The 144,179-nt window shown below is 44.1% G+C and overlaps 1 protein-coding gene and 1 pseudogene across 1 annotated transcript; one reads left to right on the top strand and one right to left on the bottom strand.

Moving 5' to 3' along the window:
* Window positions 1–66,171: 66,171 nt before the first annotated feature.
* Window positions 66,172–67,972, top strand: LOC136526132 (phenylalanine ammonia-lyase-like; annotated as a pseudogene).
* Window positions 67,973–70,396: 2,424 nt separating this feature from the next.
* On the bottom strand, window positions 70,397–130,030 carry LOC136527688 (protein SWEETIE-like). The gene is given in 49 exon segments (XM_066520483.1): window positions 70,397–71,382; window positions 71,604–71,729; window positions 71,824–71,988; window positions 72,064–72,207; window positions 72,291–72,601; window positions 73,432–73,570; window positions 73,667–73,760; window positions 73,934–74,031; window positions 79,395–79,448; window positions 81,714–82,022; window positions 82,024–82,158; window positions 82,243–82,443; window positions 82,536–82,664; window positions 82,797–82,883; window positions 83,101–83,157; window positions 85,884–85,952; window positions 86,052–86,199; window positions 86,321–86,544; window positions 87,321–87,414; window positions 87,961–88,028; window positions 88,699–88,755; window positions 88,896–88,995; window positions 89,122–89,171; window positions 90,535–90,684; window positions 91,945–92,101; window positions 97,219–97,307; window positions 98,369–98,473; window positions 98,556–98,627; window positions 98,713–98,835; window positions 98,932–99,000; window positions 99,539–99,632; window positions 99,766–99,852; window positions 102,600–102,767; window positions 102,847–102,963; window positions 103,331–103,437; window positions 103,533–103,665; window positions 103,890–103,993; window positions 110,401–110,526; window positions 114,846–114,914; window positions 122,737–122,817; window positions 122,896–122,985; window positions 123,434–123,538; window positions 123,850–123,914; window positions 125,355–125,442; window positions 125,510–125,599; window positions 125,696–125,932; window positions 126,714–126,820; window positions 128,612–128,819; window positions 129,569–130,030. Coding segments are annotated over 49 exon segments (6,693 nt in total). The 5' UTR covers window positions 129,737–130,030; the 3' UTR covers window positions 70,397–70,557.
* Between the last annotated feature and the right edge of the window lie 14,149 nt (window positions 130,031–144,179).

Below are 144,179 nucleotides of genomic sequence, written 5' to 3'. Positions count from 1 at the left end.
GGGATCTAACGCCATGTGGGGAGCCCCCCACTCAGGGAGCTTCCCCTCTGAAGTAGAGGTGGACCGGGAAGAGGCCAACATCACTGGCCTCCCCCTTCCTTGCTACATGAGGAAGCCAGCTCTTCATCAATGGTTGCGCTAGCTCCTCTTGCGTCACCGATAGGGGGGCCCACATTTTGGATGGTGACCCTGAGGTGGACGTGTGGTTGGAGTTGATCAAGTGGCGTGGCGCCTTAGACAAGCTAGTTTCCTTCTTCCATGACTCCTTCACGGTGATGGTAGGCCACACGAGGGAGTTTTTTAGGCTTTAGTAGGGGATGTGCAACTCCTACGGGGTGAGTGTCAAGTTCAATGAGCCCGACGCCGTGGTCGGCGCCATGATCTTTGCCTGAGCTCCTTTGTTGTCGTTGTTGCGGGCACTACTAGTGTACTCCTAGAGGAAGTCAGACCTCATCTAGGAGTGGGAGAAGGTTGCCCCATAGGTGCTCCCCAGCCCCTCAAAAGGGGTAGGTAGTCCTTGGCCGCTTCGCTGTCTAACCCCTATCCTACGCCTGGTGAGCGGGTGACGGTGCTGACAGAGGCGCTCATCCGGGAGCTTGACATCACATGTAGTGCCGTGGCATGGTTAGAGTTAGAGCTAGCTATGGAGCGAGAGACCAGGTATGCCATGGTGGCGAGGGCCGAGGCTTCTCGACAGAAGGCTACTGAGGCAGAGGAGACCTGCCTGGCGGCTGAGGGTGCGGTCATGGAGTTGAGGGGCTCCCTAGGTCTATTGGAGACCACGAGGGATGCTATCCATTTTGAGCTCCATCGGACCCTACAGCTCATGGCAGGTGTGTCCTTTCCTCTCCCTTCTTTCCCTCACCTCCGAGGTGGCATCTCTTGCTTCAAGCCACCATGAACCCTGTTCCTCTCTTTGCGCGGCACAGGGTTGTAGGTGGAGCTAGCAGACAAGTGTGGCAAGGCCCTCCTGCTAGAGGAGGAGGTGGAGAAGGTGTGGGTGGAGTGCGACCACCTATGGAAGGACCTGTAGGTGGAGGCAAAGGTGTCGGTGGAGGGCCAGGCCACCCTAGCGGAACATGGACGGGGGCTGGACACAATGCAGATAGAGCTACAGAGGCTTGTCGCCAGCGCTAAGGAAGCGAGCATCACTCTGCTCTTGCCACTACCACTAGAAGGTGGACACAACCTCGCTGAGTGGGTGTGCTCTCTTGCGCTGCATGTTCCACGAGTCGTCAAGGGCGCGGTCCGCTAAGGGGCCAGTGCTGCCCTGACCTTGATGAAGCTTTGGCTCCCAAAGGTCGACCTAGGTCCTGTGGCCTCGAGTGTCCCCAAGGAGACCTTAGGCAAGCAGATGGAGGAGGCTGAGGATGCGATAGGCCCCTTGGTCGCTATGACAGCTAGCATCATCGACGACAGGTTGCTGCTGACGGACGAGTATCCAAAGGAGGAGGATGCGCCCATTGACCACCGGCATCTCCACGACCTTAGTTTGTCTCCGCTAGGGGATATGAGGAGAACTCCCACGCTACCCCCTCAAGGGTAATGGAGCCATTGAAGTACATGGTCCAATACTCTGCCTTGATGGGGGTGGTCGAGGCCTGCTTCTTGGTCCACTCTACGATAAAGTCGGCGAAGACTTCGGATTTGATCATGGTATGGGGGGCATAGGTGATGTCGAAGCCCATGAGCTCGAGCCCCCACTTGGCGATATGGCCGGTGGACTCCCAGTTGTTGATGATGTCCCCCAAGCCACTAGAGGACACGACCACCATAGGGTGGGTGTCAAAGTAGTGTCAAAGCTTGCGCTTGGTGATGAGCACGGCATTGAGGAGCTTCTCCATCCTCAGGTATCGAGCCTTCGAGTCGGAGAGGACCTCACTGATGAAGTATACCGACCATTATACCTTGAGCACATGGCCCACCTCCTTGCGTTCCACCACCAGAGCTATGCTACTATGTGTGGCATGGTGGTGGTGTAGGGGAGTAGAGTCTCCCCCGCTGAAGGGGAGGTCAGGACCGATAGTGTAGTGAGGAAGTCCTTTAGCCTTGTGAGTTCTTCTTGAGCTTCTTATGTCCACTCCAAATGCTTAGATTTCTTTAGGAGCTTGTATAGTGGTATACCTCATTCCCTAAGGCAGGATATGAAGTGACTGAGCATGGCTAGACACCTAGTGAGCCTCTAAGCTCCTTTTAGGTTTTTGACTGGCTCCATGTCCATGATTGTGGAGATCTTCTTAGGGTTGGCCTCGATACCATGCTCAGAGATGATGAAACCTAGGAGCTTCCCGGCTAGGACCCCGAACATGCACTTCTCCAGGTTGTGCTTGGTGTGGTTGGCGCGAAGGTGGGCAAAGGTTTCCTCTAGGTCGTCGATTAATTATGCAGCCGCTCAAGACTTCATGATGATGTCATCGACGTAGACCTCTAGGTTGTGTCCAATTTGCTCCTTGAAACACCTCTGCATGCACCTCTAGAAGGTGGCCCCGGTGTTCTAGAGGCTGAATAGCATGGAGGTGTAGTAGAAGACGCCGAAGGGAGTGATGAAGGACGTGGCCAGCTGATCGGAGGGATCCATCGTAATCGGTGGTACCCAAAGTATGTGTCCAGAAAGTAGAGGGCCTCACAGCTGGTGGTGGAGTCAACCACCTGGTCAATCTAAGGAAGAGAGAATGAGTCCTTAGGACAGGCCTTGTTGAGGCTGGTGTAGTCGACGCACATTCTCCATTTCTCATTCTTCTTCTTGACTAGGATAGGGTTGGCTTGCTTGTTGGGGTGTTGGACCTCCCTAATGAAGCCAGTGTTGAGTAGCCTAGCAAGCTCCTCTCTGATGGCCTTACACTTCTCTTCGTCAAAGCGGTGGAGGCGCTGCTGCACCGGCTTGGCGTCAGCCTTGATGTTGAGGCGTTGCTCGGCAATCTCATAGGGGATGTTGGGCATGTCAGAGGGCTTCCAAGCAAAGACATCGGCGTTGTTGCGCAGGAACACTGTGAGGGCCAATTCCATGTCAGGGGACATGCTGACACCTATGCAGAGCCACTTCTCGAGGGTCTTTGTGGTAGATCTGGATCATTTTGGTGTCGTCAACCGGTAGAAAGCTACCACCGTGTTCCCTTACGAGCCGTGTAGGGGCTTATCACCTGGCTGGCGCTGGATTCGGGCGAAGTCGGTGGCGACAACATCGGCCATGGTGAGGGCCATGCCTTCCTGCTTGTAGTGATATGCCTCAGCCATGGAGGTGGCGACCACGATGATCCCCTATGGGCCGAGAATCTTGAGCTCCATGCAACTATAGTGCGGGATGGATATGAAATTCACGTAGCATTTCTGCCCCAATAGAGTGTGGTAAGGACTAGCGAAATCCACCACCTCAAAGTCGAGGTACTCCTTCTGAAAGTTTGCTGGATCTCTAAACATTACAGGGAGCCGGATGCTTCCGAGAGGAGTGGCTTGGGCTCTGAGGATGATCCCAAAGAAGGGTGCTCCGCTAGGGTAGAGGTCCTTCCTCGAGATCCCCATGCGATCGAGTGTGTTAGCGTAGAGAATGTTGAGGCCACTTCCTCCATCCATCAGCACCTTCGCGAGACATGCTCACCCGACGATGGGGTCAATGTCGAGTGAGAAATGGCCCTGGCTAGGGATGTGTCGTGGGTAGTCCTGGTGGCCAAAGGTGATGTGAACCTCCGACCAACGAAGGCTTTGCGAGCGCCTTGCTCCCCATGTTGACCCCCACAGCAGGTCCCCAGGGAGCTTTGGGATGATAGAGCTAGTCCTCCCCTACAGATCGTGGAGCAGGGCTCGTCATGCTAGGGGAGAGCTCCCCTTCGGTCCATTCCCCTATAGGTGATGGGAGCGCCCGCTGGCGTTGCCTTGGTGACGTCGCAGATCTCCCCAGCCAATCGGTGGCAGATGCCTGGTGGTCCAGGCACCGCCCGCTCTAGTGGGTCAAGGGGGCGATCTAGGATCTCCCCTGTCCCATGGGAAGACATGACCTAGGAGTGAGGGGCTGCTCCTGCCACTCCCGGGTGATGGCAGATCGATGATGGATCTGACGAGCTGAGACCCTAAGATCTACTTTCGGGGGCCCTAATGGGGGGATGACACCGAGGGCTCATAGCCCACCAGCATAGTCCCATGGAGTGGACGAAGCTCGCCGTAGTAGTCGGTGACATAGGCTAGGCTTTCTGAAGTTGAGGACCTAGCCTAGAGCGAAGGCACTAGTGGCACCGGAGAACTCATCAGGGAAGCAAACACCGCCATCTAGGGTGGCGCCGCTTGCTCCAGTGACGAGGTGGGTGGCTCCAGCCACCGTAGAGCTAGAATCACACTTGACACTACCCCCTACCTGGCATGCCAGCTATCACAGCGTCGAAACCGCGATAAGCATGTTGTTTGAGTCGATGTTAGAGTATGAGGTCTTTGGTGGCTCGGTTGGACTTAGGAAGACAAGAATCATGTAGAGAGGACGCAATGATTTATCCTGGTTTGGGCCAATTCCGTCCCTACGTCCAGCAACTGATGATACTTATACTCAAGAGCACCCAAAATCTAGGGGGTTACAATAGTGTAAAGAAAGAAGATTTGGTAGGGGGTTAGCTCGGTGCTAATCCTAAGGTTGCCTCATCACCGGTATAGTCTCCCTATTGTTAGAGAGCAAGGAGACGATGGGATGCAGTGGAGGAGGGGCTCTCAGCACCCCTCTCTAGGTTGCCTCGCTCTCGGAACAGAGCAGGGGCAAATGGAATGGAATGGAGTGTTTGGTGATCGAATCAGGATCCTCTCCCCTCTTGGTCCGACCTTATCCCTTATATAATGAGATTTGTTAGGTACAAAGCGGTTTGGGGGTTCTAGTCTATGGTCTACATGCACTGGAGTCTAGGAGGGGCTTGCAGCGGTGCGCCGTGGACCATCAAGGTGTCTTGGAGTCGAAGAAGCCTGGGCATTGTCTGGTTTCTCTGTTTTGACACTCTGCATGTCAGAGGGTGTCGGCTTGGACCGACCTCCCCTAGGTGAGACCTTCTAGAGTCTTCTTGGTGGCGAAGGAGGTTGGCTCCAGGGGCTGAAGCACGAGTGTTGGTATAAATTAATGCACACAGAATAATCTGCAGGCGTATGTATATTATACGATGTAGCACTTCATCGGGAGTACCTAGTTTTATATCGAACTCGAGGAAACATGTGTGAGAATAACTAAATCTAACTTATCCCAACTTCATAATCAAGGCTAGATAATAGGAGCATAGAGGAGACTGTTAAAGTCTTCTAGTTCTAATTTCGGTAAGCTTTGTCATCTATTGTTTAATTCTAGGGAAATTACTAGAGAAAACATAGGCAAAGTATGTTTCCTATAGCAACAATGTCCTGCTAGGCCTACTAACGGGAGGTGGACTACAAAGGATTCAACGAGGATATAAGAGTCACCCTCAGGAGCTACCACCGATCTAGAAAATAGGGTACATTCATGAGTAACCGAGTCTAAGCACCACGCTTACACTACAAATACTACTTTAACCAAGGAGCTACAAGGATTAAAGTTCTCAAAATAGAGTCGCAAACTTGAAGAACAATATGAACAAGATGCTTACTTGAATTAGAAGTCGATTACTAGAGAAATCTCAGAAGCAAGCTCAAGAAGAACTTGATTCCACTAAGGTACAAGCTGTAGAGAGAGCTCCGATAGACTGGTACTCCTCCAAACTCTTCCCTCTCACTCTATCTCACTATCTCTAATATAAGACTAGATCCTATTGAGGACTAATCTTCTCTTGATTGCTAGCCCTAATCCTGGTGGACATATGAATTAGGGTTTTTGGCTTCTCAGCTCTCAAGATCAAATGAGACATGCCCTGAGGGGGGTGCAGGCTAGTATATATAGCCCGGAGCGTCCAATGTGAGCCCTTGGATCAAACCGACTTAAAGAACGGCGGAGATGCAATCCTTAAGGCGGTGGAGAACCGACATAACAAAAAGGCTGACTGGTGGGGCCCATAGGGGCCAGGTAGCCTCCTGGTGGGGCTAGGTGGCCCCACATGTCAGACACATGTGTCTTGCTTCGGTGATTCACCTTCTAGAGTCTTCTAGAATCTTCCCACATTGTTTACGTGGCGGAATTCCGTGATTTCTTCTTACGAATATGTCCTCCTTGGCGGTTTTCTTATTTAATCCTGCGGAAAACATCTATTCACCAAAACTCATGAAATTTGTTAGTTTAAACCCCTAAGTCTACATTGGTGATCCATTTTAGCCATTTATTCAAGTTATATTGACGTTTTGTGATGAATGTTAACTACCGTCAACAAACTCCCCCACACTTAGGCTTTTACTCGTCCTCAATAAAAGGATGGATTACTCAAGACATAACCTTGGGACAAGGCATCAACATAAAACTATTCCCAGTCATGCATGCATTGCAGGATTCAAAGTGTCTACCATGAAACTTTGGGCAGTTAAAGAACAGAACAGATCACCATCTTCCTTCGGTCAAGTCAATTGGAGAAACATTTTAAGATTTTTGAAAATTAAACATAGCTTACCTTCTCCTTTTGTAGTACTCTCAAATCTCTCTATATATGTGGTATTTTTGGATCCTCACCAAGGCATTGATGAATTTGCCTTCTTTTTACCTACTTCTAAAAGCTTATGTGGAGCTCAGGTAGGGATGAATATGAAAACATACTTGCATTGCATATATTGTAAAGTCAAAACAAGGATCTAAGGAGAAAGATGTCATACTCTTAGATCAAGATGTGCATGTGTGTGGATATGTATATGGTGGCTATCCTAATTCTAATATACTCCTTGAAACATATCTCTCTTGTTTGAAACTTGAAAATACTTTGCAAGAAAACATGGGCTATCTTATTCATCTCTCTTTTTTTATGGCGGGCATCTAAGTACCCATTGTTTTCAATATCTCAAACACTTGTCCATTTTTTCAATACTTTTTCCTTTCTTTTATGAATAACTTTTGCATAGCCCATGCCTCTCTTTTTGCAATTGAAACTTTTTAAGAGAGACATTTATAATAACTTGGAGCATTTATCCTATCAAGCTTATTTTTGTGTCTATTCCCGGTGTAGGAGTAGAACATTTTTAGGTGGATGGAAAACATGTTGTTGCATACCCCTAGTGTAGGTGGATGGAAAACATGTTGTTGCATACCCCTAGTGTAGGAGCAGTAGATATATATGGAGTGTACCTGATCTTGGTCTTAAGAGCATGATAAGTTTCTCAACAAGGGTCACAAGGTTTGACCAAACTCAATACAATGACAAGTAGTATATGTAGAAGGTTTTCCTAGTCTATATTTGGCTCTAGTAGGACATTGCTTACCACAAAGGAGAGGTGTAGCTATTCTTTTTACTTTTTGAAATAAAATTCTCTAATAACAAGACATCAAGAATCAAGTTCTCATCATTCTACTATATCTCATTCCACAACAACTTAAGTAACATGGGGTCTATAATAATAAGTTCCTAACAGTAGCATGACTTTCAGGAAAAGTATTATGTGAGTCTATCCTTAAGTCATGACTGAAATAATCTTTCCTTAGGTTTTAAAGTTGTTTTATCAATTGATTCCTAATTCGGTTCGAAATGGAAAGTGAAACATATAAAAATAGAGTGTATTGGGTTCAAACCTAACCATGGATGAAGCGCGAGGTGAGGCAGAGTAGTGATGGTCTAGCCAGCCCATAGAGGAGGTCAGGCGGCCCACTCTCGGGCCCGTTTTTGTCCAACTTTGGCGAGCGTGGTTTTTGTTTTGTTGCTTTCTGAATTTTATGATTTTTGCGATTGAATCTCGTCTTGTTGTTGCGATGTGTTTCCCCCACACTTGTTTCCTGTATATCTTTATGCACAACATGTAGAGATAAACACATATCTAAAAAGAAATATAGAATAGATAATAAGAAGAAGACTTCATTAATATCATAATGCACTTTATTATACAAGCACAAACTAAACACAAATTTTTGATTACCTAGCACAAACTTCAATATTCTAACGATATGAGATAAGCCAGTAACCTAAACATACTATTTTAAACACATGACCTAACCACGTGTGCCTTATTATTGACTACCTAATTCTTACTTCTTCATCTTAACAACAAAGTGATTTAAAGCATTAAGATCACGCTGTAGGCTCTTGCGATAAATGTGTTCCTCATCGATCCTTTGCTCTAGGGTATAGATGACATCGGAGAGGTCTTCAATCTTCTTCTCTAGGAGGGCCATAGTCATCCTTGGATGCTTCTTAGCCTCTAGGATAGGTGGTGATGGCGCCTTCCTCTTCTCCTTCGGTGGAACAACTTTGATCTGATCTGGCATAGCATGAACTCCATCAATGGTGGTACGAGGGGTGACTGACTTATATTTTGCACATGTAACATCTCCAAATTTGTTGGTCTTCATTTTGGTCAGCACCTTGTGTTCCTTAGGAGGAAGGACGTTGATCTCCTTTGTCACCTTGATCAGCTTCTAGAGATCTAGACAAGGCTCTTATTAACGTGGCTTGTCTTCAAGAAGTGAACGCGGCGGCGGCGGAACAAGGACCGGACAATGGATGCTTGGGTGAAGTACGATTGGCTTGAGCAAATGGGGGTAACTTTAGGAGGAATGATAGTCGGCGCAAATGCGTCGGGCTTCTTGCTAGGATCAAAACCATAGGGGACGATCTCTTTGTTAGCCATGGGAACTAGAAAGGTGGAGAGCTTTGCTGCTATTGGAGAGAGAAGGCTTCGATGGGATGTCTATGGAGGAGGCAGAGGCTCGCTTATATAGGGGGAGAAAATTTGCAGCAGGGGTCAAGATCTATGCACATGGGGTCTCGTAACGAGGAAAAACCGAATGTGTCAAAAAACTATGGGATTGCGGAGAGGAAGGATCTAGAATACACAAGAGAGTTGACCGGGCGTGAGAGGTGCTGACAGTGGGCTAGGCGGCCTCTAGGTAGGGTCGAACGGCCCCACATGTCAGGGTCTCGGGGCCATCTTCTGCGCTATGACTTCTATCGCTTATCTAATCCCGAAAAGTATATTTTCGCGTTACGAAATGTAAGGGGGATGGCAGAGGTGTAAATCTATGTTAAAATCAGGAAATCTACCTCATCCAAATCCTCAGGTGGTTTTTTAGGTTCTAGAAAGATCTTCAGACGGTGGCCATTTACCTTGAATAACGTACCTTCATCATTTTGATGTGTTACCTCTCCATGGAACAAAGTGCTTATCACCTTGAATGGTCCCTCCTATTTGCTCTAAAGTTTTCTATGTCCGAATAATTTAACCCTAGAATTAAAAAGTAATACCTTATCTCTTGGGGCAAACTCCTTCTCCTTGATCCTCTTGTCATGCCATCTTTTCATTCTCTCCTTGGAAATCTTGGAGTTGTGATATGCTTTTTCATGCCCTTCATCAAGCTTAGAGAGTTGCATCTTCCTCTTAGTTCCTGCGGCTTCAAAGTCCATGTTCCATCGCTTGATGGCCTAGTGAGCTTTGAATTCTAGCTCAATAGGTAGATGATAGGTCTTCTTGTAGACTAGTTGATATGGTGACATTCCAAGTGGTGTTTTATAGGCCGTTCTATAAGCCCATAGTGCATCGGGTATTCTATCTTTCCATGTAGTCCCCATCTCATTGGTCGTCTTTTGCAGAATGTTCTTGATTTGTTTATTTGATGTTTCTGCTTGGCCACTTGTCTGAGGGTGGTATGGAGTAGTGACATTGTGACGGATCCCATTCTTTGACAAGTAATTATGAAAATTCTTGTCAGTGAAGTGAGTGCTTCCATCACTAATCACCATCCTTGGAACTCCAAATCTTGGAAATATTGTTTCTTCAAACATCTTCTTGGAGTTCTTTGCATCAACAACTTTGCATGGCATGGCTTCAACCCACTTGGAGACATAGTCAACTGCCACCAAGATATATTCACAGTTCTTTGATTTTGGAACGGTCCCATGTAGTCAATTCCCCAGACATCGAAGAGCTCAATTTGAAGGTTGTTGGTGAGTGGCATGGCATGGCATCTCTTGACTTGATATTCCCGCGCCATTGATATGCTCCACACCTCCTGATGAAGTCTTTCGTGTCTTCATACATGGTTGGCCAAAAGAATCCACTTTGCTAGATCTTTGAATGAGTATGGAATGCACCATAATGTCATCCATATGGTGATGAGTGGCATCGCTCGATGATCATAATGCCTTCTCCCACCGATACACATCTCCTAAGCAGGCCGTCAGAGCAGACTATGAAGAGGTATGGTTCATCCCATATGTGGAGACGACTTTCATAGATAAGTTTCCTTTTGTTCTCCCCTGGTGGCACATAACCTGCAACCATAAAATTAACAATATTTGCATACCAAGGGTTAAATTTTGTGACCTTGAAGAGCATGTCATCCCGCAACGAATCATTGATGGGCAGTTCCTGTGAATTCTCAAACTGCATTCTAGACAAGTGATCGACAACAGAATTTTCTACTCCCTTTTTATCTTTTATTTCTAAGTCAAATTCTTGGAGTAACAAAATCCATCTTATTAATCTAGGTTTAGCATCTTTTTTAGTGAGCAGATATTTTAAAGTAGCATGATCAGTATAAACAATAACCTTAGCTCCTACTAAGTAAGATATAAACGTATCAATAGCAAAAACAATAGCCATGAGTTCTTTTTTAGTTGTTGCATAATTAAGTTGAGGTCCTATCAGAGTTTTACTAGCATAAGCAATTGCATGATGCTTTTTATCTTTAGTTTGTCCCAAAACTGTCCCCACAGCATAATCACTAGCATCACACATAATTTCAAAAGGTAGCAACCAATTAGGGGGTTGAATGATTGGTGTAGAGATGAGTGCTTTCTTAACAATGTTAAAAGATTTCAGACATGCATCATCAAATTCAAAGGGAACATCCTTAGCCAAAAGATTTGTAAGTGATCTAGCAATATGTGAAAAATCTTTTATAAAATGGTGATAAAACCAGCATGACCAAGGAAACTATGGATCCCTCTGATATTTACAAGATGAGGTAACTATTCAATTACTTCAATTTGAGCTCTATCTACGTCAATCCCTCTTTCGAACACCAAATGTCCAAGCACTATTCCTTCTCTAACCATGAAATGATATTTTTCCCAATTAAGGACTAAGTGCTTTTCTTCACATCTTTGCAAAACCTTGTCTAAATTTTCAAGACAATCATCAAAAGTTTTTTCATAAATAGAAAAGTCATCCATGAAAACTTCCATAATTTCTTCAATCATATCAGAAAATATAACATCCTGCATCTTTGAAAAGAAGCTGGAGCATTACATAATCCAAAAGACATTCTATGGTAAGCATAGGTTCCATTTGGACTTGTAAAGGTGGTTTTGCTTTGGTCATCTGGATGGATCAGTTTCTGGTGATAACCTGAATACCCATCAAGGAAACAGAAGAAAGAGTGATTCGCCAGTCGCTCCAACATTTCATCAATGAAGGGCAATGGATAGTGATCTTTCTTTGTTGCCTTGTTAAGTTTTCGGTAATCTATACACATTCGCCATCCAGTGACGGTTCTTTGACGGATTAATTCATTCTTTTTATTTTTAACAACAGTCATGCCTCCCTTTTTAGGCATAACTTGAACAGGGCTAACCCACTAACTATGCGACACAGGATAGATAATCCCAGCATGTAAGAGTTTCAAAACCTTTTTCTTAACAACCTCTCTCATTGCATTATTAAGCCTATGCTAGGGTTCCCTAGAAGGTATAGAGTTAGGATCTATAGGGATGCAATGGGTGTAAAGAGCAGGGCTAATTCCCTTAAGGTCTTGTAGTGAATAGCCAAAGGTAGAATAATGCTTTTGGACAGTTAGCAAGCATAGGGATTCTTCCTGAGAAAGTTTATCACTTATGATCATAGGAGAATCCTTATCGTTATTGAGAAAATCAAATCTAAGACCAGAAGGCAGGGGTTTAAGCTCAATGATGGGCTTAGGTGGTTCCAATAATTCATCTAGAGGTTTAGGCTCTATGGTATTTTCATCTTCCTCCTCAATGAAGAACTGGGCATCATCTTCAAGGTTGGGTTCAATCAAATAGTCAAGAGATGCAACCTTAACCTCTTCCATTGGGTCTTCCTCAGAAATTGGCTCACTCTCAACATTTAGAGAATGAGTAATGGGTATAGAAAGCTTGAAGGTTTTCCCGAGTCTTATATTCAACTTTCTTGTTTGTCCTTCTTGGATAAGTCTTTCAATTGGTTGTCCTATCAATAGGTCGAACTCCATAATATCAAAGATATAAAAGCTCAAATGAACTTTGGTTCCTTTTACCTAGATAGGGAGGACATACAAAATTCCCAAACTCGGGAGAATGTGTCATAAAAGACTTTTCAATAACTTTGTTGTTGGGGTCAATGGCATGTGTTTCAATAAATCAACAGCAAAAGATGCAGACATGATATTAACACCCACAACAGGATTGTAAAGAGCATCAAAAGGAGCTTTATTAATTTGGCAATGAATGAATATAGAAGGTGAATCTAAACAAATCACATCAGAGGAAAGCTCTGATTCTTCTAACCATTCATTGCTTATTATAGACACTAGCTCTTTCATAGTCTTTTTAAGGAAAGCTTCCACAGAAGGGTCTAAAGGTTCTTCATGCAATGATTTTATAGACTTCTAGGGTCTTCTCATGGTATGGTAATTCGAGGTATTTCCACATTCATCAAAAAGTTCATCCTTGAATTCAAGCATAAAGTCCGAAATCAGAGTTTCCTCCTTTTTCGATGGTTTAGGATTTGGGATAGCTAAAGTTGGTGATGGGTCTGGTAAATATTTGGGTTTAGCTATTTGGGATTCTTCCTCTAATGGTTTCTCTTCTTCTTCCTCAGGGATGTTCTCTAGGATTTTCATAAGAATGCTTCTCCCCGCATTGGCGGAAACATGCAAGAACGAGCCTCCTGAAGCTGTATTAAGAAGCTTCGAGGTTTTTCTATCAAGACCTATATAGAAGTGTTGAAGAAAAATGGGGTCTTGAATGGCAAGGTCAGGGCTAGTATTAATAAGAGTATTAAAGCGTTCCCATGCCTTGCCTAGAGATTCTTTTTTTTTGTTTAAAAGATAGAACCTCTAAATGAAGTCTGACTACCCTAGAGATGGGAAAGAATTGCAAGCAGAAGCCATAACATAGTGCTTCCCAATCTCCTTGTCTAGTCCCTATGGTGAGATTATACCAATGTTTAGCTCTTCCCATCAAAGAGAAGGAAAAAAGCTTCCATTGTAAGGTTTCGTCTGACCTGCCCACAATGCGCAAGCATGTACAGGTCTACTCAAACTCATTTAGGTGGGAATAGGGGTTTTCATAATCTTTGTCCAAAAAGGGTTGATCCTGAACATATTAATTAAACAAAGGCGCAACTCATATCCAAGTGTTAGGATAGGGTTTGAAGACTCTTTTGGCTATAAGCGTGCACTCGTGGGTGCACCATATTGGTAGATAGGGGTGGATTCTAGATCCATGATAAAAAGGAAAAGATAAAATATAAAAGAATAATAATACAAGGATAAGCTAGGTTCAAAGTTAACTCAACACGTGTTTCCTCGGCAACGGTGCCAGAAATGCTTGTTGGTATAAATTAATGCACATAGAATAATCCTCAAGAGCATAGATATTATACCGATGTAGCACTTCACTAGGAGTGCCCAGTTTTATATCGAACTTGAGGAAACATGTGTGAGAATAACTAAATCTAACTTATCCCAACTTCACAATCAAGGCTAGATAATAGGAGCATAGAGGAGACTTCTAAAGTATTCTAGTTCTACTTCGGTAAGCTTTATCTTCTATTGTTCAATTCTGGGGATATTACTAGAGAAAACATAGGCATAGTATGTTTCCTATAGCAACAATGTCCTGCTAGGCCTACAAACGAGAGGTGGATTACAAAGGATTCAACAAGGCTATAAGAGTAACCCTCGCGAGCTACCACCAATCCGGAAAATAGGGTACATTCACGAGTAACCGAGTCTAAGCACCATGCTTACACTATGAATACTACTTTAACCCAGGAGCTACAAGGATTAAAGTACTCAAAAGAGAGTCGCAAACCTAAAGAATAATATGAACAAGATGCTTACTTGAATTAGAAGTCGATTACCAGAGAAATCTTAGAAGCAAGCTCAAGAAGAACTTGATTCCGCTAGGGTACAAGCCGTAGGGAGAGCTCTGATAGGCCAGAACTCCTCCAAACTCTTCCCTCTCACTCTATCTCACTACCTCTAATATAAGACTGGATCCTATTAAGGACTAATCTTCTCTTGATTGCTAGCCCTGATCCTAGTGGACATATGAATTAGGGTTTCTGGCTTCACAGCTCTCAGGATCAAATGAGACATGTCCTGAGGGTGGGGTGCAGGCTGGTATATATAGCCCAGAGCGTCCAACGTGAGCTCTTGGATCAAACCGACTTAAAAATGGTGGAGATGCAAGCCTTAAAGCAGTGGAGACTAACATTATAACGAGGCTGATAGATGGGCCCATAGGGGCTGGGCAGCCTCCAGGTGGGGCCGGGTGGCCCCACATGTCAGAGACATGTGTCTCGCTTCGATCATTCACTTTCTGGAGTGTTCTAGAATCTTTCCACATTGTTTACGCTGCGGAATTCCATGATTTTTTTCTTATGAATAGGTCCTCCTTGGCGGTTTTCTGATTTAATCCTTCTAAAAACACAGATTCACTAAAACTCATGGAATTTGTCTGTTTAAACCCCTAAGTCTATATTGATGATCCATGTTAGCCATTTATTCAAGTTATATTGACGATTTGTGATGAATGTCAACTACCGTCAACAGTGGGCCCGGAAGCCCCTGAGGCCCTAGTGGCTGCGGGAAGCTTTGTCTTCTTGTGTCATGCCCTGGACATGACCCTGTCGGAGGAGCAGTTGGCAGTGGCACGCCTAGGGAGCGACGCCATGGAGCCCCTAGGCATCGGTAGCGTAGGGCTTGTCTTCTTATGCCCGGGCCTTGGCTGGCATCGTTAGCCAGGTAGGAGCCACAGACCGAGCTTGGTCGTGCTGTAGATCAGGAGCCCAAGGCTCGAGGAAGCCCCGAGCCCTAGGCGGAAGCTACGATCGAGTTAGGCTCGACCGGGTCTCTTTGCTAGAAGGTGCGCATGAGCATGCCCGATGGGTATAGCCCTCGAGCCCCTAAGCGATCCTGAAGGGGTCGGCCAGGGTGTCTTCTTCGTTCAGGAACCATTGGACCCAAGGCTTAACATACATGTATGTTAGGATCTCGTCACAAGGGATCACCATATTTTTTCCAAAGAGTGCAGCAAAATCAGGACAGGGCACCGGATAGGGGTACACTGGACTATCTAGTGATACACCGGACACTACTGTTAATAGGCACCAGAAGCTACTCTTCACTAATGGTCGGGTTGTTACCCTCACATTGGCTAGCTGACATGGCATCACTGGACTGTCCGGTGGGTGGCACCGGACTATCTGGTGACCTTGAAGAGAGATGCACTTCACCTCCAACAGATAGTTTCTCAATGGGGGCTATATAAACCACCCCCAACCAGCCAGTTGTGGAGAGAGGGAGCAAGGGAAAGATAAAGGGGTGTTCCTACACCACATTTATGCTCCCTACATGCATAGGGCTTAAAGATCACTTTGTGATTAGCGTAGGTGCTTTGCGAAGTGCTTAGGTTAGTTAGACCATGCTCATATGCACTTGCTCTAGGCTTAGGTCTAGTTGCTAGTGAGGTTTGCATACCTCTTGACCAAAGGTGCTTCTGTGCACCATGCTTGTACTCAGCGGGGCTTGTAGTCCTGCAATACCACACTAACCGCACTTGTGGTGTGGCCGCCACCATATACCGAAGGGAACAAGGCCTGTGGCGTTTTGGCTGGAAGCTTGATAGTGAAGACAGTGGGGATCGGTCCGGGAGAGGCTTGCCGAAAGGCATATCGGAGAGCTACTTGCGCATGGGGAAGGCCTGGGACTATCCACGGAGTTACCCAACTAGGAGCTTGGCCCTTATGAGAGATTCCTTGCATGGGGCTCCAACAAGTACTAGGGGAGGCTTGAGCGCTTCTCGATACCTAGATAAAAATACTAGAGTCATTAATGGGAGTTTGCATCTCTATCGCCCTTTTACCTTTCACATTTATATTATGTACCTTGGTTGCGTTCTTACTTTCCTAGCTTATATTTTAGGCTAGTTGATAGGATTAGAACCTAGGGTGCATAATTCTTTTACGGTAGAGATAGCAACACACCTAGCAAAATCATAGTTGCTCATTTAGATAGATTACCTTCTTGCATAGGTTTTGACTAGGTGGAATTAGAGGTCATAGTTAGAAGTAGAATTTCAAGTTGCCTAATTCAACCCCCTCTTAGGCGTATCAGTCCTTACAGGTGGTATTAGAGCTGGTTGGCTTAATTTGGACCTTTGGCTTCATTGTCGCTGAGCCAACGCTATTTAGAGTGGCTGAGATGGATACCTCAAGGCACTAACTTCCCCTACTATAGTGCTAGAATAACTTGCCACCTTGAAGTGGTATAGTTGAGTGTTTGGAGAGTCACTTGTGACAGGATGAATCCTGTTAAAAATCCTGAGAAACCAACCAAGAGTGATGTAAAAGAAATTCATCTCAATACTAAAGCTAAAAACTGCTTGTTTGAATCTTTTAGCATCAATATTTTTAACCAAGTGTTTACTTTAAAAATGGCAAATGAAATTTGTTAAAATTACATGTGCTCCATCACGGCACAAGTGATGTCCATGAGCAAAAACATTGCCTAGCTAAACAAAGTTATGATTCCTTTAAAATGAATGAAAATGAGCTTGTTCGTGATATGTATTCTTGTTTGAATCTAATTAATTATCAATGATCTCAATTCTATAGGATTGTCAAAGCTAGGTGATACTGATATTGTGAGGAAGATCATCTCGGTGCTACCACATAACAAATATGCAAGCATCATCACCATCCTCCACAACATGGAGGACTTGAGCAACATGACCCTGGCCATCGTCATTTGTAAATTGGTGACATTTGAGATGTCACACAAGATGGGTTAAGAAGGAGCCTCTTCATCAAGCAAAGGCACTACTCTCACATGTGATGAGCATAAGAAGATGAAGGGCAAGAAAAAGCAAGTTGCAAGCTCAAGCTCAAGTTATCAAGTAAAGATGAAGATGAGTATGATGATGAAGAAGAAGAATCAAGTGACGATGATCAATCCTCCTCCAACTCCTCAATTGATGATGAAGAATCACTCAAGCTTATACAAAAAGTGGAGAAGTTGATCCAAAAGCTCAATGTCAAGGGTGTGTCCATCCAAAATTCAAGATTGCATGTTCACCAACAAAAGAAGAGAGCAAAGAAAGAAAGGATGTTATTGATGTGGAAAGAAGGGGCACTTTATAGAAGTTTGCACAAACAAACCCGCACCCAAGACAAAGAAGAAGGCAAGCAAAGCTAAAGGCCAAGCTATCGATGAAATATGGTCGGCAGACTACCGAGGGGTATGCCCATGGTAGTAGATGAATCGGTGGAGGTGCGCGAGATACGAACTAGATGGTGACACAGAACATAGAGACATCGAATTAGGTAGGTTCAGGCCATTAGCTTGACGTAATACCCTACGTCATGTGTCTTTGGTGGATTGTATTATCAGATGAGAGATGAAATGAGGGGGGTCCCTACACGCCTTATATAGCACGAGGGGTAAGGTTACAGGTCGGTTGTATCTATCCTAATCGGTTACATGATATGTGTTTACAAGGAATACGATATCTAGCAAATCCGATCAGATTCTCCTTCATCAACAAGGATGCTTCACGCAAGCTTTCGGCACACACCGACCTATGCCATGCCCTGTACAGCTTGATCTCGTGTGTTGGGCCTCCCCTAGGAACGCGGCCCATGTACAGCCCTAAGGGTATACGGGGTTATACCCCCACAGCTAGTCCCTGAGCACCTTGTATTCATTGAGCAACACCGTCTTGAGCTTGTCTGAGAAGTTCAACTTGCAGCCGATCACTAGAAGCAGGCGTCCGACCAGTTTAATGGTGAGCCGAGCTGTTGAATTAAACATCTGGCCAGTTTAACTAGGTACCGAGCAGTTAGAACATGCATCCGACCAGTTCAATTAGGAGCCAAGCTCGGACTCACTCAAAGGTAAGGTTTGCCAGAAGGATGTAAGGAGGTCAAGTAAAAAAAATTCAAGTCTTCACCTTAGGTGAAGTGTGCCCACTTAGGTTCTAGGCGGCGAAGTTAGACACTTAGCGTACCTGAGTTAGTCAGTGAGGAGGAACTTAGTCCCTCATTTGCAACAGTAGATGCTTAGCATCCATGCCTTAGCCAAAAGAGGCTCTTAGAGCCAAACGAGGAGTGCCAACAATTATCATCCACGACTTAGTCATTTAGAGGAAGCATGGAGTCCAAGAAATAAGCACATTCACTGCTAGGTGAAGTGTGCCCACTTAGTACCCAAGCCTGACAGTAGGTGAAGTATTCACATGGTGCTAGGGTCAAAATTTGTAGACTTCATATGGCAAACCAGTCCCCAGCTTAGCTGAGAAAAATCGGTACAGTCATCGCTAGATGACGTGTACCCACGTAGTCCCCGAGGCTGCTAGAAGATGAAAAAATAAATCTTGTAGCATGGTCAAAGAATTTTAATGAAAGCTTACCAATGTCATTTGCCATGTACTTATCAAGACCCTAGACGTGCTACCCAATATCAGCACGTTGATCCAAATAGCATGGAGCAACTTGATATGACACCGATGAGATGTAGCAAAATCCGATCGCCAAGGAAATCCCCAGCTTAGCTTGCAACACTTGTATGAAGAAATCCAAACGTCAAGGAGTCCCCAACTTAGCTAGAGACGCTTGCACGAAGAATCCAAACGCCGAGGAGTCCCCAACTTAGCTAGCGATGGTTGCACAAAGAATCCGAATGTCGAGGAGTCCCTAGCTTAGCTGGCGAGCCCCCAGCGTAGCTGACGATGAAGTCCAAGAGACGAACAATCCGACCAGCTGATCGGCGAAGAAGCAAGCACCAAGCAGTCCAACCAACTGGTCGGCGGCGAAGTGAATGTTGAGCAAAAGTGAGCGCCGAACAGTTCGACCAGCTGGTCGGCGATGATGTCCATGAATCTAGCGGTCTGACCAGTTGACCGGCGGAGAAGTCCGAATGCCAGGCGGTGCGACCACTCGGACGGTGATCCTTTTGTCCTTCCCGGGTGATCCAATCCCCAAGCGTAAAAATAAGCTCGTTGACTGAACCAGGCCCCTGCAAAACAAATACGTAGAATGGGTAGTACATGATGTATCTTGCCGAGTAGTTGTAGATAAACATTATGTTTACTTGGGGTTTATTCATATTTTAAATATGAATAACTTCCTTCCAGTTGGTTCTGTATCGTATCACCAGCCCCAACTAGACCATACCCCATAGTGTAGAGTGCTTATCATCCGTTTATGCGTAAGAACACAGGCGTCGCCGAGGAGCCACTGCCAACCACCCATAACCTAGAGGGCTGGCGCTCGTGCACGTGTAGATGTGAGATCAAGAACAGGGCTGCTTCTGGATAACACAAATGAGAACGTAGCCGATCGACGAGTCGGTGGAGAATATCTTAAAGATATTATAAACACTAAGTGCTCTTTTGAAAATGTATTTATATTTAATATGAACTGCCTCGAGCCGTTAGTTTGTTGCTAAGCCCCTAGCCCCGGCTAGCTCGTAAACCATAACGTGGAGCGCTGGAGCTCGTGTACGTGTAGGAAGACAAGAGTCACCGAGGAGCCGCTGTCGACCACCCATAACGCAGAGAGCCGACGCTCGTACACGCGTAGGGAGGAGCCTAATACATGGCCGTCTCTGGAAAACATAAGCGTAAACGTGGCTGTTCGGAGAGCCGTTATGACGAAAACGTATGTCATCTTTAAGATGGTATACATGGAAAAAATCATTTGGAGAATAAATATGGAAAAAACAACATGGAGAAACATCATGGTGAAAACTTTATTAAATGTTCATATATGAAAGGGTGACTTAGCTTTAGTCATAACATCGGGTCGGCGGTGTATGCCATTGTCTGATCAGCATCGACGAAATTGTCTGGCCCTCAAGCTTTCTGGCCTGTCGTCGTGGTGATGGTCATGGTCATCATAGCGCGGTTCTTTGCGGCGATCATTATTGTGACGTGGTAGGGTTCGCTTACGACTCAGGCGGCTTGCTTAGCGGCTCGCTTGGTGGTTCGAGCGGCTTGTTTGGTGGCTCGGGCAGTTGGACAGCGGAGTCCTAGTGGTAGTCGAGGGCGAGGACCGATGACCGGTGGTGGACGACGACGACGATTGCCGCTGTGGATAACCATAGAGGCGTATGTACATACACATGCAAATAATACTAAATTGGAAGAAAGGAATAGGACTTGGCTTATCAACAAGCCGCCGACGTGTTTGTGCTTGCGACCTCCATGCATTCATGCTGAATGTGTATATATGTATTTATATATACTTCCGTATATGCAAGCCAATTAATGCACGGCACTCATGCGTCCTCCTTTGTTGCTTGTAACAAATACACGATCGTGACGACGGGCCGCTGCTCGTCGTGACGGAGTCCTGTTGCGGGCCCGCTTGATGTGCGTGGTGGTACTTGGTTCCTTGATGATCTTCCGTCTTGGATAAGGAAAGCTGCCCACATGGCAGGGGTGCCGTATCCGATGAGGAGTCAAACAAAGACGCCTAAATCTCGCCGCGGATTTAGATCTTGCTTGTTGTCGTCCGATGCTTCCTGGTTAGTTTCGACAAGAACTCGGTGTTGGGCTGGAACTCAGAACTCATCGACTCTGGCTTGGAGCACGGTACTGCAACCCGCGAGATGCCAGCAGATCGACGCTTCCTTAGCAACATCATGAAATTAATTCCTTCAACCGGTCGAATAGATATTAAAAACTGCCATCAAGTTCGCGATGGATCAGCATGTACACTCCATATCTGGCGCGTCACTGTAGACGAAATATGATCGGCAGTCTATCGAGGGGTATATCCGCGGTAGTAGATGAATCGATGAAGGTGTGCGAGATACGAACTAGATGGTGACACAAAATGCAGAGACAACGATTTAGGCAGGTTCAGGCCTTCAACTTGATGTAATACCCTACGTCATGTGTCTTTGGTGGATTGTATTATCAGATGAGAGATGAAACGAGGGGTCCCTACCTGCCTTATATAGCATGGGGGTAGGGTTATAGGTCGGTTATATCTATTCTGATCGGTTACGTGATATGTGTTTACAAAGAATACGATATCTAGTATATCCGATCAGATTCTACTTCGTCATCAAAGATGCTTCACGTAGGCTTGCGGCGCACGTCGACCTGTGCCGTGCCCCGCGCGGCTTGATCTCGTGGGCTAGGCCTCTCCGGGGAGCGTGGCCCATGTACAACCCTGAGGGTATACAGGGTTATACCCCCACACAAGCCCTCACAACAATCAAGAGTTGGGATGATTCATCAAGTGAAGATGAAGCACAACACAAGAGGTGCGGCCACAAGCACCCATCATCAAGCACTTCATATGTGTGCCTTATGCCACGAGGTAACGAAAGTTCTAGCTCAAGTGATAGTGATAATGAAAATGGGCTACCTTCTTATGAGAAACTTATGCAACAAAATCTTGAATATACTAAAAGTTGTACTGGCCAACAAAAGAAGCTAAAAATGTTAAAATAAAAGTTAGATAGCTCACAACAAGCCTATGATGCTTTGCTTGGACAATATGAAACTTTTGCCAATGTTAATGTGGAGCTATCTACTAAAATTGAGCAACTTGAGGCTAGTGCCAACACAAAAGAAAGCACAATCAATGATGAGTAACTTGTAAATAAAAATGAAAAACTAAAAGAAAAGTTACTAGCTCACAAGATACTTATAAAAGTTTGCTCGCTAAGATAGAAACCATGTGCAAATATTGCGATGAGCTAACTAATAAAGTTGCTAATTTTGAAGCCGTCGGTAAAACCCCCACCGAGGCACCTAAAGGAAAAGCTAAATTTTTGACATGCCTAAAAAGGATGCCTCTACTTCTTTCAATGACTTATTTAAATTAGGCTCACCCTTGTGCGACCAAGATCATTTTGAGAAAGTTGTTGTAGAAACATGTACGTACACAAGAAGTCACCATGGAGAATGAGTAACTCAAGCAAGAATTGGCTCACCTTACCAAGGACTTGGTCCAAGTGCAAGGCAAGACAGAGCAAACCCAACGTCATTAAGATAACATCGTCAAGGGAGTGAAGAAGCTTGATGGGGGACAAACCATGGTTTGCTACGTGTTCCACAAGGAAAGCCACAAGTCCTATGAGTGCAAGGTGAAGAATGGAGGAGAAAAGAAGAAAGAGAAAAATAAAAAGCAAACAAACAAGGTCTCCAACACCTACACCAATAAGGTGAACAAGAAGGTCTCCTCACCTTATCTCTTGAAGAAGAAGAAAAATGACAAGGTGGTGGCCATCAAGGTGAACAAGCAAGCCAACAATGGGGCCAAACACATTTGGGTGCCAAAAGAGATTATTTCCAATATGAAGAGCACCAAGAAGGTTTGGATCTGAAGGGGAAAAGGGAAGTCAAATGGACTCCCCAGAATTTGGAGACTTGGCTAAATGTGGGTGCATTTCATGGATGCTTCATGGTGGACAAAGTCATTGCCAGGTGGGTTAGCGAAAATTATGGATCCAAATTCTTCTTCCCATGTTAGGTATCTAGATTTTATTTCTTGCAATTTTAATTAGCATCTAGTTCCCTTTCATGCCTAGAATTACATTTGCACATTTAAATTCTTGTTATGCATTCACTAGGTAAATCATATGGTAGGGTTGCTCGGTTTAACTCTTAACTCTTGGAGCAAACCTACATAGTTTAAATTATTTAGGAGCACGACACATAGCTCTATTTTTTATACAAGTGGTTATGATATATGTGCCAAAGCCCAAACTGTAGATAATTTACCCCAAATATCACCCATGAAAATGATTGTCACATTCAAGTGGTGTCATCTTTCAAAGTGGTATATTGACCTTAACAGTCAATGTGCATATCTCCTACAAGTATTCTATGCTTATATGCACATTTTTAGGGGAGGTTACTCTACTAGTTGGACGCTTTGAGACTAACATCCTTTTTTCAAGCTTATCATGTGTGTAGTAGTCTCATTACAAGGAAAATGGAGTCCCAGGAGATAAGCATCATGCTTTCAAAATCCACCACCCATTACAAGTGCTGACAATCCAATTCATTTTTGCATGTGGTATTCCTAAACCGATATCATTATGTTGATTTTAATTTCATATTTATATGCTGTCTCCATGCATTATATAGATTAAACTCTTTTGTGCATTAATTTGCGAATTATGCATATTGTTGGCATTTCTTAGCGCAATCACTAAGTATGGAGGTTTCAAGTCCATCCCCAGCAACGGCACCAGAAATGCTTGTTGGCATTTTTTAGCGTCATTACTAGGATTTGTAGCATTTCACCCGGAAGTATTCAGATATCATTCATTTATATTTTTTCAAAAGAAGGCATGGTGTAAAAGTCTCTAGTAAGGATATGGTCAAGATAACATGATTGTATAATAGTCCAATGTTCATAACAGGGGTAAGATAGGATAAATATTGGATAGTGTGACACACACACTTAAGCCAATCTCAAGGATAAAGATAAAAGAAAGAATAAAGAATAAAAGAATATACCTAAACTAGAGCAGGCTTATCTTGTACAGCTATGCTAAGATGAGCAGATGATCATACAAATACATGAATTTCTAAGGGGTAGTGATCCTAAGTTAAGATAGCTTTGGTCACTATAAACTTACTTTGGGCACCGGATCACACCTAGTCTGTCAAGTGATGCCGGCCTACAGCTCTACACCGTATCCGAACATGGAGGATTACGAAGGACGGATAGGGCTATCACCACCTGCCGCTTACCCCTCAACCGGAGGATACGAGGCAAATGAAGGTAGCCTCTAGCCTAGACACTAAGTCTATGCTATCAACTACTACTCTAGCGTCAGCCAGGAACATCCGTCTTTATCAGGAGTCCTCTACTAGAGCATCTGCCATAGGGACTGACGACAAACCTGCAAGAATATAATGAAAAACTAACTTAAAGTAGAAGTCACCATCTCAACTTAGCCCTTGGTCTAAACATGTGTGATGTATGAAGGATTAAGCATAAAGTTCTATATGCTAATCTAATAACATAAGAACTTAGCTCTAATTCATAAGCATAGCTATATTGATAATATGAGAGCAAGAACATAAAAGAAATCTTCATATTATTCATACCAAGAATACTCCAAGGTTCAAGCTCTCCAATGAAGCTTCTTGCCTAACTCCAACTAAACTACTAAAAAGAGTAAAAAGAATACAAGTGTGGGAGAGAGGCTCTTGTGTGGTGTGTCTTGAATGGGGGCCTCTACACCTCTACTTATACATGCTTGAGGTCGGTTTGGCGAAGGATAAATTAGGAAACCATGCTGAACCACCTCTGCATGGCATTAATGAACCGCTAGAGCGAGGTGGGACCGAGCGGAGCTGGGGGCGGTGTGGCCACATGCTGCTTGGCCCATCTCATCACTGCCTTCACCTGATGGGTCTCTTGGTGGGCCTAGAGCACAGCCATGGTGGGGTTTGGCCCAAATTTGTCAGTTGGATGGGCCGTCTTCTCATTCCTTGTCATATGATCTACTTTACGCTTTGTTTGAAGGCGCATTTCAACTATAATTCCATTGTATCCAAGTATAAGTGCTGCAAAATGGAAGTCTTGTAATACAAGTGGAACTATGTCAATAGCAAAGGCATATGCGTGCAAAACATGTTAGTTTTCTCCTTTTTGGAATTAAGTTGGCGGTAGAATGTTGTCGATAAGAACCACCAACACATATGCTTCTCAATCCACAATATGTGTGCATATATTTAGGGGGAGTTTAGCCTATGTGATGTGAGAGTCAAGTTCTATGATCAATCGCACTCCACATATAAAGGATCACAAAATTTGATCTTCCCTTGTGCTACTAGTGTCTTCTTTTTGGTGTTTGATTCAAAAGGGGCAGAAGTTCTAGGACCAAAAGCAATCCCAACCCATAATAACACCAAATCCACAAATTTAAAATTTAATTTCTTTTTGGAAGATACCGTGATTCAAGTGGAAGCATTCAATTGGTATCAAGCTACAAGTGGTTTTGGTTATGGGAAGATAAAAAAGGGGAGAACCCTATTTGGGAATGGCCTATGAAAGGGAGGAAAGTGGATTATGGAGTTAAGGAGAGCCTTAAGTCCATAATACCACACAGGGACATGTGTAAGGGCAAGATAAGTTTTCAAAGATCCCTACAGGTGATATCTTTTTAGCATCATATGATCTTGCCTTTGAATTGCACCATACTAAGTAGATAGGTTTTCAATCGGGTTTTATTATTATTTGCTTGCTTTGGTCGTGTTGTCATCAAGCACCAAAAAAGGGGGAGATTGTAAGGAAAATGAACCCTTGGCCCATTTAGTTAGGATTTTGATGTTTGATGATCAACATGACCAAGTTGAACTAATCAATTTGCAAGTGTTTATTTTTAGTGCAATAGGATGCAAACATAGATTGGACCAAGATTAGAACATGAAGAATATGATCAACACTCAAGGAGGACGCTAGAGGATGTGCGATCAACCTAGAAGTGAAGCTAGGAGTCCAAGACGTGAATATGAAGAAGGCCAAAAGAAGGATCCCGAAGAAAGAATCAAAGGGCAAAGCTGCTGCTGGCACCAGATAGGTCTGTGTGCACTGGACAGGATGGCACCGGACAAGCACTGTGCACCGGACAAGGCACCGCCTTGTTTTTCTAAAGAGCAGTGAAATCAGGACAGGACACCGGACAGGGGTGCACTGGACTGTCCAGTGGTACATCGGACGCTACTCTTCATGGGCACAGGACGCTACTCTTCACTAACGATCGAATTGTTAGTCTCACAACAGCTAGTTGACGTGGTGTCACTAGACTGTCCGATGACCCTGCAGAGAGCTACAGTTTGCCTCCGATGGCTAGTTTCTTGATGCGGGCTATATAAACCACCCCCAACCGGCCATTTGCGGATAGAGGGAGCAAGGGAAAGGTAGAGGGGTGTTCCTACACTACATTTGTGTTGTCCACATGCATAGGGCTTAAAGATCACTTGGTGATTAGCGTAGGTGCTTTTGCAAAGTGCTTAGGTTAGTTAGACCATGCTCATATGCGTTTGCTCTAGGCTTAGGTCTAGTTGCTAGTGAGGTTTGCATACCTCTTGACCAAAGGTGCTTGCGTGCACCGTTCTTGTACTCAGAGGGCTTGTAGTCTTGCGAGACCACACCAAACATACTTGTGGTGTAGCCGCCACCATGTACCAATAGGAACAAGGCCCACGACAATTCGGACGAAAGCTTGATAGTGAAGATGGTAGGGAACGGTTAGGGAAAGGCTTGCCGAAAGGCACACCGGAGACCCACTTGCACGTGGGGAAGGCCTAGAACTATCCACGGTGTTACCTGACCGGGAGCTTGGCCCTTGCGAGGGATTCCTTGCAAGGGGCTCCAACAAGTACTAGGGGAAGCTTAAGTGCTTCTCGATACCTCGATAAAAATACCAGAGTCGTTAATTGGAGTTTACATCTCTATCGCCCTTTTACCATCCACATTTATATTATGTACCTTAGGTGCGTGATTACTTTCCTAGCTTAGTTTTTAAGCTAGTTGATATGATTAGAACCTAGGGTGCATAACTTTTTTGTGGTAGAGATAGCAACACACCTAGCAAAACCATAGTTTCACATTTGGATAGATTATCTTCTTGCATAGGTTTTAACTAGGTAGAATTAGAGGCCATGGTTAGAAGTAGAATTTTAAGTTGCCTAATTCAACCCTCTCTTAGGCGTCTCGGTCCTTACAGTGTGCCCCATGTAGGGTCTGTCAAGTCATGCACTTGTACTAAGGTACGGACATCACTTGTTTACCCATTAGTAACTTGAAGGATGATAGTCACTGTTGCCCAGCTACAAAGCGATACTAATTCGCCTAGTGGAGCCAGAGCCACTCGAACAAAAAAGGGCTCGATGGTCCAACTCTTCAACTGAAGTGTAAGCAATCGACATATACTACTCGAAGGTTATCGGACGCAGGGCAATCGAACTGTCTTATGGCCACACCTATCGAATAGACCCACCGGGTCAAGGTACTTGAAAAATGCATGAACGTTTGACTAAGTAGATAAAAAAGACTTATAACAAATCGAGCACACATTAAATATGAGGTAAAGTTTTATAAAATGGTATCTTTATTGATAACTTTTGTTACATTTGACAGCTGTACAAAAACAAAGACCAACCAATGACTACTAGGTGTACAATAATAAAGACCTATCGAGTTAGAACACAGATGTGGTAGGATCACCCAAGTTATATGGCCCACATGTGCCTGTCATTGTCCTTCAAACTTCTGGCTACTGTACATGGGAGCCAGACAACTCTAGTAGTCTGTCGGGTGTCCTCGGGAACCCCAAATCATCCACATTTACCTTTTTGAGCAGGATACATCACAGGAAGCATTGCAGTATTACAACAGTTGTACAAATATACAAATATATTACATCAGAGTAAGTGGTGGAAGTCTTACAAACCATAAATTTACAAGTCATTTATTTAGTTATTATAAACCATAAGTTTTAGCCATCCAGGCAGTGGGGTAGCAAAATAGGTACCACTTATACTATAATCAAAAGAAGTTAACTGTACCCTAGGGTGCACAACAACTGATCTATTGCTAGGACATCTCCTCTAGAACCATCATACAATAGAGGCAAAAGCCTAACTACTCATGAGGCTCACCTACATCAAGGGTTTAACAAACCCTAAGTACAAAGGTACTTAACAAGACTTAACCAACGAAAAAGAAAGACTCCAAGGGTATGCAGGCTTATAGGGGACCGCAGTGAGTCTATGTAGAAAAGCTTACTAATAATTGATCCTTGTTTTCAATGTTTTAGCTCAAGTTAAATCATTACAAGTACCTAGTTTGCACCTCATCTAAGTCATTCACTTCTTTATCATTCCATCTCATAAACACAACACTAATGTTTTAGTTATTAACTATGATGTAAGTCAGAGGATCGGGTCTCCTTCTCCGAGAAGCAACAACAATTTGTATCAATTTGGCCCAGCTGGGGTTTCCTTACCACATGACATATGCAGGTCTAGGTTCAGTCCCGAACTTACATATATCAACCCTCACTCGGATCCTCCAAAATATAAACCGTTCTACAGTATCCGAGAGCACAGTACTCCACCTCCCTGGAAAACCCTCCTCTAGGACTTGCTCAACACTAGGGTCACCACTCTCCTTCACTAAACGTAAGTAAATATGCATTCTTTAGAATGATGATGAGCTAACATAACACGTGCTACATGGGTAAAATGACTTAACAAGATTAATTAGTTTGAATACAACTTTCCTTAACTAAACAATTAGGTTAAATACCCACAAAGCAACATTATTATTAATATTAACAAGTTTAAGCATGAGCATAACATGAAATGATTAGGTTGCCAAGGAACAACAAAGGGTTTAGTGTTCCAAGGTCTACCAAAATTACATCAAAGCCATTTAGGGATTTATAGAAATCATTTTAGTTTTTTTATTAATTCATAAAGGGCATTTGAATTAAGTGAACAATTTATTTTCATCAAAACAGAGCCAAACTTTTTGTAAAGGTTGATTTAAGCATAAAAAGCATATACAAAAAGTTTCATCGTTTGAGGATAATTATTTTAACCTATAAAAATCATGAAAGGTCCATTTATTAATTAAAATATGTAATTTTTAGACCTAGCAAAAGTACTAATTTTGGTAAACTCATATTTTTCCATGATTAAGCATAAGATAACAAGCTTACACAAAAAATTTTATAATTTTATCAGCTCTAATTAATTAGTTATGAATTAATAAAGAATCAACATTATTTAGCTTTTTCTAAAAATCGAAAAAGGATTAAAACCTTTCCTCACCCGCACTCTCTCTACTCTCTCTAACTAATCGCCAGGCCCGAGTTCGCGCCCGCGCTAACCGCTGCACGGCGGCCGTTGATCGGCAGGTAACTCACCGACGGTGAGCTCACCTGCGACAAGACCTACTCCGGTGCACTCCCCTCGCCCTTGTGCATCTCCTAGTGGTACTGGTTGATCGTCTGGTGCACGATGACAAGCACGATGGCAGCTCTGGCGTGGTAGTGGCGCTCTGGCACGGCGGTGACAATCGATGGCGACGACTTCGGCAGCAATAGCTACCCTAACGTGTTCCTCTCGATCTCCCGAACACGCTCATGGTGATGGTTGATCGGCTTAGGCATGGCAACATGCCCGCCGAGGGCCATGGCGGCACGGTGGAACTCTAGTGATGTGGCTACGTGCAACGGTGAGCTCTCCAGCTGTGCGAACTACTCATACACCTTCCTCTCACCCTCGTGAACCTAACCAAGCGGTTGGGTGGGCAAATTGGTGCTAGCAGCGCAACTGCCTGCAACCACATCGACCTACCGATGCTCCAGCAAGGTGAAGGTGACCATCGGCATGGTCATCGGCGACACAAAGCTAGCCAACACACTTAGGACGCTCAAGCAAACATACCCAAGGGGTTTGTTGGGCATGCACGAGCTAGCTATGCATGCGACCACGACCGCGGCGGCTCGGCAAAGCAGAGCACACTAACATGGTGGCACTCCGGCCACTGTTGTAACACCCCAGTGTTAAGCATGGCATTTGACACCTACATTTCATGAGCACAAGCATCATCCAAGCATTCATGAACATGAGCATATGAAATTTCATATCATTCCTATACCTTGTCACATGAAATGTTGATTTATATATATATATATATATATATATATATATATGTTTATGCTTGCAATCAAGTATGAGAGGGTGACCGCTTGTGGGCTGCCATTGTAGTTGTGCTCTTATAAATTGGTCAGTTCTACTACAGCTGGCATCAGAGCAAGATTCAACATTAATTGCCACATGTGTATTTAAAACAAAGGTTTTTGTTTTCCAAAACCAGTTTTGATCAACTTATAGCTATATATATAGGTTTTAAAACCTAGAGTTTGAATTTAAAGTGTGCTAGTGATCACTTCCTTTGTGCCCAGTTAAGGACTTTAGGTGGCTAATTAAGTACTAACTTGGGGGTTTTATTTTCGTCGTCCATACGGCGTGCTATTGTATGGATGCCATTCACTTGAGTGGTAATGTATGGGTCAAATGCCTCTATGCCCAAGGTAAGATGCCAATCATCATCATAGTGGCATGACCACAAGATGCGAGCATGCGGTCTATGGGGAGAGTTAGCTTTGATACTAAAAGTATATATATGTCTCATATATATGCGGAGGTATTTAATTCTGGGTTAGCTTTGATACGACTGTGTATGCATAATTATATGTATATATAGGACGTATTTACTTTAGGGTAGTTTTGATATGAAAGTATATATGTATATGGGTATATATATATATATATATATATATATATATATATATATATATATATATATATATATATATATATATATATATATATATATATGGAAGTGTTTAGATTGCAACCTAGAGCCCCGATTTACATTCTGCATATATAATTGTGGCATTGGGCTAAAATGAAATTCTTGTGCAGGTACACTAATAGCGAAACGTGTAGCCCGACTAGTTACACTATAAATGAGAGAGCTTATGTAGGCCACCGTGTATGTCGTTTGAAGTTTTAATTTTTTCTAAGTTTGTGAAAACGTATGGAACGTGCATTCATCATGATAAATCATTATTTCATACTTGCCTTGTTCCTCCCCTTATAAATCTCTTACTCAGTTATGTGACTCCTATCCATTATCACTTTGTCTCATGAGAGTTGCACCATGTTGTTGGTATAGATGGCAGCACCGACTAGAAGTGAGAATTTCCTGTTGATGTTTGGTACTCCTACCCTACTTTGGAGAGTCTTGCATTATGTGGGGTATTATAGACCACCCCTCTATTACTGGAATGAAGTATACCTGGAGGGACAACCATGGTATGAAGTACAGCTGACCATACCAGCTCATAACGAAGCACCCTTCTGGCAGGAATGGAGGGTGGAATCTAAAGGAAGAACTCCTTGGGAAGCTACCCAAGTAGTGGCTTTTGAGGTGTTGAGTCAGATTTGTCAATAGCACGGGGATGAGCTTACCGGTAGTGCCACTGGTATTTTTCCTCGGGTGGATCCATCCACAACAGTATGGCACAGCGCAACAGCAATGCGTTGATCCGAGACCAAGATGAGCGCAATGTTTGCAATGATGGAGATGTTCTATACTCGTTAGGACACCAGGGACTTCTGGTAGGAGTCCTATACCACTTGTATGGATAAGCTCATGAGAGCCAAAGCTTCACAGAGTAAGCTAAAGAAGCGTGTGCGCATGCACAAAAAGGTAGCAAGTGAGGCTCGATGGGAAACTGATCAAGTTTATGTAGCTTTGGGAAATCTCCACACCCAAATGGAGTAAGTTGATCAGCAGAGAGCTACCACCCAAGAGGCAAGAGCAGATGATCAGGCACTGTTAGCAGGACTGCGGGAGCAACTGGAGGCCACTTGTGCCCAGGCGTTCACAGCTACGTGCCAGTGGATCCTAGCAAACAACTATGTAGCTATGGTAGAAGCACAATGAGAGAGGATTGAAGCCTTGAGCGTACAACAGGACCATGTCGAGAGGGACTTGCACTAGCAGCTTGCATAGACCCAGAACATGGTGGTTGATCTTCAGCATGAGGTGCATTTCCTGAACAACCAACTGCACCTGATCCTTAATGATGAAGAAGAAGATCCAAAGATGTTGATCGAGGATGACGGTTGGGAGGAAGAGGAAGTAGAGATAGAGGGTGAGGACGATCCTATCTCCGACCTCAACAGCGAGCACGTGGAAGATTAGCATCGCCTAGTGACTAGTTAGAGCGCTAGATCTATCCCTATTAATTATGTAGTGGACTTGTAGCTTGAAGTTTGGTATTCGTGATTTGACTTCCATGTAATATTAGCACTCTGCATGTTGTTTCATGATGGGTTGAACTTTAATGAAATTCTAGTTTCATTTTACTGGTGATTATGACATGCATGTTAATGTGTTGCGAGCCAAATAAGTGATCAAATTGGTGATGTCATGCTACGAGAATGAATTATTATGCCTCTATTTTATTGTATGAATTTAAGATTCTCTCTAGTAATTTTAGTTTGGCAAGATTATAAAATTCATCTGCAATCTCCTGACATGATCCAATGATCACTTATTGTTGCAACTTTGTAGATGACTCGCACTCGTGCTGGAGCAGGAAACAACCAAGGTGGCAATGCCGGTGACTTACCACCATTGCCACCACCGTCTGCGAATGAATTCTTCGCACAGTTCTTGGGTAGTCAGAGAACAATGGAGGAAACACTGCACCTCATCGTGCAAAATGCTGCTCGTGCCCATTAGCAACAACAGGGGCCTGAGCTGAATCAATATAGCTCTTTCAAGGATTTCCTAGACACCAAGCCTCCTATCTTCAAGGTGGCCAAAGAACCGCTTCAGGTGGATGAATGGCTTAACACAATTGAGCAAAAGTTCTATCTATTGAGGATTATGGAGCATCAGAAGGTAGAATATGCGTCCCATTAGCTGCAGGAACCGACCGAGATATGGTGGGCCCATTTCCTGTCCTCCCTACCTGCCAACTCACAGGTCACATGGGAGCAATTTAAGTTAGCCTTTTGGGGACATCACATTGCCTTGGGGCTAATGCGCATGAAAGCAGCCGAGTTCATGCGACTCACACAAGGGACCAAGACCCTTATGGAGTACATGCATGCATTCAACAATTTGTCCCATTATGCCCCAGGGTTGATCGATAGAGGAAAAGAAGATTGAAAGCTTCAAGAGAGGCCTTAGCACTAAGCTAATGAAAACTATGGCTAACTCGAGGTGCACCACATACAATGAGTTCATCAGTGATGCCTTGACTCAGGAGAACTAGAACAATCTACACGTAGCGGCGAAGGGCCGCAAGAGAGCAGCTGAGGCAGGCGCCTTAGGGTCTTTCTAGTCTAGAGCTCCAGTGGTGGCTAGGCCACAGTTTTGACCGCCAGCGCCCAAGTTCAGGCCTCCTTCGCCAAAAGCCCAGGCTAACCGACCTCAAAAGGTGTTTCGTAAGGCGTTCACCATTGCCCTACCCAAGGGAAACGGAGGTCAAGGAAGCTCAGCAGGACCCAGGAGCAATCAGCCATGCTTCAACTATGATCAATTGGGTCATTGGGCCAAGGAATGCCCCCATCCTAAGAAGAACAGCAATCAAAACCAGAGCAATTAGAGATAGGCAAATCCTAAAGCATGTCCTAGATACGTGCATTACACTGCTGTTGAAGAAGTTCCTGCAGGAGAGGTTGTCATAGTCGATATGTTTCTTGTTAACAAACATCCTGCCATTGTTTTATTTGATTTTGGAGCTTCTCATTCATTTATGAGCCAAGCATTGCATCTAAGTATGATCAGAAAGTAATTGAGGTAAACAAGGATGGTTGTAATATAAGTTTGGCTGGGGCTACTATCTCTACAAACCAAATAGTCATAGATGTGCTTATCTCTATACAAGAGAGGGAGTACACGATAGATCTAATAGTATTGCCCAGATTAGCCATAGATGCGATCTTAGGAATGAGTTAGATGAGTGACCATGGTGTTCTCATTGATACATCCACTTGGACAATTATGTTGACAGAACCAAAGGGAGGTAATGTTTTTCTAGTACCGCTTCCCCGAAGTTTTGATCTCCAAAACTTGTCTTGCGCTATCCAAGCCACTACCCTTTGTGTATTCTAGTGGTTTGTGAGTTTCCTGATATATTTCTAGATGAGTTGCTAGGTTTACCACCTGATAGGGATATAGAATTTAAGATTGAGTTAGTCCCTGGTACGACTCCTATCTTAAGAAGACCCTATAGGATGCCACTAAATGAGTTAGCTGAACTGAAAATTCAGTTACTAGAACAGTTGGACAAAGGTCTCATTCAACCTAGTTCGTCTCCATGGGGATGTCCAGCTTTGTTTGTAAAGAAGAAGGACAAGTCTTTGAGAATGTTTATGGATTATAGGCCACTTAATGCTATGACCATTAAGAACAAGTATCCTTTGCCTCGTACCAATATCTTGTTCGATCAGTTGGCAAAAGCAAAGGTATTCTCCAAGATTGACTTGAGGTCAGGCTATCATCAGATTAAGATCAGGCCAGAGGATATACCTAAAACAACTTTCTCTACTAGGTACGGCTTGTACGAGTATTTGGTCATGTCTTTTGGACTAACGAATGCTCCTACCTACTTCATGTACTTGATGAATTCGGTATTCATGCCCGAGCTCGATAAGTTCATTGTTGTGTTTATCGATGATATCTTGATTTACTTAGAGAATGAGGTAGACCATGTAGAGCATCTGAGAATTGTTTTGTCCAAATTGAGGGAACATAAGTTATATGCCAAGTTTAGCAAGTGTGAATTCTGGTTGAGCAAAGTAACTTTCTTAGGTCACATCTTATCTAAATATGGAATTTCTATAGACCCATCTAAAGTACAAGAGGTCATGGATTGGAAGGCCCTGACTTTGGTTCATGAAGTTTGGAGTTTTCTAGGGTTAGCAGGTTACTATCGTCATCTCATTCATGTTCTCCAAGATAGCTAAGCCCATGACCAGACTACTTTAGAAGGATGAAAAGTTTAGTTGGACGCCAGAGTGCGAAGCAACTTTTCACACCCTAAGGACCCTGTTGACTACAGCTCCTGTTCTAGCACAACCCGACATTGAAAAGTCTTTTGATGTGTTCTGTGATGCATTGGGTATAGGTTTAGGGTGTGTGCTCATACAAGAAGGTCGAGTTATTGCCTATGCTTCTCGGCAGTGGAGAAAGCATGATGTCCATTACCCTATGCATGATTTAGAGCTTGCAGCAGTTGTTCATGTGTTAAAGATATGGAGACATTATTTGTTGGGAAACATATGTCATATATATACTGACCACAAAAGTCTCAAATATATCTTCACTCAACCTGAGCTGAACATGAGACAGTGAAGATGGTTAGAGCTAATCAAGGACTACAATTTGGAGGTGCACTACCATTCGGGAAGGGCCAATGTTGTAGCAGATGCACTTAGTTGGAAATCTCATTGCAACACTTTGGAAGCCTTGTTGAAAGATGGATTTAATTTGTTACATCCTGTTGTGCTGCACAATATCACTGTCAGTTGCTCACTTGAGAGCAAAATCATAGAACTACAGAAGACAGATGTAGGTGTATTTCACATCAAGAGAAAGATGAAAGAACATGAAACCAAGCATTTCAGGTTAGATGAAAGAGGTGTGCTATAGTTTGAGCACCGACTTGTGGTACCAAAAGACCATGAGTTTAGAAATCAAATTTTAGATGAAGCTCATTCATCCAAGTTGTCTATCCATCCAGGTAGTAGCAAAATGTATCAAGATTTGAAAACCCATTTTTGGTGGGCCAAAATGAAGAAAGAGATAGCCGCCTATGTTGCTAGGTGTGATAATTGCAGTAGAGTAAAGGCAGTTCATTTGAAATCTACTAGATTACTTCAGCCTTTGCCTATTCCAAGCCATAAATGGGAGGAAATAAGTATGGACTTTATTACAGGCATTCCGATGACTCAACAAGGTCATGATTCCATATGGGTCATTGTAGATCGCCTCACCAAGTCAGCATATTTTGTACTAGTTAACACAACATATCTAGCCAGAAAGTAATCTAAACTGTATGTTTCTCAAATTGTGAGACTACATGGAGTACTAAGGACCATAGTCTCAGATCGGGGACCACAGTCTATAGCTCGTTTCTAGGAACACTTACACCAAGCTTTGGGAACTAAACTAATCAGAAGTTCAGCATATCATCCACAAACTTCTGGACAGACCGAGCGAGTAAACCAGATCTTAGAAGATATGTTGAGAGCTTGTGTTATAACTTCCAAGGGTTCATGCGAGAAATGGCTACCTTTAGCCGAGTTCTCCTACAACAACAGTTATCAAGCGAGCATCAAGATGGCTCCTTTTGAAGCCTTGTACGCTCGAAAATGTAGAACTCCTTTGAATTGGATTGAGCCCGGCAAAAGAAGATACTTTGGCATTAACTTTGTAATCAAAGCTGAAGAGCAGGTATGCATTATCCAATAGCATATGAAAGCAGCTCAGTCAAGACAAAAGAGTTATGCTGATAAAAGAAGAAGACCACTAAATTTTAAAGTGGGAGATTATGTATATTTAAAAGTGTCACCTATGAAGGGAGTGCAGAGATTTGGAGTAAAAAGAAAGCTTGCGCCTAGATATGTAGGGACATACAAGATTATTGAATGGAAAGGAAATGACGCTTACAAGTTACAACTTCCTCCAAAAATGAGTGTGATATTTGATGTCTTCCATGTTTCTCAGTTGAAAAGATGTCTTCGTATACCTAAGGAAGCCATTGCACCCACCAACATTAAGCTCCAATCGGATTTGACATATGAAGAGAAACCAATCCAAGTGTTAGAAGAGATGGAAAGAGTAACACAGAGCAAGGTCATTAAGTTCTACAAAGTGGTGTGGAATAACCACAGTGAACAAGATGCCATGTGGGAACGAGAGGATTATTTACCTAAGGTTTATCCCGCCTTTTATGAGGAATGGTAGGTCTTTCAAATCTCGGGATGAGATTCCTATAAGGGGGAGGGGTGTAACACCCTAGTGTTAAGCATTGCATTTGACACCTACATTTCATGAGCACAAGCATCATCCAAGCATTCATGAACATGAGCATATGAAATTTCATATCATTCCTATACCTTGTCACATGAAATTTTGATTTATATATATATATATGCTTGCAATCAAGTATGACAGTACGACCGCTTGCGGATTGCCATTGTACTTGTGCTCTAATAAATTGGTCGGTTCAGCTACAACTGTGGCCTAGTAGCAGTTAAATGGATAGCGTAGTTAGCACCAGGAGCTCACCGTGACTTCAGAACGACTACTAATTGAGATGGGAACATGGCAGAGAGGAGCTCACCGTGACTTTAGAACAGCTACTGGTTGAGGCGGGAACACGGCAGAGCTCGGTGGTTGGCATTGAGGACGACGGCGATGGCACGGATCACGGACACGGCGGCATTCCGACTCGTCTAGGGCTCCACTATGAAAACCAAAGGGACAGTGACCAACAGGGTGATAAGACGAAGTAGAAACACGAAATGCCCGAGATGGAGGTGCACCACAAAGGGTTGGCCATGGTGAGGGGCTCACCACGACGCTCTGCTCGAAGCCAGGGAAGACAACGATGTCAAGGTGATTCTGGCGGCAAGAGATGGCGCCAGTTGGCTCAAGCGATGCACGAGGTCATGGCAAAGCGGTGGGTGAGGTGAATTGTGAGAAGGTGGAGCGGTGGCAAAGATTTTTTTGATGAATAGAGCAACTCGACGGTGGTGGAAAAGGAAGAGAAGGAGGGCACGGTGGAGGGTTCGGCGACTTAAGGACGATGGAGCAACTTTGGGGCGTCCAACTGCTGCTTGAGAAGCATCGAGGCGAAGCAGATGCGTGTCATGCGCGCACAAAGTGGCGAGCAAGGGCAGCGGCCGGTGGCAAGCAGCTCGGTGGCGAGTAGCTTCGGTAGTGCACTGTAGCAGCCTAACAGGGCCTCTTCTTCCCTCTTTTTCTCCTATTTCCAAACATGAACTCGAGAAGCTCCAAGAATAAAAGCTGTTCATCATACTTTGATCTTCAACTTTGCTTGAAGAATCTCCTCTCAATTCTAACTGGATTCAAAGATCTAGGTTAGAGAAGAGGGGGAGATTGAAATTGAAAACCTGAACTTTCAGTTAACAGTAGGGTTTAGGAAAAATAGTTAAGTTTGTCATTTTTGGTGAATTAATTGGTGATTAATTAGTGAACAAACAAATCAACCGATAACATCATTGTGAAGTACAAACTTTATACTTCAAAATGGTGCCATTGCTTGAACAAGTTTATTTATGAAATTCATTTTAATAATTTCCCCAAAACTGAATCCAATGCTGAAATCCAGTCACTTAGTCAAAATGACTAAGTGTTGAAATTCAAGTTTGAATTCAATATGAGGCTCCAATTTTTAGGGTTTGGACTTGAATTCACACCCCATACTTGACACTAGTGTAAAGCACCTACTTTACACCTCAAAGTTTATTAGGGTATAATTTCAAGTATTTTAGTTAAATTCAAAAATAGAAGGCCACCAAGTAGCTTTAAAAGGATTTTTAAGTTTAAGCACAATCCAACACAAATGCATTGCATGCATTACTAGCAAGTAAATATTAATTTTAGTGAATGCAAGGCATGGTTAGCTACTATGGATGATTAACATGCATGATGATGACATGATCAAGTTTTAGGGTTGCTTAACACCAAGGGTGTTATAGATCCTCCCCACTTACAGAAATCTCGCCTCGAGATTACATGACTCCTAAAGCCTGGGGTTTGGTAATGGAAAAGTAAATGTGTCAAGCACATTTATCAGCAAGATGTTTCATAAAACAACAAGGGAAAACTACAGTACTAATCTATCTTTTCATATGGAAAGGTTATAACTGTGGAGGAGTTATAGCCTAGGTAGGGCGAAAAATAATCCAGGTAACTCTCCATGGTTCTCGAGGGTAGTTGATACCTCATGACAATTGCGTTAGTGAAAGTATGCCCGCACTTGTAATCGAACAATATAACTGCAAGGTATGGATGATAGAGAACATACCCATCACGACGGGTTCACCTTCCAGAATAGCCTCGCCCTAAATATAATGAACTCGGCCTGCCTTTGGACCAGGTACTTTCTTCTGAGCATTCTGCTAATTACCCTACTGAGGATTATTGTTCTACTAATTCATGAGTGGCCTAGGACCATAGTTCTGTCTAAGAAGATGACACTCTCGAGCAAAGTCCCGACCACATGGTGGCCTACAATGATACGGACCTCAATCAACATAGACGATACAAGCACAACTAGGCAACCCTGTTAGCTTGACCACTAGAGACATAACCCATGTCATGTTCGGTCTCCAGTTAAAGCATTATTCAATATTAAATTTTTAGGACATTTCCTGAGTAAGAAACCATTGCAAATGATGAAATAATCACTCGACTCTTATCACTAAGCAAGGCTAAGCATAACTACCTTATGGTACTAAAACGATAACAAGGAATGGTATAATGATATCAAGACGTAATGCAGCAATTGGTGATCAATCAACTCCTATAGTACTAATTGCACAAGCATCAGACTTATGTGAATAATATTATAAAACACAAGGAAGTGGTTGTATGCTCTGGGGCTTGCCTATGGTGTTGGGGTTGTTAGATATTCTAGAAATATCGCAGCCCTCAGACCCAACTTCCATAGAGTGAAAACCCTCCTTTGGGACATGCTCAACATTAGGGTCACCACTCTCGTTCACTAAAATTAAGTAAATATGCATGATTTACAATGATGATGTGCTAACATAACACAAAGAAAGTGCAACATGGGTAAAATGACTTAAAAAGATGTTGACGTCGGAAGTGATCTCAATCACACACCAGCAGGGCCTTGGACGCCCAGGCCACAACAGACCAAAGAACGCAGCGAGGATGTCACTCTTTCATGGTGACAAACGGAGAGGTTTACAAGTAAACCACCAAAGGATAACCAACGTACTTGCGTGATGAAGAACCGGCTAGTTTTTAGGCCAACTAGCAAGAAACCGCCAAAGCTCTCGCCCGAGAGGGATGCCGTCGGGTTGCACTAGGTTAGTCAGCAAGCCTAGGGTGCCATCCTTGGTCATTGGATCAAGGGATGAATAGCATGTGGGCTAGAAGACAGAGTAAAAGGTTGGAGTAGAGGTAGTAGATTGATTTATTTGATGATTGGATAGATGGGAACTCAATCGGCCATGTATGCCTTATTTTATAAGGGGTAGGGGTGGTCTTATCCCATAGGAAAACTAATGTGGTACTATTATCATGTTGCTTTATAGAGTTTTCCTTAGATTGGGCTAAAACTGTCATGGGCCTGTTTAAATTGGCTTGGGCACAATTTGAGTGTCAACATATGCCCTCCTATTTTTAGGTGAATGATGCATGAACTTGAAAAGACTATTCAAAAACCAAACAACGATGATACCCATCTCATCGGCTGCTTAGTGGCTAAGGACGATGTATACATCGACTATTTTTGTTCTAAGGGCGATACATGTATTGGCCATTGCTTGGAGAGCACTTAGGCTTCATGCCAAACACTTGGAAAATACTTTTTCAAGTACCTCCCGTTGATTGATCTTGTGAGACGTTCACCTTGCAATGTCTCTAGCAGATAGGAATTACCGAATATGACTTTGATCGCTTTGTAAGGACCCTCCTAATTTGGTGACCACTTGCCAAACTGATTGCTCTTCGATCCAATTGGAAGTATGGTTTTCACTAATTCTCCCCCTTGGAAGGATTTGTTCTTGACTTTCTTGTTATATGCCTTGGCATCTCGAAGCTCGTCTTTCCCTATTTCCTTGAGGTTTTAATCTCACATCAGTAACCTCGTCGATATTATCCATCATCAAGTCATGATACACAACAACAGATAAATCATTTTGTTTAGCAAGCCTATATGCATCCAAATTCACTTCGATGGGTAACACGGCCTTTTGACCATATACTTCAGACAAAACTTCATGCCACCTCCTTGGATTTTCCTCAATCTTTTTTTTGATAAGCTTGATCAAAGTATTATTACTAGACTCAGCCTGGGCATTAGCTTGAGCATTGTATGGAGATGAATTGAACAACTTAATCTTATATAATTCGGCAAATTCCCTCACCACCTTAGACACAAATGATGTCCCTTGATCTGTAGTTAATGTTTGAGGGATGCCGAATCTATGGATAATATGCTCAGTGATGAACTCAAATACCTCCTTGTGTGTCATATTCTTCAAAGGAACTGCCTCGATCCATTTAGTAAAGTAATCCATAGCAACCAACACAAATCGGTGTCCCTTTGAAGATGGGGGATGAATTTGACCAATGAAGTCTAACCCGCAACCTTGAAAAGGCCATGGTTTGATGATAGGATGAAGCATAGTAGTAGGCACAAGCTAAATATTTTCAAACTTCTGGCACTCTTCGCATCCTTTGTAGTAACGAAAGCAATCGGCCATCATAGTAGGCCAATAGAAAGTGGCTCTACGCAATAACCACTTCATCTTCAGGGCCAATTGATGTGTACCACAAATGTCTTCATGCACTTCTCCCATATCCACTCTTGCTTCATCAGATCCCAAGCACTTAAGCAACAAATCTTTGGCGGTTCTCTGATAGAGCTCATTATGCAACACATACTTGAAAAGTGCTCCACCGAACACTTTTATCAATTTTAGCACTTGGATCACATAAATATCTCAGCAAGGGAGTTCTCTAATCTTCTAAATTGGCCCCAACATCACTAAAAGTTAGGTTGGGCCGATTTGGGAGCTTCTTGGGCGAAGTGACCGAGCTAGCCATAGGGGAGTTGGCTAAGCCAACTAGGGCAGTCGGCCTAGCTGACTAGGCTGTAGCAAAGAGGGAGTTAGCTGAGCCAATTGAGGCAGTCGACTTAGCCAACTGGTCTGCACCTACACGAGAAAAAAATAAATTTTTGATGCATCGACTATTCTTGAATATAAAAATTATACCCACCGATGTCATAGCTAGATGCTTGTTGACCTAACATGTTGGCCTTTTGATTTTCGTGGCTCAAAGTATGCTGAATTCAGAATTCAACAAAATAGCCAATAATATCAAGGCAAGCATCAAGACAAGTTCTTAATGATCCTTCGAAACATTGAAATTCACCAGCAACTTGTTGTACCCCTAGCAAGGAATCACCATAGGCTTTAACATGTCATACCCCATGGATTGCAATATGGCCAAGCCAAATAAGAAAACTTCACATTCGGCTCAAAAGTTGGTGTAAATATAGTTTTAGTCGGCTTGACGTCTCAAACAGCATTATTGTGAGAAATAATGATTATGCCAACACCTTGGCCTTATTTGCAAGCAGATTAATCATATTGTCACATTTATAAAGTAAATCAAAATGAATATATCATGTCCCCTAGGCCTGAAAACCATCAAAGTAAATTCCATGGGGGTCTTTCTAATAGCATGATGGTTGCCAGCATCCATCGGCTATATTTTTACACTAAGAGCGATGTCAAAATATTGGCCATACTGAATTCATCCACAAAAGTATATATAACCAAAATAAACATTTTAGCTCTTGATCATCAGTAAGCAAAATAATTTGATAACCCTCCATAACATAAAGATCCATACCAAGGATCAAAATAAGGAGCTGAGGGATAACCATGCATACCAGGGGATGAATTCCACATAGGCATAGGTAGAGAGTATGGATGCTACCATGACTAATGATTTTGATGATTTGGTGCAAACCTCCAACTTGCAAACCTCCACTTACATTGAATATCATCCTTCTGAGCTCGAATACTTCCTTTAGGAACCCATTCGAAGCCTTTGCTTCTGTAACTTCTTTTCTTGCCACTTTGGTAAACCGATTAAGCATATCGGTTTTATTTCTGGTTTGGACAGCGGCAAATCTTTCTTGATTTTGGGACACTCTCACCTTCTTTTGTTCAGATTTGGCATCTAAAATATCGACAGATGATTTCCCCATGTCCTTGCCATTAATAGCTAGATTTTTTAGCAATGTAATCGGCTTTTCAATAGTTGAATTCAGATCTAAACTTTTCTTCTTTCGGCCATCATACTTCACACTGTAAACTTGCTTTATCGCTTTTCTTCTTTGGTTGAGCTCTAGACTGATTTTAATCAAAATGGTCTTTATAAGATAATGATCTCTCTGAATATCTATTAGCTGAATATTCTATATATTGTGGCCTAAAATATGATGGAACATGTGCCTCATCATCAAACCAGCCCCTAAGATGAATAAGGATAAAAATATGTGGGTTGCTGGTCCATACGACATGGGAATTAGCTGCTCAAAAGGAGAATATGTAGCTGTTGTGTGAGATCTATCTCCTTGTCAATTCCACTCTTGAGACTTGCGCTTTGGAGGCAATCTTGATGATTAGGACCTTCTTTGGCCGACTAGTGACATTTGCTTCTTCTATCTTCTTGTATTTAGCTAGAAGTTCCTCGAAGCTGAGCTTTGGCCTTCTATTATTTTGCTTGTCATGGCCTTTACCTCCATTAGCTTTATGAGCATCCTTCTTCTTCTTCCCATCATGATAGACATGCTCCAAAGGAGGATCCTTAGCTGATTCCCCTTGCTTAAGGGGATCAATTGGCCGTTGTTTTAGTTGGAGAGATTTCACCTACCCCCTAGTGTCTTCTGGAACTGTGATACTTTGTTGTCATTTAGAATATCTTCTATTTGTAGTTCATGAACAACAACCTTGTCTCCACTTGAGGGCTCCACATCTCTCTCTTGGGCATTTGAGCCTTGAGCTTTGAGTGAATTGGCTAATGTAAGCCGATTCAAAACCTGTTTGCCATCAAGACCAATTCGAATCCAATTGGTCCATTTGTTAAGCTTCAGAAAATCTCAATCGTCCTTTATCAATGGCCGATTGGATCACTCAATAAAACATATTGAAATTAGAAGTATTATGATCAGAAGAATTGTGCCATTTGCAATATGTAGAAGTATTATGATTAGAAGAATTGTGCCATTTGCAATATGTAAGCTCTTCTAAATTTTGAACAGATGGCAAAGCATTGTGATTAATGATTCTAATAAAATTATTCTGGACCAAGATATCAAAGACATGATTACAAAAAGTAAAGTCAAAGGTGTACTTTGATTTCTTTTAGCGATTCTTTTGTAGAGTCGGCTTTAAAGCTAGGTAAACGAATGGATCAGATTTGACATCAATCCATTCGGCCACACCTTTGCAGCTGCTTTTGGGAAGCTTTTGCTTTGACAAACTAGCACTATCGGCCTTGCCATATGGCATAATTTGTTGGCCGATAGAATCTGAATTTGTTTTATTATCCACAAATAAAATGCCATTCTCAATCGGTCTTTTACAACTACTAGTAAGGATATCTCTAATAGATACAGAAATTGATATAGTATGACCATATTGGAATTTGAGAAAAATATTTCTATTTTGTACCTTGCTGATCTTGTTGGAGAAGTGTATATCCTTGATTTGAATAATGTTGCTCTTGATCCCCTAGAACATTATCAACAATAGACGCTGAATTATCTGAAGATGCATTGGTGGCTGCTGGAACTGAGAAAGTCGGCTTAGCCAATTGGAAGTCACCTAGGCCGACTTGGGCACTAGCAAGCACTGCAGTAATAGGGGCAGTCGGACTAGCCGACATAGGGCAGGTGGCAAAGGTAGTCAGCCTAGCCAATTAGGAAGTCAGCCTAGCCAACTCAGGGTAGGCAGTAGTCGGCTCAACCGATTCTGAGCAGGTAGGCAACCCTCCTTTCTTACTTGTAGAGGCTTGATCTCCATCAATGATGTAGTAATCACTAGATAAATATACAACCCCTTTAGCTCCTGAAAAATCAAGTCTGACTATTTTCTTGCGCTTCTCATGCTTTTCTGTAGCAAGACTTGTTTCTTGATATGTGATTGATTCAGAAAGGATATTATGTTGTTTGGCTTTTGTAGCCGAACCTTTGCTTACATCTGAATCAATTCTTTCTTTCATGCCCACTAGCAATCCTTTTTTAGTCGAATGACTCAATTGTGATCGTCCTTTTCTCATTAGTCTTTCTAAAGTATTCATAGAATTGCTCCTCTAATTGAGACCATGAACCAATAGTATATCGGGGCAAAGATATAAACCATGCAAAGGCAATACTAGTAAGAGATAAAGAAAAATTTCACACTCTCATATAGTCTTCTTTATCGACAAAACCCAGTTGTCAGAGATATGTACTAATGTGTTCCACAGTAGTCTTACTATCTTCACCACTAAATTCATAAAAATCAGGTACCACCAACCATCAGGAGTTTCCAAGTAATCAATGCATAACTGGGTATGGTCTATGATAAGTGGGCCCCTTCCATTTAGAGGAGCCATATGGATTCCTAGCATGGGCTAAATCTTCATCGATTCGGCTTGATTTGAGGGTACCAATATGAAGCCGAATCATGACTATTTGCATATGCACACATTGCTGAATTTTTATTATTCGGCTATAATTATTTGCAATATGTGGAGCCGAATCATAAGTTTTAGCACTCGAATGCCTTGCTAAAATGTCACTAATTCGTCTATCGTCATGAGCAAAATATGAAGCTGAATTGTGGGCATTGATCTTTGCATAAGGTGCTGAATTTTTATTGATTCGACTATGGTTACTAGTAACACATGAAGCCGAATCATGAGTATTAGCACTTAAATACCTTACTAAATTTTCATTAATTCGACTCGAGTTGAGAGTAACATGTGAAGCCGAATTATGAATAGGAGCATTGGCATATGGTGTTGAATTTTGAGAGCAATTGGCTAAATAATTAACATTTTTATAGCCAATTCTCTCATTCATCGGCATGTCTTGTGGTGAAACCACATATTGTGAACTTATAGCCGATGAATAATGATTTACATGTTGCTAGTAGCATCAAAACTGAAAGAATTTATAACATATATCGGCTCTTGACCATAATATCCATAATTACGATGTGTATAATGAGGAGCATTATCAAAAGTATTAGCCGATGCAACATATCTAGTATAATTATGACTAGCAACATCAACATGAGAGTTCATATGACTTACAAAAAAATTATTAGGATCATAGGATGTATTTGCAAGCACTACACCATAACACCATATCACCGTCAGACATCTTACGCTAACTTTTTTTTTTATCGATGGATGATCTAACGCTAAAGATAATTCACAGACAATCTGACGCTAATTCTCCATTTAGACATTAATTGTCTGTCGCTATAGGTAATCATCTTTAATGTCGAACTATCTATCGCTGAAAATAGGTATAGCATCAATCCGTCCTGTCGCTAAAAATAAGGGCCCCACCTTGCTCACGCGCCCACTTACATTGACCTCGCATGCCCACTTACATTCGACCCTCGCGCGCAAATTTTGGCCTGGCCCATGAGTACAGAAACCATAGACCCTTCTCTTCCTAATCCCAAATCTAGAGAAAGAGGCTGCATGCGCACCCCGGCTCATGCCCCAGCTCCCACCCGTTCCCACCCTCCCCTCCCTCTCGCCCCTAGCTCGCTCCCCTCCTCGGATCCCACCGCGCTCCTCCCTGTGCCCCACCGGTGGCCGGCCCCTCACTCCTTCCCCAGCGCCACCCTCTCTTCCCCGGTGGCTGGCCCCTCCCTCTCCTTCCCCGCTTCCCCCTCTCTCTCCACGGATCCGGCCAGCCCCTCCCTCTCCTTCTCTGCTGCCCCCTCTCTCTCCCCAGACCAGATCTAGTGTCGCCGCCCTCCCTCCCTCCCTCTCCATCCTCGCTACCTCCCTCCCTCCTAGATTTCCCCAGATACGGCCACCACACCACCCCTCCCCTTCGGATCTGGCCCCACTGCCTCCCACCACGCCCACCCACAACGCCCCACCATGCTCCTCCCCATGCCCCACCGCGCTCCTCCCTACGCCCCACCACAGCCCACCGCGCCATGGATGGTGGCGGGAGGCCCTCGGCCCGGTGGCCAAGCACAGTGACCCCAGGCGCGGCAGTGGTGGCACAAACAGGCCCTGGTGCGGCAACCCCGACGTGGCAGGCAGCACGGATCCAGTGGCGCGGCGACCCCGATGAGGTAGGACCTCCTCCTAGATCTAGGGTTCTGGTGAGCTTTTCTCCTCTCTCTCTCTCCCAACTCCAATCTGTGGCGTGAGACATTCTAACTACATTGTAACAACCTTGCTTGTAAGCTCTACCTGAAGATCAAATGAATGTGACAGGAGGTAGTAGCATGTTCACAGTATTTTGTCAGACTCCACGTACAAAATAATTATGTAGTTACTAACAATATTCTCTATTGATTTCTGAAAATGTAGAACTACTTGTTCAGTTGTTCTGTTTAATTACTTGTGTGTAGTAGTTAGGACAGAAAGAAAGAGTAGATCAGTAGATAGTTTACCATAGAAGAGAGCGGAGTGCTTTGTTCAAATGTTGTCTTACTTGCTTATTGATATTTGTACTATTTCTAAGCTAAAAACAAGCTAGATTTGTCTAGTCTTACAGTAGCTAAATAAAATAAATAGCCTATAGCATATGTTCAGTTGGTGTATGAACCTATTGACAATTGTACTTACATGCTCATATGTGCTTGGAGGAAGCAGGCATGGCTTGGGTAGCAGCATGACATGGAAACCCTATCAAAGAAAATCAAGAACAGGTTTGTTCCCTTTCTATTTGATTTTTGTGTTATATTCGATCAATCTGGGCCTGTGTTAAGAGCCACATGTTGTTCTGCTATATCTTTAATTCCTTTGTTCATATCTTGACTTTGTAGCATTGCAAGGAGTGCTGATTTACTTTGCTATTTGTTTAATTCTTTTTCTGCTATCTATTTATTTCTTAGCAGATTTACTTTGTACATTCTTTCAGAACAAACCATTTGTAGAATTGCAAAGAGTGCTGATTGACAGTTTGTAGGGAGACAAGCAGGTCGACATCAACATTCAGTAAAGGTGCAACTCTCAACTTGTAATTAAATTCTGAGCCAATGCATATACAGGTTCCACATTACTGAATTATGAGCAAATGCATATACATGTCCCACATTACTGAATTCATATGAATACTCCCTGCTACTATGATCTGTACTAGTTAGATTTCATGAGCTCTGTTTCTTCTACTCTTGTGTAAACTATAGACCTATAGACTAACTGCACATGGGACCTTTACATTTTCTTAGTACATGAGCAATGGACTGCAAATTAGTATAACTTTATTACCAAATACCAATACTGCCCCTTCCTTTTTTGTGCTTATTCACTACTAATTGCATTTGACTCTTTCTTATGTAGTGCCATTTAATTTGCTTGCAAGCAAATATCAAGTACAGATTTATCATTTTCTTCCCTTAGTTTCAGTAGCAGCATATTATCTTAAACTTCTATACTTGAAATCAGCTGGTGGCTAGAATTTGGAAAGACAATGACCTGTATGCTTTCAAGATAAAGTTTCGAGTTTACACACCACCAGGCTGCACTCTCAACTCTGAACTGTATTCTTTGAAAACAAAGCCACATGAACTGTTAGAATGATTAAATTAGAATGCTACCTACACAAGGTTATAACAAAACCATCTAAGTATATTTCAAACCAACCTGGATGGAACATATTGGTTTACTCATGCTTACATGAGAACAGGGAAGAGAGCTGATTGACATTGGACACTTTACATGTATAAAAAAGGAGAGGAGAACAAAAGGCCTTCAGATTTGTAATGATAGTCATAATGTGATAGCAGATTCACTAATAGATTTACTTGTACCTGTGATGTGTGGTGTTCAAATCTGAATGTCACTACTATTTTTTATTAAATTATTACCAATCAACATATGTTCAAGGTTCCTGAGTAAACTAGCTAGGACTATAGTTTAAGTTTTTCAGAGATTGTGATTGTTGTAGAGACGTTGGTCTGACTGTGATTAATTTCTGAGGCCACTCTCTTGGAAGTATAATTAATTTTTTGTATTGTTTGTATAGTACACACATATTAATCTGCAGTTATTTTATTGATGATAATTTCTACTCTCTAGAAAGAAGGAAGCGACTATTGCATAGGAAGGTCCAAGATGCAGCCTACAGAGTTGAAAGGTATGTACTGCCTCCATGATATTTTACCTCTACAGTTCAGAGCAACTGAAGCCATCAGCTAGACCACTGTTGGGCAGCATAAGCAGCAATTTGGCATTGCATAGCAACTGAATTCATATTGTACATGAGCAGATTCTTGCGGCATATATGAGATAAACAAGAGCTAGTATGAATTTGTATCTTTTTTCCCTTGTGTTAGATTGATTTTTGTTGTGTGCCCTTAATATGGGATTTGATCCTTTTGTCCTTTCTGTTAGTGAGTTAGAGAGGTCCTTCCTATTTCTGTGAGAGTAGTATCATATTGCTAGTTGTTAGTGTTATATAACTCAACAAGTATAAGTGTTGTAGAGGAACTCTTTAGGTGATCAGTGTCTGCAAAGTTGCTTCTCTTTTTTTTGCACTTGTTCTTTTGAAAGGAAGAAACAACTGTATTTGATATTTTATATAAAAATCAACTATTCAATCTCGTACCCGAAATGTCATATAAGCTTATTAGGTTTCATCTTCAATTATATGATAATCTCCATGCCCCATGACCTATGCCTCATTCATTGAGTATTTGTGCATTAAAAGGATTCATGGAGCCAATCTGCACAAGGATCTTGAGCTAGTAGCTCTGCTTTGTTTTACACAAATCTTCAAATGTTATTGTTATGTGAAGGTTCCCGTTTTGGAATTTCAATCGATTGAGCATGGATTTGTGGCATATCATCGCCTTTTCAGGATCTATTTTTTCTTGGACTCAATAGTGTTACTTAGACTTCCCTGCAAAATATTCTATTGCACAAATAGTTTACATGGAGCTTCCACATACCTTCTTTTCTTCTTCCAGTCTTCTTCTAGTTTCCTCCCTCACTCCTTCCTTCAGGATCTGGCAGCACAACACCCAGACTTGCCGCTCGCGGTCAATGCCTGCATGTGGAGCGCAAATGTACAACACCCAGATGGAGTGTTGAGGGCCTGGCACCCGTGGATCTATGGCAGTGACCGGTGGGCAGCAACTGCGCCTGTGCTTTGCTCTACTGGTGCCTGTTGCTCAGTTAGTCGGTGTGGTGGCAGGCTAGGGTTAGGCGGACTTGGAGTCAGAGTTTTCTAGAGTTCCATGTAAAGGAGCGTGCGCTTATATATGAGGCAGGGCTGGTGGTCTAGCCGTCTGGGGCACTAGGCTGATTCTAGTGGGCCATTGCCTATTTGGTCATATCGGTTACCTGAACAAAGAGACTGAGTACCTGATATAATGTCCAGGTTTTTGTTCAAGGAAAAATGTCCGGTTTTCAGCACAGGGCAACCAAAGGAACCGAGGACTAAATTTTCTGTCTGATTGGGTTCGGTCTTGGATCTTTGATTTTTTTTTTTTTTTGCCTAGGCCTATCTAGGAGTATAATACTCCATCTGTTTGATTTTACTGGGTGTGCTTCTTCCTTGGTTGCGCAAATATAGTGCTGTAGTTTTAAATGCTTTCTACCAAAACACCCCTATTTACTTCCTGCTCACAACATTGATTTAATACTACTAGAAAGCAATTTGTTGCTACCGGGCAGTATGCATGCATGTGTGCATGCAACTAGTGCATACCCCCTGTTTGGCTGATGGTAATTAGGAATAACTAAGGGCACTTTAGTCAATTTAGCTACCTTGTTGATTTTTTTTTGCCCAGGGAAAATACACCATCTAATTCTGAACAAAGGGAGTAGAAGCCTGCATTAGGTTCAAGCATTGGCAAATACACAACTATTTCCTATTTGTATTGTCACATCTTTTTGCTAGTATTCCATTGTTAATGTAAAATTTTCTCGGAGTTATTTGTGTTCCAGGACTGTGATAATCTAGTCCTGCTTGCTCTACTTGAACTGTTTCTATTATTTTCATGAGTTGATTCCAACTGTAACCACAAATACTTTATGCTGGTTTTGCAGGTTCTGAAGTTCGTCAAGTTGACTAACTCAAGAATTTTATTCAGCATGACAATTCCTAGTTAGATTGTACATGTTTATATTCTTTCTTAGGAAAGCTCCTAGGTAGCTGCTAATGCTAGGTTGTCAATGGAAGACAAGAAAAAGGTAATGTTTTTGATCTAGGGTGTTTACTGACTGCTTGTGTGCTGGTGTAAGGCGGGCCTTCCTCCATCCATCCTGCCAAGCATATTTTGACTTTTATTGGCTAGAATTTGACAAAAGGACGGTTTGGCATTAGTTCTTCCCTCTATCCCATATACTGATGAGCATGTTTCTTTTGGGTTTGTATGTGGCCGCCTCAAAATGTATCTGGCACTGAAGTAGGAAAATTGATGTAAGGAACCAAACAAACAGGCTTATTTCTTGCCCATAGTTGCATAGTTAGAGCTCTTTATCTGCTGTGATTCAAAAATCCAAGAGACTCATTAGTCCTTGAGATCTCTTATCATTGATGAATCATTGATTCATGTTTGTAATGGCTGACCATATATGTATGTCTTAGTGAGTATTTGGACTTGGTCATTAATGAATCTATTTGCATGAGAAACTGTGCACAATGATGTTACTTTCGTATTAATTTGCAACCAAATGGCCTTTTATTTTTTTAAATGCATTTAAATGATCTCGTCAAACCATCAGTCGCTAAAACATTTGTAACTTCAAATTGTCTGTCGCTATAGAGTACTGATAGGCTATCTGTCGCTAAAGTGTAGCAGCAGACTATCTGTCGCTAAAAAAATTCAGGGCAATGGACTATCTGTCGCTAAAAGTACTATCTGACACTAAAGATTTTTAGCGACAGGACTTACAGCATCTGCAGAAGTCTGCCGCTATAACTTTTTAGCGTCATATTGTCTGTCGCTGTAGCCGCTTTTAGCGTCAGACCATCCATCGCTAATCTTGGTGTTGTGGTGTAGTGAAGTTATACCTCGAGATAATTATAGTAGCTTTGTGATGAACCACCTTGGTACTCCATGATTTAGAATTTGAAAGCCTTGTTGAATTTTCCAAAAACAAGTGGAACACAGTTGCAAAGTTGTAAACAAGATCACAAGGGGTCCAAACAAGATGCTGATCAGCCTTTTGGGCCAGATGCAACGGTAATGGCGAGCTCAAGAAGATAGATCAATGAGGAGTAAGGCTAGGTCAGAGACATCGGCTATAAGAGATAGCCAAACCAATCTTCCCCAGCGCAGTCGCTAAAAAGTATGTTGACATCGGAAATGATCCGAATCACACACCAGTACGGGCCTTAGATGCCTGGGCCACCTAACCAAGGGGTTGGTAGGGCGAATTGGCTGCTAGCAGCGCAACTTGCCCGTGACCATGGCAACCTAGCGGTGCTCCGGCAAGGCAGGAGGTGTCCATCGGCAAGGTCACCGTGCTGCTGACAAATCTGACTTAGCACCTCAAAAGCCACTACTTGAGCAGCCTCCCAAGGAGTTCTTCCTTCAGAATCCGCCTTCCATTTCTGCCAGAAGGGTGCTTGGTTACGAGATGGTATGGTCAGCTATACTTCATACCATGGTTGTCTCTCCAGGTATACTTCATTCCAGTAATAGAGGGGCGGTTCGTAATACCCCACATAATGCAAGACTCTCCAAAGTAGGGCAGGAGTACTAAACATCAACAGAAAATTCTCACTTCTAGCCGGTGCTGCCATTTGTAACAACAACATGGTGCAACTCTCATGAGACAACATCATAATGGATAAGAGTTATATAACCGAGTAAGAGATTTATAAGGGGAGGAACAATGCAAGTAAGTAATAATGATGATTTATCATGATGCATGCACGTTCCGTACGTTCTCTCAACTTAGGGAAATTAAAACTTCTATGGCATATATGGTGGCATACATACGTTCTCTCATATATAACATAACTAGTCGGGCTACATGTTTCGTTGTTAGTGTCCTACACAACAATTTCATTTTAGCCCAACCCCACAATTATATATGCAGAATGTACATCTGGGCTCTAGGTTGCAATCTAAATACTTCCATATATATATATATATATATATATATATATATATATATATATATATATATATATATATATATATATATATATATATATATATATATATATATACTTCCGTATCAAAGCTACCTGAGAGTAAATACGTCCTATATATACATATAAATATGTATATACAGTCGTATCAAAGCTAACCCACAATTAAATACTTCCGTATATATATGAGGCATATATACACTTCAATATCAAAGCTAACTCTCCCCATAGACCGCACGCTCACATCTTGCGATCACGCCACTGTGATGATGAGTGGCATCTTACCTTGGGCATAGAGGCATTTGATTCATACATTATCACTCAAGTGAATGGCATCCATACAATAGCACGCCGTATGGACGACAAAATGGAAAACCCCCAAGTTAGTACTTAATTAGCCACCTAAAGTCCTTAACTTGGCATAAAGGAAAGTGATCACTGGCATACTTTAGGTTTAAACTCTAGGTTTTTAAACACCTATATATAGCTATAAGTTGCTAGAAATTGGTTTTGAAAAACAAAAACCTTGTTTTAAATACACACGTGGCAATTAATGTTGAACCTTGCTCTGATGCCAGCTGTAGCAGAATCGACCAATTTATAAGAGCACAAGTACAATGGCAGCCTGCGAGCGGTTGCACTGTCATACTTGAGCCCATATAAACCCGATAGTCCTTTGAATATCACGATGGGTCTCGATTAACCATCAACATACAACCAAGATCATACATGATTCAACATACATGTCACATGTTACATAAGGTTCGCAAATACAGTTCATTCATCAGAGTATGAATTAAGGTTATTACAAACCAGGTTTAGTAAATAGTAGCAGAAGTAAATTAAAGTTTGAAATTATTGTCTGCCATCATAGTTCAAATACAGTACCAACTCGTGATCACACTCCCACAAAAGCATATAGAAGGATTAATAAGAGATGCCTGCCCTAGGGCTCACTCCTCATCCATGACGGGATAGAAGCAGTTCTTGCAATAGCCGTGATAAACTGTACCATCTGCAATAATGGGAATAAAACCCTGAGTACAAAAATGTACTCAGCTAGACTTACCCATCATAAACCAAAAATAAGGTGACTACAAGGATTATGCAAGGCTTTATAAGTGGAGGTAGCTTGATAACATTTTGCATAAAAATAACTAATTAGTTGTACAATTATAATTTGGTCATTAAGTTAATTATAGCTATTCATCTCTAGATTAACAACTAACCTATGCCAAATATGTGGTATATCATTTAGTAGCATACAATAGTAACCATAGTCAGTGTAGTAATTCCATGTTCATTCCGAACCATCACATTCCATAACACAGTTACTACGATGTTGGGACTAGCCAAGTTTCTCACTGTCCGGGAGAGATGGCGATTCGAATCGATTTCAACCAGCTGGGAATTTATTCTTAACACAAACCTAGGCAGACTAGATCAATGGTCACCTTAGTCACCTTTAGTACAACTCAGGTACACATTTTGCGGGTTCGATTAGCGCCGCACAATTAGGGACAACCAGCTGCCAGGACGATCAGGACTACTCTACCCTTAGGCTCATGTCTGGCTCCCCACACATCCTTATTACCATCCAGAGTGCGCACTTTATACAATGGGGCCTGGCCTGAGTTGAGCTACTCGGCTTCGCGGTTAGAACGAGTTATCCGGCCAGCTAAGTGATAGGCATGCATTCAATCTTGTCAGAAGCACCAACAATGGTATAGTCCTTAACCGGCAAAGATGAAATCACATGAGTCAACCTACACATAGACTCTACTCGGCCTCCATTTCCATTTCCCCATGGTTCTTTTCCATGGTAGCAAATATAGCCAACCATGCTTCGATATCCACCTATATCTTGCAGGTGATAGGAAATCACCCAACTTCTATCGGTCTAAGCATGGCTAAGCATATATGCGATCTTGGACCTACACTAGGGTTAAATGTATATTTAATTGTACAAGGTAGTTCTATGCATCAAGTGTTTCCAATCAACTCTTATAACCTAATGCATCAAACATAAAGGACTCAAGTGATATTTTGTAAAATATGGGAGACTTAGAATGCTCTAGGGCTTGTCTTTGAGGAAAGAGGTTGGCTTGGTGATTCAGGCACTTAGGGAGATTTCTCCTCTTCTCCTAGAGTTGTGTCCTAAGTGTCTCCTGTTGATCCTCCTCCTCTTCTTCATTGAACTCCAATAGAGTTATTTCTTCGGACGATCCTATATGCATGAGCATGAAATAAGATATCATGAATGCATATTGGTGACATGTATAATTTGATATGATGTGATGAATACATCCTCCCAAGTGTTTTCAATAGCTTAGCATTAAGTAATAACAAGTTGCATCTTATTTTACTGAGTAGGTGTTTATCTCTTCTCTAGTAATTTAAGCAAACACTTATGTAAATCATTTTCTGACTACAAGACAACAGCCAATTCTTTTGACCATAACTGAAGTTATACACATCAAAATAATATGATTATGGATATTCTGGAAAGCTTATGAAATTTCATACAACTTTCTTTTAGTCATCTTAATGTAATTCAGCAGTTATCTAGGTCAAACAAATCAATTCTTCAGATCGGTCCAGAGAGTAAGCTTTTCTGGTAGCAAATTCTAACAGCCATAATTCTCAAACCATATGGCCTATGACTATGAAACTTTAACACAAGGTATATAAGTAAGTTATCTACAACTTTGTTATTAACCATGTTTACAGAAAAGATCATTATCATCATAAAATTATCATCACAACCGAATTATACATGCAGCCATCTAGTTGAATTATAAAGCAATAATTAACTAGTTGCATACAACCAATTGCTTTTAAGCCTAACTAATAACATCAACAGATCATATGCATCACAAGCACCATAGAAAACATCATGGTTAAACATAACTAAATTATTTATATTCATTTATTAATTTCCTTAGATAATAAGGTGATTTGAAGGATAAACATGCCCTAGTGCTTAATAAATTTTGATAAAATTATAGTGGCCTACAAATGACCTCAATAGTCTACTATACAAATTTCATGCCATTTGGATGAGCACAAGTATCTCTACGAAAATGACAAGTTACATAGGCTTATTTTAGCAAAAATAGTTTAGCATAGTGAAAAGTGTCAAGCAATAGATTTAATATTTTTCTTATATTCCTCCAAGCATAAGAATACTATGTAAAAATTTGCATGATCATATGTTATGTATTTTTACCCCAATTAATTTCACTAGAAACTACCAATTAATTAGGATTAAATAGGAAGACCATATCCAAAGTATTCTTACTATAGGTTTAGTATTTTTTCTAGCTAGAGCATGTCAACACAAGACCAGAAAAATTGAAAATACAATTTCATCACCTTCCCTAGCTCAAGTTATGCATTTTACAAGATAAAAACCATTTAAAAAGCATTTATCTAGCTACATTTTATTCTCCTAGAAAAATACCATAAACAGTGCATCTAATATTTTTATAAAATACTACACTTCATGAGGAATCCAACAAAATTTGGTTCACCAAAATTGGACACTCCTAGCTCTAGATATGAATTTTGGAAACATGCATTCAAATTTATGAAATATATCCAGAAAATCACATCATCACACAAACTGACAGCTGGGGCCCACTGGTCAACGGGGACCCACTCGTCAATGAGACCAAAACAGGGGATGGCGCTTATCGGTGAGAACTCACCAACGGCTGAGGTCTCCAGGTGGTAGCGTCTTCACCACTACACTCATCTCACCCACAGCGCATCGACTAGTAGGCTTAGTTGGCTCGGTGGCTCACCGGAGCAAGCTCGACGACTGGCCATGGTGGATGGTAGAGGTCTAGTGGTGGTACACTGGCCATCTCTAGCTATGGCACACTCAGGTGCAAGGATGGCTACTCCATCCTGTTGACCTAGCTGACTGCTACACGGTGTAGGTGAGGGCTTGAGGTGGCATCGGTGAGCTTAGCCACATGCATGGCCGTGCGGCGACGCACGGAGCACGGTGGTGCTCATGCTGTTCTAGCCAGACGGTGGTGAAAGGATGGGTCTCCATCATTCCACTAACGATGTCTAGGGTTACTCGACCTAAGGCATGAGAGAAAGGAGGGAGACAGGCGAACCAACTCGATGGCAGTGAGCTCGAGTGCCACGGCAGCCATGGTGGACACGGGTGGAGCAGTGACTCATTCTGGCGCCGTCAAGCGATGGCATGATTCCTAGCTCTGGCCTAAGCATCTAGACTCTAGAGCGGTGTTGGACCAGAGGAGATGGAGGCATGCGGTGTGGTGGAATGGTCGAGCCAGGTGAGCCACGACCGTGGCGGCGCTTGGTGATGACAGGTGGCTGTGGTGAGGCAAAATGCCTGTAGTACCTAGGGTCGGCAGGTGGTGCTGATGGCTCGAGGTGGTTGAGGTGATGGCATAGTAGCTGTGGCCAAGACGAATCGGCCGACGAGGCTACATTGATGGTGAGCGGTTGCGGCGGAGCTACGATGATGCTGCGGCAAGCTCGACGCTGTGCTTTGGAGTGGCAGAGCGAGAGGGAGAAGGCGAGGGCAGGTGAGTGGAGTGAGCGGCGAGTGAGCGGCGTTTATGCGCCTGTGCTGGCCTGACCGACCGGGCCAACACCAGCATGCTGCCGCTACATGGTGGCCTCAACATGTGTCCGGTCAGCCACTATCGTGCACGTCCACACGATTCAGACGCCACCATCGACGACTGACAGCACCACTTCAACCCATGTAAATCCTAATCCATTCATCCATTACAAAAACTCCATTAACAAAAATTGTAGAGCTACATGCCATCTACAACTTTGCTTTAAGAATCATCATCTAATTCTCACTGGTTAACAAACTACATTGCTCCAAAGTAAGGTACTTTGAAACTAAAAACCGTTTCAACACTTTGAAAATTTTGCAAGTCTCAAAACAACATTTTGTTGATACTTGTGCGCTATTTTTTAGCATGCTATGCACTTAATTAAACCTTGACCCAAAAATAAAAGTTGTTACGCTAGTCAAGTACTACAACTTTTATTTAGGTCACATAGCCATACAAACATTCTAAGCTACTATTCAACTTTGGTCAAACTAGCATCATGAAAATGGCATTTCAAATGAAACCAACACTTAGAAGCAAAATTGGCTAAGGTCATGAATACAAATATTATTCCATTTACCATCCTAGATGTGTCTAAGGTGTTTCCATGACCTCACAACTATTTCATACATTGGTCACACATGATTGCAAGCATAAGCATATATATAAATCAACATTTCATATGACAATGTATAAGAATGAGATGAAATTTCATATGCTCATGTTCATGAATGCTTGGATGATGCTTGTGCTCATGAAATGTAGATGTCAAATGCAATGCTTAACACCTAGGGTGTTACACTGCTCGAGCTACCTACGCATGTGACAACGGCCACGGTGGCTCGATAAAGCAGAGCATGCCAACGCGGCGGCGCTGTGGGCACTGTGGCCTGGTAAAAGTTAAACAAACAACGTAGTTAGCACTAGGAGCTCACCATGACTTTGGAATGGCTACTAGTTGAGATGGGAACATGGCGGAGCTAGGTGGTTGGTGTTGAGGATGATGGTGGCAGCGTGGATCATGGACATGGTGGCGTTCTAGCACGTCTAGGGCTCCACTATGAAAACCAAAAGGACAGTGAGCAATGGGGTGACAAGAGGAAGCAAAACATGAAATGGCCGAGATGGAGGTGCACCATAGAGGGCTAGCCATGGTGAGGGACTCATGCCTGCGCTCTGCTCAACGCCGGGGAAGACAACAGCGTCAAGGTGATTCCAGCAGCAAGAGATGGTGTTGGTTGGCTCAAGCGATGCACGAGGTGGTGGCGAAGTGGTGGGCGAGGTGAATTGCGAGGAGGTGGAGCGGTGGCCAAGATTTTTCTGACAAACAGAGGAGCTCGACGATAGCGGAAAAGGGAGAGAAGGAGGGCACAGTGGCCAGTTCGGTGACTTAAGGACGATGGAGCGACTTCGAGGCGTCCAGCAGCTGCTTGAGAAGCGTCAAGGCGAAGCAGCTGCATGTCACCACTACAAGAGATATGACCTTCTACGATGATTTTCTGGTGACGAAAGCTAAATTTGTCGCTAAGTCATTCTGCTTTACGATGTTTTTAGTGGGTTCATGACTTTATGACAAAAATTATATGTGCGCCTGCTAAGATCTTGTAGATGTCATCGTAAACAGAACGATTTACATGTTATGAGGAACTATAGTTCTTCATGACATGCCAACAAACAATCGTCTTATTATTTAAATTTTAACTTGCTAAGCTGAACTCCATCATATGTTGAATTCAAAATTTTGAACTGTCCAAACTAACTCAGTTGAAAAAAAGAAAACCAATGTTCTAGATCTCGATGTGACCAACAATGTTGTAGTTGATGACTTTTTAATTTCAAACTATTTTTGGTCCTAAAATTATATATGAAGTTCTTATATTTTGAAAGTTAAATTTTTTAAATTACCTCAAATGGAAAAACAAATAGAAGCAAGGTTATAGATCTTAATTAGATCTATAACTTTGTAATCCATGACTTTTTTGTTATAAAATATTTATAGTTCTAAAAGTCTATTGAAAGTTGTCACTCAGATTTTTTTTAATACCCATATCCCGGTATTTCAACCGGGCACCAATTTTTTCCTCCCTTTTCCCGCTGATGTTTTCCCCTCCCATGGCGCCAAAAATTCCTCTGCGTGCACTCTCGCCACACCAAATCTGCCAACCCTAACAATAACAAAAAATAAAATAAAAACCACATACTTTGCCCACTGTCAGTTCTCTCAGTTCTCACTCTGTTGCCGTCCTCCCATCGACTGCCTCCCCAAATTCCACCAAAGCCCCCATCGTCGAGCTCCTCTAGTCCCAAGTCCAAGCTTCGCCAGTGCCATGGCCGATCTCCTCCCAATGGGGCGACCGCCGTGGGGAAACACCACACGCCCCTATTCTTACTAAAGTCGGTTGGAGCCATGGAGGCATACACCGGTGGCTGAGGCAGCCACCCTAGCCCCCCTGCTCTTCCTCGAGTTTCGCATCTCGACAGATCCACCTATGGCAACGGCAGGTCAGCAGTCATCCCAGCCCCTTCCCTCTCCTCCCCTCACCTTTGCCTTGAATCTAACAAGTGAGGGTCGAATCCATGTAGGGTCAGCCAGATCCACTGGTCGCCCTTGGAGAAGGATGTCGAATCTTTGTCTCCAGTGGGAGCCTTTCTTCTTCCTCTGCAGGATCTGACAGACTGTTGATCCGGCATGGTGGAGCACTTATGCTTGTGACCATGTGATTTGTTAGGTTTTGCTTAGTTCCCATTACTTGCTCATGTAATCACTCACCTGTACTGATTTTTACTCAATAATAATCGTCTTTCAACTTCCGGGGATTTTTGATAGGGTGGCTTTAGGTTGGATCTTTTGGTGTGACACAAAATGGCTAAGCTAGATGGAATTTCTTCTATGGATTTGATCTATGGTGCTTTATTCACTTCCGAGTTAGTTCTTCCTCATCTTTCTGATACGTGTGTTGCCTATTTTTTGTCTGTGTATATCCAGATTTAATAGAAATGTGGTATTTGGTTCATAGCTGTAACTGACCTTTTAATGCAGCAGAGATCTCTTGTGTGACTGTTGTTAAAAAGTAACAATGACTGCTAATATTATCAAGAAAAAATCTCTTGTGCTGCTGATCTTTTATGCAGGAAAAAAGAGAGTAGATTCCACCAATGTTTTCAAGTCGTCCAGTCGAACCTAGTCGCCATGGGACCGACCAGGAGACTAATCATGATTAGTCATCGACCAGGCCGATTAGTCGAGCCTAGTCGACCCCTGGTCATCCTATATATCAGGACATATATACCTACTATATATATACTATATAGTATACACAATAAAGCAAGCATCAAGACTACATTAGTGTTTAGCTAGTGACTTACTTGTGGGAGTTGTTTTCTTCTCTTTTCTACCATGTCTAGAGGTCCATATTCCTGTCCCAAACTCCATTTCTTTGCTGACTTGATGCTGGAAGCCTAAAATACCAAAGAAGACCATAATTAGCAACACTAAAGTAGTCTTAATCTTGACATAGCTCAACAGTAGCACTGCTTGCATTAGCAAGCATTGCTGCAAGTAGCAAATAACTAGCATTTAATAGTTAGCACATAGTAGACCATAGCAGTCACACAGCCAGCATATTATATAACCAAGCTAAAGTGTTCAACACAGAGTCACAAACATTGACATTTAATAGTCCAACAAAAGTAAGCAACTAGCCATCTAATTAAGCAAATCAACATTAAAATTGAAGCCTCCATCTCCATCTCTAGTTGGTGCATCTCTAGTTTTCAGTTGGTGCAGATTCTTCATCCTCCTCCATTGCTATTGCTGAATCTACATGCTGATCTTGGTCTTCATCATCAACTTCATCAATATCTTGAGTCACTGTGTTCCTTGGATGCTTCCTATTCCTAGCATAAGTATGCCTCATAGGGGCAGCAACAGCAGCACAAGTAGCAGCAGCCCTAGGCAAGTTACGTCCCTCTAGACCCTGAGTTGCACCAATAGCCTCATCCACAACAACCCAAGTCATAGCATCGCCACCACCTTCCTGAACTGGTTCTGGTTCACAATTTTCATTGACCCATTTATTTTCCCAATGAAATTCATCAAGCAAGAGTGGATTGCATCTCTTTCCTTTGGAACCCAGCTCTCTAATTTTTTTAAATCTGTTTTCCATCTTGTGGTTGTAACCTGGCATATACCAACTTATTTAACCTTCGGTGCTCTAATCAGGTTTCTCTTTTTTGCATGGACCCTACACAAAATATAATGTAGAATCACGTATCAATATTACTACCATACTTAATTACTCAGCAGTAGTACACTAGCACTTATAGCAGAAAATTAAAATTCACTCCAACTATGCTCGCATCCAGATGCAGCGCAACAAAGGCTAACAATCCTTTTTGCTAAACATTCTAACCCTAACAGGCCAAACTACAAGCCCAGTAGCCCACATGTCCGCCCAGTTAAATAGGCCTCAAAAATAGAGTAACCAAACCGGTCGTCCCTGTCCTAGTCGAACAACTAATCACGATTTCTCAGTCGACTAATCGGACGACCAGCTTTCTGGTCGAGCTAATCGAGTCGGACCTCCTAATCGAACACCAGGGACCGACGACTTGAAAACATTGGATTCCACACTAACCTGTGCAAGTTTTTACTCTGAACATTAGTTTAGTTGCTCCATGTCTATTAGTGAGGTGTGGCTTAGTTTTTAGGTCACATTGTAGATTTACTTTCCTGGGCCACAGGAGAAATCACTTAGTGATAAAAAATGAAGCATGACTTGTCCATTAGTTGCATTGACATGCTGTGTATGGAAATATTTTTTTAAAAGAGTCTGATTGCTTCTGTTTTACATTTGTCGTGGACCATATCTATTGTTGTTTCCATTACTGCTACTGTCTATTGGTTACTTATGTCCATTAGTTCCATTCATGTTTATTTGCATAAGAGAAAATGATTTTCTACTATTTGGAAAGTACGAGTGCATCAATATAGAAAATTTTGGCAATTTAGTATTTCCTTTCAATATTGAAAATTTTAGATACTGAGATGAATCATTTGGGTTAAAAGTCTATGTGAGAAATAATGTTGTGACAACTGGCATACTGTCTACAGACGACAGTCCATTGTAAGTGACAAACTTATTCTTTGCTTTCCCAGTCTATATCTTCATGCATGCACATGGCAAATGACTGCTAACTTTAACTTGTCTATATTTGGTCTCACTATTTGCAAACATGTTCAAGCAAGTATCTGATCTAATTTAATTCAATTTTAGGGCAGAAATTGGTAGCTGTGAGCACCTTGCAGCAAGTGTTTATGTTGGGGCAGTTACAACCTAACACAGGTCATTATAGGATCAATTTTGCACAAGTATTTCTACATTGCGTCTTTGAAATTTTCTCTATAGAGCTTCAAGGGCTACTAAATAAAACAGCTATACATTGCTGCACCTCTATCCCACATAGTTGTAATTCACCTGGCAGTATTTTCATTCTTGTGTTACTTAGGATTTTAATCTTCGGTGATGGGTTGACCATGAACTGTTATGCGAGAATGAAGTAGGATCTCTGCACCTTCAAGAAAGGAGTGAAAAGTATGAAAAGGTACATGTTAGATCAGCTACTCCGCCAAGCTATCTTTAATGTGCAGTTCCCAACCAATTTACATGTTACAGGCTGTGATAATGTACCCTTGTAACATTATCAATCTGTTCCTTTTAATGCCTCTTTATTTAGGTTTGTGTTATATGTAAAATATATTAATGTAGAGGCCTTAAATGCAGAGTGCAAAAGTTGGTATGTGTAGGAAAAAAAGGCCCCCGCGTCGCCCCCACGTAGGCGACATGGGAGGCGACCCAAACCCTAGTAGCCTCTCTTCCTTCCCTCCCTCTCTCCAGCCGTGCCGTCGTCGCTAGAGCAGGCCACCGGCATGGCCGTGCAGCTTGCCGGGAGGGTGGCGGCGAGGCTCTTCTTTGTGGTGGAAGCTGCAACGGTCGGGGATGAGCTCGCATGCGGTGTCCTGGGGCACAGCGTGGTCACTGGGTAGGTGGTGGCGCTGGCATCTTTAGCAGCAGTCTAGGCTTCGACGTTCGGATCCGGCGGTCCAAAGACCGGATTCACGCGGATCTCTGGCAGGCTGCGCTTGGGCGGGCACTGGGCGGTGGTGGCAGTGGCTCCTATCCAAGACGTCACGGATCTGCGGGTATGGCGCTCGTGGTGCGGGGCGCTACGACCCAGGGGCGCGCACGGTGGTGGCTGCGTCGCCTAGGGCCGGGTCTCTTCCCTTCCTCATGCTTGGAGGCAGCGTGTGCAGTAGCAGGGCTGCGGGGCGTGCCCTCGTGCAAGCCACGTGGGGCTCAGTGGGGCCGCTTGCTATGGCTGTGGCAGGTGCTGGCCAGTGCCCGTGCAGGTGCGGGGCAGTGGCAGGGGCTCCTTCTTCCTCCTCCGCTTCCCCCTTTCCTCCTCGACCTTGGTGTGGAGGCGACAACGCCAGCTAGGGACATAGGGTCTAGCGCCCTAACGGATCAGATCCGGTGCCCCTAGGGTAGGGGGCGACGCCTGAGGTGGGGCATGCGCCTGTCGGTGGCTGGCGGAGGTCGACAGCATCGACAGGCGGGTGCTTGAGCCAGCGATGACAGCTGGCGATGGCTTCGACGTGCGGTAGGGTGACGCGCGTGGCAGGGTAAGTCTAGCTCTACATGTTGCCCGGTCGAAGGGGGTGGCGGCCTGACGTAGCTATGCGGCTGCTATGAGCAGCCGGCCCATCGATGCCCATCTAGAGGGGCTTCTGTGGGATGGCAGTGATGACAATGGTGGCGACAGGCTACTGGTCTGGTATCTTGTCTCGACGTTTGTGCTAGGGGCACGTCGGGCGAAAGTCCTTGGCGACGGTGACACCTGTGAGCGCCATTTTCCTTGTTGGGGGAGTTGTGTTCTTATGCCCCCAGCCATGTCTTCCATGGGTGGAAACTTGGTCCATTCTTGGACAAGCGACGGCGGTGCTATCGACGTCATACCCTTCCTGAAGGCGTCGCTGTGGAAATTCGTCTCGACCGTGATGTCTCCTTCGACGGATGTCCTTTGCCTCTTGGCGTCCGGTTGACGCGAGATGGCGAGTTCTACATCGTGAAGTCAAAGCTGTTGCATCAGGGGATGTAGCTCGGCAACAATGACGTGGGTCGAACCCTCCTACTTCGACGGCTGGGTTTTAGCTTTAGAGGCTCGGCAATCGCCGCAGGCAGGGCATGGGATCAAGGCAGGAAGGCCCGTTGGTTTGACATCTTAGGATGGGTCATTGGTGTTTTGCCATGGAAAGTCAGAGCTGCTAGCTGCTTTGCAACCATGCTCGGCAACGATGACTCATGGTAGTGTGTACTCTACCGTGTTGCATGGGTGGGCTAACCTTTCGTGGTGTTTGGCGCCATGCTTGGTTACCTTTGCTTGTATATAAACTTCATTCATCTTAATTGAAAGGCAGAGCTTCTGCCATTGTTTCAAAAAAAGATCAGTTTGGTGTGATAGTACGAGGAAGACTCATAGTTGTTTCACATATATATGCCTTATGCTTCCATGCCTTTAGTTTTCCTTAGTTGATAATACCTTAAGTAGGTCTTGGATTTGTATGTGAATGGTCCAGTCAACTCTAAAGCAATGGGTTGTTTAGAAAGTGCTGCTGCTGTTGGGATTATGGGATACATTTTTTGTTAGGATAACAGAGTTTGTGCATTTATATTCAGAAAATTTGTCTAATAGACATCACTGAACTATTGCTTTTTGGAATCTGAATATTTTTACACCATGGATGGCACTTCCAGCTAGATATTCGTTAAAAAAGAATCTGAATAATATTGCAGACAGAATTTTTATGATAATGCAAACTCAAGCTGTTGTCCTAACCTGAGATGAATATGCTCTTTACTATTACTACTACTTAGCTACCCTTGTGCAACCCATTTTAGCTACTCACCCAAACTATTTTTTTGTCATGAAGCTATCATGCCTCAGTTTGACCAGATGGGGAATAACCAAAGACTCTTGTAGAAGTTGTTGCTCATGTTTTGCCATCAAATAAATTTTTTGAAATGTTGGCCTCAAGTCAATGGCCTCTAAGAGAACACTACTGCTGCAGCAACATGTGTACAAGAGTTGGTGCAGCACTTAGATAAATTTCATGGCGATTATTTTGCTATTTGTTGGACCTAGTACTTAGTTATTAACTGATATGTGAGGTTCATGTATTTTTGGTTGAGTTTGACATGAGAATTACTTGGACATGCAACTATTAATGGATCTGATTTGCCAAGTGGTGTAATGAATGTGGCCATTTTCAATTTGCTTGTTGGCTATAAACTGATTTTGTTTGCCGCAATATATATAGTCGGCTACAATATATTGAAGGGGAAATTGGTTGGCGGACACCCACAGTGGTGGTCATTTGCTAGCGGACACCCAAAGTGGAGCTGTATGCTAGAAGACACTCTGGTTTGTTGTAATTATGCCAGAGGACACCGTGGGCCGATTTCCACCGGTTGAGGAGAGAGGAAAAATTCAGTTTGGACATCCGGTGCCCCTGAGCCACGTTTGGTCTGGTCCAACCAGACCACGATGAAGTGGTACAGCGGGAATGACTAGCTGTCCGTGATCCGGTTCACCATCTATCGATGCTGTCAGACTGACCCATGTGCGCTCCCCTACAGGCATCTCAACGTCGGAATCTTTGGCACCAGCAACGATGGCCACACGCTGCCGTCGGAGGTCGTCCGCGTGGTGATGCTGGTGCGCATCAACACCCTCCTCCAGGGCTACTCCGGCATTCACTTCGAGATCCTAGAGGCCATCACCAAGCTGCTCAACACCGGGGTCAGCTCGTGCCTGCCGCTCTGGGGCACCATCACCGTGTCGGGCGACCTGGTCCCGCTCTCCTACATCGTCGGCCTCATCACGGGCCGCCCCAATCGCAGGCCACCACCGTCGATGGGAGGAAGGTGGACGCCACCGAGGCATTCAAGACATCGTCAATGGCACCTCCGTGGGCTCCGTGCTCGTGGCCACCATGATGTACGACGCCAATGTCCTTGCCGTCCTGCCCGAGGTCCTGTCTGCCCACCTCACCCACAAGCTCAAGCACCACCCGGGGTCCATCGAGGCCGCCGCCATCATGGAGCACATCCTGGACGGTAGCGCCTTCATGAAGCAAGCCAAGAAGGTGAATGAGTTGGACCCACTGCTCAAGCCCAAGCAGGATAGGTACGCGCTCCGCACGTCGCCACAGTGGCTGGCCCCCCAGATCGAGGTCATCCACGCCGCCACCAAGTCCATCGAGCACAAGGTCAACTCCGTCAACAACAACCCGGTCATCGACGTCCACCGCGGCAAGGCGCTGCACGGCGGCAACTTCCAGGGCACGCCCATCAGTGTGTCCATGGACAACGCCCGCCTCGCCATCGCCAACATCGGCAAGCTCATGTTCACGCAGTTCTCCGAGCTCGTCAATGAGTTCTACAACAATGGGCTCACCTCCAACCTGGCCGGCAGCCGTAAACCCAGCCTGGACTACGGCTTTAAGGGCACGGAGATCGCCATGGCCTCCTACTGCTCTGAGCTCTAGTACCTAGCAACCCTATCACCAACCACGTCTAGAGCGCGGGGCAGCACAACCAGGACGTCAACTCCCTAGGCCTCGTCGCCGCCAGGAAGACCGCGGAGGCCATCGACATCCTGAAGCTCATGTCATCCACCTACATCGTGGCACTGTGCCAGGTCATCGACCTGCGCCACCTCGAGGAGAACATCAAGACGTCGGTGAAGAACACGGTGACCCAGGTGACGAAGAAGGTGCTGACCATGAACCCCTCTGGCGACCTCTCCAGCGCGTGGTTCAGCGAGAAGGAGCTCATCACCACCATCGACAACGAGGGCGTGTTCACGTACACGGAGGATCCGGCCAGCGCCAGCCTGCCGCTGATGCAGAAGTTGCGCGCTGTGCTGGTGGACCACGCCCTCAGTAGCGGCAACATGGAGCAGGAGCCCTCCGTGTTCTCCAAGATCACCAAGTTCGAGGAGGAGCTCCGCGCGGTGCTGCCCCAGGAGGTGGAGGCCGCCCGCGTCACCGGGCACCGCTCCCGTGGCGAACCGGATCACGGACAGCCGGTCGTTCCCGCTGTACCGCTTCGTCGTGGTCTGGTTGGACCAGACCAAATGTGGCTCAGGGGCACCGGATGTCCAAACTGAATTTTTCTCTCTCCTCAACCGGTGGAAACCGACCCACGGTGTCCTCTGGCATAATTATAACAAACCAGAGTGTCTTCTAGCATACAACTCCACTTTGGGATTCCGCCAGCAAACGACCACCACTGTGGGTGTCCGCCAGCCAATTTCCCCTATATTTAATTACCATGTTATATGACTAATATTTTATGACATTTTATTATCCTACGTGGCACCTGCATAGACATCCATGGTCAATGGTTCATGACATTTTCTTTGCTTAGTAACGACGATAATTGAGCGTCGTAAATGAACGACGCAAGTATGATCGTCGCAAAAGTTACGATGACAATGTCAGTTTTGTCACAGAACACCTTTAGCTACGGGGAATAGGTGACGAATGCATTTTCGTCGCACGTGCGTCGTAAACTGTGAAACATGACAAAATTTATAGTTTCTACGACATTAATGTAACGTCGTAGAAGGTCCTATCTCTTGTAGTGCACGTGCACGCGAAGCGGCGAGCAAGGGCGGCTTCCGACGACAAGTAGCTCGGTGACGAGCAGCTTCGACAGCGCACTATAGCAACCTGACAGGGCCTCTTTTTCTCCCAATTCCAAACATGAACTCGAGGAGCTACAAGATTAAAAGTTGTTCATCATACTTCGATCTTTAACTTTGCTTTAAGAATCTCCTCTCAATTCTAACTGGATTCGAAGATCTAGGCTAGAGAAGAGGGGGAGATTGAAACAAAAAACCTTAACTTTCAGTTAACAGTTAGGGTTTAGAAAAATAGTTAAGTTTGTTATTTTTGGTGAATTAATTGGTGATTAATTAGTGAACAAACAAATCAACCAATAACATCATTGTGAAGTACAAACTTTATACTTCAAAATGGTGCCATTGCTTGAACAAGTTTATTTATGAAATTCATTTTAATAATTTCTCCAAAACTGAATCCAATGCTGAAATCCAGTCACTTAGTCAAAATGACAAGTGTTGAAATTCAAGTTTGAATTCAATGAGGCTCCAATTTTATGGGTTTGGACTTGAATTCACACCCCATACTTGACACTAGTATAAAGCACCTACTTTACACCTCAAAGTTTATTAGGGTATAATTTCAAGTATTTTAGTGAAATTCAAAAATAGAAGGCCACCAAGTACCTTTAAAAGGATTTTTGAGTTTAAGCACAATCCAACACAAATGCATTGCACTACTAGCAAGTAAATATTAATTTTAGTGAATGCAAGGCTAGCTACTATGGATGATTAACATGCATGATGATGACATGATCAAATTTTAGGGTTGCTTAACACCAGGGGTGTTACAACAGACCATACTCGATCAATGACCTAGCCCTACACCTTGGACGATTGTGCCTGTGCAAGAGAAATTTGAGGAGAATTTGCATATACAAGCAAAATTCAACCAGCACCTTGGAAACATGGAAAGCCAGGACGAGGTAGCACCTCGCAAAACTTTCACTTGCATCTCTCGCAGTCGAAAGACATGCAGAGGAAGCATAGGGGAGGTGCACCGCCCTCGCTGCTCCAAAGGTTGGAGGATCGCAAGTTTGTAAACCGATCGGAATCGTGTAACCCTTACCCCCACGCATTATATAAGAGAGGTAGAGAGCCCCCGTCAGGATGGTGCACCATTCTAGGTTATACTGCATAGACAATTAGTCATCAGTAGTCCGTTATAACTCAAGCATACAAGAATAAGATATACTCCAAACTAGACGTAGGGTACCACGTACCTGAACCAGTCGTGTGTTGCCATCTAATTGCTTGTATGTGATACGCTAATCTCCATTGCTAGGGTCAAAAACTCCAACACCCACCTTGCTAACGTAGCCACGTATAGCGCTGCACCACTCTACTACCCCATGCCTGCCTATGTTGCATCATCGTTACAATGCCGCACCCATGTTGCCACGCTAGGATATATCATAATATATCATATCGTGCGCTACAATCACCCTACTACGCTACAACGGTCCTATCGTTGCTGAGGGAGGTGAGGAAGGTTGCAGGAGTGGGGGACTAAGCGTCTGTTTGGATGGCAGCGTGGGAAAGCTGCCTGAGCCAGGCATCACTCCCAGGCGTTCGATTTTGAGCGCCTGGGGTCGGATGTGTATGCCTGGCCGGCGCTCCCAGGCCAGGGCTGCATCCAAAACAGACCCTAAGTGCGACAAGATGACAAGAATGAACATGAGCTGCTGCGTGACTGGGGAGAGGAAGCATGAGCTCCTGCGTGACGGGGAAAGGAGTGCGGTGATGTTAAATGAGACTACCGTGAGGCGCCACGATGAGGTGGAGTGTCGCGACCCGGTCGTGCCAACCCATTTATCCTAAGCATCTAAGCATAATCTGAATCCAAAAAATTATATTTTTCAAAAAAAAAATTGCTTATCACTTTCTGCACTTCCTGGGTTCTGCAATGTTCGCCCGAACAGTCCAACCGAACATCACGACACCTGTGACATGCAAGCAATGAGGCGTCACATACACCCACCCAACCCCACTCGTCAGCACGTCCCACACACACACACCAGCCTCTCTCCCTCTCCCTCACTTTCCCTTCATTCCCAAACTTCAGAACAATAACAGGATAAAATAAGAACTTTAAGTGTACAAAATAAAAATCATGTTAGTAACCTTATATCTTTTTATCTAATGCAATATATCTCGATAGATGCAACCAAATAACATCTCTTCTTAGCCACTAAGCCAGACTAAGTAGATACCGGCAATCAAACATGGCAGTACGTGAACCAATCAGCCCCTAAGTTGGTCATTTCCTCCGCTCTCGCTCATCACATTTCCTGACATACTAAAATCTGGTGTGTCAGCATCAGAGGAACCTGACAGCTCTTCTCTACTGTCATCCGTGACAAACTTGCCGTCAACCCTCGATGCATTGTCCAAACCCTTGGACTCATCCTCTGTGATATCTGACAGAATGTTTGAATTTATTGGGGAATCATCTTCAACAATGTCATCATGGACATCCACTTCAATCCCATGAATTTCTGCAGAGACAACTTTGGTATCTTCAATTACTTGATCAATGTCTTCATGAACATGCGGCAGTTCATCGGCTGTCTCATTATGAGCTAATTGCTCTTTGCAATCAACAGATGGATGTCTTTCGAGTTCATCACAATCTTCGTGGGATGACCCTGGTAATTCATGCTTGGCCTGTTGTTCAGTACTAGGGAATTGCAAATCAGAGGGCTCCTCAAGTTCCTTGTCTACACAAGTTATGTCTTCCATAGCACCAGCTGTAATATCCACACTACTAGAACCGTGACTGCTATTTTCCGGTGGGGTCTGTTCATTATACCTAGTTGTAAGAGAGATTTCTCCAGAATCAACACCATCATTTGCACTTGCAGGAAGAGATTGGAAAGCGTCCCAGTCGTCATCCCAGTCATCATCAACTTCATTTTCATTCTTCCCGTGAGTTGCAACACAATCAGAACCTTCAGCAGTGGACCCAGGGTTTTTACTGCTACTATCCTGGATATTCTGTTCTGAGTGTGCACTCATAGCCGCTGGCACCGTTATCTGGCCTTGACTGACTGAAGCTCGGACCATGTCCTACATATATGCAAGATTATTGACTCTCAGGGCATCAAGGAAGTAGAATCATGAATATAGGAGCTCAGCAACAAATGTACAGAGTATGGATGGCACTAACTCTTAAGATCATCATGAAAGTCAAGCTTAATACAAAACAGTATCCATTGATACATGCACATACAATCAACACATACAGATTCGATTCAAGAAGAAAATCTACACACAGTAAGGAACAATACCTGAAGCTGTAGTCTCCTTTCAGGTGGTGCAGAAAGCATTATATCTTTGATCTGTATAGCCACAGACGGAATCTGAATAAAATGAGAGAACAACTTTCTGGAAATGGTGTTCACTTCAGCAAGCTCCTGAAACAGAATATTGTACAAAATGATCAACAAAATAAAGCTGAACAGTAGATTTTCTGTTGCATTATTAGATAAAAAAACAAATCAAATTTACCTGTGAAACAGTATCACTGGACAGATTGAAAATCATCAGCAAGGCCTCCAGCAGAAGAGTTGTAGCATCTTGTTGGTATCTCTTTGATTGTGCTAGTGTGTGGAAGAGGAAAAGAAGTTTCAAACATTCATCAATGACACTGACAGATTCTTTGTTTGAACATTCCTGGAGTAAGAACTTTGTTATACCATCCGATTTTGCAGAAATTTTGACAATCTCATAATATATTCTATATAGTACCTTCAGCGTAGTCTGCATCACCAAAAACAAGTCTCCCAGCAATTCCATAAGCAACATCATAAAAGAATCCATCTTTGTTTCTAAACCTTCAGTTAGCTCCTTCTGTGCATAGCTTCTCAGTACATGCAGACCCAGCATGTGCATCTGCTTAGTGAAAACAATTTCATAACTAACCACTAGCAAAGAGTGACATCTGGGTACCAATAATAGGTGAAGCAGTTATCTACCTGTATGTTGGTACTACGAAGTGAACCCTGAATAACCTGTACGCACAACCTGAAGCTGCCCCAAAGGAGCACATCATTGTTACTTACATTTTCACTTTGATAAACGATCTCAGGAACAAGTTTTGCAAGAGCAGTGGCTTCTCCCAAGCAAAAAAGTAGTATCTTTGTCAACAGCTTGTAGGAATCAGAAATCTTGTTTTCGAGCAATGAGATCTTCTTATCACACTCTATATACAAGTATCCCACTAGGCCAACCATAGCACCGAAGACAACTTTAGGACTCGTGCACTCACCATCTGAGTCAGCTCTTTCTACAAAAAAAGGGGGCACCAATTCTTTAAGCATCATCATTCTTCATGAACGGTTATTGTTTCATGTTCATAAGAGCTAATCTTTTATCCACCAATTTTCTAGGTATATGGGTCCCTTTTGAGCCTTCAACTTTAAACTTTTGCTAGACATTAGGAGTTCTAGGTAATGATGGGGCAGCAACTTATGGATGGACCCAATTGTATGCAGTCAAGAGGCCATCCAAAAGTAACATTCCCTTTTACTGAATGTTTTGTTCCAATCAAACCTTTTGTACACAACTTAAAAGGAACACTAAAAATGGTGGAGCCTTATAAATTAATGCAGGTCATCTCATTGCTCGTCTATATGTGTTAGAAGTGGAGAATGGACACCATGCCGAAATCAACTGTGGGTTAACTTATAGGTAAATTGTGATTAATTCAATTTTATAGCCCTTTACTATACTGCTATTTTTATTAAATTTGTATAAGTAAAGCACAGATAACTTGTTCAAACTGGATCATATTCCAAATGCTTAGAGAGTAGTTGCAGCTTTCTAAGTGACCTTTTGCCAGATTGTTTGGCTTTTGGGGGCTGGGGGTGGCAACACAGATACGCCCATTTCACACTATTTAAGAAAAAAAAAAGATGCATGTTTCATACCAAGGGAGGGGACTGAATGGACTACAACTAGTTACTAACAAAACTAGATAGGTTCATTCTTTTACAAGGGTAGAAAACAGCAGATTTTAGAAGGACAATGGCAAAAGTTTTTCATAAATATTAGTGGGTCAATACAGGTGAATATGTTCCAAGAATAACAAGGAAATTGAGAAGAAACAGAAGGTACCTCTGAAACATTTCCTCATGAAAGGCAAGATATTTTGGAGGAAGGATATAATATTTGACAAGCATAAATTAGTTGACACTTGTTGAAATGATTGGTGTGAAGTGGATACCACTAATATCATCAGCTTCCACAAATACTGCTACATGAGACCAGCTATTAGATTCCAGGAATGAAAGTATATAGTTCAAACCAATTTGCACTAGACATAATCAAGGGAAGTATAACCTATCACTACCTCTCCTTTGATCTGACAAGCCATCGTCTCACTTGCAATAGACAACTCAGAAATCAAAGTGTTACTTGAATGATTCTGAGAACTCCCACCCCTACTGCAGTGATCACAAATACAGAATTTAATGACAATATTGCATTTAAGGAACAAAAGATTCTAACTAGAAGATCAGCAATAGGTTCTGAAACTAGCTACATTGCCTCAAGGAAATCTGAAATGAAGCACATGCAGAAAGAAAGTTTGAAACAAAGTACAGTGCAGCAAGATTACCATTGAAGTATCACACCAAGATACCGAGACAATAACTCTAATGCAGAGGAGACAAAGGCTTCAACCTCAAAAAAGTTGTCAGGGCAGAATCTGATAATCTTCATGGTGAAACAAAAGTTAGGCAGTAGTCTCATTAAAAATAAGCAATATGCAATGGATAAAACTTTGTTCCTGTATTATCCTTGAATATTGCTAACATGGATGCAAAAGGAATGAAACCAGAGACACTATTAGCCCTTCAAGAAAAAAGAAGAGAGAAGCAATACTCGCAACTATACAAGTACACATTAGTTAATCTCATTCCAACATCAGAAGATTGAAGGGAGTAAGTGATCTATTTTCCCTAAGCTATAAAACAGGAGTAATCAATCCACCTGGGATACATTCCCACTGTGCGCTCTTCTTTCTTCCATTGTGTCATTTTATCCCACTCACTGCCTGCCATGCATGCTACACATGCAGCTGCAGGCACACCATCGGCGTCAACTAGAGGGAAGTGAAGTGCTGGAACAGTAGCTAAGTGTGGGATATTTTAAGGGGACATGTGTTCATTGATAGTTGGTATATGGGTGAGTGTGGGGACCCCACTTGTAAGGGTCGGCTCTTGCTTATAAGCAGAGCATGTATTGCGGAGGCACTTATATAAATAATAAAAAAAAAAACCAAGAACCTTACCTCATTCCTCCTATCGTCCAAGATCCCGTTGTCGTGCTCATGTCGGCGTTCCTCACCGGTAAGGGGTATTTAAGCTGATGTTAGAGACGGACTACCCTTAGAGGATGGGTGGCATTGGCCAGTGGCGGTGCTAGGCGGCAGGTTGTGTGGCAGCTGCTCAAACGGGTGGGCGACTTCCACTCGACTACCCCACGAGCTGATGGCGGCGCTTCCCTGAGTTTCTCTGCAGGCGACATCACTAGCTCCCTCAGATCCCCTTTGGCTGGGCAGCATGGTTGTGACCGCCTGTCTAATCAGCTACATGCCACAAGTTTTTGGAACTTTTTTTTATTGGGACCATAACTCCGCCTATGTTGTCTCAACATAACAGGTCCCAAGCCCTGGTAAAGGAGGAGGGTTGTGATAGGCGTGGCGAGCCAACGTTAATTCTAGCTATTCTAATGGAGATGAAACCTGAAAGAAAACCGTTGGGGCGTAACCCTCTTAGCGACGCACCATATCGGAACCCAGGTATGGTGTTAAATGGGCAAGGGCCAGGTCGGCACCCCCTTGGTGACGCGCCGTGTCGCGAGCTGGGCATGGTGTCAAGTGAGCAAGGATCGGGTCGTCGCTTCCTTAGTGGCGCGCTACATCGGCGCCCAGGTGTAGTGAAAAATGAGCAAGGGTCTTCACATCTAAGTCGACGGGTGCGAAGGCTAAAGAAGCTAGTCGAACCAACTAGGACCGTTTAGGTAGTTGGAATGTAGGGTCGCTTACAGGTAAGTTAAGAGAATTAGTTGATACCACGACTAGGAGGCGTGTAAATATATTATGTGTTCAAGAGACTAAATGGAAGGGTCAGAAGGTGAAGGAGGTGGACAATATAGGTTTCAAGCTTTGGTACATAGGGACAGTCGCGAATATAAATGGAATAGGAGTTTTGATTGATAAGAGCCTCAAGAATGGTGTGGTGGGAGTGAGAAGGCAATGAGATAGGATTATCTTAGTCAAGCTTATCGTTGGTGATATGGTCTTGAACGTAATTAGTGCGTATGCCCCCCAAGTAGGCCTCGACGAGAGTACTAAGAGACAGTTCTAGGAAGAGGAGTTTTGATTGATAAGAGCCTCAAGAATGGTGTGGGCAAGGAGGTTTTGGGTATGGTAGTAGGAATCAGGAGGGGGAGGAAGTTCTGGACTTCGCGGTAGCTTTTGACATGATGATAGCCAACACTTTCTTTAGAAAGAGAATCTCATCTAGTGACCATCAGTAGCGGACAGTACTCTAGCCAGATTGACTTTGTCCTCGCAAGAAGAAAAGACAAACGAGCATGCTTGGGTTGCAAGGTAATACTAGAGGAGTGTGTTGTTTCTCAACATAAGCTTTTGGTGGCAGACTTTCGTTTTCAGGTGCGTGCCCGTAGGGATAAACAAGCTAAGATTGAAAGAACAAAGTGGTGGAAACTGAAAAGGGGAGACGTCAGAAGTATTTAGGGAAAGGGTTATCAAAGAGGTCTCTTAGAAAGAAGAAGAGGACATAAACAACATGTGGGAGAAAATGGCAACCAACATTCGGAAGATGGCCTCAGAGGTGTGTGGAGTAACCAAAGGAAGTGGAAGGCGAGGCTAAAGATACTTGGTGGTGGAACGAGGAAATTCAAAGGGCTATTAAGGAGAAGAAAGAATGCTATAGACGCTTCTACCATGACAGGAGTGTGGACAACATAGAGAAGTACAAGGTAGCAAAGAAGACTGTAAAGCGAGCTGTAAGTGTAGCAAAGGGTAGAGCATACGATGATCTTTACCAACATTTGAGTACGAAGGAAAGAGAGAAGAACATTTATAGGATGGCTAGGGTTTGTAAGAGAAAGACAAGGGATTTCAACCAAGTTACGTGCATTAAGGATGAAAGGGATCATCTCTTGATGAAAGAGGATGGGATCCGACATCAATGGCAAGAGTATTTTAACAAATTGTTCAATGATGAGAATACGAACACAACCTTTCCGTTGGATGACTCTTTTGATAACACCAATAGACGCTTTGTGCGGAGAATCCAAGAATCTGAGGTCAGAGAGGCGTTAAAAAGGATAAAAGGAGGTAAGGCTATGGGACCGGATGGTATCCCAATCGAGGTGTGGAGATACCTCGGGGACATAGCTATAGTAAAGATGGCAACGGGCACAGAATACCCGCGTACCCGCAGATATCAAACCCGGCGGGCGCGGATACGGGCGACAGAGTGCATCCGCGGGCACAGGGTGCGGGCAGAGTTTTAAACCCAACGGGCATTTGTTAACGGGTAAGAAAATAGCCTATCCGTATCCGCAAACCCGCCTTACCTATCTGACATGTGGGGTCATAGCCAACCAAGTATATATTGGAAGACAGAAACCCTAGAATCCCCACCCTGGCCAGCCCCAGCGCCGCAACCAGTCCACCTCGCCACATCCAGGCCGACCCCCACATCCAAGCGAGCAGCAGCACGCCTCCGCCAAGGGACCCGCCTGGCCTAAGCCGGCGGTGGAGCTGAGGATCAAGGGGACGACTCCCCGCGGCGTGCGGATCGGCGATGGCTTGCTGCTGCGCGGGATCCTCGCCCGTCCTTGACCTCGCCAGGTAGCCACGTGATCCTCCTGCCTCACCCACGTGCGCGACGAGAAGAGAAGGGGGGGGGGGGGGGCTACCAGCGGAGGAGGAAGGTCGCGGCCACGAGCCTCGCCTGCGGCGACCCGCTCTGCTCCTGCCTCGACACCGGCGGGGCCGGATGCGGTGGGTGGCGACGGTGGATGCGGCTCCCTTGGTTCGCCAGCGACGCATCCCTTCGCAGAATCGCACTGCGCGACTGCACCGCGGCCAGTCTGCTCGTGCCCCTGCCCTTTGCGACCGTCGCGGCGCCGTAGCCCGCCGCCCCGCACCCTGCCCTCTGCTAGAGTGCTGGCCCCACAGGCCGCCATCTCCGCCCCCCACACCGACGTCCCTAGCCGCGCTGGACGCCATCTCGCCCTGAAGGCCACCATTGTCTTCCCCATCTGGCGGGTACGCGGGCATGCCCGCGGGCGAGCCTTGCCCGCAGATAGCGGGCACTGGGCACAAGTTGCTGCCCATGGCGGGTGGCGGGCACGGGTGCGGGCACAAGATTTTGCCCGTGGGCGCAGGCGTGCGAAGCCACCATCCGTGCGGATATTGCCCGTTGCCATCTTTAAGCTATAGTATGGCTAACCAAGCTGTTCAACCATATTTTTCAATCGAACAAGATGCCTGACGAATGGAGGAGAAGTATATTGGTACCGATCTACAAGAATAAATGGGATATTCAAAGTTGTACTAATTACTAAAGAATTAAGTTGATGAGCCATACTATGAAGCTATGGGAAGAGAGTTATCGAGCATCGTTTAAGAGCAATAACGCAGGTCACTATGAACCAATTTGGTTTCATGCTCGAAAGGTCAACCATGGAAGCCATTTTCTTAATAAGACAAGTTATGGAGCAGTATAGGGAGAAGAAGAAGGACCTACACATGGTTTTTATTGATTTGAAGAAGGCTTATGATAAAATACCAAGGAATGTTATATGGTGGACTTTGGACAAACATAAAGTCCCAACGAAGTACGTTGGGCTCATTAAGGACATGTACAACAATGTTGTGACTAGTATTCGAACAAGTGATGTAGACATGGATGACTTCTCGATTAGGATATGACTACATTAAGGTTAGCTTTGAGCCCTTATCTGTTTGCCTTAGTGATGGATTAGGTCACAAGGCACATACAAGGGGACATCCCTTGGTGCATGCTTTTCGCGAACTATGTAGTGCTAGTTGATCAAAGCCGGACATGAGTGAATCAGAAACTGGAGTTATGGCAGGAGACTTTAGAGTCCAAAGGTTTTAGACTTAGTAGAACTAAAACTGAGTATATGAGATGTAATTTCGACACTACTACTCAGGGAGGAGGAAGATATTAGTTTGGAAGGATATCTTTCGATATTTAGGATCCATGCTACAGAAAGACGAGGATATTGATGAAAATGTTAGTCATAGAATCAAAGCAGGGTGGATGAAGTGGCGCCAAGCATCTGGTGTCCTATGTGACAACAGGGTACCACAGAAGCTAAAAGGCAAGTTTTATTGGACGGCGATTAGACCTGCTATGTTGTATGGTGCAGAATGTTGGCCTACGAAAAGACGACATGTTCAACAGATAAGTGTCGCGGAAATGCAGTATGTTGCGTTGGATTTGCGGTCATACAAGAAGGGATCGTGTTCGGAACGATGATATACGTGATAGATTAGGGGTAACACCAATTAAAGAAAAGCTTTATCCAACACCGGTTGAGATGGTTTGAACATGTCCAACTTCTAGAGGGACCGGTGCGTAGTGGAATCCTAAGCCATGATAGTAACTGTACAGAGAGGCAGAGGAAGACCGAAGTTGACTTGGGTAGAGGCAATAAAAGGAGACTTGAAAGGATGGAATATACCCAAAGACTTAGCCTTAGATAGAAGTGCTTGCAAAACAGCTATTCACGTGTCTAACCTTGATTGCTTCTGCTGGGTTTAAACTCTAGCCTACCCCAACTTATTTAGGACTTAAAGGCTTTGTTGTTGTTGTTGTTGTTGTTTTTATTGGAACCATATTTATCTCATTAGAGCTCAGAATTGGGCCTTGTGGACTATATTAATGCATAAGCATTTTCAGAAAAAAAAATTCATGCAATGTGTTACCCTTTTATTAAACAGTTAGAACTGAAATATGATTGATTGATCTAACATGAGCTGCTAGTAATTATCACCAGAATAACCTTACCTGGGTGAATAGGAGGATGATAGGAGCACTTGAACAATCAGCATATGTAAGTGCCTGCACCGACACAAATCTTGTCATTAGAAATGATTTTTGGAGTGAAGGACAAATCAGCATAATCTAGGGTTGCAAGAGCAAAGTAAAAGTTTCGTTTAATCAGATCGTGACATCTAGCTTCGCTTGGTATATCATTATAAAAAACTAGATGGTAAACAATCAACATGAAGCACGATGAAAGGTCACAGTTGGAGAATCAAAGATATCCATGCGCAGACCCTCTATCTTTCAAGATAGTTGTCCGAGTCCAACTATCCTGTGATAATGGCTAGTGATTAAGAAGGCTCAGAATTTGAGTAAGAACAGCAGGACAAGACCATGCTCACCAAGTCACCTAAATGATTATTTATTCTAATCACCCTACATCCTTTACATTTTCTAGTGAAACTGTAAATGATGGGAAATGTGCAATACCTTTTGACAAACAGTTTGAAATAATAAACATGAACTATTTTGAAAATGTGCAAGTATTTATTACCCACAATGAACAATTATTTTGAAACCATGAACCCAAACAACTTTGAAACATCACTCCTGAAATCAACATAAAGAACAATCTCCCATGCAATGAAAAAGACAAATTTGACAAACCTATGAGGAACAAGGTGGCTCATAGGATCCGCGATGCTAAGCGTACTAGCTTTCTTCTTTTGTATAAATTCCCTAGCCTAGTTTCCTAGTGTTGGAATATAAGTGAATTGCCCACATCTCCGTATCAGCTTAAGCTTTTAGATTGAACTGGTCGGTGCATGCAACTCAATATGGTATCAGAAGCCAGAGGTCTCGAGTTCAAATCCAGGTTAGTGCAATTAAATAAAATATAATTGCTGCCGCTCCTATTCCACGTCTAAGGCCTGAGGGAAGCCTCCACAAGAGGGGGAGTGTTGGAATATAAATGAATTGCCCACATCTCCCTAGGCTTGTTGTTTTAGCTTTTCGCTGTTTACTTGTATAGCTTTGTGTTTCTTGTCCAGCTTCTTTTCCTTTTACTAAATTTTTTTACAGTGGGGGCCTCCCCTGCTGTACTCTTGTTCAACACACAAGGTGGCTCAACATTAAGAAGAAATAGACATCCATATTTGCCTTGACAAGGACTTAAACTTGGGATGGTCCAGACGTAAATCCACAGCCTCAACCGGGCAAGGCTCAGCACTGTTAGAAGTCATTGATGTATATCTATGATATTGATCAAGGTGTATAGGTTAGTTGGTTTCGTATCCCAGTACCGTCTAGAAACATAAATGTAAAGGAAGGGATAGATTGTAACTAGAGCCCATGTAATCTTGTAGGTTGTTGCCCAACAACACTATATAACATGGACCATGGTGAACCTGAGTTTGTGTATCCTTTTTTTTTGTTGAACACGCAGGAGAACTGCATATCATTATATTAAGAACAATAAAAAGGGGGAAAGAAACCCCCTACAATACCACACACTCATGCCTTGGACTCTAGTTTGGGTATCCTCGTTACACAAATCCTTCAATGGTCATCAGAGCTATCTTGTTCCCAAAACACACCTAGTCCCATGGCATCAACCTGCAATGTGCCATGTGCCTGCCTTCCTTGGACCGCCTGTCTCCAAGAAGATTACTCGCAAGAACTTCGTCCGCTGGATGGCTCAGGTTCTCCCAGTCATTAGGGGTAGACAGCTGGTGGGATTACTAGATGGATCCATCGAGGCGCCAGAGCCGATGGCCATTGTGGTGGCTGAAGACAAGTACAAGACCACCATTGTCAATTCAATGTATGAGCATTGGGTTGTCCAGTATCAGCAAATGGTAGGCTACCTCATCAACTGCATGACGAAGGATGTACTGGCGCAAATCGCACTCTCCCTACGTTGGCGGCCATATGGTCCATTACTACCACTGGTCACAAATATATGCTGTTTTGGACATACATCCAGTCCAACTTTTAAAACTTATAAAACTTTGCATAAATAGAAACTACTACCTCTTAAGATATTTACATTAGAAATATGAAAATAAAATGTAAACTAATGGTCAAATTTGCATATTGGAGACCATGACAATATCAAAACCAACATCTTTTTGTGGACGGATGGACTATGCTACATTAATATGGAGGATTATTACATAGTCCCTCCATTCCAAATTATAAGTTGCTTTGACTTTTTTGGTACATCGAATTTGCTATATATCTACCAAAAAAGTTAAAGCGGCTTATAATTTGGAACGGAGAGAGTAGGAATCAGCAAGTTTTACAATTTGGGAAACAGGAATGTAGCAAAAGCAAACTGACCTGGAGGAGTTCCTGGCAAATATCCACTGAAAGGAAATTATTGCTGAAAAAGACTTCTGTTGTGAGGGACAACAGCACGGGTAAGACCTGATCACAAGGTTTTTTATTATCTAGTCTGTGAACAATAAATTCCCCAAACATTTTGTCTTGTCTAGATTCAAGGTTGATCTTCAAAGAATTATTCTTCACTGATTGGCATGAATGAAACAGCTCAAGGATAGATAACCCCCAAAGAAATTGGAATTCACTTCTGTCCAATTTGACCATACAATTCCCAGATATAAATGTTTGTTCAAGTAAATTTTCAGGGCTTATTCTCGTCAAATTCCACAGGCGCAGCATCAAGAGCTGTTGCTTGAAGAATTAATAACCAAACTTCATCAAGATACCTCTGCACCTTGGACGAGATTAATAATGACTGAATCCCATCAAGGAATGGCTTGTACTGTAAAAGAAGATAGAATATAAACCATTATATGATTATATGATCCTTGAAAATGAATTGTTGAGGCTCGTTTGACCGTCTTACATTGATTTTTGAGTGCAAACCAAAACTTATAGAAACATAATCCTTGAGTACTCGAATCCAGTATTTTCCTAATAGAGTTGAGCTGTTTACAAGTGAAGGTACCAATTGCTGGTATTCATTAGGAGCATTTTCCTTCATCCTCAAGAATTGATAGGTGTTACACTTGACTGCTGCATGGGCAGTTAGAAGGCGAACCTTTATCTGTCAGTTACAAAACCTAGGTTAGGTACTTAGGACACTAAGATATCCAAGGCAAACTGAAAAAATGCGACAATTTAGGAGAACTCAAATACCTTGCACACTACCCAGTCAGCAAAAGATGGATAAAATAGGCCCTCTATGTCACTTAATGGGCGTGTTATCAGAGAAAACAAACGACTAAGAGCTACTCTATCCCCACCAATTATGCTGCTCGTCATAACCTGTTTTTTTTTTATGAAGCAAAGATGTATCAGCAGCAATATATAATAAATACTTGGTGTGCAAGTCTGGCTAAAAGGAGGGATACTGTGATAATAGCAAATCAGGAATTTTGTTTTAGTTCTGAGACAAACCCTTGTAGCGAGTTCAAGTCCAGCATCCAAAAGAAGTGGGCCAGAAGCAGTGCTTATAGCCATTCTAACAGCAGAAACAAGTTGGGCCTGCACTTTGAAAATAAAAATAAGTACCATCAGAAAAATAGGGTTCCTTTAAATGATTGAATAGTACCTATACAGATAGATATTATCAGTATTCATAAGAAATCTCAGGCTATTTCTTTCTCACAATCATGAAGATATTTAATCTCATACCAAGGTAGCAGATTTTCTTTCTGTTTCTTAAAAAAGGAACTAAGGATTGAGAAGATCTGAGAATCACCTGAAATTGTTCCAACAAGATATGGCCAGGAAATTCAGGATCTACTGCCTTGCCAAACTATAAAAATGAAATAAATACAATAATTATGATAAATTTGCAATAGCATTTAAGACTGTACATCAGAATAAACTCGTAGCTGAAAGAAATATAAACCATGCCCAAAAAATGGTGAACTTTTAACATCTCTCTTAATCATAATTCATAGTGTCAAATAGCAATAGTACCACATTGTTTACCCACGTGGAGTGTTACTCCTATGTACCCTATATGATAGGCCCATGAGGCCCAATGCAATACAACCAATATTCCACCAATTCTATTCTCCTTCATGGTATCATTCGCCTAGATTTAGATCCTAACCCTAGCCGCCGCTGCTTCCGCATCGCGCACCCCCGGGGAGAGATCGATCTCAGGGGCAGCGCCCCTGTTTAGGCGCCCGAACCTTATTGATCCGGCTGCCATTGTCGTCATCAAGCAGCAGATCGGGCCTTCTCGCGACACCGTACCACTTCGTCACCCTCTCCGCGCTTGTCGTGGAAGATGTTGGGCGTCGTCCCATCCCACGCTGCCGTGGTGGTGGCCTGGGCCAGGTCGATCCCAACCCCAACACCGTGCCGCCATGGTTGCGGCCGGCCAATCTATGCCATCCTCGCGCGACCCCGCGTGACCGTGACCCGCCATGTGCCCAGTGTTGTCCGCCTCTGGCAGCTCGTGCCGCCAGCCGGGACGGGCCGCACTGAGGCGCGCTGTAACACGGGGTCGCCGCCCGATCGGGCCACGCCGCCACCACCGTGCTACGTTGCTAGGTACACCCTATCCCCTGTTGATGTATCTTTTTGGTTTTCCCGATCATTGATCAGGATTGAGTCGCCCACCGCCCGTCGACCGTCGCCGAGTCTTACGCGCATCTTCTCCGAGCAACAGGGCTGCTGGCTTGTTGTTGTGTCGCCTCCTCGGGCCGTAGCACCACCGCCCGTGTGTCCACTTCGCCGTGGCTTGCTGTTGTGTCGCCTCGTCGGGCCGCAGCACCGCCACCTGTGTCCACTTCACCATTGCATCTACATCGCCGTCCCCTGTGCATCGACGATTGTGCTGCGCAATCTTTGCTGCGCCTGTCTGCACAGGGTCTTCGTCTGCAGATTGGGTCTTCGTCATCGAGCTGCCGTCACCGAGCCCTGCTCGCCTGCCGCCCCCTCGTGTCGTCGTTGAGCCCTGCTCGCTGGCCGCCCCCTTGCGTCGTCGCTGAGCCCTGCTCGCCAACACGTTCGCTACCACACTGCTTCTTCGTCCAGCACAACCATGCCTGGATTGGGCCTTCTCGCTTGTACGCCCGGTATTGGCAACACCGACGCGTGTTTTAATCCCCGACTGAGTTGCTGGTCTGGCAAATCCAGCCTGCACCTCGACTGCTCAGGCGGCTTGACTGCATCGACTTTGGCATCGACCCTTCCCGTTCAGACCCCATCTGCCTCGATTGCCATTTGTTGGGCCACATCTTTCCATCGTGCATGAATACATGCAAATCTTGGTGGACTGCATGGTTCTGTTGATTAAACCCACGCCCGGTCTTCTTGATTAGTCGTTGAAGACAGCGATCCTGGTGCACAGGATCCCTGTGCCAAACTGTCGAGTCGCTACGTGATGTAGAATCGTGCGGCCAAAGCGGTGGAAGTATCGCGACGAATTACGTAGCGACGTCGAGCTGCCGTGAGTGGCCTCGAGATGACGACTCCATGTAGGTGAAGAACGCCGCCGCATGAAGCCAAATTGCCACGGATGGCGATGATCTTGAGGTCCATCTGGTTCGCTAGGGGATCAGCACGCACACCCCTAGCTGGCGCGCCAACTGTCGACAAAAGATGCTCGACAGTCCACCGAGGGGTCTACCCACGATGGTAGATTGATTGGTAAAGGTGCGCGTAATCAGAAACTAGATGGTAACAGAGACACAAGACACGAGATTTATACAGTTCAGGCCGTTAATATGACGTAAAACCCTACGTCCTGTGCTTTGTTGGTTTGTATTGCTGGAATACAAGATGGGATGTGGGATGCCCCATGCCGACTAGGAGACCCCTGCCCATCCTTATATACTCTGGAGAGGTAGGGTTACAAGGAAAGTATCCTAGTCGGTTACATGGTAAGTATTCTATTTGGATTACAATATCTGATCAGATATATCTCTATCTTCAAGATATCTTCTGGAAGCCTTGCGGAGTACACCGACCCGTGCCATGCTGCCGCAAGTCTTGAATCTTGTGGGCTGGACCTCCCCTGATGGTGCAGCCCATGTCCCTTGCCGTGGGTACCTAGGGTTATATCCCCACATTCCCCCAGGAGGAGTCCGGAATAGATTAGAATTAGGAATAGAATAGATAAGGATAAGGATAGAGTTTGTTAGGAAAAGAGTCCAGATCTATAAGGACTCTATCTATAGACTGCTTGGAGGTCAAATCTAAATTGCTTAGAGGCCATGTCCCCTAGGGACTATAAACATAGGGGTCATGTAACCATTCAGATCTTAAGCAAGAATAGAGCAATTGCTCTTCCCCTATCCCTCTCTCTTCTCTGCCTCGGTTCTCTCTCTCTCTCTAGCTGCCGCCACCCATCCCTCTCCCTGCCCTAGCCACCGCCCTCTCCTTCTCCCACACCAGCAGCAGCAGCCACAGCACCCCCCCCCCCCCCCCCCCCCACCCCCCACCCCCAAGTAGGGCTGTGACATCATGGTAGATACTAGAATATTTATTTATCTCCAGGTCATAATCTCAAAATAGATGGCACACCTTGTCCATTATCAAACACAAAAGCTTCACACCTATTGGTTGCATTCCTTCAAATTGCCCAGTACTTATCTGCCACCCAAAGGTAGTTGTCATCCATAAGTTAGTTAAATTTAACACAAATCTTCACCCAAATAGTTTCAGCATCTAGAATCTGATTTATGTCAAAACCTGATATGAAAGTGAGACCAGTTCCTGTAGCTTAAGCACTAGCCAATCATTTGACAGATAAGTCCCTTTAGATATTGCGCTCCTTGCCAACAAGAGGTCAAAATGAGCAGGTTCTGCTCCAACTGCAATTGGTACATGGCTAACGCATCTGTTTTAACACAAAAGGAAAACATTTGCAATAATAATAAGAAATTAATGGACATCTTCATAACAAATTGGTCTTGACAGAAGAAAAAAAAGAGTACATAAAATAAAAAAAGCAAACATACTCTGCAGCGAAAACCCTGGTACGATATCTGAGGTGCTTATTCCTTGGAGGAAACTGGCTGGATATAGAACCAGCCCAGTGGACTTGCTCCTGCTTTGAGCTGGAAATCATGTTGTCTTCATCTTCTCCATAGTACACATCATTCTCAGATGTGCTATCAGGGGGATTATGTCCAAAACTTGACAGAACTTCACCTGTGTTTCTTCTAATTGACGTAGCAAGAACCTAAGTGACATAAAAAAGACCCAGTTTAGCAACTCCAAAGCAAAATTTCCCTGGCACTAATCATGAATTGATATAATGAAAAAACTAACAAAAGTCTTATCATCATGCATACTAAACGCATTATTTAATCTACGAAAGTCACCAAACCACACAAAATACTGTGATTTAAGAATTCAAAAGAAATGTTTTTAATTAAGGCATAAATGAAAAAATGTTCACAATAGGTACATATTCCAAAAACCTTTCTTCGATCATAGTTAACAGACCGTTTATAGATTATCAAGTGTCAATGTAAATAAATAAATTGGCATGAAAAAACAAATAGGAACATGGCTACACTTTCACATATCATTGTCTTCATAAAACTACTCGTTGGAAGTCATAATTGCATTCCTCTCTCATTATTGGTATCCTGTATCTCTGCCTCTGGCAGGAAAAAATGCATGGAAATCACTACGAGATACATAAAGGAAATAAAAACAGATGTGTTTTTGAGGAGGAGTTCTCCAAATATCTATGCTATTATACAGGACATTAAGGATGAACCACTATGAGGCCAGGTTCTGGTGCATGTCTGGAGAAGAATCTTGGTAGCATTTTTTGGCACTATTGTGGTTCATCTAGGTTGCTGGTTGCATTTGTTTCTTGTTTCTGGTATAAACCTATTGTAGGTCATTTGCCATAACGGGCTTGTTGAATCTTAGACTCTCCTTTTTCTTAATATAATACATAAAGGAAAAAACAAATCAACAAAGTAAAATATGAAGTAAACATACAATATTTCGTAAAACTGCCAGCCACCGTGATGGACGTAGTGGACATGATGTATACAATAAGCGAATAATAGTTGCACGAACCAACATCGCTATTCTGCACAGTTGAATATTTAGTGATTAGCATCATAAGTTTTTACAAAGTACATTGAATTAGTCAATTGAGTTAAGTTAAATTTTAAAACAGATAAAGTAATGGCGGTAAACTTATGTCCAAAGAATCATAGTGATATATCTGAAAAACAGAAAGATAAGTTGCAGGTTTGACATAAGACATCCATATATGTAAACAGAACATTTCAAATGACACATAATACTGATTGGGCACAAGGCAAATATAAGACCTCATAAATACAGTTCACCACAAGGCAAATAAACATACTTCCACCGGTCACAAACATAAGTCCATCTTGGTTAATTCTAAGAACCTTTTTTTTTTATCTTTGACTATCAACAAGACAACAACTAAAGTTTTACAGAGATAGCTCACAAATGATTGGAATTACTAAATTCATTACAAAATATACTTTCATTATATATAGATATTGCGAGTAAAAGTATCATATGGAGACCGTGTATATATCTTAATGAACTTGTATTTGTGACTGTAGGATACATCATATACACAAATAGAACAACATACTCAGAATCTGTCTCCTCATCAAGCATACTGAACAGATTCTCTTCATTATTCTCGTCAATCATTGCAGCCTGGTAGAGAAGATTCAGCAATATAAGATAAGCAAATTACAATTGCATAAAAAACATCTAAAAAAGAAAAAATATAGTCAGATAAAGGATATCTGGTGCAAATGGGCCAAATGTTGTAAAGTTGAAAATTTTGTTGCAAACATTGCCTTGATTTCTTGCAAATGGTGTTCTATTATGTTGCATGAAACGATGAAAGAATGTTGCAGCAATCATAGCAGCGTCCAGTCGTCACAATCATAAGAAAACACAGTTTCAACAAAATTTTCAGGTTTCGAACACTTAGACCATGTAAACCAGATGACCCCAACTTTAAGAATATGATGATGCAATCAGATTTGAAATTAACTTAAAAACTCAATTCTTTTTCAATACACACTAGAATTGTACATAAATTTACTGGCATCCAAAATGGTATAAATTGTTATGAAAAAAAAAGCATGTTTACTTAACTGCAGAAGAAAATTGTCTATAATTTTTACACTTAATAACACCCGATCAAACTCGTAGTCATTACGAAAGATCATAAAAATAGAAATTAAGGAGATGGAACAGATATTGCTCTGAGCTTGACTTTGTAGATGTGAGCAACATAAGGCTGATAGAAACAACTGCAAGGCATTTGAACTGAAATACAATACTGAAATGAAGTATCTCGGTTTGCAGGCCTTACCGGATCCCTTTCAATCAGATGACGCAGTGTCGACACTGCTAAATACCTAAGACTTGGCTGTAGAAAAAAAACATTATATAACACTGTGAGAGGGGAGATGCTAATAAGTATTTTCTCCTACTTTAAAGAGATGATATGCAGCTCTCCTGCGTATTCGAGGGGAAAAACTAGAATTAGTAAATAGCAGCAGTATCTACCTGTCTTGAGTAAAGCGTTGGGATAAGACCTTGAACATGCAAGTGCACAGGAACAGCTTGAGGAGCAAAAAGAACAAGCTGCTGGGCAAATCTAACCGATCTGCAGATTTTGTCAAATTTCATGTAAAATATTACAGAAAATGCATTCAAGATTACTTATTAATTTGGGCCTATACTAACCAGATGCTTGTTAATAATAATATAAGTTCTTTATGTCAATACTTACTCTAAAAGCGTAGCCATTTCATTTGAGGAACTTATCTCTGCAATGACAGACTGAAATTGGAGAAAAAAAAAATTACACAAACCAGCTTCTTTAGAGACAAAAATAGTTGAAAGATTGCAGTTCATGTCTATCAAAAACAGAGAATACTCCCTCATTGTTAAGTGCTGGTCATTTTATTCTTGAATACGAGGGCTTAAGAATATGAAAATAACAACCTTTACTACCTAATACATACGATATATAATCCCCAAAACTACAGCCACTCAATGGCATAATGACATGTATTATCCAGTTACAATATGAGGGCTAGAATGCTACGCGTCAGTAATCAAGTAAAGGTAGAAGGATCCTTTCGAATAGTTTGTTGGGTCTTTTCTTTGTGGAATAGGGGTTAGAGTAAAAATCTTTGTTCATCGATACATGAAACACTGATATGGATAGAGGTACGGAGATGGAGCGACACGGCTACAAATATATATTTTACACCCCACCCCACCCCCCCCAATATAAATATATCATGTCAGAACAACATAACACAACACATTTTGGTTCAAGTTCGGAAGGCTAGAACATAGAGGGAAAAACATTCCGATTGAAAATCAGTAGCACTAGATAGCACGTCGTCAGCTTGCACACCAGATTTTGAGTTTCCACTTGTCATCTCTACGCTCTACAGCAGAACACAGGACAAGGATAAGATAAAAATCCAGAGGGAGTTCACAAGTTCAACATTGCCTGGTGGCTCCCTTTGGCTTTGGATCCTAGGGCGATGCCCACTCCCAGGGGTGAGCTCTCCAGGCGATAATGTGATCCAACAAGGGGAAGTGCGGAGCAGGAGATTAGAGGAGAGGAGGGTCATGTTGTCAGGAACTCTGAATCATTCACTCTATCAGTTTCAGCTTCAGTTTTGTCAGGCTTTAGTATTCTGGGCAAGCAGAGAAAGTCATAGTTCAGGGCTTCGGTCGATCGACTTCACTGTTAATTTCAGATTTTAAACAGTGCTTAGTGTTCCGTTGACGACTGTGGACATGGTATTTAAGACCTGGTCTGGAGTGTATAAGGGGATCTTATAGAAGAACCAAACCCTACCCATTATTAGTACCATTAGAAACCATCCTTTGGTCACACATTTAAGCTGCTGAGCCTGATGGTGTTTTACAGTGGAAGCTTTATACGGACCAGTGTTGCTGGGCTGGGCATTAAAATAAGGAGTTGCAGGCCCAGGATGAAGTGTCACACAGTATCAGCAGCATATCACGAATTAAATCTTTTACTTTTAAGCTGTATTTTTTTATACTTCTCCGAATACCCGTATTAGATCGTATGATGCTGTATCGCCGTATCCTGTCATATAGATACGGGTACATCAACCTTACTTGAGTATCAGTGATACATAGGTAAGAATAGTCTAACCTTGCAACGCGAAAAGAATGTACTACCAGGAGCAAGCTCTGGACCAAGAACAGCAACTATTGCATTGATAAGATGACCAATTCCCTGTCGAAGATCCACATATCCATTTTCTTCCAAGAGGAGAATCTCCATAGCAAGGAAAAGTGTCCCCTGTGCAACAAGATATTAAAAGCATCCATTACAAATTTGCAATCAACAATACAAGCACATGATATTGCATGCTTACCTGCACAAATAAGAAACGAAAAGTGACATCAAGAACGTAATAATAAGATAATGAGCTTTCGAATCTGTATGCTGGCAAAGCACAAAAGATGTGTGCCACTTTTAGTTTCATGGAAGGATGCCTTTGATTAAGTAGGTATCCCCCTTAGTAAAAGAATATAGAGCAACTTCCACAGATAAAAAGGAAAAAAAATAGAGCAACAATTGATATGAAATTAAGGAAAGATAAAATAGGATGACTGTCTAGCTCTTTACAGGTAGGGATGGATTCGGATCGGATTCAGACGGATATGGATTCACATACCACTATTTACCACATTTTAATTCGAATACAGATATTGTCGGATACTAATGCAAAACAGATATCTCGAATTTGAATTTGAATTCGGATATCTATTGCTTCTGAAGACATGTATTTTGTTATATCGATAGTTTTGTGTATAATAAAATCATTATGGATGAAGGAATTTAATTTGTAGCTATATAATTAAATACATATAAGATATAAGAAAATAATAGATAATATATACTAATTACTAAATTCGGATAAATAAAAATAAATCTAGAAGTATATAAATAAAATAAAATACTAATTAATATTATTAGCCATATTAAAATTAATTGAACTTTAGATTTATATGTCGTTAATAATATTTAAAATACATTATCCATAGATAACCTTTAAATAATGGTACATATCATCTGTTATATTAAAATTATTATCATTGACATGATTAATTAGTCATAATTATAAGATTTAGATGGTTTCAAAATAATTTGTACTTCGCAGATTCGGATAATATCAGATATTTCACATTTTTGTCGGATACGGATGTGCAATCAGATAGAGAATATTCTTCAAAAACAAATACGGATACATCCATTTAACATCCATATTTCAATCGAATACAGACACGGATATCCATATTTATGCTAAAACGGATACGGATATTGGATCTTTCGGATATCTGGACATCCATATCCATCCTTATTTACAGGGTAGTCACATGGGCAAGAATTTGAATAGTACCAGATCCAAAGAGAACAAAAGAATGAACAGTATACCGCTATTGTTTCCGCATGTTTATAAATGCCAAGCCATTGCAAAGCATGTATCTAGAAAACTAGTGTCTATAAAACTTATTACTCTCAAAAAAAATGTTGTAAAACTTATTTCAGGGGTACCTGAACTTGGGAGACATAAGACAAGCCAGCAGCTTCAATGGTTAAAAGAAGAGCATGCAGTGACCACAACTGCAGATTGAAATTAGAGCTTTTACTCAAATGAGATAGTGAGCTCACAGTTGGGGTAACCAGAGTAGATAATGCCATTCCTCCAGCACTGCATCCACAAAAGGTACATTACTGCAACAACCTCAATGTGCCAAACATACTCCCACCAGTACAATATATAAGCCTAGCAGTAAATGGTGGGATAAAACATTGTTTGTTATATCAAGGTATCAAACTAAAGAAAACCATACCGCTCAAGTGGAAACATTGAACTAGATAATTCACTTTGATACTAAATGAGAATAGTCATCAATCCAAACAAAACTCATTTTCATATAGATGAAAGTTTCTTTTGCTATCCATAAAAGCAATAGCAAAGACTAATAGGGAAAAAAGTAAGAAAACATAAGATTCTCCAGACTTTTAGAGATATGTAACACATGTATATCATGTGACTTGTACTCCAAGTTGTACCTTGACAATATATATGAAAGCCACCCCCACATTATCAGGTGTGAGGTGTTCCCCTAATTCTCAGTATGGTGCCGAAAACAAAGGTCTCCAGTTCAAATCCTGGCTAGCGCAATTAAATAAAATAAATGTTGCTCACTCCTATTCCACGTCAGGGAGCCTCCTTGTGAGAGGGGGGAGGGGGGAGGGGGGTTGAAGTATAAGTGAATTGCCCACCTCTCCCCATCAGCTTAAGCTTTTGGGTTGAATTGGTAGATGCATACAACTCAATACTTACTTTGTCAAGCTTAAAAATGAAACAAAGAAACTTGGTACAAATTTGTCATGTGTGTTAGATATACTCGACTCCATTCCCAAGAAAGTAGATTAGAATGTCAAGCCATGTCAACTCATAGGGTGTGTTTGGTTGAGCTGTGGCTTCTGGAAAAGCTACTGTGAGCTGTGGGATGTTGAAAAGCTGTTGTAGGTTGTGGGTTGTGGAAAAGTTGTAAGCTGTTTGGTTCAAACAAGTATAAAATTTATCTCTTATCTCTATTTTCCTTGAAACAATTGTGAAACAGCTCTCTATTTTCACCAATTCAAAAAGCAGAAAGCCAAAAGCCAAAAGTAGGGTCTAAGGTGCTTTCAAAACTGTACTACCAATACTAACCCAGGATGCAGATGTCCACCTTTGGAGGCTAGAAGCATCAGGTCATTTTTCATCAAAGTCTTCTTATCGGGCCTTTTTTAACGGTTCTATTACTTTCGAGCCTTGGCGTCGAGTTTGGAGATCATGGGCTCCAGCGAAATGCAAACTTTTCCTTTGGTTGGCAATAAGGAATAGGTGTTGGACGAGGGACAGACTCGCGAGGAGAGGACTTCCACATCCCAGTGATTGTCCATTTTGCGACCAGGAGGAGGAGAACATCCAGTATCTCCTGACCACCTGTGTGTTGGCACGGGATTTCTGGTACTGGATTCTATCCACGTTGGGACTACAAAATCGAGTACCCAACTCTCATGAAATCTCCTTCGCTGATTGGTGGTGCAAAGCTACTAAGAACCTGCCGAAGGAAAAGAAGAAGGGGCTAAACAAGGTCATTATTCTGGGGGCATGGATCCTTTGGAAGCATCGCAATGCTTGTGTCTTCGATGGAGCTCCACCGAGGATTTCTAGCCTCATGTAGGCTTTCAAAGATGAGGAGTTGTGGTGTCTCGTGGGTGCACGAGGCCTACGGACTCTCGATCTAGGTCACGGCTTGGGCTAGTTAATTCTAGTTTGCAAGGATTTTTGGTCAGGCCTCATCCTTCTGATTTTTGTTATCAGTGCAAACTTTTTGTTTCATTCAACCCCTCATGGCTCGGCCTGGAGTGAGGTGGTGGTGTTCATGTAAGGGGCCGATCCTTTTTTCCTCCCTATATACAAAGATGCGCAGCTCTCTTGCTGCATTCGAGAAAAAAAAAAGCAACTTCTGGTTTCCACCCCTTTGATTGGCTTTCTGCTTTTTGGAAGCAAAAGCAATTTCCAAAAGCCAAACCAAAAGACCCTTAGAGTATATTGGGATATCTCCAGATATGGTAGATTAGCATCATGCAACCCCAGCTTGCCTTATCTCTAAGGGGGGCCTTTTGCCCCCTAACCAATGTACTTCTATATAATCTGCTCATGAGGCTCAGCAATACAATCATCTATTCCACCAACTCTATTCCTCGTATCACGAGTTCAAGTTCCGATCTAGGGAACAAGACAACGCTTCCGCATCACGTGACCCCGAGGAGATCGATCTCCGCCAAGGGCAGCGCTCTTGTTTAGGGGCATATCCTATTGATCTGCCGCCCTCGTCGTCGTTCTAGTGTGGGTCCCAGTAGCAGATCACCTACCTCCTCGCACCACCGGCCTCCTCCATGCTGCAAGACAACGCCTCGTCCCCGCACCACTGTGGTGGCAGATAGGCTAGGGCGCGTCCCAACCATGCGCTCCGGCACCCTCCTGACAGGCCAAGACGTGTCCCGACCATGCTGCTCTAACACCGCCCTACATTATCACAGACTGGGACCTTCCCCGTGCCATGGCCAGGTAGGATCCACCAGTCAACCCGCACCGCCCGGCGTCCTGGTGGGTGCGTGTCGCCTTTGTTGTTGCTTGTATCCTAGTTTGTTTTGCCCACACGGTGGGCTGTGTGTCGCCTTTGTTGTTGCCTGTATCCCTGTTCGGTTTATCCCATCACTGATCGGGGTTGAATCGCCAACCGCCCGTCGACCTCGCATGTATCTATTCCGACATCAACATCAACAACACCAGCCTCTACCCTTCGCCCACGTGGCTAGGACGAGCACGCAATGACGCAATGCCGAGGGAACGCTTCCTAGTGTTTCTTCTCGGCTTCATCACCAAGGTTGTTAGGATCGGGATCCTAGATACGGATCGTAGGATCTTATCGTAGTATTGGGATAACTATGGAATTTTGTTTTTTAATTGTTTTAATACTTGTATATCAGAAAAAAATACATTTAGTAATTATACATAGACATTCCATAAAAAATAATAATACTAATTCCATATACCGCAAAAAACGATATTGAAGTCACTGACTGACTGACCACTCAGGTCTAATAGCGACATGTGCCCCGCTACTTAGTTCAAGTGCTACAAAGCAGGCATCAGAGAAGACTTTTTTAGTTCACCGACATCATTCTTATTTGTTCCTTCCTTCTTGCCATCTTTTCCTTGTGTTTCTTTTCCTCTCACATCTCTCCTGATGTCATCCATGGCCTGCAGTTGTTTTTTTTGAACGGGAAATACAGCAGGGGAAGCCCCCACTGTAGGAATATATTAAATAAAAACTGAAACCTGTACAAAAGATAGAGAAATAACAACAAACCAATCAGCCAGGGGGCTGAGGTAGCCACGGCGGGAAGGGAACCGCAGGCCAAAAACCAGGGAGGCCTAAGAGAGGAGATCTAAACAGAGGAGAAAGGCTACACGTTTATCATCTCTCATTCTAAAAGCCTGAAGTTTGGCCTCTTCACAGAAGAGGTTTTTCAAGAAGAGAAAGAAGGCCGGCCTCTATCGAATATGAAGTTGTTTCTCTGCTTCCAAATATGCCAGGCAGCAATGATGAAGGTCTCCATGAAGACAGGATTTTGGTGCTGCTGTTTTGATTGTATCATCATTTGAAAGAATTCACTCTGAAGGTCACCAGGATGTTGGCTCGGCTAGCATGTCGCACTCGTGCAGGTGTGGAGGACTCGTTGACAACTATGCTCAGCTAGCATGTTGTGATTGTGCGGATGTGGAGGACTCATCGCCGACTAGCACCGGAGACGCATGATATCGTAATTGTGTCGTGATTCGAGCAATACTGCCCTCTGTATCCCAATCCCACAACGACTCTATCCAAAAACGATCCACACACCAATTCGTGTCGCTCAACTCCAGTAGTATCGTAGAAGCATATGATCCTATGATATGTGTCATGATACTAACTACCATGTTCATCGTTTGTTCATCATCGCCACCACAAATGAGGACGCCTCCACCGACTTCTTCCATCATTGTCCCATCTCGCGCGTGCTCGATCCGATCAGCCCATTGTGCGCGATCCTCCTGGCTCCCGTGATGTTAGTCCAGTACTATGTGCATCCTCTCTGAACAATAGGGCCGATATTGCTATGTCGCCTCCTCAGGTCACAGCACCACTGCACTGATAGCCACCGAAGGAGACACGCCCTCACAGGCATGCCTCTGTCCATGATGGCACTCGCCGCTAGCGTCTACATCATCATCCCCAGTGCATCGACGACTGGCATACCTTGCGTCCGAACGATGACTTTGGGCACGGCTCGCCTCCAAGTAGGAGCGTCTACTCCCCCCACACTGCATCACCTTCGTCCAGCACAACCATAAAACCAGCGTCTACTCCCCCCACACTGCATCACCTTCGTCTAGCACAACCATATCACCAGTGTCGTCGTCTGTTTTCCACCTACTTCGTCTACTCCGACAACAGCAGGCTTGCCCTCACCACCTTTTACCCCCGCCGTTCTGTGCACTGCAACCGTCACCAAGGCCCTCTCTACTGTTCCCTTAGATGTTGGCGTATGGTTGGGGCTCTACCTAGTATGACACTGGTGCATGCCATCGGTCACGAGGCGTTCCCGAGCCTAGCAACCCCAGCGTATGCTTCATCCATGGCAACTTGACTATAACGACCCTTCCTCGATTGCATTGTTGTTTTCGTCTGTCCTGCATCGACTTTGGTATCACCCCCTTCATGGCGCCTCTTTTTGCGCCCATTGCTTCATGTGCGACAACCTTGACATTGGCTACGTCAACCACGGCTACTCGGCCTCGCCTCTTCTCCAGTCTCACAGTATGCACCTCCAGTTGTGACTGCCGCACGTGCGCGCGGGTATGGGTGTTTGTGTGTGTGTGTGTTGGGGGGGGGGGGGGGGGGAGGGGGGAGGTAGAGTATGGGGAGGTAGAGTATATTGTGTATTCCCTCCTGCCTTGTCTTATCTCGAAGGAAGGCTTCTTGCCCCCCAAGCAATGTACTTATATAATTTGCTCACGAGGCTCAGGAATACAATCATCTATTCCTCCTATATGAACAGTAGGACACAATTCTCAAAGTCAACAATGGAAACAGTATGTCAACAATGAATTATAAAACTGAAACAAATGGGCACGTATACACCCAACCCCATGGAGATTATTAACTGGTATTTTGAGATTCAGAATTAATACAAAGAAATATCTTCAGATACGAAACTTACCTTCGATGGATGCAACCCAGTGAAAATGCAACCGAAGTTGTATAGCCCAGATCTGTTGCTGTTACCAGCTCTCCAAGAAGAGAGCGAGCCTAGCAAACCAAAAATTACTTCCATCACTAGCAAGAAGAAACTGGGAAGTCTATCAGGGGAGAAAACAAATGTAAAGTCTGATCCAGATAAAGTATTGAGGAATAATTGTATTGATATATAAAGCGTGTAAATTACACAAGCAAAAACATACAAGGTTTGCTCAAATTAATAAATTGAGACAAGAAAGAATTTAGTGCTAGAAAACTAGATTACAATCTCGAGAATTTCTACTCTATAGAACAACAACAACAACAACAAAGCCTTTAAGTCCCAAACAAGTTGGGGTAGGCTAGAGTTGAAACCTAGCAGAAGCAATCAAGGTTCAGGCACATGAATTTCTACTCTATAGAACAAGCTAGAAAACAGAATTATAGTTTTGAGAATTTTTCACTCTACAGAACATGCACTGGTATAAAATTGCGCATAACAATGCAAATTTTAAACTTCCTTTAGTTTACTACATGTTATAGGCCATAGTTTTAAGAAGCAGAGAAAAGCGGAGGTTTAATCAGGAAACAGAAAACACACAGCCAGCACTTAGAGTCTGGTTTCTGTGTGGACCATCCCTACACTTGAACATTTGAACCATTTCGACCAGACTGAACTGCCCAGTTTCATGTAAAGGCGGTATCAGGGATAGATGCCAGGATTTGAACATTTGGTGTGTGGTGGTGGTGGTGGTGGGGGGGGGGGGGGGGGGGGAGGGGGGGGGGGATGGGGGTCAAGTCGAGAAAAGAAAATGAATTCAATACATGCACTGTCAACAAAATATATAAATTAGACATCGAAACAGCACTCAAAACATGAACTCAAACACTATGGATGCAATGTACTTAACAAAATCACTTGTTGAGAATTGAGATAGTAGTAAACCAGCAATCAAACTAGAAAACAGGCAAACAGAACATGGTTTTTTATGGAATCTTCAATCTTGAGAACAAAATTCAAAAGTAAAAGATCAATGTTGTGTATCGTACCAGAGAGATGGATATGTAAGGGAGTTAAATGTTAACACTGAAAATAATCTCAAAAAATATGAAAACAAAATAAAGGAACAAACCATCCTTGCTGTAAAGATATCATTCCCAGCTCGTGCTAATAAACCGAGACCCTCGCATGCTGCTCGCCGCTGTGCTGTAGAAATTTCAGGCTCTACTAAAATGGCCTAAAGCAACAACCATGTTAAATTTGAAGACGGGTGGTAGGAATTGAAATTATAAGCTGTCAAATATTGTGTATCGCATTACCTTGAATATGGACTGGATCATACTTAATATATCAATTGGCAATGATTGAGCACCACGTAAAGTGAGGAATTCCTGGAACATAGCATGTACAATATTATTAACTAAGGGAATAGATGATATTGTTAGAGGTCAGAATACATAAAAATGTGATAAATACCTTCAACCCTGACAATAGAGCAACACATGCATTTGTAACGAGAAACTTAAACCACAGGTACTTCTTCCCAGACTTCAGGCACTGGTCAAGATTGTTCAAGAGGCTTATCTTGACAGTGTTTTCCTGTTAATGGATGTGTTAAAATATAATTGTAGAAAACTATCCAGCAGAGGGATAATCTTCTAATAAAAACATGAGTGGATCAAGTTAAGATTGCACCTGACATGCAAATATGGAACCATAACAGAGAAGCATCTGGTTGACAAGCATTTTGCGAATTGACTCTGGCTTCATATCATATAAGAAAAAGAACCATATATTATTCAGAATCTGCACCTGACTAGCAAAAGTAACATGGAAGCATAACGATAGTTTAACTATACTAAATGGCACTAACAGTTAATCAAAATTCCAATTAACAACACAAAGATGGTGCAAGTTGGAATAATACAATATCTATGAAAATGAAAAATATTCCTAGGGCTCGCTTGTCATCGTAAGAGAGGATGTTGTTTTCTAACCACCATACTTCTTTGCAGTATTAGCAAGTCAATTTTGGCTTACTATGCTCTTGCAAGAAAAATGCAGTTAAGAAAATAATACTGTTCTTTTTCAGAATGGTACTGTACTCCCATTTCGCGATTCTGAAGGGGGTTTGAAGTGCAATTTAGAGAAGGGAAAACTTATGAGGAAAAAACCTTACATGCACAACAACAGTCTTAGTCACTAAGGCTAAATAGCTTGTTCTAGAACCCGTTCACGGTAGTTCAGAATTGGCCAGGGGTGAGGGTACTGCTTCTCGGGCTAAATATAAGAAGACAGCTACCTGAGGGAAGTTGCTGATTTCATCATCCCACACACACGGTAGAAACCCGTCAGCACCACCATCAAAAGCACGTAATTCATCCTCAAATGAATCCCTGTAGCCAAAACTCCATCAAAAAATACAAAAGAAGTCCAGAGAATTTTTGTATTGTTTTCCTTCTTAATCTAATGACAGGCAGCTCTCCTGCTGGTTAGAGAAAAACAAAATAAATCATATTTGACAAATACCTTCCAGGTATCCATGGGCCCAGCGAAGCATCTCTCTTATCCAACAAAAACTTCAAGCATGAGCTTTCTTCCCATCCAGAAGGATCACTAATTACATCGACCATCATTTTAAGTACACAGAAGAAAAGGCAGATAATACAACATTCCAGAGTGGGATGAGGAAGTTATAGTAGCTGGAAATTTCTAAAGATTAAACTCATGAAAAAGTTGCACTCATGAAAAAGATCTATCAAAAGAAGCAATCATGCAGATTGGTAATTCAAACACAAAGATGCAATTAGTAAGCGTGCAAGTGCAATACAACTAATCACAATTTTACATGCATATTAAGTACGAAGGAAGGAGAGAAGGACATTTATAGAATGGCTAGGGTTCGTGAGAGAAAAACAAGGGACTTCAACCAAGTTAAGTGCATTAAGGATAAAAGGGAGCATCTCTTGGTGAAGGGGGATGAGATCCGACATCGATGGCAAGACTATTTTGACAAATTGTTCAACGGTGAGAATATGGACACAACCTTTCAGTTTGATAACTCTTTTGATGACACTAATAGACGCTTTGTGCGGAGAATCCAAGAATCTGAGGTCAGAGAGGCGTTGAAAAGGATGAAAGGAGGTAAGGCGATGGGACCGGATGGTATCCCAATCGAGGTGTGGAGATGCCTTGGGGACATAGCTATAGTATGGCAAGCCTATTGATGAAGATGTTAGCCATAGAATCAAAGCAGGGAGGATGAAGTGGCGCCAAGCATCTGGTGTCCTATGTGACAAAAGGGTACCATAGAAGCTAAAAGGCAAGTTTTATAGGACGACGATTAGACCTGCTATGTTGTATGGTGCAGAATGTTAGACTACGAAAAGACGACATGTTCAACAGATAAGTGTCGCGGAAATGCGTATGTTGCGTTGGATTTGCGGTCATACAAGAAGGGATCGAGTTCGGAACGATGATATATGTGGTAGATTAGGGGTAGCACCAATTGAAAAATAGCTTGTCCAACACCGGTTTAGATGGTTTGGACATGTCCAACGGAGACCTCCAGAGACACCGGTGCGTAGTGGAATCCTAAGCCAGGGTAGTAACGTGAAGAGAGGCAGAGGAAGACCGAAGTTGACTTTGGTAGAGGCAATAAAAGGAGACTTGAAATGATGGAATATACCCAAAGACTTAGCCTTAGATAGGAGTGCTTGGAAAACAGTTATTCACGTGCCTAAACCTTGATTGCTTCTGCTGGATTTCAACTCTAGCCTACCCCAACTTGTTTGGGACTTAAAGGCTTTGTTGTTGTTGTTGTATTAAGTTTGTGAATAGATACAACTTACATGCAATTCCATCAAATATGATAGTAATCATGCTTGTCATTAGATATATGTGTACTGGGTAGTAATTTATCCACTGTACACGGGTTTCTTTGCATATATTGACACTTCTTGTACATTGCGCTGGAATACAAGTGAGCTACTGCTAACAGTTGTTAAGGCAGTAATTGTGAGATGCAGCACCTGGGCACAACCTAGATGCCCAACCTATGTGACAGACGCCAGAGCGACGCCATAGAGGGAAATCCATACTGCTGCAGCTGCACCTGTACAAGGGATATCAGACACATAATTGGCTGCTGCTGTGCATGACTGCATGCTGGCTGTAGTGCCAAAGCGAGCCTCCTTGCATTATGAGCCTTGCCATCAGCCCACCTGGCCCAAGGCATTCGAGCAAACAGGTAAACCTAAAGCCTGGAGCTTCCTAGAGCCACACAGAATGACAAGTCAGCTCCACCACCAATGCTTGCAGTTCAACAAATTGAGTGATACGTCACCACTACTTTTTCGAAAATCCCACCCATTCTCCCGCAGTTCCGCATCCCGCACCTCCTTACTTCCCTCCCAGTGCCACCTGGCCTCCTTCCAGCATTGCCCAGTGCAGGTCAACACATCATGTAGTGATCCAGCAGATATGCCGGCAAAAACCCACGCTTCAGCAAAGGCCTGGCCTTCAGCAGCAACAGGGATGGGGATTGCGAGTTTGCGAAAGCAGCTTTGTGGCCCTTTTACTCTCGTTGGCCACAGCATCACCCTTGAATGTCTGGATGAAGAACCATGCTAGTGATCATGTGCAGTGTGTTATAAAACTGTGTGATGCATTCTAAAACATTTTCAAATAGGTTTTAACATTCAATCATCTTGGCATTTTAGAGGGCAAGCAAATCTCAAATATTATGTCTTGTTCATCAAAATCATCAATGAAAGTTACACCAGCAACACACGAGTGATTTATGCATAGCCTGCTAGCACCACTAGAAGTTTACCACATCCTCGTGTAAGTAGATAGCATGTCACACAGGCAGGAGTTTGGTTTACAGCCTGGTGCCCTTTGGTGGTTCTTTTGTAGTTGCAAGTGCACTTTCTTGTGTGTACCAATGCCAGTGGTTGAATGAAATTTCAAAATTTTATGCTTCCTTCAGTAAGAAAACTAGGATCTTGCTATTTCAGCAAGAGTTTCCTCATATAATATTGGCAATCATTCTTAATGATGTCAAGTTTTAACTAAAAGTCCAGGTTTCACAAATTTGTAATCATGTCATCAATGGACCTAACTACAGTTTCTGAGTAGTAGGCAGACTCAAAAGTAACAAGACTAGGCATCTGGATTGCACAAAAACAAGTTCAGTGGCCTAGACTATAGAATTGTTTTCAAAGTAATCACAAGAGGGTTTCGAAATTTATTGACGGTAAAAAGGTGTAGTATTCAATATATTTAATAATTTCAACAAGTCAAAGCATAATATTGTGTCAAGTCTAAAGACAATAGCAGTGCAATCAAAGAGGTGCACAAACCTGAATGGACTTGAGCATAGCTGAAGCATCTGCTGGTGCTCGGTTTTATATACCACTGGATTCGAAAGGGACTGATATGCCATCAATGTTCTAGTTGTGAGTAGGTCCAGCGCAGACCTTACATTGGGCACTTGCTTAGATCTCAACGAAGATATGAGGGATAGAGCTCTGAACGATATAGTTTCCGAATTAAGCACCATAAATGATACACATCAGAATGGAAATGCATCAGTAAATGTTTACGCACCCGCCGAGGTAGGCCAGTACAGGATTAAGCAAGATTCCACCATCAGCAGTTGTGATAATTGGATAAACAAAACTTCTTATGAAGGCAGTAAGCGCCTCAATTGCAACTGACAGAACCCTGCAGCAGATATATATATATATATATATATATATATATATATATATATATATATATATATAGTGAATACCATCAATTGGACGAAAACTAAAATTGTTGGAATGAGCCATATATGATGCTGTCCAATGCAATTTTGTCTTGTGTGATCATTCTATTTGCCTTGTGCAACTGCCTAATGTTTAAGCTGATTATGTACTATAGGGGTAAAACAAAGTAGCATCAAGGAACTAGATCATTAGTATGGGCATCCAAGAAGATAAAAAATGATATTGCTCAAGAAAAAAATGAGGGCTAATACCCTATGAATTAGTAGAGCAAAAACATACAATGGTGCTCGTGCAGTCCGCATGCACTCAATAAAACTCACCGCAATTCTGATGCCCAATCCTGTATATGACGAAGGTAAGATTCAGGATTTCCAGTAAAAGGACCAGCCCATAGCAAAAGAACATCAAACACCTGGTCTTCCAGCTCCTGCATACATGGTCATGTATAATAGAAAGACCCATCACTCCCATCGCTATCAAATATCTATACCTATTTTACATATTACAAAGTATCCCTAATACCTCTTTTGGGATGGATGCTAGAAGAGAAGCTAATAGCAACCAACCGGTTTCACGCTCTGCAATAGCAGCCACTGGATTTCGACTGAAACCATTCAGCATTTTTTTGGATAATTCAAGTACAGACTTGGGCAGCCTGCATAATATTCAACATGCAAAATGAGCCAGGAGTACATGATTCTGGGATATAATATTTGGCCAAACATATATTTTCGAGTACGTGCAAATTCTATCTTTGACTGGTTCTGCTAGGCTGCCAGCATCATTTTAATAAATTTTCCAAAAAAATGCTGAAATGTTTAAAATTTATTAATAGGGATAAACAACAAGGAAAGCATGTTGAAGTATAGTGAGGCGAACCTCGTAGGATAACCAAGAAGCAACTTTGGCGATATTGCAACAAGAGCAGCTAACACAGTGGCCTGTCCATGTAGAGAGTCGAGCTCAAGGTTCAAACTTTTGCCCTGTTATTACAACCAAATTTATCAAGCAGGTAAAGGTTAAAGCAAACTGTATGAAAAATGTTATAGTAAATACAGAAAGAAGAGGGCAAACAATTGATATGAAAGATTAACTAAAGCCATTGACAATACCACCAATTAAGCACTGAACAACATGCTACACAGCTAGTGCCAGTTCATCCACATAGGAATTGTAAGTACAGAACTAGGCCAATGAACTTTTGCAATGACCTCCAACGGAGTAACCTGAGAGCAAGACAACAGTAAAAAAAGGGCGTACCCAGTGCAGAGAGCTCCCGCTCTGTGCGGGGTCTGGGGAAGGGTGTCAATGGCAAGCCTTACCCTCGCCTGTGCAATGCGAGGAGACCGCGACTCGAACCCGGGACCTTCCGGTCACAGGCGGTAAGACTCTACCGCTTGCACCAGGCCCGCCCTTCAACAGTCCAAGGAGAAAATTGGAAGTTTGCCCTCATGGCAGGTAGGCTTCGCCAGAATGCCATCAAAGTTGTAGGCTTCGCCCAAATACCCTTATGAAATGAGTCTCTGAAATGCCATTTTGATATTTCAGCACTCTTAATCTTAATTAATTATTTTCATCCAAATAAATTAGAATGTCATTTTTGCCCTTGTGATTTTACCTTCATCCCCGTCTCTCACATGTCCGTGTCATTCATCTCGTTCGGTATGGAACTTGGGGCCGGTTAGGGCCTTGGGGCGGACAGAACTTGGTCCAGGTCGCGATCCAATCGATCCTCCTCTTCCTCCGCCGCCGCGCCGCCATCTCCGACACCCGCAAACCCGAGCCCCACCATGGCCGAGCCCACCCTCGCTGAAGTCATGGAGATGCTCAAGACCATAACCACGAAGATGAACACCATGGAGTCCGACATGGCCGCCATGAAGGACAAGTCCGAGTCGTACTCCGGCGGGGGCGACGACCGCCGCCACGACGACGCGCGCGGTCAGGACTTCCACCCCAAGCACAAGAAGTGGGACTTTCCCCGCTACGATGGCACGACCGATCCGATGCTCTTCGTCAACAAATGCGAAGCCTACTTCCGCCAGCACCGCACCACCGTGGACGAGCGCGTGCCCATGGCGTCGTACCATCTGGATGACGTCGCGCAATTGTGGTTCACCCAGCTGCAAACCGATGAGGGCACGCCGAACTGGAGCCACTTCAAGGATCTCCTCAACCTCCGGTTCGGGCCCCCTCTTCGATCCGCGCCCATGTTCGAGCTCTCCGAGTGCCGGCGCACGGGCACCAGTGGAGGAATACTCCAACCGCTTCCAGGCTCTCCTTCCTCGCGCAGGCCGGCTCGAGGAGACGCAACGCGTCCAGCTCTACACCGGGGGCCTCCTCCCACCGCTCAGCCACGCCGTCCGACTCCACGACCCGAAAAATCTCGCCGAAGCCATGAGCCTCGCCCGCCAAGTGGAGCTGATGGAGAGCGAACGGCCGGCACCACAACCACCACGGGCGGCTCCGCGCGGCCTTCCCCCACCCGCGGCCAGGGCGGCTCTACCGGCGCCGCCGCCTATACTGGCGCTCCCGGCACCTCCGGCGGCTGCACAGCAGGGTCGCGCTGAGGGAGGCCAACGACGCCTCACTCCCGATGAGATGGCGGAACGGCGCCGCCAAGGTTTGTGCTTCAATTGTAATGAGAAGTACTCACGTGGTCATAATAGGTTCTGTCGCCGCCTCTTCTTCCTGGACGGGGTGGAGATCGACGACCCCGACTGCGACGCTGCTGCCGCGGCAAACGACGGGGCGAAGGAGGCCCCCGTCTTCTCCCTTCATGCCGTGGCGGGCGTGACCGTGGGTGCCCCCATCCTGCTTCGGGTCACCCTAGGCGCCACGACGCTCATCGCCCTGGTGGACACGGGGTCCACGCACAACTTTATCGGAGAGGCGGCTGCGCACCGCACTGGGCTCGCCATCATACCCCGCCCGCGGCTCACTGCCACGGTCGCTAATGGTGAGAAGGTGGCGTGCCCTGGCGTCCTTCGGCAGGCGGTTATCTCCATTGAGGGCATGACGTTCGACGTCGACCTTTACGTCATGCCCCTCGCCGGCTACGACATGGTGCTGGGCACCCAGTGGATGGCAGCCCTAGGGCGCATCGCCTGGGACGTCACCTCCCACACGCTGTCCTTCCACCACGACGGGCGCCCTGTCTGTTGGTCCGGCGTGGCATGCCCGGTGGCGCCCACAGTACACGCCGCGACCACCGGCGAGTCCCTGTTGGAGGGCCTGCTGGACTCGTTCGGGGATGTCTTCGCTGCCCCGACGGGTCTGCCTCCACCGCGCGGCCGTGACCACCCGATCAGTTCTCAAGCCAGGCGCGACACCGGTGGCGGTCCGTCCGTATCGTTACCCGGCGGCCCACAAGGATGAACTGGAGCGCCAATGTGCGGCCATGATCGAGCAAGGGATCGTTCGCCGCAGCACGTCGGCGTTCTCATCGCCGGTCCTCCTCGTGGCGAAACCGGATGGCTCATGGAGGTTCTGCGTCGATTATCGAGCGTTGAACGCGCTCACCGTCAAGGATGCTTTCCCGATTCCCGTGGTGGAGGAGCTCCTGGATGAGCTTCACGGCGCCAAGTTCTTCACCAAGCTTGATCTGCGTTCGGGCTATCACCAAGTACGCATGAAGCCGGAGGACATCCACAAGACCGCGTTTCGCACGCACGACGGCCTATATGAATTCTTGGTGATGCCGTTCGGCCTGTGCAATGCGCCCGCAACGTTCCAGTCCCTGATGAACGACGTCCTGCGACCGTTCCTTCGCCGGTTTGTGCTCGTTTTCTTTGATGACATACTAATCTACAGTGCGTCGTGGGCGGATCACCTTCGACATCTTCGCGCGGTCTTGTCCGAACTTCGCAGCCAACACCTCTTCGTCAAGCGATCCAAGTGCGCCTTTGGTGTCACGTCGGTCTCCTACCTCGGCCACATCATCAAGGAGACCGGCGTGGCCATGGACCCGGACAAGGTGAAGGCCATCCACTGACTGGCCGGTGCCCAAGTCGGCCCGCGCGGTCCGCGGCTTCCTCGGCCTCGCGGGCTACTACCGGCGCTTCGTCCTCAACTACGGCGCCATCGCGGCTCCTCTGACGGCGCTGTTGAAGAAAGAAGGCTTCTCCTGGTCAGGGGAGGCAGCTGCGGCATTCGAGGCGCTGAAGGAGGCAGTGACGTCAGCACCGGTCCTCGCCCTTCCGGACTTCAGCAAGCCGTTCGTCGTCGAGTGTGATGCTTCGACGTACGGGTTCGGCGCCGTGCTCCTGCAAGAGAAACACCCGATCGCGTTCTTCAGCAGGCCGATCGCGCCACGCCACCGCTCTCTCGCCGCATATGAGCGGGAGTTGATCGGGCTCGTCCACGCCGTCCGCCATTGGCGCCCGTACCTGTGGGGCCGCCACTTCACCGTGCGTACTGATCACTACAGTCTCAAATTCTTGTTGGACCAGCGGCTCGCCACGATCCCTCAACATCATTGGGTCGGGAAGCTTCTCGGTTTCGACTTTGAGGTCGAATATAAGCCGGGCGCCCAGAACGTGGTCGCTGATGCCCTGTCTCGCCGTGACACGGAGGACAGCACGGGAGCGGTGCTCGCCCTGTCGGCGCCGAAATTCGACTTCATCGACAGGCTACGTCAAGCGCATGCTGCGGAACCCGGCGCTTGTGGCTCTCCGGGAGGAGATTCTTGCTGGCACCCGCGCCGCGCCGTGGGCTGTCCGCGACGGCATGGTGACCTACGCGGGGCGACTCTACATCGCGCCGTCGTCCCCGCTGCTCCTGGAGATTGTGGCTGCCATCCATGAGGACGGCCATGAGGGCGTCCAGCGCACGCTGCACCGGCTCCGGCGTGACTTTCACTTCCCGGGGATGCGTCAGCACGTCCAAGACTTCGTCCGCGCGTGCGGTACGTGCCAGCGGCTCAAGTCCGAGCACCTGCACCCGGCGGGGCTGCTCTTGCCGCTCCCGGTGCCGTCGTCAGTATGGTCCGACGTCGGACTGGACTTCGTAGAAGCCCTTCCGAAAGTCCGCGGGAAGTCCGTCATACTCACCGTGGTGGACAGGTTCAGCAAGTACTGTCACTTTATACCTCTTGCTCACCCATACACTGCAGAATCCGTCGCCAATGCGTTCTTCGCCGACATCGTTCGCCTCCACGGGATGCCGCAATCTATGGTGTCTGATCGCGACCCCGTCTTCACATCGACGTTTTGGCGCGAGCTCATGCGGCTCATGGGTTCAAAGCTGCACATGACCTCGGCGTTCCACCCGCAAGCAGATGGCCAAACTGAGGCCGCGAACAAGGTGATCACCATGTACCTGCGCTGCTTCACCGGCGACCGTCCCCGCCAATGGCTCCGGTGGCTTCCCTGGGCGGAGTTCATCTACAACTCGGCGTACCAGACGTCCCTCCGCTGACACTCCTTTCCGCATCGTCTATGGCCGGGATCCGCCGACCCTCCGCTCCTATGAAGCCGGGGAGACGCGTGTGGCGGCCGTCGCCAAAACTATGGCCGAGCGTGAGGAGTTTTTGCAGGACATCCGTTTCCGCCTGGAGCAGGCGCAGGCCATTCAGAAGCGTCACTACGACAAGCATCATCGGGAGGTGTCCTACGCTGTGGGCGATTGGGTATTGCTGCGCCTACGACACCGTCCCATCGCGTCGCTGGAATCGTCGACGGGCAAGCTGAAGCCCCGATTCTTCGGCCCCTATCAGGTGACTGAGGTGATCAACGCAGTCGCCGTCAGGGTGGCACTTCCGCCCCGAGCTCGACTTCATGACGTCTTTCACGTCGGGCTCTTGAAGAAGTGGCAGGGCGCGCCTCCGACCACTCCACCACCTCTCCCCGTCGTCCACAACGGCGCCACGGTGCCAGAACCGGAACATGTGGAGCGCTCCCGTCTCGCAAGAGGAGTGCGCCAGGTCCTCGTGCGCTGGAAGGGGGAGCCGCTGTCATCATCATCTTGGGAAGACTGGGACACTTTCCGCGAACGTTTTCCGGCGTTCCAGCTCGAGGACGAGCTGGTCCAGAAGGAGGGGAGAGATGTCATGTACGGTCGTACGTATACGCGGAGGCGACGTGCACGCGACGTCCGACGGGCCGCAGAGCGCGCCCGCGACCAGGCTACGCGCACGGACGACCATTCTCCTGGAACCGAAAGTGGCTAGAAGGACGGAGGAAGTTTAGAATATCCCTTAATTATAGGAGTTATTGTTTAATTATAGAAGTGTGGTTTCCTTTCCGTGTAAACAGCCGCATGGCTATATATTGGCTTATACTCTGAACCGTGGAAAGGGAGAAGGAAGATCATTACTCTAATTCTATCTCTCTCTCTCAGCTCTCAAGCCCGAGCCGCCTGTGAGGGGCATAACCTCCGCGATCGGAAGACACGGCACGAGACTACGAACTCCGTAGTCGAGGGCCAGCTACCCTAGATCACCAGGCCCTTGACAGCGGGTTTGGGCCATCGATGATTGGAGCGGTGGCACCGGCATCAGGTCGTCGAGAGCCCCATACACGGACGGAACGGGCACGAACCACACAAATGGCATGAACAGATGAGAGATGAGGTGAACAGGGGCAAAAACGTCATTCCAGGTCCTGTTATTTGGATGAAAAAAATAAAGGAGTGCTGGAATCTCGATTATGGCATTTTAGAGGGACTCCTTTCATAAGGGCATTGGAGCAAAGCCCACAACTTTGATGGCATTCGGGCGAAACCCACTTGCCATGAGAGCCAAATTCCAATTTTTTCACAGTAAAAGATCCTGTCTATCATTTCTGCATGTACTGCACACAGTTTTTTTTCCTTGAATATGCAGAAGACCTGCACATCATTGCATTAGGAAGAAAAATAAAAATACAATGGTAGTTCACATACACCCACCGCCACTACTGTACACAGCTTGGGTGGTACTTCTGTATGGACAGTACATATCGTGCACTGATTTTCCTATTCTGGAGACAACACACATGATTGTAAAGCACCATAAGAGATGCAGTTACTAAGAATTTTAACTCTTCTAGCTTCAACTGCAAAAGGTTGTTCTAGCGTCAGAGACGAAGCATAAGTTAGGCCAAAAGGAGCTATGTACCCTCCCAATTTCTTAAGAAAGCAAATAAAACCACTTGACAAAAAATATGTAAACAAAGAATGTTTAATTTCGTTTGATCCTCTCTGTAATTCTAGCCAAGCTCAGCCACTGACTAGCAGTGATTAACTTCGGCCATTTTAAGATCCATGAGTAATTTAATAAATTCTGCAAAATATATCCAATCATGTTGCACCTCGATATATCCCCAATATAAGCTTCAACACAGTAAAGATTTACCAAAGTAGACATTAGCCATGATAGGGATAGTCATGTCACTGATAGGAAGTAATATACCTTATCAAATGATACAGTCTCTCTAAGAGCTTGCAATGTTGTAAGACCATATGAAACTAAACCACCTACACAAGTAGGATCAACCTCTGCTAAAGCACGCAATGTTAAAGCTGCCTCCACACGGACCTATACATGGTCAAAAGTAGATATCAAGGTCATTCACCAGTTTCATACAACAAAATGATAACATAATTAAACATAGAATGTGACATGGAGCAAGTTTCATGTTTCCATTTCAAGAAATGAAATGCACGATGTGAGCAGCCTAGGGACATCAACATCAGGCTGCAATAAAATGATTACCAATGCATCCAACTGTCAAGTCATTAGCATGAAACAAACGGATAATAATGAAAGGCGAAGTAGCATGTTGTGGACTCCTTCTCGGGGAAAAAGTACCAGCGCAAGAAGGATCGGGCGTCCACTAGTAGCTAGGAGAGTTTGTTCAGAGTTTGTTTCAAGATTTTGTTTTGGATTGATTTGGTTAGCATTTTGTTAGCAAGTTTGTTACTTGTTAGGGTCTGTAAGACATAATCTGCTGCTCCCCAAATCTCTCTTTGCTGCAGATTAGATGGAGCTGGTCAGCCCTGGCTGTCCACTCACTGCTGCTGCTGTAGCAGTAAGGCAATAGGCCTTAGTTGTAGTGGCTTGCATCAGCCATGTAGTGTAGAGTATGGCTGAGCTAAGCCTTGTACCTTTACCTTAGAGTAGGTAGTTGGTATACTCACCATACCTTATTGTACCTGATAGAGGTACATGTAGTTGTATATATACTACACCCAAGTGCAATGCAAAATTCAGTTCAGCTGAAGCCAGTTTCAGAGCTGCAAAGCTGCTGCTCAGCTGTGTGTGTGCTGTGCTCAAGCCCTTTCTTCTACCTCTAGCCGTAGTGTGTGTGAGTGAGCTGGGTGAGCTGATTGCTCACCTGTGCAGGGAGTCAAGGGACCAACAGGGTCAGCTCTATATGTATAAGACAGACAGAACAATTGAGATTAAATAAACAAGGAACCAAAGAAACTCAGAGCCTCCAGAGGGAGGACAAGTTCAGTTTATCGTTGCCATTCCTATCTATTGCTACTCGCCAAACAAACGCTACAGGAAATAATGAAAGGCGAAGTAGCATGTTGTGGACGTCTTCTCGGGGAAGAAGTACCAGCGCAAGAAGGATCGGGCCTCCACTAGTAGCTAGGAGACTTTGTTCAGAGTTTGTTTCAAGATTTTGTTTTGGATTGATTTGGTTAGCATTTTGTTAGCAAGTTTGTTACTTGTTAGGGTCAGCTCTATATGTATAAGACAGACAGAACAATTGAGATTAAACAACAATAAACCAAAGAAATTCAGAGCCTCCAGAGGGAGGACAGGTTCAGTTTATCATTGCCATTCCCATCTATTGCTACTCGCCAATCCAGCCATATCAAGCATTCAGTTTGCCTCAGCACCCACTAAGATCAGGTGCACAGCAAGTGTTTCTGTGTAGGAACTGGGAAACAAAAGGTATCATGAAACGAGCTTTAAGACATATAAACTGTGATCTAGTGGGTGTTAAACTATGGGTTTTCTCTACAGGGAACAGGGTTGTAGAGTTGTACACTATGTAATGAAATCAGAATACCAAATGCAAGGGTTTATTTGTATAAGCTTGTCATCATCAGCAATTTATTGCTCCCACCAGTTGAAACAGGTGCCCTCCTAGTACATGGAGACATATATTTTAATTTGACCAGTAACTTCTTTATGGGTAGTTAGATGGCCGATAGAAAATGGCATGCCCAGATTTGTCTAAGACACTTAAATTATATTATATTTTTATCAGGTACAAATATATTATAATAGAAATAGGCCATCAGCGTAATATTTTTTAGCCCATGCATCTTCAACACAAGTACACGACACTTGTGGCTGAAGGGAGTATTAAGTATTTCATCGCCATTCAAAGAATAAAATGTATTGAATGTAGATTACAGCATGGCAATTAATCAAGTTTTTCATATTGCCTATGAAATTACTCCCTCCATTTTTGTACATTTCACAAGCTTCACCAAAATGCTGTTTCCAAATACTTTTCAAAGCACAGTTTTCAATACACATTTCCATATTTGCCCCTGCAGGCCTAGCCCAACCCAGCACCTTGAAAGATTAAGCCTAGTGTTCTTGATATTTTGGAGCTCCATGTTTAGGATAAGTAGTACTCCCTCCATCCCAAATTATAAGTCATTCCAAGAATCTTGGAGAGTCAAAGCATCTCAAGTTTGACCAAATTTATATGATATACGATAATAACATTTATGATACTAACTAAGTATCATTAGGTTCTTCATGTATATCTATTTGATGTCATAAATCTTTGTAATTCTTTATATAATTTCGGTCAAACTTGAGATGCTTTGACTCTCCAAGATTCTTGGAATGACTTATAATTTGGGATGGAGAGAGTAGTAGTTAGTGCCTATGTCATGGCATCTTATCTTTACTTTAGCATCTTATCTCTACTTTAGTTGTTGCAAGTTTGTTTTACTTCCTAGCTGTAAAAGCAGACCTCTGGTTCTATATATGAACCAAGAAGCAGCCATGGTTATGGTGGCTAAGTAATACAGAAAATTCCCAAATACCTGTGTTTTGCCAACAATTGGTACCAACCTCGACAGTGGCGCTACACACCACATGACAAGGCGGCGGGAGATCTTCTCCGACCTAGACTGCGGCGTGCGCGGCTGTCAAGTTTGGAGACACCTCCGCCGTAGAGATCCAAAGCGTCTGCAGCCTGCGCTATCTCGTACGCACCCGACCAGACTTGGCGTTCGCCGTCGGCTACGTCAGCCGATTCATGCAGCGGCCGACAGTGGAGCATCGGCAGGCCGTCAAAAGGATCCTATGCTACATCGCGGGTACGCTCGACTATGGTTTGCACTACCCAAGGTGTCCCGGCGCGGTGCATTTCATCGGCTACAGCGACAGCGACCACGATGATGACATCAACACGAGCAAGAGCACAAGTGGCTCTGTGTTCTTCCTTGGCAAATGCTTGATCAGCTGGCAATCGGTCAAGCAGCAGGTGGTGGCAATGTCCAACTGTGAAGCAGAGTACATCGCCACCACCTCCACCGCCACTCAAGCGCTCTGGCTGGCTCGGCTGCTGGGTGATCTACTTGGCAAAGACGCCAAGGCAGTCAAGCTCTGAGTGGACAGCAAGTCTGCCCCGTCTTCCATGAGCACAGCAAGCACATCAGGGTCAAGTACCATTTCACCAGGGGCTGCTTGGATGAAGGGAGTGCCAGGGCCAACTACATCAACACCCAGGATCAACTTGCGGACTTCCTAACCAAGTCACTTGGACGGATCAAGTTCCAGGAGCTTCGCGCCAGAATTGGGATGGTTCAAATCACTCCAAAGGCACCACACAAGGCTTAGGGGGAGAATTGAAAGATTTGATATTTTGGGGCTCCATGTTTAGGATAAGTAGTAGTAGTTAGTGCCTATGTCATGGCATATTATCTTTACTTTAGCATCTTATCTCTACTTAGTTGTTGCAAGTTTGTTTTACTTTCTAGCTGTAAAAGCAGACCTCTGGTTCTCTATATGAACAAGCAAGAAACTACACAGTAATCAAGATCAATAGAGAGACAAATAAGATAGTTGATAGCCTTGCTAAAAAGGCAAGACGATCAAGCCTCCCAAATTCATGTCTTTTTTCTTGCCAGGCACTTGCTCATCATCCAACTTGTAATATCAAGCATGTGCTAGAAAACAATGATTGGGGTAACAAGATCCCCATATCTGTAACATGTTTATGATACAATGAAGGTTTAACTTAAAAAAAAAACAGCAGCCATGGTTATGGTGGCTAAGTAATACAGAAAATTCCCAAATACCCTGTGTCTTTGCCAACACACCTCACCAACCAACATCATTGGAAAATTGACTTCCTAGTATTGGCGGTGGCATGTTTTTTTCTTGAACATGCCGGAGAGCTGCATATCCTTAAATTAAGAAGAAAAAAGTAGAGAAGCCGTTACAAAACACACACCAATACCCCCACCTCACTCAAACAACTAGATCGCCAATATTATTACATGACCACTTCCTAGTACTGTGGTGGCATGTTCTCAGCCAGGAAATTGAACTTCTCATCATGCACTGCCTATTATAGAATGTGTTTTATGTGCTGTAGAAAAGGGAGCAATTTGATCATAATGTTAAAAAAAATGCCTAGGTATGTGTACAAGTGTCAGTTATTCAATCAAATCAAACATGTTGTCAAAAAAATCAAATCCAACAAAAAATAAGGGAGTAAATGGTTAATTTAGCCTACCCCCTACAAGTAGAAAAGGCACAATTCAATAGTATATACCTATGATGCTTATTTAAACTGATATAGCATGTATTTGCTGAACAAGTATAATGATTCAACAGCATGTGCTATAACAGAAATTGTGTGCACAACATACATGAGCAGAAGAATGAGATAATGCTGCAACAACTGTGTTATCAAGTACATCCTTGAATTCAGCTGGAACCTGCAGGATAGTACAGACCATGTATTCATAGCATTAGTAAAAATGTTGACCAGAAAGAATTTGAACATTTCCAGAGTGAACATAATGTCAAGTGTAGTAATACATATACATATTCCATATAGTATATATACTTGTACATAGTTCTAGACTTCTAGTCCACAATGGCCCATATGGCCCAGGGCCCAGGGGAGAACAGAAAAAGAGAAAACAGATCCTACTCGAGCAGTTTGATAATTTTAACAAACTTGCTGAAACCAAGGAGGTTTCAGGCCTTGAGTGGTAACGAAGACAGGAATAGGAAACTGGGCTAGAGACGGTCTATCAAATGGAAGAGATCTATTGGCAACAAAGGGTTGGAAAGAACTGGATCATCAAAGGAGATTCTAACTCAGAATTCTTCCATCTTTATGCCAATGAACAAGGGTTGATAAGGGACCAGCAGGAGATAGTGGACCATGTGGTTTCCTTCTATAAAGATATTTTTGGCCCTAATAAACACTTCAACCTACACTTGGCGCAACCTTTTGACGAGACCACTCCTACCTTTCCCTACTAGAGAAAAGCTTTCTGACAGAACCTTTCAATTATGAAGAGGTGAAAGAGGCGGTCATGGATATGAAGAGGGACACAGCCCAAGGACCAAATGAGTTTGGCGTATCTTTCTTCCAACATTTCAGTGAGCTTGTTAAAGAGGATTTCATGAATATGTTCAGGGATTTTCATGGAGGCTCTCTAGACATTACCGTTCCAACTATTGAGTAATTACTTTGGTCCCTAAGGTCAAGGAGGCCAATTTGATTAAGCAGTATCGCCCATTTGTTTGTTGAATGTGCATTTCAAGATCTTTACCAAAGAAGACTAATAGGTTATCTAAGTGTGCTAGGGGGGTGATTGGACAACACCAAACCAGGTTCACTAAAGGCATAAACATCCTTGAAGGAGTGGTAGTGTTACATGAGGTTATTCACAAACTAAAATCAAACAGGAAACAATGTGTGATCCTGAACATTAACTAGAGAAAGCATACGACAAGGTAAGATGGACTTCCTAGTGATGGATAAGTCTGGCTGGTCTATTGTGGGGCTGTTGGAGGCTGTTGCACAAGGACAGCATCTAGTCTTTGTGGGGCTGTTGGCTGTTAGCATCTAGGACAGTGGCTGTTAGCATCTAGGACAGCATATTAGAGGACAGCATCTTAGAGTACAGCACCTTAGCATCTTAGACTAGCATCTTAGCATCTTAGACTAGCATCTTGGCATATGCTTGGCTGGCTAGCAGCCTATAAATATGTAACCCCAACCCCTCAGGTTGGCATGGCATTTGTGTGAGCTTGTGTGAGAAATAGACAAGAAAAATTGTCCCAACTCCTAGTGTCATCCTCTCTCGATGAGAGTAAGAATTCTCCTACTACCAAGAGTGAGAATTCAGCGACTAACAAGTGGTATCAGAGCCGTATTATCCTGTAGCCTGAGCATCTCTTGCTCATCTTCTCTCTCAGCCCCACAACAGCCCCAGCTGTTGGTAGCAGCAGCTCCTCCGGCCGCTCCTGTTCACTCCTCTCCCAGCTCATCTGAAGCAGCCCTCTCCCCACGCAGCAGCCCCCCGGTAGCGCGTCATGTCCGCAGGGCAGTCTCAGCGCTCGGTCGCCTCGAGCACGCGGCGTCGGCAGGAGGCCGAACTTGCCGCGGCAGAGGAACGCGAGCGAGCGGCGGCAGAGACCGCTGCGGCGGCGGCAAGGGCGTCGAGGCTAGCAGCGGCGGAGCTGGCAGCAGCCAGAGCAGAGGCGGAAGCAGCGGCGGCGGCGAATGCAGCGCGTGCGGCGGCGGCGGAGGTCGAGGCTCTGCGCGGCAAGCATCGGCAGCTCCATTTCCGCTGACGACACCGCCGACGCGGACCTCGAGCTGCTAGAGAGGGAGGCAGCGCGAGCGCGGGCGGCGCAGTGGGCAGCCGCGCACGTCCACGAGCGTGGCGGCAGCCCAGACAGGCGCGGACGCGCTGGGGGTGCTCCTGGAGGAGGCGCGCACGGCGGTGGCGCTCCTGGGGCAGCCGCGCACACCCACGAGCGCGGCGGCAGCCCAGACAGGCGCGGACGCGCCGGTGGCGCTCCTGAAGGAGGCGCGCACGGCGGCGGCGCTCCTGGAGGAGGCGCGCACGGCGGCGGCGCTCCTGGAGGTGGCGCGCACGGCAACGGTGGCGGACGGGTCGATGGAGAGCGCAGCCTTCACAGGCAGCGTGGCTCTCTCTCCGCGGATCGGTACCGACGGGTCGATGGAGAGCGCGGCCTTCACAGGCAGCGTGGCTCTCTCTCCCCGGATCGGTACCGTGGTTACCACGGGCTCCAGGCTGTTGTCAGGGACGTCGGTCCCGGCGGTGGGTGGCCTACCCTCACCAAGACCAACTACGTCGAGTGGGCTGCGGTGATGAGGGTAAAGCTCCAGGTGCGGCACATGTGGGAGGCAATCCGGTACGGCGACGTCGACTACGACCTAGATCGACGGGCGCTGGATGCTCTCATCGCTGCAGTCCCGCCCGAGATGCAGTTCTCGCTTACCAGCAAGCGGATTGCCAAGGAGGCTTGGGACGCCATCGCTGCGGCACGCATCGGCAGCGACCGCGCCCGCAAGTCCACACTGCAGGCACTTCGCAAGGAGTGGGAGAACCTGGCCTTCAAGCCAGGTGAGGACGTTGATGACTTTGCTCTCCGTCTCAACACTCTGTTGCAGAAGATGGTGCAGTTCGGCGACGACACTTACGGCGAGGAGAGAGCTGTCGAAAAGCTCTTCCGCTGTGTCCCCGAGAAGTACAAGCAGATGGCTCGCTCGATCGAGTCTCTGCTGGATCTCTCCACGATGTCGATCGAGGAGGCGATAGGTCGCCTCAAGGTCATCGACAGCGATGAGCCACAGTCCCTCTCGGGGCCCATCACCACTGGCGGGAAGCTCCTTCTCACTCGGGAGCAGTGGCTTGCCAGCCAAGGTGACCGGAGGAAGGGGGAGCCTTCTTCCGCGACAGGCAGCCGCAAGCGTGGCAAGCCACGCAAGGCGCGCAGAGACGCCCAGGCCGGGGCGCGAGGACGTGCCGAGGGTGATGCCCGCGGAGGCGCCCAGGGCGGCGCCGCCGGCAGGCACAAGCCGGCACGAGACGACGCCTGCCGCAACTGCGGCCAGCTTGGCCATTGGGCCAAGGACTGTCGACAGCCACGACGCGGCCAGGCCCACGTCGCACAGGCGGAGGAGGAGGAGCCGGCTCTGTTCATGGCACATGCCAGCATCGAGCTACCTCCAGCGGCACCGGCCGCAGCGGCTCTCCTCCACCTTGACGAGCCAAAAGCACACGCCCTCCTCGGCGACAGCTCCGGCAACAAGACTGACGGGTGGTGCCTCGACACCGGCGCCACCCATCACATGACCGGTCGACGGGAGTTCTTCACCGAGCTTGACTCTAGCGTCCGAGGCTCCGTCAAGTTTGGGGATGCCTCCGGCGTGGAGATAAGGGCGTCGGCTCCATCATCTTCACCGCCGTGTCTGGTGAGCACAGGCTGCTCACCGGAGTCTACTACATCCCCGCGTTGAGGAACTCCATCATCAGCTTGGGACAGCTGGATGAGAACGGTTCGCGCGTGGTGGTTGAGGACGGAGTCATGAGGATTTGGGATCGTCGTCGTCGCCTTCTTGCCAAGGTATCCAGAAGCGCAAATCGACTCTACGTCCTTAACGTGCAGGTGGAACAACCCCTCTATCTCGCTGCTCGTCGGGACGACGAGGCGTGGCAGTGGCACGAGCGTTTCGGGCACCTTCACTTTGAGGCCCTGAAGCGGCTCAGTGCCACGGAGATGGTGCGAGGCCTGCCGTGCCTCGACCATGTGGAGCAGCTCTGCGACGTCTGCGTGTTGACGAAGCAGAGGCGACTCCCCTTTCCCCAGCAGGCGAGCTTTCGAGCCAAGGAGAGGCTCGAGCTCGTGCACGGGGACTTGTGTGGCCCGGTGACACCGGCCACACCGGGAGGACGACGCTACTTCCTGCTGCTCGTCGACGACCTCTCCCGCTACATGTGGGTGATGGTCCTCGGTAGCAAGGGAGAGGCTGCGGACGCCATCAGACGCGCGCAGGCTGCTGCGGAGGCGGAGTGCGGCCGCAAGCTGCGCGTGCTGCGCACCGACAACGGCGGCGAATTCACGGCGGCTAAATTCGCGTCGTACTGCGCTGACGAGGGCATTCAGCGCCACTACTCCGCGCCGTACAGCCCGCAGCAGAACGGCGTCGTCGAGCGGCGCAGGTGGTGGTGACGGCCGTCTACATCCTCACCCGCTCGCCTACCAAGGCGCTCGACGGCAGGACGCCGTACGAGGCTTGGCATGGGCGCAAGCCGGCGGTCTCCCACTTGCGGGTCTTCGGCTGCCTCGCGTTCGCCAAGGAGCTTGGCCACATCAGCAAGCTCGACGACAGGAGCACTCCGGGAGTGTTCATCGGCTACGCGGAGGGCTCGAAGGCCTACCGCATCCTCGACCCGAAGACACAGCATGTGCGCAAGGCGCGCGACGTTGTGTTCGACGAAGGGCGAGGATCGGCGTGGGACAAGGCGGTGGACGATGGCTCGGCTCCGACGTACGACGACTTCACTGTCGAGTACGTCCACTTCGAGGGAGCTGGGGGAGTAGGCAGCTCTTCTTCGGCGAGCGCGTCTACCCCAGTCCCCGAGCCTCCACCGACCCCGGCGCCTGCTACTCCGACAGCTCCACGCTCTCCAGCCAGGACCTCGGCTGCGATGAGTTCTTCGCCGGCTTCACCACAGCCGGCAACGCCATGCACTCCAGCACCGACAGGCACCTCTCCGAGCACGTCTACTCCAACACCAGCTCGTGTCGAGCACAGCCCGGTTGAGCTCGCTACTCCGCTCTCTCACGACGAGGAGCGCATCGACGCGTACCACGACGGCGAGCCGTTGCGGTACCGTACGATGGAGAACCTTCTCGGCGACCAGTTGGTGCCGGGACTGGTGCCTCACGACCTGGAGGACCTGGAGGCGCAGTTGCACCTTGCATGTGACGACGGAGAGCCTCGATCGTTCGCAGAGGCCGAGAGACACGCGGCATGGCGCGCCGCGATGCAGTTGGAGATGGATGCGGTTGAGAAGAACCGCACCTGGGAGCTTGCTGACCTTCCTCGTGGCCACCGCGCGATCACCCTTAAGTGGGTGTACAAGCGGAAGAGGGATGAAGCCGGCGCCATCGTCAAGCACAAGGCTCGCTTGGTGGCACGAGGTTTCGTGCAGCAGGAGGGGGTCGACTTCGACGACGCCTTTGCTCCCGTGGCACGGATGGAGTCCGTGCGACTCCTCCTTGCGCTAGCTGCCCAGGAGGGCTGGCGTGTTCATCACATGGACGTCAAGTCGGCGTTCCTTAACGGCGACTTGAAGGAGGAGGTCTACGTGCACCAGCCGCCGGGATTTGCGATCCCCGGCAAGGAGGGCAAGGTGCTCCGCCTGCGCAAGGCCCTCTATGGCTTGCGGCAGGCACCGAGGGCGTGGAATGCCAAGTTGGATTCCACGCTAAAGGGGATGGGCTTCGAGCAAAGCCCGCACGAGGCGGCCATCTACCGACGGGGCAATGGAGGAAATGCCCTGCTGGTGGGTGTCTACGTCGACGACTTGGTGATCACCGGCACCAAGGATGCGGAGGTGGCGGCATTCAAGGAAGAGATGAAGGCCACCTTCCAGATGAGTGACCTGGGGCCTCTCTCCTTATACCTGGGAATCGAGGTGCACCAGGATGACTCCGGGATCACGCTTCGACAGACCGCCTACGCCAAGCGCGTCGTTGAGCTAGCTGGGCTCACCGACTGCAACCCAGCTCTCACTCCGATGGAGGAGAGGCTGAAGCTGAGCCGCGACAGCACGATGGAGGAGGTGGACGCTACACAGTACCGGCGCCTTGTGGGGAGCCTTCGCTACCTCGCCCACACACGGCCGGACTTGGCATTCTCCGTCGGCTACGTTAGTCGGTTCATGCAGCGACCGACGACGGAGCACCAGCAGGCTGTGAAGAGGATCATCCGCTATGTTGTGGGGACTCTCGACCACGGCCTCTACTACCCGAGGTGCCCTGGAGCGGCACACTTCGTCGGGTACAGCGACAGCGACCACGCCGGCGACATCGACACCAGCAAGAGCACGAGCGGGATCCTCTTCTTCCTCGGCAAGTGCCTCGTTAGCTGGCAGTCGGTCAAGCAGCAGGTGGTGGCCTCCACCGCTTCGACTCAGGCGCTCTGGCTCGCTCGACTGCTTGGTGATCTCCTCGGCAGAGACACTAGAGCGGTGGAGCTCAGGGTGGACAGCAAGTCCGCTCTGGCCGTGGCAAAGAACCCCGTTTTCCATGAACGGAGTAAGCACATCCGGGTGACGTACCACTTCATCCGAGGCTGTTTGGAGGACGGGAGCATCAATGCAAGCTACATCAACACCAAAGACCAGCTTGCAGACCTGCTCAACAAGCCCCTTGGGAGGATCAAGTTCCTTGAGCTCTGCTCGAGGACCGGGATGGTTCAACTTTCCCACAAGACGACGCACAAGACTTAGGGGGAGAATGATGGATAAGTCTAGCTGGTCTATTGTGGGGCTGTTGGAGGCTGTTGCACAAGGACAGCATCTAGTCTTTGTGGGGCTGTTGGCTGTTAGCATCTAGGACAGTGGCTGTTAGCATCTAGGACAGCATCTTAGAGGACAGCATCTTAGAGGACAGCACCTTAGCATCTTAGACTAGCATCTTAGCATCTTAGACTAGCATCTTAGACTAGCATCTTGGCATATGCTTGGCTGGCTTGCCTATAAATATGTAACCCCAACCCCTCAGGTTGGCATGGCATTTGTGTGAGCTTGTGTGAGAAATAGACAAGAAAAATTGCCCCAACTCCTAGTGTCATCCTCTCTCGATGAGAGTAAGAATTCTCCTACTACCAAGAGTGAGAATTCAGCGACTAACACCTAAAAGAGGTCATGAGGGGTAAAGGTTTCCCTGAAACTTGGATAAACATCATAATGGACACTGTTACGGGGGGTAAAGTCTGCATCAATGTTAATGGTAGCAGAAGCCCTTTTTTCAAAATCTTCAAAGGCCAAAGACATGCTGAACATCGTGAACGCATTCCACCTCTCTCCCCTCTGCTTTTCAACTTAGATGCTGATGCCCTCAGTGTGATGTTGGAGAAAGCTGTACCTCATGGACGCATAGTAGGCATTCTTCCAGGCCTTATCCAAGGGGGGATTTCTCATTCCCAATACGCTGATGATACATTCATGATGATAGATGGGAATTGCAGCTCTCAGAAATCTGAAACTTCTTTATTGTTTTGAGTGGAGACTGGTCTCAAAATAAACTTCCACAAGAGCGAAGTCTATGTTTTTTTATATACACAGGAGGATAAAGAGAATTGCAAACATGCTGAACTGTCTTCTAGGCAATCTCCCAATGAAATACCTTGGAATCCTATTCCTACTTCTTCAATATACTTCCAATGAGGCCCCAAAATGGATCATATATAGATCTAAGATTTGGTTTGGATTACTCAAGTAATTATTACTTAAACAAGTGTACAGTGTATTTGGAAGTAAGTAAGAATTATATCCGATCCTCCCTCCCTCCCAAAACCCACTGTGTGCATACAATGTTGGGACCCACCAATCAAGGTCCTCGACTTCAGCTGCCCATGTCACATTGCTACCCATTGTGCTCCTTACACACAGTAATTGGACAGGTTCTTTCTAATGGAGGTTGCAATAAACAGTGAAAACACCAAACAGAGTACTAGAGTTCTGTAACTGCAAATACCTCACCCACGCTTCTCAACAGGTAAGACAAAATGCGTAGTGTTGCCACTCTCATTGGAGCTGTGTAGTTCGAAGACTCCAGCTGTACCAGAACTGCATATGTAAAGTAGTAACCTCAAATATTTCTTAACAGTATATGACTAAAAGGAATCTGCCATACCTTTCTTCCCAGAAATACCAAAAATTCACGTTGCGTCGGCTCAGTCATCTGATCCGCGACACCAACTCGAAGAACATACAGAACACATGCCTAGCATTTACATAATGAGCAATCAGAAACCTCAAATTCTAAAAAATAATAAGACATACAACCACTGTGTACAACCCCATGTATGAATAAACATGTCTTTTGCCTTGGGCCACATAAGGTGCTAATGAGACCTATGATTGTTGGGTTCAGTGCAGTCATACACGAGTCATAAAAACCCTTTGAACGCATAGCACGATTCTTAACCTTATGGAATTGTCATGCCATAAAATTTCCTTCCTCGTTCAGATATATTTTCTCCTCAATAAACTAAATTTGCCTATCCAATACTAGTGCCAGAGGCGTTAAAGTGTTATTTCCACCATGCTCTTCTACTGATGAAAAATGTTGTTGCTCAGGTGACTTTGTGCATAATTCATTCAAAGTTTCAAAACAATAACAGGATAACAGTTCATGGATTAAGAAATCTTAGAGCAACAGAAGAGGATACCAGTGCATGTGGATCAGGGGAATCATTCCCTTGGAGAATTTCCATTGCTTGTATGGCATAGTTTTGAAGTTCGCTATCTGGGGTGCCATACTTCATATGAATCATCTGTGACAAAACCATTGTAAATAAAGGAGCAAAATGAAATGTGAATACATCATAAAAGCAAGCCAAACTAACTAATCTAGACAAATATCAAAAGTTCGAAACATAAAAGAGTTTATTATGCAATGAACAAAACCAGCACTTGGCTTGCATTTATACCATCAAATAGCTCACTTTGGGACCTTAACATGTCCCATGTTACTAATTAATTTGTTTTTTCAGACTTTTGCTCTTATTCTCTTTCATACTTCCAATATTAGCTCCTCTATTTCTTAATAAAACTTTTTTTGAAACAATTTCTTAAAAAAACTTACATGCAGAAAGAACACCCATGATAAAGCCAAACCAATCCGGAGTTTCTTTGCATTAGCTCCATTTGCTGCAATTAGAAATCAAGAAACAATAGGCTCAATGCATATAAGAACGGATATTTCATAGACATCGAAGCTAACTTGAGCAATGAAGGAACAGTCCCTATACAGAAGTTTGTAACATCATTCAAGGGGTAACATAACACATAGACTCTAAACATTAGAGAACACATAGAAGTAAGAGAAAACAAGGCCCAGGTTCCAATCTTCTCTAAGGCTGATGTTAACCTTCTACTTTCTTTCTTGAGAACCAAAGCTTCTTGTGGCGCAACAGTAGAGTAATGAACTCCAGGGATCAATGAAACCCCTGTAACTGGCGGTGTTCAAATCCAAGCTACTCTTGTTTAGGAAAAAAAATCAGGAGCATGTCTCTCCCTCTGGTTTAGTCTTGCTTGAGAATGGTGATTACATTAGTCAGTCTTATATCGAGGAACACTCCTAAGAAACACAGGTACAATCAATCTAAATAATAACCTATTAACTAACAAACAAATAAGAAACCAAATAACTAACTGATGTCATAGGAAAAAAAAATCTTATTATACAACAAATTGTCAACCTTTTTGTCCAATAAAAGGCAGTTCCAAAATTCTGAAATCAGTCCAACCAAAATTAGCCAAAGGACAGGGAAGGTTCCCATCAAAGAGGTCACAAGATCATGTGCCAAAACTGGACGTAAATGAGAATATATCAATGTAAGATAACCTATAATGCTTAAAATATTATTTGTTGGATTTAAATTTACTCCCTCCGCCCTGTAATATAGTGCATTCAAGCATTCAAAAATTGTACTCAAATACAAGGGATTTTAGAGGACAAGAGCTAGTAGCACAAATGGTTTGGTTGCTATTTTGACTAGAAGCAGCAAGGAAAGTGCAGATAGGAAGGTGCATATAATGGAAAAGTTGAAAAGAACAAATTAAAAGCAAGAGATTCATCATTTCTCAGTTTCCCAATAACACATGAAATTAATTCAAAATTTTCATTCATCGGTGATCCATATCCATATGTAAACCTACCTTTTTCATGGAACTACATTGACAATAACAGTCTGTAACTCTGGATAGCCAGCTAAAAGCATTACCCCAAATTATATTTATTATAAAGAAAATAATGTATGCACCTAATGCGGTTCATACTAACATTCATAACAAGATTGGAATATGGTAAACAGCAAACGAAAGGATCAATACCCATTTTTAGAGCTATATGACATTTGATGATAGACATCAAGTTAATATCTGATTTCAGACATACTCAAAAGATCAGTAAACATATAACTTCAGACATCTCCCTATCTCTCTTTCAAAATACTCTGACATTAGTTTCCTTTCTGAATAAAGGTTAAACTATAGAAAATTGCAGCATTTGAGTTGAGTTACAGGAGCAGCCATTCATGTAATTAGATGTATTGAACTATACACAAGGAGGACAGAATTTTGTTTCACCTTTGACAAATGGCACAATCAAATGCTTCTGTACACCATCTTCAATTTTCTTTGCAGAAGCAGTTTGTTTTTTCCCGCTTTTCTTCACCTATCAAATAAGCTGGTATCTAAATCGTAAATGGAAAATGGTTAAGAAAAATGTGAGAATTATATACCTGGGCATCTGGGTTCACTGAAAGAGCAAGTATGGCACCAAGTGCTTCGGCAAATGAATCTCTAACTGAAGATACACTATCTTCCAAACCCTGTGATAAAACGTCAATAAAAGGAACAGATTCAGCATATGCTTTTCAGCTAGCTAAGCCACATTAAACATGAGAAAGAAGGTAAATAAACAATACCTTCACACAATAAGACATGGAAGAATCGAATTCAGCCATCCCCAACGCAGGCCCACCAATATTAGCAAATGCCTTCAAGCACCGTGCTGCCGCTACTCTGACAATGAATGATTTATCACTTACACCTCCTCGCATGATGATACGGAAAGCCTCCTGATAAGCTGCAGCAGCAACACCACCACCAGAGCCTTCCAATGCATTCTCAAGCAAGAGAAGAGCATCTTGTCTCACAAAGTCCTGACAAATTTGTTTGAGAACACTGTCAGAATTCCTTTTAGGGTGTGATATACAGCACAACTCAAGCCAGCATAAATATACGATGTCTTGGTTTTTTGTTGTACTGCACAGGTAAGCTGCACTTGGTAAGGTTGTGTTTAGTAGCTTATATTGTGTTGCATGTAGACTATGTAGTCATCTCCATGTTCTAGTAGATATCTCATGTTCTGGTAGATGTGGGGAAGTGAGAAGATTTCATTTTTGTGTGGTCCATCAGCATGTCCAATTCTGCATTGCCTGATACGACCAAATCTTCCGTACGAGCTAATGTTGCACTGGACCTGCTTTGAGCAATGTGCAAGCCTGCATAAAAGCCACTGTATTGAACCAAACACGCATAAATTGCACTGCACACGCCGGGATATAGGCTAATGCATGCAACCAAGCATACCCTTATTGATAGAAAATGAATTGGACCCACGAAACACCAAAATGGAGAAGACATATGTCAACAAGCAATAGTTCAAGAGCATCAGAGATTCTTAGAGATTAGGGAAAAAAAAAGCATCTAACAAGAAATCGAAAGGTACACTATTGCAGCAATTTGCCGGCTTATAGTCATCATCGTTTCTTGATACTCAAATAAAGATTTTCCATATATCTAAACCAAAATGAAGTATTCCAAAATAAATTTTGAAAAAAAAAATACATACAAAGAATTGTGAATAGTTAGATTTACTAAAGAAGACACAAGAATGAGTAAATAAAGAACACTAACAGAATCACAGGGAAAGCATACAACCTCATGATACTTCATGAGTTTAGCTACAATGCTTGATGTCTCAATCAGCCCTGCAGTAATCTTGCGTCCAAATAAACGGTAAATTTCCCCCAGACATTGTGCCACACCTGTTTGGAAATTATCAAGTGCTGTTAAATTATTAGAAAAAGAAGAAATTATAAAAACAACTAAGCTAATCACTCTGATGCTGGACATAAGATTACGTTTATTGCAATTTTCATGAACATCTTTTGAGGACTTTTTACATGTTAGCAAAATTGGTTTGCTATAATTGGCTAGGGATTGTAAATGGTAACTATAAAAAGCTTATACCCCAGACTTGGTTCAGTCCAGGGCTTGCCAAAACCTTAACACGAGACAAAGGGAATTTATAAGTTCAAGTATCCTTAGGACTCTCATCTCATGTACCAGTCAAAACCCAATTCCATACTTAATAACCTTAAGCCTTGGCAGCTAAAAGCAATCAATTGAACACACTTTCTGTCTTCACATCTCTGATCCATTTTATCATTTCCTAATCTTTCACTCTGACAATAGCGAGTTGAGAGGAACCAAATGTGACCTCTGCCTCTGAGTTTGTCAATGCCTAATTCAAAAAAGAGTTATGAACTTACTAAGTCGGAAGTTATTTCCACAAGGACAGCTCAGGACAAGCACTGATCTCCACTGTTGAAGGTTCTCAATAAGGCCCGTACAATGAAGGGCCAAAGGGTACAACAAATTCATGCATATTTGTGTTAGGATTAATCTTGTCATATGGGCATATTAGTGTTAAACATGCTTGTATAGGCCTAGATGGCCCCTGGATAAGAGAGCTACATGAAGACAGTAGCTTTGAAGTTTGTAGTACTAACTAGTTGTTAGTTGAGTCATTGTAGCACGTCGGTCACTGTAGCAAACCGACTACAAGACTATAAAAGTGGCAGCACCCTTAAGGTTGTGTAACAGAAGTTGAAGCTATGTGAGCTAGATAGAAATGTAGTGTGTGGTCAAGTTAGTAGTAGGCCTTGGTTGTGAAGATCAAGCTATTGTGAAGCTTAGATGTGATAGTAGTAAGCAACTTAGCTTGTCAAGTTAGTAAGTTCTTGATTGTGAAGATCAAGTGAGTGCTTGGTTGTGAAGACCAAAGTAAGTTGTAACCTTTTTGAGTGAAGCTATAAGATTAGTGTAGTACAAACTTGTGTTACTAGCTACTTGTGTTATTGAAATTGAGAATCAAAGTGATTTTGTTTCCAACAATTTGTGTATTTCGAACTAAAGTTTGAAACTGTGAGCCTATTAAGGATAGCCTACTCCTGAAAATAAAGTGAAAATATTTGCATCATCTAAAGGCACACACAAAACTTATGTCTGATGTGTAAAGCAAGTTTTTTTTTTGTAACAAGCTCAGTTCTTTCCTTCATTCTTTGTTTTCATACATGATACATAATCTTTCTCAAACTTTAGCAGTAGTCCTACTACCAGAATACCACCCAGCTGTGCTACTTGGTCCCTACTGTGCTAATCATGTTTAGCAAGAGAAAGAGTTACTTTCAAAAGCAACAACTACCAATCAATTTTTCCCTTGTACTTCCCAACATATTTACTTCTCTGCTCATTCAATAAGCAAGTTGAGCTGAAGTGCTCACAGCTTCGAGGCATTCTGGAAGCTGTGGACTCATTAGCTGTACAAGCAAATATGTTGGGAAGTACATATTTACTTCCGCAATGGATTAAGCCTGGGTTGTCCATGACTGACTGACCACAACCTGATACATTGTAGGAGTGCATTGTTAATGCACATTTTGGAAGATCAGTTGATTGATCCAATACAATTTCACTTTGTCGTTAATATAATGCTGAATAGATGAATTCTAAACAGATGGTGAAATCTAGAAAGATAAATTTCAAATCCTAACCTGCACATGCAATGGCCTCCGCCCTTTTCACATCGACCAACCACCCCTGCAAGTTACTTGCCCTTGAGTATACCGATATCACATCGCCTTTCTCAATAATCCGGCCCATCGCTGATGACGCCAAGCGCCGAACTGGGCGCCGAGCCCCAAGGACGAGCAAGGATTGGAGAGCATCCTCACATTTCCTTTGCCAAAGTTGTATGGTCTCCTGCATAGCACCATGAAAACACACAATTCAACATCATTATTACTCAGTCTGTCATCCAATCATTTAGCATGCCTTTTTCCTCTGTTGTCCCCCTTCAACTACAGCTAAATGCAACCACATGAAGGGTGTGTTTCGTTTGAGGAATGAGGTGGTCCATCTTTTTCTCACTCCTCACTTTTTTTGTTTGGTTTGTGGAATGAATGGGTTGATCCATCACTACCTCATTCCTCACCTCACAAGCCAATAATAATTAGTATATGCGTGAGGAATGGGTTGATTCTATTAGAATATGAAACACTTAGAAGCTGAAACGATCAGCCATGTGTAACCTATATATACTTGTATTGATGAATGAAATGAATTGAGGCTTCCACTATTCCCATTATCGTGTTCTCACAGATTCCACCAAAGTTCATGGAATGAACTCATGATGCAACATCTCATATGATTCCACGAACCAAACACACCCACACACCCGAAGAGAGCAAGAGCAAGTTGTTAGACTGGATATCAATGCCTCTTAGTACAAAACTAGGAGCGACCAGCTAAATGCAACCGCATGAACAAAGCAAGTTGTTAGACTGGACATCACTACCGTTTCCATTTCGATAAGATCACGGCAGAGCAAGACTATAACCATGGGGAGGGAACCCGCACAGAGACAATGACAACAGCAGACGTGCAGCGGTGCAGGCGCGCGCATTGCCCTAACAGGAGAGATCTGCGCTCCAGGAGGCAGTGAGGCGGACCTTGGGGGCCTCGTCGATGGCGGAGGAGAGCTCGGAGAGGAGGTCGAAGCAGAGCAGCGCGTCGGGGGTCTTCTGCCGGGCCGATGCCACCACGGACTCCAGCTGGGCCACCAGCGCGCCGAACCGCGACAGCGGTATGGGCTCCCCGCCGCCGACGCCCTTCGCCATGGGAGGGCAGGGGTGGGAGCGGGAACGCGTCACGGGTGCTCAGGTGTGTCGTCTTGTTCAACCGAGATCTGGGACTTGCGGTGTAGTAGAGCAGGTTACGCTGGACTCTGGCTTCACCGTACGCACTGTAGAGCTCTCTGATAGTGGATGGAATTTGGAGGCAGCGCTGACACGATCCCTAGTTCCATAGAAATGTACGCACGAGGCTCCGATCAAAGCCGGCGCGGGATCGAGATCGGCTCCTCCCCTTCCCCTGTCTCGTCGTGCCTACGAGTTGGGGAAGGAAGTGAAGAGGACGCCAACAGCTAGGCCCGACTCGGCAGGGACTCAAGGGAAAGGGGGCTGGGCTGCCGCTGGCTTGACAACTGGGCCCCTGGGAAAGCAGAGAGCGGACCAGAATTGAGAATTGGAGAAGAACTAAAGGGAAATGATTCTTTTCTTTTTTTGAAATAGAGAACACAATAAAAACTTTCCCTTTAATTGAAAACCATAGAAGAAACATTAAGGGCCATTTGGATCCTTCGTTTTAGAGAAATTGAAATCTGTATAATGGATTAGGCTATTTAGCTTGAAATTTAACATTCCATAACATTCTCAAACTCGCAAATAAGCCTATCTCAAATTCATAAAGTGGGAGATAGAAATGGATTTTATAGATCACTATACTATAATTATATTCTCCAACTTATAGCACACCCTTCAACTCACTTCCTTACAATAGAAATGTAACATATAAGTATATTCCTTGTATGTCTAACAATAAATATACAAATATATTCCATATATAACTATATTAGCTTAATTAATCTATGCATAAATTGTAATTATTAGAATGAATTCAGTTTCAAGGATCCAAACAGGACGATTGCCAAATACAGAAAAATTCACACAAGATAAACTCAACATATAACCTAAATGCAACAAACACACTTCCATTAACTTGAATATTTTTATAAACCACATTTCCACTCTTTAAATTTGTAACAAACTAAATAATCTTGATTATATTTAGAAAATAATGAAATTTATTTATTTTATTTATTGTTTTCTAGTTATTTTGGAGTGTGAGCTTGTTCCATATGGATTGACTACCCTTCATTCATCTCCAAGCCTTACTCACAACTTTGATGTGGACTTAAACTAACTTAATCATCACTTAGCAAAAGGTTAGTCCATTCGTTGTCACTCAATTACCAAAATCAAACATAGAGCATCGCATGTGCATTTCATACCTAACTAGACGTGATTAGTGCATATAGATGACCGAGTCGACTTTAGAGTTTCTCTCTCAATAATCCGGTAATCTATTCTAAATCCGATCACACACTCTATTACGTCTTGACCGGCAAAAAAACCATGTTTATACCTTTGCCTTCATAACTTGGATTTTTTTCTCTTTCTTAATTATTTTCAAAGTGAGCGCTTGCTCCATTTCGATTGATCACCCTTCATCTATTTTCAAGCCTTGCTCTCCATCTTGGTGTGGACCTAACCTAGCTTAATCAAACACTTAGCCAAAGATTAGTCCACTAGTTGTCTCAATTACCAAGACAAAACATAGGGCTTTCATTCGCCGATCCATCAAGTAACTTGCAAGAGCAGCTTTGTATGTTAGTAGTGTTCTTCTCCACCAGCTTGCAAAGTTCCTCTGTGAATTGATTAATTATTGTAGGATTGATGATGTTGTTAGGATTCAATGGATCCGTGGGATCACCCTCCTCGTTGTCGTTAAACATGTTGATAATAGATTGATATTCTTTCCCAGCAGAGTTGTTAAAAGTGTGTTGATGCCGAATCGGATCACACACCAGCTAAAGGGTAGTATGCCCTAAGTTACACATGGCCTATCATGCAGCGAGTAAATACCAAGATCAGCAAGACTGACCAATCGGTCGGTAGAGCCGATTTGAAGCCTGTTTTTCACCTGAAAAGCTCGAGAACACCTCCTAGGAAGACTCATTGAGGAGATGCACATCGAGGTTGTCCTAAGATCGGCAAGGCCACCTAGAACGCCTCTAAATCTCCTTAGGAAATGCGTCAAACAGTAGGGGTTGGAAAAGTTAGGTAAAATGGTAGTAGATTGTTTTTTTTTTGACGATTTGATGTTGGATTTCTCAATCAGTCATGACCCTCCGATATATATAGAGGGGTTAGTCTTATCCTAGTAGGAAAACATATCCAAGACGTATTTTGCAAGTTTCCCACGTCAAAACACGAGCCGAGATCGAGTTGGGCTTGAACCGGCCTCTGACTGGAAAAACGACTTAGCCGAATCTTGAAACCAGCTAACCTCGGGGCTAGGAAGGTCTGCCAAATAGGCTACAGAGAACCTAGCCTAGCCGGTTTGGGAATTCGGCTAGACCCGTTTTGGCACATCGGGTCCAAAACATTCTTTCTTTGCTTAGGCTTCAAACACGATAATCCATTGTTTTTTATCGCCTTGATGCCTAAAATCTCGTGATAAAGTAGATTTTTTTTCTACCAACATGGTGTATGTGCGTGTCAACATATTAAATGCCCATAACTGTATGAGCAACATAGATGATATTTAGTATTCCTTCCATACTGGTAATTCAAATCATTTTAGACAGCGACACGGTCTCCAAAACATAACTTTGATTTCTTATTTTTATAAAAATATTTATCGGAAAATGATATATGTATATTTTTATGAAAGTACTTTTCAAGATAAATCTATTCATATGGTTTTTACATTTCTAAACACAACAACTTAAAAGTTATTTATGATTTATATTTTTTTATATTTGACTCAAGTATTATCCAAAATAACTTAAATTACCGGTACAGAGTGAGTACTTCTGTATATCCTCTAGCTTGCCATATAATAATTGGAGGCGGATATAGTGTGACCTGTAGTGCATACTTGAAGCGCGTGACCCCAGCTCCGCGCGTGAGACCAAACCCATGCGGGGACCAGCGCTCAGCAGGCTAGTGCGGCAGTGCATATGCCCCAACAAAGCCTGTGCGGCTGTGCCCCGACCGAGAAGCCTGTTGCCGCCGTTGCCTGCGTGTGGTTAGCACGCAAACTAAGAAAACAAAATACTACTATGTATTTTCTTTAAATTGCTATAGATTTTAAATGGTGCATTTGTTTTTAATTCTGTCTGTACCGATGTGTTCTACGTGACGAGATGAACAAAGTAACACCCCATTGTCGGATATCAGTATTAGGGATACCTGGAAGAAGGAAGCTGCAGGCCACGAACGCTAACTTGCCTGAATGGTGAAGAGCGTATTTTGGTTTCGCCCGACCCCGAGGGCACGGGCTTCGTCACGCCCGACCCCGAGGGCGTGGGCTCCATCACGTCTGATCCCGAGGGTGCGGGCTCTGTCTCGCCCAACCCTTCGAGCACAGACTTCGCCTTGCCAGACCCCTCGAAGGGGGATTTTGTTAGGAGTATGCCCCAGAGATAATCATAGAGATGATTATATTGCCTTGTATCCATGATATATTATGAGTTCATTGAATTTCATTAAAGAGAACCTGTATCGATTAGCAATTATGTGAATTGTTTGTGAAACTTTTTACTTGAATGGTTATTCTAATGTTGTCCCTGGTCAGAGTTCGTGTGTGGACACACATGAATAATGGATCAGCACATTATTAGTTGATGACTATGTTTCACAAGTCATAGACATGGAGATGTCAAACTAATAATGTGGGCACATGTATGACATGGGGCTGGACTGACCTAATGTGAGATGTCGTTATTATCTCTATTCACATCATGTACGTTATGTCCTTAGACCTGAGATTGTTGTATGTATTCAAGATGTGAAACGACCTACTCAGGGACTATCAAACGCTACTCCGTAACAGGGTAGTTATAAAGGTGGTTTTCGGGTTTGTCGGGAAACATGCTATGAGACATAGACAATCAAGATGGAATTTGCCCCTCTCTATATATGAGAGAGATATCACTGGATCACTCTAATGATTAGATCATGAAATGCATGGTCGTGCTTGGGTTAAGTGTTAACCTATGAGTTGGACCAAATATCGTGAGGCAAGGGAATAACAAGTATGTGGTTTTGTGGTGATTCGTCTGATATGATCTTTGCGTACGCATAGGAGTTGACATGCCTTGCTAGAGGCCTGCTATCAACTAATGGCCGAGTAGGAGTACTCGGGCCATGTCTATGTGTGCGTGAACCCATAGGGTCGCACGCTTAAGGGGCTGGAAAGCCTAGTTCGGATTGGATCCGAATTAGACAAGGCTTAGGGTTACTAATGGGCCTCCAACTCAGGAGCTCATTAGGGACGCCTATAAATATGTGGGGTGGGCAGCGGGGCAAATCAATCCATGCCTTTTGGCAGCCGTCGCCGCCCATCCTATGCCCGCACCTGCTGCTCCTCGTGGACCTAGCAGTCCGGAGGTGCAACGCTTCCTCCCTGTACGTGTGGATACCTCGGAGGTGCTGCATCTGGAGCACAAGGACGAACCGCATGAAGGGGACGGACGGAACGGATGACCTTCGCAACTGCACAGCACTGCTACGACGTGTTCGACTACATCGAGTCACTTCCGCTGCACCTGCGCGTCTAGTGGTAATCCCGTGATCTATAACTAGCAGTAGATCTTGGTTTATGAGGTCAAAATTTTTGTTTTTCGGCTAGCATAGCATCCTCATAACCCTTCAGTGGTATCAGAGATGTTACTGCATCGTTATAGGTTCGAATGAGTGCGTATGGAGATATGCGCGGTTGTAGATGAGTCTCTGATCATGGTTCGTGATTTTACCATGTTGGTCTTGTAACGATCTTCTCGTACCGGTCGAAATTCCGCCATCCGAGTTAAGTGATACATGTAAATCCAGTCATGGCAAGATGGAGATTAATCAAACTGATCGAATCGAACCTAGGTCAAGTGCCGAGCGCATATGATGCGCAACGGTGATAGATTGGATCTACTGCCGGGCGCCGGGGTGCAAGAAAAAAGTGCTGTTTGGTAAAACAGCCATAACTTTTGCATACGACCTCGGATTGAGACGAATTCTATATGAAAATTGTAGAGAAAAAAATTTTACATCCGATTCTCACCGCTTTGTCGATTTCACTAAATTATATTTGCAAAAAAAGGCCAGGAAGATGGTGTTTTCGACGTTTTAAGATTAGACATCGGAATCGGTTAACTCTGTTTTGTAGGAATTTATGACTGGTATAGCCCTATGTGTATGTGATGCATGTATGTAATTAATTCATGGCTTGTATGTTGTGAGTATGACAATATGGCTGGAGCCACTAAGATATTATCAAATTGATGTAATGGCCTACGTGCCAAACTGTGATGATCCTATCCGCGACTATGTAATCTTCTTCACTGCCTTGCGTTAGTGATAGCTAGTCTTGGTGGACTCATCATTGAAGGATGGCATACATGGATCATGGAGATGGAGATCATCATGAGGAACAATTAGATGGAGATGGAGATCCCCAAAGGAACATTGGGCTATACCATGTCATATCTCTGTGTTAATGTCGTTCTTACTATATTCTACTTTCACGTGCGATAATGTTTTTGTCTACATGCGATGGTGAAGTAGAACAATCCCTCGGCAATGTTTAAGTTAAAATGCTTCCCCAAACCTTGCACTATCAGGTGTCTTGTACAATCGGTGGTGGGTCTATGAAATTAGGGTGCCACTGGTTTTCCTTGACTAGATAGGTTCGTATCGGATACTTACAGCAGAAGGGTTGGTTACTTGAACAAGGTCATCCTAACGGTTAGGGACCTTGGAGCATGAGTAGTTGGGCACCAAAGCATAGAGATGCTACCCAACAACAAGAGTCTTATGTGATATGATTAGCAAAGAGTTGCTTACCAATCTACCATGTCTTCTAGCGGTGATGCTAAAGCTCACTAGTAGACTTGTTAGTTGTGGGTCTTGAATCACTAAGTTTCAATAGAGGGATATTGATTTTAGTGAGAGTAGATTATATTAAAGTTTTAATATTGTTTACTCTATCTTGGATACATTGTCTTAGTATTTTGCATTACTTTTGTTGTAGATAAATGGCACCTAGCAATCAACCATTTACTTTGCGTATTCAATTCTTGAGAAAGATAAGTTGAATGGAACAAACTATGCGGATTGGATCCGCAACCTGAGAATTGTTCTCAGGGCAGAGAAAAAGGAAGAAATTCTAGACATCCCCATTACCAGATGAGCCTGCTGATAATGCACCTGCTGTAGAGAAAAACGCTTATAAGAAAGCATGTGATGCTGATCTTGAAGTGAGTTGCCTTATGCTTGCTTGTATGGAACCAGATCTGCAAGTTGCAGTTTGATAATAACCATGCAGCGCATGATATGATCGTGGCGCTCAATGATATGTTCCAGACTCAAGCTAGGACTGAAAGGTTCAATGTCTCAAAGGCTTTTGCTGAAACCAAGCTAGCAGAGGGCGCAACAGTTGGGCCACATGTGATCAAAATAGTTGGTTAGACTCAGAGGTTGGAGAAGCTGGGCTTCCCAATTGGCCCTGAATTAGCTACTGATTTTATTCTCGCGTCTCTTCCGCCCAGCTATGGAAATTTCGTCGTGAACTACCATATGCATGGGGCGGAGAAGGGCTTGAATGAGTTATGTGGCATGCTTAAAACAATAGAGGCTGACATCAAGAAAGGTGTTGGCAGTAGCCATGTGATGGCGGTCCAAAACAAGCCTAAGTTTAAGAAGAAGGGCAATTCTTGGAAGAAGAAAAAGGGCAAGGCTAAAGATGAGATCTCTAAGCCAAACCCACCTGTGCCCAGGGCTGGACCACCTTGCTGATGCTGAGTGCTTTCATTGTCATGGGAAAGGTCACTGGAAGGAACTGCAAGCTGTACCTGGAATCCATTAAGGATCACGGCAGTAAAGGTACTCCCTGCAGCTTGTACACTTGTTGTTTATGTTACAGACATTTTCCTTGCTAATTCTTATATTAATTCTTGGGTATTTGATACCGGATCGGTTGCTCATATTTGCAATATGATGCAGGGAATGATAAGAAGTAGAAGCGTGGAAAAGGGAGAAGTTGATTTCCGCGTGGGCAATAATGCAAGAGTTGCCGCGTTGAATGTCGGGACAATGCAACTCCACCACCCGTCAGGATTTATTATGGAGTTGAATAATTGTTATTTTGTTCCTAGTTTAAGTCAAAACATTGTGTCACCTTCATGTTTGATGAAGGATGGTTATTCATTTGCGAGTAAAGACAATGGTTGTGTGATCTCTAAAAATGACATGTTTGTGGCTTCTGCATCCATTGTGAATGGGTTATTTATTTAAAATCTTGAAGATGCTCCTGTCTGTAATATAAGTGCTAAAAGGCCTTGGCTTAATGAGTTAAGTCCTACCTATATGTGGCATTGTCGTTTAGGTCATATAAGTGAGAATCGCATGAAGAGGCTCCATTCTGATGGGCTTTTAACTTCGTTTGATTTTGAATCATACGAGACATGTGAGGCTTGCCTGTTGGGCAAGATGACCTAGACGCCTTTCACAGGTTTTCCTGAGAGGGCGATAGACTTGCTGGAACTCATACATACTGATGTATGTGGACCAATGAGTACGACAGCAAGAGGCGGATTCCAATACTTCATAACCTCACTGATGACTTTAGTAGATATGGCTATGTCTACTTAATGAAACATAAGTCTGAGACATTTGAAAAGTTCAAGGAGTTTCAGAGTGAAGTAGAGAATCAACGTGGCAAGAAAATTAAGGCTTTGCGATCTGATCGTGGAGGCGAATATTTGAGCCACGAGTTTAGCAATCATCTAAAGAGTTGCGGAATTGTTCCACAGCTTATGCCACCTGGAATGCCACAGAGAAATGGCGTGTCCAAGCGACGTAATCGGACTTTGTTGGACATGGTTCGGTCTATGATGAGCCAGTCAGACCTACCGTTATCATTTTGGGGATACGCTCTAGAAACAGTCGCTTTCACATTGAATAGGGTACCATCTAAGTCAGTAGTTAAGACACCACATGAGATGTGGACTGGTAAGAGTCTCAGTTTGTCTTTTTTGAAAATTTGGGGTTGTGAAGTTTATGTCAAACGACTTATGACAGATAAACTAACACCCAAATCAGACAAATGTTTTTTCATGGGATATCTGAAGGAAACTTTAGGGTATTACTTCTACAACCGATCAGAGGGCAAAGTGTTTGTTGCTCGAAACGGTGTTTTCTTAGAGAAAGAGTTTCTCAAAAGAGAGAAAAGTGGACAGAAGGTGTATCTTGAAGAAGTTCAAGATGAGCCAGTTGGGAAGGACTCCGTGAGTGATGCTAATGTAGCAGAACAAGTCGAGAACCTGTGGCAATAGAAACACCACCACAACCATGAAGGTCAGCAAGAATCCATGAGTTGCGTGGGGATTTGTTATTGTTAGACGATGATGAACCTACAACTTATGCAGAAGCAATGATGGACCCAGATTTTGAGAAATGGCAAAGTGCCATGAGATCCGAGATAGATTCCATGGGAAACAATCAAGTTTGGAACTTGGTTGACCCGCCTGATGGGGTTAGACCCATAGAGTGCAAATGGATCTATAAAAAGAAAAAGGATATGGATGGAAACGTTCACATCTATAAAGCTCAACTTGTTGCAAAGGGTTTTTGGCAAGTTCAAGGAATTGACTACGACGAGACTTTCTTGTCGGTAGCGATGCTTAAATCTATCCGGATCATTCTAGCAATAGCTGCTTATTTTGATTATGAGATATGGCAGATGGATGTTAAAACAGCCTTTCTAAATGGAAATTTGGATGAGGACATGTATATGATACAGCCCGAAGGTTTTGTTGATCCAAACAATGCTGGAAAAATATGCAAGCTTTAGAAATCCATTTATGGGTTAAAGCAAGCATCTCGGAGTTGGAACATTCGTTTTGATGAAGTGGTCAACGGGTTTGGCTTCCATCAGAATGAAGAACTTTGTGTTTACAAGAAGGAAAGTGGGAGCGCTATTGTATTTCTGATCTTGTATGTGGATGATATATTATTGATTGGGAATGACATTCCTATGTTGCAATCCATAAAGATTTCATTGAATAATAGTTTTTCTATGAAGGATTTAGGAGAAGCAGCATATATTTTGGGCATCAAGATCTATAGAGATAGATCGAAGAGGCTTATAGGATTAAGCCAAGATACGTACATTGACAAGGTGTTGAAACGATTCAACATGGAACAGTCCAAGAAAGGGTTCTTGCCTATGTCACATGGTATGCGCTTTAGCGATAAATAGTGTCCTTCGACAGCTGATGAGCGGAAGCACATGAGTAAGGTTCCATATGCCTCGGCAGTTGGTTCCATCATGTACGCCATGATATGTACTCACCTAGATGTCTCATATGCTCTAAGTGTTGCGAGCAGGTACCAAGCTGATCCAGGATAGAGTCACTGGACACTTGTTAAAAACATTCTTAAGTACTTGAGAAGGACTAAAGATGTGTTCCTAATCTATGGAGGTGAGGAGGAGCTCGTTGTAAATGGTTACACCGATGCTAGCTTCCAAACTGACTCGGATGATTCACAGTCTCAATCAGGTTTTGTGTTCACAATAAATGGTGGTGCTGTAAGTTGGAAAAGTTCCAAGCAGGAGCCGGTGACCGATTCTACAACAGAGGCCAAGTACATTGCAGCTTCTGGAGCTGCGAAGGAAGGTGTTTGGATGAGGAGGTTCCTCATTGAACTTGGTGTGTTTCCGAATGCGTCCAGCCCATTGCATCTACATTGTGACAACAATGGGGCAATTGCGCAGGCTAAGGAGCCAAGGAATCACCAAAAGAGCAAACTTGTACTACAGAAATTTCACCTCATTCGAGAGTTCGTTAGACGAGATGAGATCAAGATGTGCGAGATACACACAGATTTGAATGTTGCAGATCCTTTGACAAAGGCTCTTCCACAGCCTAAGCATGAGGCGCACATAAGAGCTATGGGTATTAGATATCTTCGAGATTAACTCTAGTGCAAGTGGGTGATTGTTAGGAGTATGCCCTAGAGATAATCATAGAGATGATTATATTGCCTTGTATCCATGATATATTATGAGTTCATTGAATTTCCATTAAAGACAACCTGTATCAATTAGCAATTATGTGAATTGTTTGTGAAACTCTTTTACTTGAATGGTTATTCTAATGTTGTCCCTGGTCAGAGTTCGTGTGTGGACACACATGAATAATGGATCAGCACATTATTAGTTGATGACTATGTTTCACAAGTCATAGACATGGAGATGTCAAACTAATAATGTGGGCACATGTATGACATGGGGCTGGACTGACCCAATGTGAGATGTCATTATTATCTCTATTCACATCATGTACGTTATGTCCTTAGACCTGAGATTGTTGCATGTATTCAAGATGTGAAATGACCTACTCAGGGACTATCAAATGCTACTCCATAATAGGGTAGTTATAAAGGTGGTTTTCGGGTTTGTCGGGAAACATGCTATGAGACATAGACAATCAAGATGGAATTTGCCCCTCTCTATATATGAGAGAGATATCACTGGATCACTCTAATGATTAGATCATGAAATGCATGGTCGTGCTTGGGTTAAGTGTTAACCTATGAGTTGGACCAAATATCGTGAGGCAAGGGAATAACAAGTATGTGGTTTTGTGGTGATTCGTCTAATATGATCTTTGCATACGCATAGGAGTTGACATGCCTTGCTAGAGGCCGCTATCAACTAATGGCCAAGTAGGAGTACTTGGGCCATGTCTATGTGTGCGTGAACCCATAGGGTCGCACGCTTAAGGGGCTAGAAGCCTAGTTCGGATTGGATCCGAATTAGATAAGGCTTAGGGTTACTAATGGGCCTCCAACTCGGGAGCTCATTAGGGACGCCTATAAATATGTGGGGTGGGCAATGGGGCAAATCAATCCATGCCTTTTGGCAGTCGCCGCCGCCCATCCTATGCCCGCACCTACTGCTCCTTGCGGACCTAGCAGTCTGGAGGTGCAGCGCTTCCGCCCTGTACGTGTGGATACCTCGGAGGTGTTGTATCTAGAGCACAAGGACGAACTGCACGAAGGGGACGGACGGACGGACGACCTCACAACTGCACGGCACTGCTACGACGCGTTTGACTACATCGAGTCGCTTCCACTGCACCTGCGCGTCTAGTGGTAATCCCGTGATCTATAACTAGCAGTAGATCTTGGTTTATGAGGTCAAAATTTTTGTTTTTCGGCTAGCGTAGCATCCTCATAACCCTTCAGGAGGCCTTCACCTTACTGAGCTCCTTCTCCAAGCCACGGCTCTTTGTCACCTCCACCCCAAGCTTGTTGCCGAGACCTATCAAAGTCACATACTGACTATGTCAAAAAGCCTACCACAGATTCTAGGGAGAAAGACAACAAGGGAAACTAGAGGCTTACCATCCACATCCACCCGAAGCTTGCACACCTCATTGCGTTGCTGGGTCACCTCGGCCTCCAGGGGCTAGACCTCTTCCTGGCGCTGACTGACATCCATGGCGATCCTGGTGGACACGCTCTCGACCACAACCTTTAGACCCCTCTTCCCCTCAAGCTCGCCCTCGAGGAGGTCAATCCGCTGCTGGGCGTCGGTGCGTTCCTGGCAAGCCGAGTCACACTCTGTGTGAAGACCGATTGAGGCATTTACTTGGCATTTGCTCAACATGAACCCTTCATAACTTTTGTTCATGAGTTGATTTAGGATTGTTTGAGCAAGGTTGCAAGGTTTGGTTGATTACCTATGTTCGCATTCACTTAATAAAGTAATTCTAGAAAGATTATAACTTATCATTTCATGTGACTTCTTGGCTCCAAACTTCATAAAACTTTTCCAATTGTTAAGATGGCTTGATGTTAAGGTGATGCTCATGAAAGAGGCACATTGAACACTACTCAAGCCTACATTTGAAAAGGGTCAACATGTAAGCAAAGGTGTGTTGTCCAAGTTCAAGTTTGGGCTCATTTCCATAGATTTGACCTCAGCACTTCCATCACCACTTCCAAAATTATGAACTAGAGATCATGATCACTACTTGACATATCCTACTTAAGTCCAAATTCGCTGCTTAACTTGTGGCTAACATCTAGGGTGTTACATGCCATGTCCACTATGGCAGAGCCGCTACCACCGCTTGCCCTCGCGACCTCCAGCCACTACCGCCAGCGAGCCCCTGCTTATGTCACTACCGGCCACTAGCCTTGCGTCCATGGTGTGGACATCGAGTCCCAACTGCCTCTATCCATCGGCCCCCTCCTCTGTCATAGTCGTTGCCACCTGCTGCCATGGCCAGGCTGCTGCTGGCTACCGTCGGCCAAGCTAGGGCCAGGCGCTGCCTAGGGCTAGCCACAACCAGAATCCGATGCCCCCAAGTCCTCCCCGACGGTCTTCCCTACGCCCTATGTCGATCCAAGGAAGAAGAAGGATATAACTTGATATAGAAACTCTTTGCTGGGTCCTGATGCAGAATGCCTAGAGACAATGGATTTACATTTGTGGGCTTAGATGATTTGTAGGATCTACAGGGTCCCCGTTGCAAAGTTGTTTTCTTCTTCTGTTTTCCGTTTTTATTTTTCCAAAATATTGGCTGAATTTTGTTTAATTCATAGTAAATTTTATAAAAATCATAAAATAGAAAATGACGATGTTTTGGAATCCTTGTGAGTAGATCTATGCAATAGAGTCATAATATGACATGTTTTAGTAGAAAGTTTTTGCTGTAGAATTGCATCTATGTTTTTAGGGTTTTCTAAGAATAAATTCATATCTAAAGTTGTGGTGCTCCAATTGATGTGAATTTTTGATGGTGGGCTACTGATGTTGTGTGTTTGCTATGGTAAAAATTTTAGGTTCATTGGATGCAATATGATTGAGTTATTGATTTAACTTGCTTAGTGCTTGATAAATTGTTTTAAATGATTTATAATTAAAATAAAGATGTAAAACTAGAAAATGTTGTTCCATTACCTTGGTATGATGTTGTTATGTCATGTTGATACATAATATGGCTATGTGTTTGCAGAAAATAGTGTGTTTTAGATTTATCTTGCTCTTACATGCTTTAGTTTATAGTAATTAATTTTTAAAACATGAGCATGGAATCTTTATACAATAGTCATGTTTTAATTAAATCTTTCATTCATAAAAATCTGAGCTCCAAACTATATGTTTGCAATAGCACCTAAAAATAATATATAGGTTTTAATATATAAAAGCTAATGAGAGCTTAGCTGCAAATAATTACATGAATATTCTTGTGCTACTTTTGTTGCATGAGGCTTGAGCTAAAGGTGGTATGGTCGCATTCATGATGGTTGGAGGTGTAAATAGTTTGTGTATGCTCTCTTGTGAATATAACAACTAGTGTTTACATTGCTCATGCATACTTGTTAATCTTTCCTTATTCCTTGTTTAAATATATGATTAGGGTGCTCTCCATGCTAACCATAACTAATGTTGAGTAACCATGTTAATAGTAGTTTATGATCCATGTGATTAGTTGTACATATATGGTCTTGTTAAAGAATGAAGTGAAGCACCACTTTGCTTATGTGCTGAAAATGGCAGCATGTACAGTTTCTGTGGTGGTGATATTTTCGTGATACAAATGATGTTTTCTACGAATGTGGTGAATACCAAAGTTGTAGATAATTTCCTTATATTGCTTGTACTAAAATTTTATAATTTTAGGCCTGCTGGTTTTAGAGTTATAGATTTTAGAAGTGTGTTGTCAGGTTTTGCATGTCATCTGAATAGATCTGAATGATTATATTGTTTGGCTTATTTAAATATGGAATCATGTGTTGGTGATAATAGAATAGTTTTAGGGCTTTTGTTAATCCAATTCGAATTGATTACAACCATCTAGGAATTTATTCCTAGCACAAACCCAGGCATACTAGATCAACGGTCACCTTAGGTCACCTTTGGTACAACTCAGGTCCACATTTCACGGGTTTGCCCATCGTCGCACAATCAGGGACATCCAGCTACTAGGATGGTTAGGCCCGGCCCGCCCTTGGTCTCACATTTGGCTCCCTACACATCCTTACTACCATCCAGAGTGTGCACTCTAATAGAACGGGGCCCAGCCTGAGTTGAGCTACTCGGCTTCGTGGTCGGAATGAGTTATCCGACCAGCTAAGTGATAGGCATGCGTTCAATCTTTTCAAAAGCGCTCAACAATGGTATAGTCCTTAATCAGCATAGATAGAATCACATGAGTCAACCTACACATAGACTCTGCTCGGCCTCCATTTACATTACCCCATGGTTCTTTTCCACGATAGCAAATATAGCCAATCATGCTTGGATATCCACCTATATCTCGCAGGTGACAGGAAATCACCCGACCTTTATCGGTCTAAGCATGGCTAAGCATATATTCGATCATGGACATACACAGGGTTAAAGGTATATGTAACTAGACAAGGTAGT

This window comes from Miscanthus floridulus, chromosome 19, assembly GCF_019320115.1.
Source record: "Miscanthus floridulus cultivar M001 chromosome 19, ASM1932011v1, whole genome shotgun sequence".
Lineage (NCBI taxonomy): Eukaryota > Viridiplantae > Streptophyta > Magnoliopsida > Poales > Poaceae > Miscanthus > Miscanthus floridulus.
Note: the sequence above shows the minus strand (reverse complement) of the source record. Positions and strands in the feature narration are given on the sequence as shown.